Here is a 144179-nt window from a genome sequence, read left to right on the forward strand (position 1 = left end):
TTGTTCCATACGTAATTTTGACCCGGGAAGAAAGTTATTAAGCCAAAACAGCCTGATGTTCCCAAATAACATCTAACCTAAATATCGCCACAAAATGTCCTGAACTTCTGTAAGGAAACAAACATGCTGCTCACAGTGTAACTAGGCGGTATTGTAAATACACAATGATTCGGCCTATGTTTCGTAAACACAGGTATTTGGCAATTTCACACCTTATATAAGTGAGAATTGAAATGAAAACACGGTGGTTGCTTAACACTTGGCCACCATTTGGAATACACAGTTTGTTACTTGTATTTATGTAACTTCTAATGATGTAACAATGGTCATCGTACGCAAAACATACAACTTCGGGAAATATTATTAGTAACTTAATTTTCGTGAATCGCTCTCCTGATATAGGTCCTAAATTGATCGCAGGTCTAAACATTCAATGCAAAGGCAAACAAAACGTAAAACATTGTTCGGCTTCACCTCCTGTGTGCTAATATCAGCCTTGTCTAATATGAACCTAAAGAAATCCACAGTCTCAAAGGTTCACGCTCGGTAAAGAACGTATCAAACAGGCATCAATAACGGATCGGTGCAAACGAGTCATTTCCCAGCGTTCTTGTGTGGAATAAAAGTATTTAAACACAACAGTTTATTTTCTGCGCCTTTTTTTGGAGATACTGAGTAACGTTATGCCACCAACGTCAAGTGATACCCTAAGGGAGTATTCCACCTTGAAATAATGCTTTCCTGCAGGATGCTGAAGTAACGAACTCTCATGAGACTTGTGACCATAAAAAGAGCATTACAATGCCTTTTTCCACAAGGCAGGGCTAGTATATTCGCATATTCAATTTGCGTATTTGTACGTTTCTTATTTTGTTGTTTATCTATCGTTTCACTGCAGTTTATAGGTCATTTGGTGGGTATGTCGTGAAAGTTGTAATCCTGTAGGCCGTAAAGTGGATCGCTTACATTGTGACGCTATGGTTAAAAGTGCAGAAACATTTCTAACAACATGCGAAAAGAATGCGAGAGATGCTGTGTGAGTAAATTCGAACCGCGCTGCTAGGCGTGCTCCTTCGGCAGCGCCTGAAGTTCGATTGAGAGAGCGATAACATAAGCATCACTCTACATATTCCACTGAATGAAGCATTTTTGTTCGTATTCGGAGCTCTAAAAAGTAATAGCGAAAAGGAAGTATCGGAATACGATCCCGGTTAGTGGCTCAGGTCGCAGTGACTCTGGAGTAGTCACCAATACGTGTAGCACTTTTGTAGAAAGCGCAGACAAATTTTTTCGGATGGAAACCACTCATTCGGAGGTGGAATGAACCTCGATTTCAAAAAGATGATTACGAAATATTCCTGACATTCCTAAATTATTTTTATAGTCAGACACAGAAAATGGCCGAAAACTTTGATGAATTCATTAAAGCAACAGACGGAGCCATTTAGTGCATAGCTGAAATGATATTGCGAATTGTTCATGATCTGGGCCTTAAGACATGACTACCCTCAAATACGTATAGCAGAGAAGTGAAGGTTAGTGAAACATTATTTTCTGGGAAAATGGTTTTGCATAAACAGCTGAACGATATTCAAGTGGACACTTGTAAACTTGAGAGATACGACTGGCAAAACGTTTACATGAATTTGTTGATTGATTGATTGTAGGGTTTAATGCGCCGACGCAACGCAGGCGATGAGGCTCGCCGTAGTGAAGGGCTCCGGATGAATTTTGACCACCTGGGGACGTTTAACATACGCCGAAATCTCGCGCACACGGGCGTTTTTGCTTTTCGCCTCCATCAGAAAAGCGGCCGCCGCGGCCGGGAATCGAACCCGGGGCCTCGTGCTCACCAGCACAACGCCTTAGCCACTCAGCCACCGCGGCGGGTATTTTGAATTTGTCAACAAGCTACTGTTGCAAGAGCAATATATGGGGCCTGTGGAAACATCTTTTTCCACAGATTAACTTACAGAGGAGCTACCGAATTTCAGAACAATCAAGACTTTGTGGAGCTTGGTTACGCTATTTACACTGTTTGTGGAATTGGATGTGCTTGGGCTACGTTGACACCATGAGTTAAACAGACATCAAATTAAAGATCTCCCGGCTCACCCCTTCTGTCCAATCAGCCAGTGCGGGCTGCATGACGTTCCGTTTCTCACTTCCCGCGTTTTAAAATGCAGTATTGGAGTATGCATGACAAAGTATGAGGATAACCTAATGATAAATTCGGAATTTCGGCGATGCAATGATGCCACTGCTGGGCAAACATACAGGCGCCGGGAAGCCAGCGCCACTCCTAAAGCAAACAAACATGCGATGAAACGAGCTACCCGTTTGTAGAGGTTTCCAAAGAAGGCTTCCGTTCAATTTCTTACCCCTACGAATATGATCTGTACGAGGAAACACGTATTACCTTACACAAGCTTTCGATTTATGGATAGCATCTGTAGCACTAAATTATTAACCAAATACGCAAGAAGTGCTATGAGTGTTACGCTCTATAAAAGGTGCTTTTGATGTGCACTTTCATACTCCCGGTAAAAATATTTTATTTTATAGTATTGTTGCAAAATAAACTCCGCTGTCGATACCTTAACCATTTTTGTACTTTTTCTTCGAACCATCTACCAAATTACCTCCAAGCAGCGCAACGCCCAAAACGTGAGTACTTAATTTTCTTCGCTGTTCCCGTTTCTCTTAACGCAGCAATATGAAAGAAACTAAGTGTGGTACAGCAAAATTCTAAGCACAAAAAAATTAACATGTCTTGCCAATCCTCGCTCAACTACCAGGACACGCACTAGGGCTGAATACTCAACCATCTAAATTTCGCCCGACGTTCATTGCCCAGCGTTCCTGTTTGGAATAAAAACATTGAAAAAAAAAACAGTTTACTTTCTGCACGTTTTCTTAGATACTTTGTAAAGTTATCCCACCAACATCAGGAGGTACTCTAAGGGAGTATTGCACCTTGAAATAACGTTTTTCTGCAGGCTACTGATGAAGTGAACTCTTATAAAACCGGTCAACAAAATAAGCGCTTTACAATGCCTTCATCAACAAGGGAGGCCTAGCATATACGCATAATGAATGTGCGTAGTTGTACGTTTTTTTTATCTTGTTATTGATCTATCACAGTTTATTCTCGTTTCATTCCAATTAATAGGTCATTAGCTGGGCATTTCTTGATAATTGTAATCATAAAGTGGATCGCTTACATTGTGACGCTATTGGTAAAAGTGCAGAAACGTTGGCAACAGCTGTCGAGAAGAATTCCAGATCTGATGTGTACATAAATTTGAACAACGGTGCAAGGTGTGCTCCTTCGGCAGTGCCTGAAGTTCGATTTAAAGAGCGATACCATGCGCATTCTTCTACATACACCACTGAATGCAGCATTTTTGTTCCTTATCGGTGCTCTAAAACGTAATGATGAAAACGAAGCGTAGGAATGCCATCCCGGTAAGTGGCTGAGGTCGCCGTGACTCTGGAGTTGCCACCAATACGTGTAGAATTTTTGTAGAAGGCGCAGACAAATTTTATTCTGTTGCAAACCACTCATTCGATGGTGGCATGAACCTGGATTTCAAAAAGATGATTACGAAATATTCCTTATCTTCTAAGCTATTGGCCAAAGAAACGGCCGAAAATTTTGCTGAATTCGTTAAAGGCACAGACAGAGCCATACAGTGCCCATAAAAAAATCTCCTTGTGAATTGTCTGACCACTGCTGGAGACATGACTTCCCTCGAACTTGTATTGCAAATAAGTGAAGGTTAGTGAAACACTGTTTTTGCGGTAAATGGTTTTGCATAAATAGTTGAACGATATTCAAGTGCATGCTTGTGAACTAGAGATATCATTGGCATAATGGTTACATGAATTTGTAAACTAGTTACTATTGTGTGAGCAATATAAGGGGCATCTCGGAGCATTTTTCGCAATGAATCAAATAACAGAGGCGCTACCGAATCACAGAACGGTCCAGACTATGCGGAGCTGGCTTATGCTATCTACGGTGTTCGCGACATTGGATGGGCTTGGGCTACGTTCACACTGTGACTTAATTAGACATGAAATGAAAGCTCTTCCGGCTGACCCCTTCGCACCCCTCCACCGTCCTTCCGCGTTGTACAATGAAGTATTAGAGTATGCATGACGCAGTAGGTGTGTAACCTACTGATAAACACAGAATGGCCACCGCTGGGCTAAGATCCAGCAGCCGGGAAGCCAGCGCCACTTCTAAAGCAAATAAACGTGCGATGACGCGGGATACTCACGCGTTTGTAGAGGATTCCAAATGAGGCTTTCGGAAAATTTCTTACATGCACGCGCATGATCTATATGAGAAAACACGTATTAACTTACACATTGTTTCGATTCATGGGTAGCATCGGTAGCACTGTATAGGGCATTGCTGGAATGGCATTGCTCGACATTAAAAATGAAATCATTAAAAACAATGAATGTAGACTGTACACCAATGGTCTGTTACTTGATCTACGAAAAGCGTTTGATTCGGTAAACCACCAAATCCTTCTAAGAAAACTTGAGAGTATCCGTATTCGTGGTGTTCCCCTTGAATTGTTTCGCGACTTCTCAGTAAATCGGTATCGGTATGTGCTAGTAAATGGTATACCCTCAGCTAAACTTCGAATAATAAATGGTGTTCCGCAGGGATCGATACTCGGACCAATGCTATTTAATTTACCTATAAACGATCTACCGGCGATACCTGATTCACCCAAAAGAATAATGTATGCTGGCAACACCAATATATTCATTACGGATATGGCCTTGCCGCAATTGAAAATTAGGGTTAACCAATACTTGCACCTTCTATCGCACTGGCTACATATCAATAAGTTACAATTACAGTCGAACACGGATATATCGAACTCCAAGGGGATCGCGAAATAGTTCGATATATGAAAAATTCGATATACATATATAGTCTCTGCGACCTCACCTATGACGGACGATCACTTACCGATCGTCGCATTCAAGAATGACAACTAATTCCGCACTCACGATGCAACAGGACGCTTTATTCCTGTGAAACAAAAATCGCTGATCTTGGCCTGCTTCTTCCTCCTGGAAATGAAATTAAAGACGCAGGTCTCGATCTTCTCGAGGCTGCACAACTACAAAATTCCAGCAGTACGCTGCGCCTTCGCACACCATGCACAACACGCACGCAAAAGAAGAACAGCACGCACGTACCACAAGAACTTTGAAGGTAACAATTCCAAGGCTCTCTGAACGGACTCCAACAAAGCGCTCGCGATAGTCATCTCCGAGAGAAACAGTGATCTCCGAAAGATGCGGGACAACTCGCCAAACAGCAGCAACAGCAGCAAAATGCAAAAGAAGGATGATGCCGTAAGCGCCTTCGTTCCGTCTTCTTTTTCCCTAGACGACATCGGGGAAAGACAGACCCAGAGAGAGAGAACAAAACACTCTTTTTCGGCAAGCCGGGGAACGTACGCAGCCGAATAAAAAAAGGACGCGCGCAGTCGGAGCATCCCTACCTCGCACTGTCACATTTTCCGAGCGTTCGGGCTTGTGTGCCTAGATAGATTTAGCATACCGGGCTCCGTCCGCTAACGCTACGGCGGCCGGTAGCGGGGCCCGACTGGGCAAGCGCAAATTCGTTCCAGTAGGGGGGATTCCTTCCGCAAGCCAGTCTTCGCCATGCCCGCGCATTCCTCCACATCCTCCTCAACCTCAATCAGGAATGCAGCGACCGCCGAAGAGCACCTTCCAGCTCGCGCGGCGTTCGATATACCCAATGTCGGGAAAAATACGGTTCGATGTAAACGTACGAATTCCTATACTTTTACACAGAATTTTCAAGGGGATAATTTATGAGTTCGATATAGACAATAATTCGATATACCCGTGTTCAATATATCCATGTTCCAGTGTAAACATAAGTAAAACCAATTATGTGGTGTTCACACCGATTAATAAACCACTGAAATATACTATACATTTGACCTATCAAAACAACAGACTCAAGCAATCAAAAGCGCCAAAATTTTTAGGTGTCTGGTTTGAAAATAATCTGTCACTGAATACACAAGTGTGTAAATTAACCGCTGAACTGAGCAAAACGGTGGGCTGTTTGTATAAAATTCGAGATATCATAGCATTATGGTTAAAAAAGACGCTCTATTATTCGTTATTTTTCTCTACGCTTTCCTACTGCACTTTAGTATGGGGCAACACTACTACGCAGAACTATAAGAAATTGCTATTGTTGCAGAAGAAGGTATTAAAAATATTCGAAAATTACTACGGCAGGCCTGAATACCTACTTACTCATGAGCTCTTTCTAAAGCATTCACTTCTTAAGGCAAATCAAATATACTGCTACAAATTACTTCAGCACATTAGGGACAAGTTATACAATACTTCCAGCCCTGTAACCGCCACAGAACATAACTTGCGTAGCCTACATCGACCAATGCCATCTACAAGAATAAACTATAGCCGGCAACACACATGTTATCAAATCCCCTCCTTATTGAACAAAGTTTATAAACAGATTAATTTTCGCCAACGTTTGTCAAAAACACAGGTTAAAAATGTCCTGTTAAAGCTGTTAATTGCATAAAGCCAAAATTTACCCAAGCATAAAATAAAATGTTGCAGCGAAATTGTAGATATCTATGCTGAAGTCTCTGTTTCGGGTGTATTTTGTTGCTCGTTCTTTTGTTGTTTTGTTGCATTGGAGATATCTATGCTGAAGTAAGTCTCGGTTTCGGGTGTATTTTGTTGTTCGTTCACTTCCTGCACTGCAGGAAAAAAACACGCTAGTGTTTTGATACCATATCCTGTGTGAAAATTTGGTTCTGTATTCTTTTTTGTGCAAAGTAGTCGCCCATTGAGCGTTCAAGGAGCACGACTGCAAATGTACTCTGTGTAGTCTGTAGCCCTCTTTTCTTGTTTTTTTTTTTGTTTTGTACACTCGGCTGCAGGTGTGCAATATAATATACTGTGCCCGCACGCTGCATGCCACCGGAGCAGGGGCCCTAGTCAGGCTCCAAGCCTTTTGCCTCTGCTCCCCTTTCCGTACGGAAAGAAACAATAAAGAATGAAAGAAAGAAAGATTAAAGAAAGAAAGAAACCATCACACGCAAGAGGGGATATGGGTGGGATGCTCTATAAAAGATGCTTTTGATGTGCACTCTCATACTCCCGATAAAAAGGATTGATTTTAGTGTATTGTTGCAAAATAAACACAGCTGTCGATACCTTACCCATTTTTGTACTTTTTCTTCGAACCATCTACCAACATACCTCCAAGCAGCAGACGGCCCAAAACGTGAGTACTTCATTTTCTTCGATGTTTCCGCTTCCCTTAACATAGCTATATGAAAGAAAGTAAGTGTGATACAGCAAATTTCTAAACGGAAAAAAATTAACATGTCTAGCAATTCCTCGCTCAACTACCACGACACACACTAGGGTTCTATACACGAGCATCTAAATTACGCATTTAGTTTGTTTAGGTTGGGAAGTATTCTTTCGTACGTAAGTGTGATGCGGGAAGAAGTTATTACACAGAACAAACTTACGGTCCCGAATAACGTCGAACCTAAACATGACAAGGAATGTCCTGAACTTCTGGAAGCGAATAAACAAGCAGCTCAATGCGTAGTTGTGTGGTATTTTAAATACAATATGATTGTGCCCTATGTTTCAGAGATACAGGTATCTGGCATCTCCACATTTAATAAGTGAGAATTTGGAGGCATTGACGGTCGTTGTTTAACTGTTGGCAACAATTTGAATGCACAGTTTGTTATTTGTTGTGACGTAATTTTTATTGATGTAAAAATGGTCATTGTATACAACACACAGTTTCAACATTGGAGGGAAATATAATTAACAACCTGATCTAGGCCAAGGCTTATTCGTGAATCTCCCTCCTAGTATATTTAAAACATCAATCGCAGGTATAAAACTTCAATGCAAATTCAAACAAGTTTTAAAACATGCTTCGGTGTCCCGTCATGTATGCAATTATCAGCCTTGCTTCGTATGAAGCTATGGTAACCCACAGTCCCAAAGGTGCACGCAAGGCAAAGTATGCGCCAAACGGGCATCATTAACCTATCGGTACACACAAGTCATTGCCAAGCGTTCTTGTGTAGAATAAAGAGATACTTAAGAGAGAGTTAATAAAGTTATGCCACCAATTTCAAGCGGTACTCCAGGGAAGTATTGTACCTTGCAATTATGCTTTTCTGCAGGCTACTGAAGAAACGAACTCTGGTAATGCTGGCGACTACAATAAGGGGATTACAGTGCCTTCTTCAAGGATGCAGGGCTAGCTTACGCGCATATGGAATTCGCGTGGTTGTGCGTGATGGTATTTTTTGTTCGTGATTTATCGCAGTTTATTCTCGTTTTATTGTAGTTTATAAGGTCATTTGGTGGAGATATCATAAAAATTGTAATTATATAGGCCGCGAAGAGACGCTATGGTTAAAAGCGCAAAGCATTTGAAACAGCATGCGACAAGAATACGAGAGGTGCCGTGTTCGTAAATTCAAACCACAGTGCAAGGCGAGCATCTCCGGGCTAGCCTGAAGTTTGATTGAGAAAGCAATAAGATATGCATTCCACTACATGCACCAATTATGCAGTATATTGTTTATTCATATGCGGAGCTCCAAAAAGTAATGATCAGAGGAACGTATCGGCACACCATAGCGGTGGGTGGGTTAGATCGAAGTTACTTCGGATTAAACTCCAATACGTGGAAATCGTTGGTGATGCTGCAGAGAGTTCGTTGAATTACCAACCATTCACTCTTAGGGGATATAAACATGGATTCCAGAAACGATAATGAGAAATTAGCCTAACCTTCACAAATTGAATTCAATAGTCGTACGAAGTGAATGACCGAGAAATTTCCTGAATTCGTGAATTTGTATTTACAGATTAGTGAATGGTAGTGAAATACTATTTCTCTGGAAAACAATTTTGCATACATAATTGAGTGATATTCAAGTGCACAATTTCGAACAGAAAAAATATCACTTCTGCAATCGTTACCAGTATTTCTCAGTACGTTATGCTTGTGGAGCAATATATGGAGGCTCTTCAAGCATTTCTCAGTATCGATCCACTGACACAGGCACTATAGAAAAACAGAACGATCCAGATTTGAGAAGCTGGCTTACGCTGTGAGCGGTGATGGTGGCATTGTATGGGCTGGGGCTGCGTTCACACCAAGACTTTACCAGATCTCAAATTAAAGCCCCCCCGTTTCCCCCTACTGTACACTCTGCCAACGTACGCCAGATGACGTCCCGTCGAGCCCTTCTGCGTTGTAAAATGCAGTGTTACACAATGTGCAACAAAGTAGGCGGGCAAAATAATAATAAGGTCAGAATTTGGGCGACGAAATGACGAACGTTGTGGCCAACCACACAGGAGACGAGAAGATTGCGCCACTCTTAAAGCAAACAAACGTTCGATGAAGAGATGCTCACGGGTTTGTAGAGATTTCCCCGTAATATTCCGTAGAAGTTATTACCTCCACTTCCAGGATCTTTTCGATGAAACATGTATTAGCTTACCCAGGGTTTCATTTCATGGGTAGCATCTGTAGCACTGGTTAAGTGGCATTGTAGGCCAGGGGGGATATAACTGTGACGCTCTATAAAAGATACTTTTGATGTGCACTTTCGAACTCGCGGTAAAAATGATTGATTTTATATTGTTTTGTTACCAAATTAAGCCCAGCTGTAAATGCCTTACCCATTTTAATACGTTTTCTTTGAACCGTCAACCAAAATACCTCCAAGCAGGAAAAAACCCGGAAGAGGGTGAGTATTTCCATTTCTTTTTTTTTCCCGCTTTTGTTAAGACTACCAATCTGAAAAAAAAAACTAAGTGTGATGCAGGAATGTTCAAAACGGGTAAATATTCTGATAGCTTGTAATTTGTCGCCCAAATAACACTAGGGTTGCAAAAAGAAGCATCTAAATTACGCTTAGGTTTGTTGGGTTGCGAAATACTGATGATGTGGTGAACATTCTATGCCGTGAAAATTCTAGTAACAGAAAACAAACGTATGCTAACGAGTTTTTTCTAAACCTAACCATGAACACAAAGTTTTTTGAATTTCTGGAAGCAAACGAGCACCCCGTGTAATGCGTAACTAAGGTGATCTTGGGAATACACAATGATTGCGCCCTATCTTTCAGAAAAACAATTACCGTAAAAACCCGCGTATAATACGGACCCGCGTATAATACGAGGTGTAATTCGGGGACAGCAAAATCAGAAAAAAAGTTTTCATCCGCATATAATGCGAGGTAAAGAGCACAGAAGATATTTATTTGCACTGCAGTTACCGTTCAGTCATTGTCAGTTTTCGCTGGCACTGTCTCCCGACGTCCGTTAAGTCATCGTCAGGTTTGCTGCCGATGTCTCCTGAAGTCGCCTTGTCGGAAATTTCTTCCCACAGAAAGTGGTAATCAGTGCCATCAAGGAGGGCGTTCGAGGTGCCGCATTTCTTAAAAGAGCTACTGACGAGCTCCTCTGGGATGTTGTCCCACGCATCCGCGATCCAGCCACAATGCACTGCTGGAGAAACCCGCGTCAGCCATTCGGTAGCTGTCACTGACAGGTCTTCTGACCTCATCCACTCTTGGTAGCAGGACCTGATGCAGTCTTTGAAAGGCTTGTTAATACAAACGTCTGGCAGTTGCAGCTGGGATGTCATTCCTCCTGGCATGACAATGCATGAGTTCGGTGCGGGTTTCGCGCAACAACGTCTTCATGGAATCGGCCAGGTGGCAACGAAAGGCGTCCAACACGAGCACTGACGGGGATCCCCAAGAGTGCTCCAGGCCGCCGACACCACACAAACTTTATCCAGTTAAGCACCAGTTGCTTTCTCCACCAACAAATTCTGCCTTCGGTGAGGCCGAACTGCCGTCCCGGGGCGCAATTCCCGATGGTCTCGGCACATCAAATAACTTTTCTTTTAATTGCAGCCGAATACTGTTTTCGTGCACCCGACCTCGGGATAGACTTGCGGCGAACGTGCCGAGATCCTTCGCGTGGTCAAAACAATCAAAACGCCACCGCAAGATGGCGCACCCTCCGCTGAAACCGAAAGTGCAAATTTTCGGCTGAAAACTTTGGGATCCACATATAATACGAGGCACAAATTTTACATAGTAAAATTTGGAAAAAAACCTCGTATTACACGCGGGTTTTTACGGTATTTGGCATTTTGTCACCCACTAAGGGAGAATTCTCTGGAAAAGACAGTGGTCGTTTACATCTTCCAATCCATTTGGAATCCACTTTTCGTTACAAGTTTTTTTTTGGCAGAAGTGATGGAATTTTACTGAAGTAAACATTGTTGTCGTACGCAAAACAGAGCTTAAGCTTTGGGGGGAAAATTCTTAGCAATTTAATATAGGCGAAGGCTCGTTCATGAATCTCTCTCCTGCTAAGATCCTACACCGATCGCAGATTAAAAATTTAACGCAAAGGCATATAGCTTACAACAGGGTTCAGTTTCTCGTCGTTGGTGCTATGATCAGCCTTGCCTAATAAGAAGCTATGGTAACCTGCAGTGCCAAAAGTCTACGCTCGGTAAAAAGTACATCAAACGGGCATCATTTACTACTCGGTACAAAGAATTCACTGCCTATCATTCCTGTGTGGCATAAAAACAGTGAGAAATAACAATATTTTTTGCGCGTTTTCATAGGGAAACTTGAATAACTTAGCCACCAACTTCAGGAGGCATCCTAAGGGAGCTTTTCACGTTGCATTTCTGCTACTTTGCAGGATACTGAAAAAACGAACTCTGATAAAACTGGCGGAGACAATAAGAGCATTACTATGCCTTCATTAATAAGGCTAAGCTGCCCTAGATGCATGTTTTATGGCGCATTTGTATGTTATTTTATTTTCTTGTTTATTTAAGCTAGTTTATTCTACTTTCATTTTAGTTTACTATTTCATTTCGCGCCCATGCCATCAAAATTTCTTCATACAGGCCGCAAAGCGGATCACTTACAACGAGGCGCTATAGGTGAAAGCGTAATGCCTTGGTAACAGCTTTCGAGAAAAATGCGAGAGAATCCGTGTTCCATAATTCAAAAACACAGGGCAAGCCCTGCTCCTCCGGCCTACCCTGCCATTCTATTGATAGAGCGATACAATACGCTGTTTCATTTTATGGGTATTACCTACAGTGCTGGTTAAGTAACCGTCGTAGGCAAAAGGTATAGAAGCGTGGCCCTCTATAAAGGATGCATTTAATACGCATTTTTATACACCTGGTAAAAAGGATTGATTTCACAGTGTTTTGTTGCGAAAAAAGATAGCTGTAGATGCCTTACGCCTTCTACGTACTTTTTGTTCAAACCATCACCAAAACCCCATCATCCAGGAAAGGCAGGAAAGGGATTCAGCCGTGAGTATTTCCCTTTATGTTTTGTTACGTTTCTCTTATAGCTACCAATGTGCCGTTTCTCTTATAGCTACCAAACAGCCTTACGTTTACGAATATTGTCTAACCTAAACACGTCAACAAAATTTTTTGAACTTCTGGAAAAAAACATGAAGTACAATGCGTAACTAACACCATATTGTGAATACGCAACAATTCTGCTTTACGTTCCAAAAACACAGGTACTCGGCGTTTTCACGACCAATAAGTGAGAATTCGGATTCAAAGACAGCGGCTGTTTAACTGTTGGCATCCATCTAGAATGCAAACTGCTTTACTTTTAGTGATGTAATTTTTAATGATTTAACAATTGTTATATTACATAAAACACAGTTCACACTTTAGGGGAATTATTCTTTGCAATTTAATATAGGCCGAGGCTCATTCATGAATCTCTCTCCTGGTAAATTTCCTACATGGATCGCAGGTTGAAAATTCAATTTAAAGGCATATAGCTTAGAACCGGGTTCTGCTTCACTTCAATGGTGCTAATATCAGCCTTGCTTAGTAGAAGCTATGGTAAGCTGCAGTGCCAAAAAACCCATAAAAAATCCCATAAAAAAACTCGGCAAAAAACACATCAAGCGGGCATCATTTATGTCTCGGTACAAAGAATGTATTGCCTATCATTCCAGTGTGGAATGATAACAGTGAAATGCGAGCTTATTTTTGGCGCGTTTTCGTAGACAAGACTGAATACCTCTTGCCACCAGCTTCAGGAGGCACCCTTAGAGAGTTTTTCACCCTGCATTCATGTTTCTTTGTCGGCTACCGATGAAAATAACTCTGACATAACTGGCGACCAATAAAAGAGCATTACGATTCTTTCTTTTAGAAGGCTCGGCTAGCATATACGCGTTTTGAATTGGCGTATTTTTAGCTTGCCTGATTTTACTGTAGAATAATCCTAGTTTTTGCTAGTTTTATTTCAGTTTATTAGGCCATTTGGTGGCCATGTCATAAAAATTGTAATCATACAGGGCGCCAAGCGGATGGTTTACAATCAGGCGCTCTGGATATGAGCACAAGGCCTTTGCAATAGCGTCCGTTAAGAATGTGCTAGAATCAGTGTTCCTCACTTCAAACCACGAACAAGGCGTGGTCCTCCGGCCGGCCCTGCAATTCTACTGAGAGAGCGATACCATACGCATCCCTTAACATGGAACAATGAGTGCAGCATATTTTTTGTTCATGGCTAGTACTCTAAAAAGTAATGATCAGGAAAAAGTATTGGAATACCATACCGGTGGTTGGCTCTCTTGTAACTGACTCTAGATTAGACACGGGAAACAATTACATGTAAGATGGTAGTAGCAGCTGCGGAAAAAGTTTGTTCATTTGCTAACCATTCATTCATAGGTGGTATAAACTTGGATTTCAAAAAAGGTAAGTAGGAAATAATGCTAACCTTCATACATTACATTTATAGTGAGATGCAGGAAATAAGAGAGAAATTTGGTAAATAGCGTGAAAGCAAAAAACTTAGCCGTACAGTGCATAGCTACAATCGTCTTTTGTACTGTCTATGACCACTGCCCTTAAACACGAGCTCCCGTGAATTCGTATTGGAAGGTAAATGAAGCCTAGTGAAACCCTATTTCGGGGGAAATTATTTTCATACATATTAGGACGATATTCAATTGTGCAGTTGCGAACAAAAAAGATATCTTGAGTGGCGAAACGGTTACATGAATTCCTCAACTAGTTACGGTTGGGTTAGCAATATATGGGGAGTCTGCGAGCATTTTTCGGCATCGACCCACTCATGCAGCCGCTACTGAATAACAGAATTATCCTGACTTTGCGGAGATGACTTGCACTATCTACGTTGATCACGGCATTAGATGGACTTGGGCTGCGTTCACACCGTGACTTAACCAGATGTCAAATGAAAGCCCGGTAGTCTGACCCCTACTGTCCAGTCTGCCAGTGTGCGCGGCATGACGTCCCCTTTGCGGTATTCCGCGTGGTAACATGGAGTATTAGAAAATTTACGACAATGTAGGCGGGCAAAATAATAATAAACTCGAAATCGCGATGACGAAATGACGCCAGTAGTGGGCAACCACAAAGGCGAGGTTAATGCAGCACCACTCCCACTACACGCAAACGTTCGATGAAAGAGATACCCATTATTTTGTGGAAGTCTCTCTATCAGTCTTCCTTTCAATTTTTTTACATCGACGGTGATGATCTATTTGAGGAAACACGTATTAGCTTATCAACTGTTTCATTTCATGGGTATCATCTTCAGAATTGGTTGAGTACCATCGTAGCAAGAAGGTCTATAAGCGTGACGCTCTATACAGAATGCTTTTGATGCGGATTTTTACACTCATGGTAAAAAGGACAAAATTCGTTGTGCTTTGTTGCGAAAGAAAAACACCAGCAGATGTCTCCCCTGTGGCGTGCTTTTTGCACAAACCATCTACCTAACCCTATCAACCAGCAAAACGACCAAAGTTTGAGTATTTCTGTATCCCTTTTGTCCTCGTTTCTCTTAAAGACACCAATCTGAAAGAAAAGAGACGTGATAGAGCAAATTTCCAAAAGACGACATTTTATGACGTCTTGTAATTTCTCGCTCAAATACCGTGAGAGCCACTAGGGTTCCATACAGAAGCATCTAAATTAAACATGTAGTATGGTTGACTTGATAATTATTCTTTAAAACGGGGTAATGATACAGCGAAATAGCTATTTTTACGAATAATGTATAACCTAAACCTGACAACAAATTTCTTGAACTTCTGGTAGCAAACATAGAGTATAATTCGTAACTAACGTCCTGTGGTGAATACACAATGATTCTGTCCTATGTTCCCGACACACAGATATTCGGCGCTTTCCAAACATATAAGTGAGCATTCAGATTAAAAGATAGCGGCGGTTTCACTGTTGGCATCCATCTGGAATGCAATGTGTGTTAGTTGTAATGATGTAATTTTTAGATATTTAATAATTTTTATCGTACATAAAACAGAGTTAAAGCGATGGGGAAAATATTTTTAGCAATTTAATATAGGCCGAGTCTCATTCATGAATCTCTCTCCTAATATATGTCCTACATAGATCGCAGGTGACAACTTCAATGTAACGGCATAAAGCTTACAACAGGGTTCGGCTTCACCTCATTGGGGGTTTATTAGCCCTGTTTAATAAGTAGCTATGGCAACCTGCAGTGCCACAAGTTTAACCTTTGTAAAAAAAGCATCAAACGGGCATCATTTACGACTCGGTGGAAAAATTCGTTCTCCATCATACATGTGTGGAATCAAAACAGTGAAAAACAGTTTATTTTTTGTGCGTTTTTGTAGAGAAAGTTGAGCACCTTATGCCAGCAACTTTCCACCTTGTATTTCTGCTTCTCTGCAGGCTATTCATGAAAATAGCTCTGATAAAACTGGCCACCACAATATTACCAATACAATTCCTTTTGTGTAAGGTTCGGCTAGCATATACGCACAATCAATTGGCGTATTTTTCTGTTATTTCATTTATTGTTGATTTATCCTTGTTCATGCTAGTTTTATTCCAGTTCATTAGTTCATTTGGGGGGATGTCAGGAATATTTTAATAATCCTGGTCGCTAAGCGGATCCCTTACAACGTTACGTTATAATAATAGGTAAAGACAATTGCACGAGCATTGTAGAAGCATGAGAGAGAGGCCGTGTTTTAAAATTCAAACCTCGGTGCAAGGCATGCTCCTTCGGCCGATCCTGATGTTTGACTGAAAGAGTGATAAGAGACGCACCAGTGGAGTCAGCATATCTTTGATTCATATCCGCAGCTCTGAAAAGTAATGACCAGAAGGGAAGTGCCGGAATACCATTCCGGTGGTTTCTCAGGTCTCACTGACTCCGGATTAGCAACCAATATGTATAACATTGTTACAGAAGTCATCGAAAAAATTCCTTCAGTTGCCAAACAACCATTCTTATGTAGTATCATCATTGATTAAAAACAATAAGGAAATAATCCTAACCTTCAGAAATAACCTTTAATAGTCAGAAGTAGGAAACGAGATATTTGTTGAATTCATGAAAAAACGGAGCCGTACAGTCCATAGGTGCAGTACAGTCCATAGGTGCAGGGACAGTCCATAGGGAATATTCCACCTTGAAATAATGCTTTCCTGCAGGATGCTGAAGTAACGAACTCTCATGAGACTTGTGACCATAAAAAGAGCATTACAATGCCTTTTTCAACAAGGCAGGGCTAGTATATTCGCATATTCAATTTGCGTATTTGTACGTTTCTTATTTTGTTGTTTATCTATCGTTTCACTGCAGTTTATAGGTCATTTGGTGGGTGTGTCGTGAAAGTTGTAATCCTATAGGCCGTAAAGTGGATCGCTTACATTGTGACGCTATGGTTAAAAGTGTAGAAACATTTCCAACAACATGCGAAAAGAATGCGAGAGATGCTGTGTGCGTAAATTCGAACCGCGGTGCTAGGCGTGCTCCTTCGGCAGCGCCTGAAGTTCGATTGAGAGAGCGATAACATAAGCATCACTCTACATAATGCACTGAATGAAGCATTTTTGTTCGTATTCGGAGCTCTAAAAAGTAATAGCGAAAAGGAAGTATCGGAATACGATCCCGGTTAGTGGCTCAGGTCGCAGTTACTCTGGAGTAGTCACCAATACGTGTAGCCCTTTTGTAGAAAGCGCAGACAATTTTTTTCGGATGGAAACCACTCATTCGGAGGTGGTATGAACCTTGATTTCAAAAAGATGATTACGAAATATTCCTGACATTCCTAAATTATTTTTATAGTCAGACACAGAAAATGGCCGAAAACTTTGATGAATTCATTAAAGCAACAGACGGAGCCATTTAGTGCATAGCTGAAATGATATTGTGAATTGTTCATGATCTGGGCCTTAAGACATGACTACCCTCGAATACGTATAGCAGAGAAGGGAAGGTTAGTGAAACACTATTTTGTGGGAAAATGGTTTTGCAAAAATAGCTGAACGATATTCAAGTGGACACTTGTAAACTTGAGAGAAACGACTGGCAAAGCGTTTACATGAATTTGTTGATTGATTGATTGTAAGGTTAGAACGCGCCGACGCTACGCAGGCGATGAGGCTCGCCGTAGTGGAGGGCTCCGGATAAATTTTGACCACCTGGGGACGTTTAACATACGCCGAAATCTCGCGCACACGGGCGTTTTTGCTTTTCGCCTCCATCAGAAAAGCAGCCGCCGCGGCCGGGAATTGAACCCGGGGCCTCGTGCTCAGCAGCACAACGCCTTAGCCACTCAGCCACCGCGGCGGGTATTTTGAATTTGTCAACAAGCTACTGTTGCAAGAGCAATATATGGGGCCTGTGGAAACATCTTTTTCCACAGATTAACTTACAGAGGAGCTACCGAATTTCAGAACAATCAAGACTTTGTGGAGCTTGGTTACGCTATTTACACTGTTTGTGGAATTGGATGAGCTTGGGCTACGTTGGCACCATGAGTTAAACAGACAATCAAGTTAAAGATCTCCCGGCTCACCCCTTCTGTCCACTCAGCCAGTGCGGGCTGCATGACGTTCCGTCTCTCACTTCCCGCGTTTTAAAATGCAGTATTGGAGTATGCATGACAAAGTATGAGGATAACCTAATGATAAATTCGGAATTTCGGCGATGCAATGATGCCACTGCTGGGCAAACATACAGGCGCCGGGAAGCCAGCGCCACTCCTAAAGTAAACAAACGTGCGATAAAACGAGCTACCCGTTTGTAGAGGTTTCCAAAGAAGGCTTCCGTTCAATTTCTTACCCCTACGAATATGATCTGTACGAGGAAACACGTATTACCTTACACAAGCTTTCGATTTATGGATAGCATCTGTAGCACTAAATTATTAACCAAATACGCAAGAAGTGCTATGAGTGTTATGCTTTATAAAAGGTGCTTTTGATGTGCACTTTCATACTCCCGGTAAAAATATTTGATTTTATAGTATTGTTGCAAAATAAACACCGCTGTCGATACCTTAACCATTTTTGTACTTTTTCTTCGAACCATCTACCAAATTACCTCCAAGCAGCGAATCGCCCAAATCGTGAGTACTTCATTTTCTTCGCTGTTCCCGTTTCTCTTAACGCAGCAATATGAAAGAAACTAAGTGTGGTACAGCAAAATTCTAAGCACAAAAAAATTAACATGTCTTGCCAATCCTCGCTCAACTACTAGGACACGCACTAGGGCTGAATACTCAACCATCTAAATTTCGCCCAGCGTTCATTGCCCAGCGTTCCTGTTTGGAATAAAAACATTGAAAAAAAAAATACAGTTTACTTTCTGCACGTTTTCTTAGATACTTTGTAAAGTTATCCCACCAACATCAGGAGGTACTGTAAGGGAGTATTGCACCTTGAAATAACGTTTTTCTGCAGGCTACTGATGAAGTGAACTCTTATAAAACCGGTCAACAAAATAAGCGCTTTACAATGCCTTCATCAACAAGGAATGCCTAGCATATACGCATAATGAATGTGCGTAGTTGTACGTTTTTTTTTATCTTGTTATTGATCTATCACAGTTTATTCTCGTTTCATTCCAGTTAATAGGTCATTAGCTGGGCATTTCTTGATAATTGTAATCATAAAGTGGATCGCTTACATTTTGACGCTATTGGTAAAAGTGCAGAAACGTTGGCAACAGCTGTCGAGAAGAATTCCAGAGGTGCTGTGTGCCTAAATTTGAACAACGGTGCAAGGTGCGCTCCTTCGGCAGTGCCTGAAGTTCGATTTAAAGAGCGATACCATGCGCATTCTTCTACATACACCACTGAATGCAGCATTTTTGTTCCTTATCGGTGCTCTAAAACGTAATGATGAAAAGGAAGCGTAGGAATACCATCCCGGTAAGTGGCTGAGGTCGCCGTGACTCTGGAGTTGCCACCAATACGTGTAGAATTTTTGTAGAAGGCGCAGACAAATTTTATTCTGTTGCAAACCACTCATTCGATGGTGGTATGAACCTGGATTTCAAAAAGATGATTACGAAATATTCCTTATCTTCTAAGCTATTGGCCAAAGAAACGGCCGAAAATATTGCTGAATTCGTTAAAGGCATAGACAGAGCCATACAGTGCCCATTAAAAAAAATCTTCTTGTGAATTGTCTGACCACTGCTGGAGACATGACTTCCCTCGAACTTGTATTGCAAATAAGTGAAGGTTAGTGAAACACTGTTTTTGCGGTAAATGGTTTTGCATAAATAGTTGAACGATATTCAAGTGCATGCTTGTGAACTAGAGATATCATTGGCATAATGGTTACATGAATTTGTAAACTAGTTACTATTGTGTGAGCAATATAAGGGGCATCTCGGAGCATTTTTCGCAATGAATCAAATAACAGAGGCGCTACCGAATCACAGAACGGTCCAGACTATGCGGAGCTGGCTTATGCTATCTACGGTGTTCGCGACATTGGATGGGCTTGGGCTACGTTCACACTGTGACTTAATTAGACATGAAATGGAAGCTCTTCCGGCTGACCCCTTCGCACCCCTCCACCGTCCTTCCGCGTTGTAGAATGAAGTATTAAAGTATGCATGACGCAGTAGGTGTGTAACCTACTGATAAACACAGAATGGCCACCGCTGGGCTAAGATCCAGCAGCCGGGAAGCCAGCGCCACTTCTAAAGCAAATAAACGTGCGATGACGCGGGATACTCACGCGTTTGTAGAGGATTCCAAATGAGGCTTTCGGAAAATTTCTTACATGCACGCGCATGATCTATATGAGAAAACACGTATTAACTTACACATTGTTTCGATTCATGGGTAGCATCGGTAGCACTGGATATGGCATTGCTGGAATGGCATTGCTGGACAATAAAAATGAAATCATTAAAAACAATGAATGTAGACTGTACACCAATGGTCTGTTTCTTGATCTACGAAAAGCGTTTGATTCGGTAAACTACCAAATCCTTCTAAGAAAACTTGAGAGTATCCGTATTCGTGGTGTTCCCCTTGAATTGTTTCGCGACTTCTCAGTAAATCGGTATCGGTATGTGCTAGTAAATGGTATACCCTCAGCTAAACTTCGAATAATAAATGGTGTTCCGCAGGGATCGATACTCGGACCAATGCTATTTAATTTACATATAAATGATCTACCGGCGATACCTGATTCACCCAAAAGAATAATGTATGCTGGCAACACCAATATATTCATTACGGATATGGCCTTGCCGCAATTGAAAATTAGGGTTAACCAATACTTGCACCTTCTATCGCACTGGCTACATATCAATAAGTTACAATTATAAACATAAGTAAAACCAATTATGTGGTGTTCACACCTATTAATAAACCACTGAAATATACTATACATTTGACCTATCAAAACAACAGACTCAAGCAATCAAAAGCGCCGAAATTTTTAGGTGTCTGGTTTGAAAATAATCTGTCACTGAATACACATGTGTGTAAATTAACCGCTGAACTGAGCAAAACGGTGGGCTGTTTGTATAAAATTCGAGATATCATAGCGTTATGGTTAAAAAAGACGCTCTATTATTCGTTATTTTTCTCTACGCTTTCCTACTGCACTTTAGTATGGGGCACAACTACTACGCAGAACTATAAGAAATTGCTATTGTTGCAGAAGAAGGTATTAAAAATATTCGAAAATTACTACGGCAGGCCTGAATACCTACTTACTCATGAGCTCTTTCTAAAGCATTCACTTCTTAAGGCAAATCAAATATACTGCTACAAATTACTTCAGCCCATTAGGGACAAGTGATACAATACTTCCAGCCCTGTAACCGCCACAGAACATAACTTGCGTAGCCTACATCGACCAATGCCATCTACAAGAATAAACTATAGCCGGCAACACACATGTTATCAAATCCCCTCCTTATTGAACAAAGTTTATAAACAGATTAATTTTCGCCAACGGTTGTCAAAAACACAGGTTAAAAATGTCCTGTTAAAGCTGTTAATTGCATAAAGCCAAAATTTACCCAAGCATAAAATAAAATGTTGCAGCGAAATTGTAGATATCTATGCTGAAGTCTCTGTTTCGGGTGTATTTTGTTGCTCGTTCTTTTGTTGTTTTGTTGCATTGGAGATATCTATGCTGAAGTAAGTCTCGGTTTCGGGTGTATTTTGTTGTTCGTTCACTTCCTGCACTGCACGAAAAAAACACGCTAGTGTTTTGATACCATATCCTGTGTGAAAATTTGGTTCTGTATTCTTTTTTGTGCAAAGTAGTCGCCCATTGAGCGTTCAAGGAGCACGACTGCAAATGTACTCTGTGTAGTCTGTAGCCCTCTTTTCTTGTTTTTTTTTTGTTTTGTACACTCGGCTGCAGGTGTGCAATATAATATACTGTGCCCGCACGCTGCATGCCACCGGAGCAGGGGCCCTAGTCAGGCTCCAAGCCTTTTGCCTCTGCTCCCCTTTCCGTACGGAAAGAAACAATAAAGAATGAAAGAAAGAAAGATTAAAGAAAGAAAGAAACCATCACACGCAAGAGGGGATATGGGTGGGATGCTCTATAAAAGATGCTTTTGATGTGCACTCTCATACTCCCGATAAAAAGGATTGATTTTAGTGTATTGTTGCAAAATAAACACAGCCGTCGATACCTTACCCATTTTTGTACTTTTTCTTCGAACCATCTACCAAAATACCTCCAAGCAGCAGACGGCCCAAAACGTGAGTACTTCATTTTCTTCGATGTTTCCGCTTCCCTTAACATAGCAATATGAAAGAAAGTAAGTGTGATACAGCAAATTTCTAAACGGAAAAAAATTAACATGTCTAGCAATTCCTCGCTCAACTACCACGACACGCACTAGGGTTCCATACACGAGCATCTAAATTACGCATTTAGTTTGTTTAGGTTGGGAAGTGTTCTTTCGTAAGTAAGTGTGATGCGGGAAGAAGTTATTAACACAGAACAAACTTACGGTCCCGAATAACGTCGAACCTAAACATGACAAGGAATGTCCTGAACTTCTGGAAGCGAATAAACACGCAGCTGAATGCGTAATTGTGTGGTATTTTAAATACACAATGATTGTGCCCTATGTTTCAGAAATACAGCTATTTGGCATCTCCACATTTAATAAGTGAGAATTTGGAGGCATTGACGGTCGTTGTTTAACTGTTGGCAACAATTTGAATGCACAGTTTGTTATTTGTTGTGACGTAATTTTTATTGATGTAAAAATGGTCATTGTATACAAAACACAGTTTCAACTTTGGAGGGAAATATTATTAACAACCTGATCTAGGCCAAGGCTTATTCGTGAATCTCCCTCCTAGTATATTTAAAACATCGATCGCAGGTCTAAAACTTCAATGCAAATTCAAACAAGTTATAAAACATGCTTCGGTGTCCCGTCATGTATGCAATTATCAGCCTTGCGTCGTATGAAGCTATGGTAACCCACAGTCCCAAAGGTGCACGCAAGGCAAAGTATGCGCCAAACGGGCATCATTAACCTATCGGTACACACAAGTCATTGCCAAGCGTTTCTGTGTAGAATAAAGAGATACTTAAGAGATAGTTAATAAAGTTATGCCACCAACTTCAAGCGGTACTCCAGGGAAGTATTGTACCTTGCAATTATGCTTTTCTGCAGGCTACTGAAGAAACGAGCTCTGGTAATGCTGGCGGCTACAATAAGGGGATTACAGTGCCTTCTTCAAGGATGCAGGGCTAGCTTACGCGCATATTGAATTCGCGTGGTTGTACGTGATGGTATTTTTTGTTCGTGATTTATCGCAGTTTATTCTCGTTTTATTGTAGTTTATAAGGTCATTTGGTGGAGATATCCTAAAAATTGTAATTATATAGGCCGCAAAGAGACGCTATGGTTAAAAGCGCAAAGGATTTGAAACAGCATGCGACAAGAATACGAGAGGTGCCGTGTTCGTAAATTCAAACCACAGTGCAAGGCGAGCATCTCCGGGCTAGCCTGAAGTTTGATTGAGAAAGCAATAAGATATGCATTCCACTACATGCATCAATTATGCAGCATATTGTTTATTCATATGCGGAGCTCCAAAAAGTAATGATCAGAGGAACGTATCGGCACACCATAGCGGTGGGTGGGTTAGATCGAAGTTACTTCGGATTAAACTCCAATACGTGGAAATCGTTGGTGATGCTGCAGAGAGTTCGTTGAATTACCAACCATTCACTCTTAGGGGATATAAGAATGGATTCCAAAAACGATAATGAGAAATTAGCCTAACCTTCACAAATTGAATTCAATAGTCGTACGAAGTGAATGACCGAGAAATTTCCTGAATTCGTGAATTTGTATTTACAGATTAGTGAATGGTAGTGAAATACTATTTCTCTGGAAAACAATTTTGCATACATAATTGAGTGATATTCAAGTGCACACTTTCGAACAGAAAAGATATCACTTCTGCAATCGTTACCTGTATTTCTCAGTACGTTACGCTTGTGTGAGCAATATATGGAGGCTCTTAAAGCATTTCTCAGTATCGATCCACTGACACAGGCACTATAGAAATGCAGAACGATCCAGATTTGAGAAGCTGGCTTACGCTGTGAGCGGTGATGGTGGCATTGTATAGGCTGGGGCTGCGTTCACACCATGACTTTACCAGATCTCAAATTAAAGCCCCCCCGTTTCCCCCTACTGTACACTCTGCCAACGTACGCCAGATGACGTCCCGTCGAGCCCTTCTGCGTTGTAAAATGCAGTGTTACACAATGTGCAACAAAGTAGGCGGGCAAAATAATAATAAGCTCAGAATTTGGGCGACGAAATGACGAACGTTGTGGCCAACCACACAGGAGACGAGAAGATTGCGCCACTCTTAAAGCAAACAAACGTTCGATGAAGAGATGCTCACGGGTTTGTAGAGGTTTCCCCGTAATATTCCGTAGAATTTATTACCTCCACTGCCAGGATCTTTTCGATGAAACATGTATTAGCTTACCCAGGGTTTCATTTCATGGGTAGCATCTGTAGCACTGGTTAAGTGGCATTGTAGGCCAGGGGGGATATAACTGTGACGCTCTATAAAATATACTTTTGATGTGCACTTTCGAACTCGCGGTAAAAATGATTGATTTTATATTGTTTTGTTACCAAATAAGCCCAGCTGTAAATGCCTTACCCATTTTAATACGTTTTCTTTGAACCGTCAACCAAAACACCTCCAAGCAGAAAAAGACCCGGAAAAAAGTGAGTATTTCCATTTCTTTTTTGTTCCCGCTTTTGTTAAGACTACCAATCTGAAAAAAAAAACTAAGTGTGATGCAGGAATGTTCAAAACGGGTAAATATTCTGATGGCTTGTAATTTGTCGCCCAAATAACACTAGGGTTGCAAAAAGAAGCATCTAAATTACGCTTAGGTTTGTTGGGTTGCGAAATACTGATGATGTGGTGAAAATTCTATGCCGTGAAAATTCTAGTAACAGAAAACAAACGTATGCTAACGAGTTATTTCTAAACCTTACAATGAACGCAAAGTTTTTTGAATTTCTGGAAACAAACGAACACCCCGTGTAATGCGCAACTAAGGTGATCTTGGGAATACACAATGGTTGCGCCCTATCTTTCAGAAAAACAAATATTTGGCATTTTGTCACCCACTAAGGGAGAATTCTCTGGAAAAGACGGTGGTCGTTTACACCTTCCAATCCATTTGGAATCCACTTTTCCTTACAATTTTGTTTTGGCAGAAGTGATGGAATTTTATTGAAGTAAACATTGTTGTCGTACGCAAAACAGAGCTTAAGCTTTGGGGGGAAAATTCTTAGCAATTTATAATAGGCGAAGGCTCGTTCATGAATCTCTCTCCTGATAAGATCCTACACGGATCGCAGATTAAAAATTTAATGCAAAGGCATATAGCTTACAACAGGGTTCAGTTTCTCGTCATTGGTGCTATTATCAGCCTTGCCTAATAAGAAGCTATGGTAACCTGCAGTGCCAAAAGTCTACGCTCGGTAAAAAGTACATCAAATGGGCATCATTTACTACTCGGTACAAAGAATTCACTGCCTGTCATTCCTGTGTGGCATAAAAACAGTGAGAAACAACATTATTTTTGCGCGTTTTCATAGGGAAACGTGAATAACTTACCTACCAACTTCAGGAGGCATTCTAAGGGAGCTTTTCACGTTGCATTTCTGCTACTTTGCAGGATACTGAAAAAACGAACTCTGATAAAACTGGCGGAGACAATAAGAGCATTACTATGCCTTCATTAATAAGGCTTAGCTGCCCTAGTTGCATATTTTATGGCGCATTTGTACGTTATTTTATTTTCTGGTTTATTTAAGCTAGTTTATTCTATTTTCATTTTAGTTTACTAGGTCATTTCGCGCCCATGCCATCAAAATGTATTCATACAGGCCGCAAAGCGGATCGCTTACAACGAGGCGCTATAGGTGAAAGCGTAATGCCTTGGTAACAGCTTTCGAGAAAAATGCGAGAGAATCCGTGTTCCATAATTCAAAAACACAGGGCAAGCCCTGCTCCTCCGGCCTACCCTGCCGTTCGATTGAAAGCGATACAATACGCTGTTTCATTTTATGGGTATTACCTACAGTGCTGGTTAAGTAACCGTCGTAGGCAAAAGGTATAGAAGCGTGGCCCTCTATAAAGGATACATTTAATAGGCATTTTTATACACCTGGTAAAAAGGATTGATTTCACAGTGTTTTGTCGCGAAAAAAGATAGCTGTAGATGCCTTTCGCCTTCTACGTACTTTTTGTTCAAACCATCTACAAAACCCCATCATCCAGGAAAGGCAGGAAAGGGATTCAGCCGTGAGTATTTCCCTTTATGTTTTGTTACCGTTTCTCTTATAGCTACCAATGTGACGTTTCTCTTATAGCTACCAAACAGTCTTACGTTTACGAATATTGTCTAACCTAAACATGACAACAAAATTTTTTGAACTTCTGGAAAAAAACATGAAGTACAATGCGTAACTAACACCATATTGTGAATACGCAATAATTCTGCTTTACGTTCCAAAAACACAGGTACTCGGCGTTTTCACGACCAATAAGTGAGAATTCGGATGCAAAGACAGCGGCTGTTTAACTGTTGGCATCCATCCAGAATGCAAAGTGCTTTACTTTTAGTGATGTAATTTTTAATGATTTACCAATTGTTATATTACATAAAACACAGTTCACACTTTAGGGGAATTATTCTTTGCAATTTAATATAGGCCGAGGCTCATTCATGAATCTCTCTCCTGGTAAATTTCCTACATGGATCGCAGTTGAAAATTCAATTTAAAGGCATATAGCTTAGAACCGGGTTCGGCTTCACTTCAATGGTGCTAATATCAGCCTTGCTTAGTAGAAGCTATGGTAAGCTGCAGTGCCAAAAAACCCATAAAAAATCCCATAAAAAAACTCGGCAAAAAACACATCAAGCGGGCATCATTTACGTCTCGGTACAAAGAATGTATTGCCTATCATTCCTGTGCGGAATGATAACAGTGAAGAGCAAGCTTATTTTTGGCGCGTTTCCGTAGACAAGACTGAATACCTCTTGCCACCAGCTTCAGGAGGCACCCTTAGAGAGCTTTCCACCCTGCATTCATGCTTCTTTGTCGGCTACCGATGAAAATAACTCTGACATAACTGGCGACCAATATAAGAGCATTACGATTCTTTCTTTTAGAAGGCTCGGCTAGCATATACGCGTTTTGAATTGGCGTATTTTTAGCTTATCTGATTTTATTGTAGAATAATGCTAGTTTTTTCTAGTTTTATTTCAGTTTATTAGGTCATTTGGTGGCCATGTCATAAAAATTGTAATCATACTGGGCGCCAAGCGGATGGTTTACAATGAGGCGCTCTGGATATGAGCACAAGGCCTTTGCAATAGCGTCCGTTAAGAATGTGCTAGAATCAGTGTTCCTCACTTCAAACTACGAACAAGGCGTGGTCCTCCGGCCGGCCCTGCAATTCTACTGAGAGAGCCATACCATACGCATCCCTTAACATGGAACAATGAGTGCAGCATATTTTTTGTTCATGACTAGTACTCTAAAAAGTAATGATCAGGAAAAAGTATTGGAATACCATACCGGTGGTTGGCTCTCTTGTAACTGACTCTAGATTAGACACGGGAAACAATTACATGTAAGATGGTAGTAGCAGCTGCGGAAAAAGTTTGTTCATTTGCTAACCATTCATTCATAGGTGGTATAAACTTGGATTTCAAAAAAGGTAAGTAGGAAATAATGCTAACCTTCATACATTACATTTATAGTGAGATGCAGGAAATAAGAGAGAAATTTGGTAAATAGCGTGAAAGCAAAAAACTAAGCCGTACAGTGCATAGCTACAATCGTCTTTTGTACTGTCTATGACCACTGCCCTTAAAAACGAGCTCCCGTGAATTCGTATTGGAAGGTAAATGAAGCCTAGTGAAACCCTATTTCGGGGGGAAATTATTTTCATACATATTAGGACGATATTCAATTGTGCAGTTGCGAACAAAAAAGATATCTTGAGTGGCGAAACGGTTACATGAATTCCTAAACTAGTTACAGTTGGGTTAGCAATACATGGGGAGTCTGCGAGCATTTTTCGGCATCGACCCACTGATGCAGCCGCTACAGAATAACAGAATTATCCTGACTTTGCTGAGATGACTTGCACTATCTACGTTGATCACGGCATTAGATGGACTTGGGCTGCGTTGACACCGTGACTTAACCAGATGTCAAAAGAAAGCCAGGTAGTCTGACCCCTACTGTCCAGTCTGCCAGTGTGCGCGGCATGACGTCCCGTTTTCGGCATTCCGCGTGGTAACATGGAGTATTAGAAAATTTACGACAATGTAGGCGGGCAAAATAATAATAAACTCGAAATTGCGATGACGAAATGACGCCAGTAGTGGGCAACCACAAAGGCGAGGTTAATGCAGCGCCACTCCCAGTACACGCAAACGTTCGATGAAAGAGATACCCATGCTTTTGTGGAAGTCTCTCTATCAGTCTTCGTTTCAATTTTTTTACATCGACGGTGATGATCTATTTGAGGAAACACGTATTAGCTTATCAACTGTTTCATTTCATGGGTATCATCTTCAGAATTGGTTGAGTACCATCGTAACAAGAAGGTCTATAGGCGTGACGCTCTATAGAGAATGCTTTTGATGCAGATTTTTACACTCATGGTAAAAAGGACAAAATTCGTTGTGCTTTGTTGCGAAAGAAAAACACCAGCAGATGTCTTCCCTGGGGCGTGCGTTTTGCACAAACCATCTACCAAACCCTATCAACCAGCAAAACGACCAAAGTTTGAGTATTTCTGTATCCCTTTTGTCCTCGTTTCTCTTAAAGACACCAATCTGAAAGAAAAGAGACGTGATAGAGCAAAGTTCCAAAAGACGACATTTTATGATGTCTTGTAATTTCTCGCTCAAATACCGTGAGAGCCACTAGGGTTCCATACAGAAGCATCTAAATTAAACGTGTAGTATGGTTGACTTGATAATTATTCTTTAAAACGGGGTAATGATACAGCGAAATAGCTATTTTTACGAATAATGTGTAACCTAAACATGACAACAAATTTCTTGAACTTCTGGTAGCAAACATAGAGTATAATTCGTAACTAACGTCCTGTGGTGAATACACAATAATTCTGTCCTATGTTCCCGACACACAGGTATTCGGCGCTTTCCTAACATATAAGTGAGCATTCAGATTAAAAGATAGCGGCGGTTTCACTGTTGGCATCCATCTGGAATGCAATGTGTGTTAGTTGTAATGATGTAATTTTTAGATATTTAATAATTTTTATCGTACATAAAACAGAGTTAAAGCGATGGGGAAAATATTTTTAGCAATTTAATATAGGCCGAGGCTCATTTATGAATCTCTCTCCTAATATATGTCCTACATAGATCGCAGGTGACAACTTCAATGTAACGGCATAAAGCTTACAACAGGGTTCGGCTTCACCTCATTGGGGTTTTATCAGCCCTGTTTAATAAGTAGCTATGGCAACCTGCAGTGCCACAAGTTTACACTTTGTAAAAAAAGCATCAAACGGGCATCATTTACGACTCGGTGGAAAAATTTGTTCTCCATCATACATGTGTGGAATCAAAACAGTGAAAAACAGTTTATTTTTTGCGCGTTTTTGTAGAGAAAGTTGAGCACCTTATGCCAGCAACTTTCCACCTTGTATTTCTGCTTCTCTGCAGGCTATTCATTAAAATAGCTCTGATAAAACTAGCCACCACAATAATACCAATACAATTCCTTTTGTGTAACGTTCGGCTAGCATATACGCACAATCAATTGGCGTATTTTTCCGTTATTTGATTTATTGTTGATTTATCCTTGTTCATGCTAGTTTTATTCCAGTTCAATAGTTCATTTGGGGGGATGTCAGGAATATTTTATTAATCCTGGTCGCTAAGCGGATCCCTTACAACGTTACGTTATAATAATAGGTAAAGACAATTGCACGAGCATTGTAGAAGCATGCGAGAGAGGCCGTGTTTTAAAATTCAAACCACGGTGCAAGGCATGCTCCTTCGGCCGATCCTGATGTTTGACTGAAAGAGTGATAAGAGACGCACCAGTGGATTCAGCATATCTTTGATTCATATCCGCAGCTCTAAAAAGTAATGACCAGAAGGGAAGTGCCGGAATACCATTCCGGTGGTGGCTCAGGTCTCATTGACTCCGGATTAGCAACCAATATGTATAACATTGTTACAGAAGTAATCGAAAAAATTCCTTCAGTTGCCAAACAACCATTCTTATGTAGTATGATCATTGATTAAAAACAATAATAAGGAAATAATCCTAACCTTCAGAAATAACCTTTAATAGTCAGAAGTAGGAAACGAGATATTTGTTGAATTCATGAAAAAACGGAGCCGTACAGTCCATAGGTGCAGTCATGTTGTGAATTGTCTGTGACCACTGCACTTAGAGTATAATTCCCTCTAATTTGTATTTAAAGATACGTGAAGGTTAGTGAAACATTATTTCTTGGAAAAACGATTTTTCATACATAATTTGTTTTGTTTTGTTTTTGCCGGCCGGCTGCGCCTGGCTATGTTATCTGTGTTATCCGTGGGCAATGTGAAGCCAATGTTCCATTCTTTATGCCACACGTATAATCTCCTTTCATCGGGAGAGTGCTTCGAACCAGCGTCAGCTGCCTAGAATAATGTTGTTTGATGTACAGTGTTCTGGATACAATTTCTGGATACTATTCCAGAAACCCTCGCGCCGAGTTATAAATGCCCGCAGACCAGATGCCGCGGTATTCCATTCGCCCAGGCTCGTTTGCGAACGTCACTTGGTGACTGCTGCTTCGCCGCCTGTGTATCCTTTGAGTGGTTAGGGGAGCACAAGTTCACTCCAATAAACTGTTTTCCTTTAGGACAACTGCGCCGTCTTGGCTTCATGACATCTGGTGGTGGTGCTGAGTACATGACCCTAAACCCTCTTCAAATTTTCAACCAAGCTGAACTAACACCAGGCGCCGACAGCAAGGCCTAATACCAGAGTTTGGACTACTGCCGGATAAATTCAAGGCGGAAGACATGAAAACAGGTTGTGAACAAAGCATCCACGATAACGAACGCAGCGAGCTCTACTGTAGTGCTGCAGCAACCACGGGAAACACCATCTTTTCACGGGTCACCTACAGAATATCCTGAGAAATGGCTGGAGCATCTAGAGAGGATCCGAACATTTAACCGATGGGATGACAACAAAACACGAGGGCAAGTGTTTTTCTACCTTCAAGGCTCCGCACGGATTTCTTTCGAGAAACAAATCCGTGCCAAAATTTTGAAAACGTTCACCACTCTGGTACGGAACAATCGGGCTGACCAGCTGCTGCAGATACGCATGCAGCATCTTCATGAAACCATGCTCGTGTTCATTGATGTTTCGCCATGCGGACCCATAATTGAGCAAAGAAAAGAAACTAAGGTTTCTGATGCGAGGGTTTAAGCAAGAGACCTTCGAATGCCTTGTTCGTAACCCTCCTAAGACTGCGGCCGAATTCCCGTCTGAACCGCCTGCGCTGGAGAAGACGCTTTAAATATGAACAAGGCCGTACGAGTGCTCAATCAATGCTCTGGTTCCGGATACAGTTGGTGCCAGGGCTCTTAGCTCCGACACACTAAGCGAGACCATCCGTGCAGTGGTGAGAGAGGAGCTTCGAAAACGTTTTCCCGTGATGCCACAAACTGACTTTCCCGCCCTGAGTGACCGTGATCCGCGGAGAAGTTCAACATGTGTTAGGGACTACTGCGCATTCCAAAGCACTCTGTGAGCCACAAGCGATGACCTACACCACAGCTCGTCGTCGACCTTGCCCTGCTCCAACACGTCATCAAGAGACCTCGCCATACCGCCATTCGCCCTCTCCCGCCCGACCCCCTGTAGTCCAATACCAGACCCCGAGGAAGACCGATGTGTGGAGAACGCCGGACAAGCGTCCGATGTGGTACCACTGTGGAGAGACCGAGCACATCTACCGTCGCTGCCGTTACAAGAGGTTCGGTTTGTGAGGATTCCCCCTCGATGCCCTACGCCCCGACGCGGCCAGAGCCCTGCTGAGATCGAAGAGTACCTGTCCAAAACCGACCGAGGACCAGCCCGCTTCAACAGTTCTCCATCTCTCTACCCGTACCATTCGCGGAAACGCAGTAGCACTGCTGACGTCTCACGTGGAAGGTCCTCCAGCCCACCCGGGGGAAATACAAAGCAGCAACCTCTGGAGGTGAAGTTGCACAATGGCCCAAAACCGAAAACCCTCCAACGACGCAAGTTTGCACCGAACACAGTCCCCGCAGCACAACGACACAATTTAACCCTGACGTGACTCCCAAACAGGACGGCAGCCCAAGAGTGCTACGCATACCGGATATAGCCGGGCCTCCTGGTGAGAAGCCGACGACAACAAGGATGCACTGTTGCCAGCTGAAAACACTTACAAGCGGTGATACGACGCCCCGACATACCCGGAACTCCAGGAAGGCGGCGTCCGACGTCCAGTTGTCCATCGGCGGCTGTGATGTAGTCGCCCTGATAGACACCGGAGCCGACTACTCAGTAATGAGCGGATCATTTGCGTCTAAGCTAAAGAATATTACGACCAGATGGGACGGCCCGCACATACGCACAGCAGGAGGCCATCTCGTAACGACAAGTGGAACGTGCACATCACGCGTCAACATAGAACGAACCACCTACCCTAGCGCGTTCATCATTTTAAGTGCGAATGCACTTTATAAGCGACCCCAAACCATCCACCGCCGGCGTCGGCGGCGGCGGCGGCGGCGTCGGCGGCGTCCGCAGTGCTCTTTAAAGAAGAAACAACATCCGGCGCCAGGTTTCGATCCGAGGACTTTGCGGGCCGCAGCCCGACGCTCTACCGAATAAGCCATGGACGCGACGCTGATATTGTCAGTAACGCGCCTTATATCTTTAACGCATTCAAACTACGTCGTCAGCGGCGTGCGTTGGCGACTCAGCGGCGTTATAGCGGCTTGATAACTGCGTGGTGTACACGTGATACTACAAACCCGATGGAAGAGATGGAAGAGAAGGCGGCGAGGCGGTGGGCTGCGGGGGCCGAGCGCAAGCGCCGCAAGCGGGCCGACAACCGTGCATTCGCACTTTCACATTCTCCCCCTCGGGGAAATGCGGGGGAATTTTTTTCTAAGTGCTCCCGCGTCGTAATTGTCGGAATGGGCATTTTACGGACAAGGTTACAATACCTGATCTACAGAGCAAGTCGCTAACTTTTTACTCTGATCACTCCATTCCGCCGAAACCGAACACCGAACATAGTGCTGCTACAGGGATTGCCGATGATCACGTCAACCTGCCGCCCCGCGCAAGTGTGATGATCACCATCTACTGTGAAGATGCTGCTTTTGACGAAGACGTTACCGCAGGGAATGACCAAATGTTTCTTCTCGATTGCGCTGTGTCTGTCGCAAGAACCATTGGGCGCGTTAAGCAACGCCAATCCCATTTATGGTCACAATTTCACAGTGGAGTACCAGGATTTCAACAAGGGCATTGCAATTGCATTAATCTAAGAAAGGCAAGGAGCAAGTGACGTGATCACGGTCCCTGACTTGGAACGCACTCCCAAAATACCTTCAATCTTCCGCATCTTTTCGACGTGAACCCGGCGCTCTCACAAGAAGCACGAAACAAACTATTGGCTTTGCTGCGTCGCTACAGTGAATGTTTTTCGTCGAATTCAAAATTGCGTCAGACACCTCTAGCGACTCTCTGATTTTTAATCGGAGATGGAGCACGGCCTACCCGACATACACCGTACCGCGGGTCTTGACACAAACGGGAAGCCATCCGGTCACAAGTGGAAGGCATGCTCAGCGACATTATTCAGCCATCGAAAAGCTTCTGGGCTGCGCCGGTAGTACTCGTGAAGAAAAAAGACGGCACCTTAAGGTGGTGCGCTGACTACCGGCGACTGAACAAAATCACCAAAAAGGACGTGTACCCACTGCCACGAATCGACGACGCCCTCGCCCACCTCTGCCACGCGACGTACTTCTCATTGAAGGATCTAAAGACAGGCTACTGGCAAATAGACGTGGACGAAAGAGAACGAGAGAAGACTTCATAACCCCGGACGGCCTTTACGAGATCAAGGTGATGCCGTTTTGGCTGAGAACGGCACCAGCAATATTTTAAAGAGTCATGGACACCGTGATAGCTGGCCTGAAGTCGTACACCTGTCTCGTATCCCTCAACGACCTTGTGGTATTCACCCGAACTGGACGAAGCCCTTACAAGGTTGGAGTCTATAGTCGACGCTATTCACTCGTCGGGGCTAAACCTGAAGCCTGAGAAGTACCGCTTCGCGTACGAGGAACTGAAGTTTTTTTGGTCCATGTCGTCAACACCGCGGGAGTGCTCCCTGACCCGGCGAAAGCACCAGACATAAAGAACTGGCCAAGACTGAAAGATAAGGAGGGTGTGCGAAGATTTTTTGGAGTGTGCGCATACTGCCCACCCTTTATCGAAAACTTCACACGCATTGCCGGGCCACTCACGTGCTTGACGAAAGATAGCACTCCTTTCAACTGGGAAAAGGCCCAACAAAAAGCATTCCGCGAGCTGAAACAATGCCTCCAAAGCCCACCCGTGCTCGCGCATTTCGATGAAAAGGCCGAAGCGGAAATGCACACGAACGCCGGTAATATAGGCTTATGGGCCGCCGTCGTGCAAAAACAAAGCGGTTGCGAAAAAGTAATTCCCTATTCCAGCCGTGGTATTTCCAAACCGCAGAAAAACCACTCAGCCTCTGAGAAAGAGTGCCTCGCAATTATATGGGCCATTTCAAAATTTCGTCCATACGTGTGTAGAATAGCATTCAAGGTTGTGACAGACCACCATGCTCCGTGTTGGCTCGCCATTTTGAAGAACCCCTCTGGCCGTCTTGGGTGGTTGAGCTTGCGTCTGCAAGAGTTCGACGTTACAATCGTTTATAAATATGGCACGAAACACCCCGACGCCGACTGTCTGTCCCGCGCCCCCGTCGACCCACCACCGCAAGACTCTCAAGAAGACAGCGCGTTCTTCGAAGTCCTTACGGAAAACGATCTAGCTCACCCCGACTGTCCTATCGGCCAGTGAGCGCCTCATGACGTCCAGTCTTCGTCGTTCTGCATTGTAAAATGGAGTATTAGAGAGTGCTCCACAACGTAGGCAGGCAAAATGATAATACATTCTCATTTGCGGCGACAAAACGACGCCATTCGGGTAACCACAATGTGATGTGAAGCCAGCGCCACGTCTAACACCTGCAAACATTTGACGAAAGAGGTACGCTAAGATTTGTAGAGGTCTGCCCATACGTCTTCCGTTCAATTTCTAACATCGACAGCCATGATTTATTCAAGGAAACACGTTTTATATAATTAGTGGCATCTGAAGTGTTGGTTAAGCACCGATCGTTAGCAAGGAGTTCTAGGTGAGACGGTCTGTAAAGGATGCTTTTGATACGCACGTTGACACTACCGGTGAAAAACTACTGATTTTGTAGTGTTGTCTTGCAAAATGAACAGCTGTAGCTAACTTACTACTTTTTTGTGTTGTTTCTTCAAGCCATCTAACAAAACTACCATCGACCAACAGGACGACCAAAGCGTGAGTGTTTCAATTCCGTTTTTGTTTTCGTTTCTCGTGCAGCTACCGATCTGAAAAAAAAACAGGTGTGATAGAGCAAAGTTATCAAAAGAGAGATATTATGGTTATTTGTATTTTCTCGCTTAACTACATCGATAGACAGTAGGGTTGCATACTGAAGCAGGTAATTTAGGTATTTGGTTTGGTTGACTTGCCAACTTTTCTTTCTTTCGTAATTAGGACGAGGGAAAAAGCATTTAAGAGAACACAGCCTTATGTTCACCAGTAATGTCTGACCTAAACATGACAACAACATTTTCGACCTTCTGGAAGCAAACACGCAGTTCAATGCGTAAATAACGTTGTGTTGATAATACATGATTCTGCTCTGTTTCAGAAACACAGGTATTTGGACTTTTCAAACCTAATAAGTAAGAATTGGGACGAATACACGGATCTCGTTTAACTCTTGGCATCCTTTTTGTATCCGCAGTCTGCTATTTGTGTGATGCAATTTTCAATGCTATGAAATTGTGATTGTACGTAACAAACATTTAGATCTTTAGGGTAAACATACTTAAAAATTTGATAGAGGCCAAAGCTCCTTCATGAATCTGTCTCCTGATATATGTCTTAAATCGATCGCAAGTCGAAACATTCAGTGCAAAGGCAAACAACTTACAACACGATAAGGGTTTAAATCATGTGCGCTATTATCAGCCTTGCTTAATAAGAAGCTAAGGTACGCTGCAGTCCAAAAGGTTTACGCTCGATAAAGAGCGCATCAAACAGGCATTATTTACGTATCGGTACAAACGAATCATTCCCCAGCGTTCCTGTGTGGAATAAAAACAGTGATAAAAGCAGTTTATTTTTTGCCTGTTTTCGTCAGACACTTGAATGCCCTATGTCACCAACTTGAGGAGGCACGCTAGGAGAGTTTTCCACCTTGTATTTCTGCTTCTACGCTGGCTACTGAAGAAACGAACTCCGATACAACTGGCGGCTACAATAAGAGCATTACAATGCCTTCTAAAAGGCTCGGCTATCATATATGCATATTGATTTGGCGTATTTGTACGTAATTTTATTTTATTGCTGAATAATGCTTTTTATTGTAGTTTTATTCCAGTTTATTAGATCACATTGCGGCCATGTCCTAAAAATTTTGATCATGCAGGCAGCAAAGAGGATTACTTAAAACGAGGCCCTAAGAATAACAGCACAAAACATTTTCAACAGCATTCGACAAGAATGTGAGAGATGCCGTGTTCCCATATTCAAACCACGGGGCAAGGCGTGCTCCTTATGGAGACCAGACATTTTGATTGAGAGAGCAATATCATACCCATTGCTCCACATGCAACAATGAATGCATATATGTTTCATTCATATCTGGAGCCCTAAAAGTAATGCCCAGGAAGAAGTTCTCGAATACCTTTCTGGTGGGTGAATCATGTCGCACTGACTCAAGATTAGACGCCAGTACGTGTCACATAAATGTAGAAGCCACTAAAAAATTTTGGTTTTTTTTGTTAATCTCTTCATTCGTTTATGGTATGAACGCGGATTTCAAAAAAACGATAATTAGAAAATAACGCTTACCCGCAAAAATCTTCAGTTGATAGACGCAGAAAATGACCAAGAAAAAGCTGAACTTCTGAAAACAAAAACAATGCCATACAGTGCATAGCTAGAACCATCAATTGTCAAAGTCCAGTTCCTTAAGGCATGACTTCCCTCGAATGTCTATTGCAGATAAGTGAGAGTTAGTGGACGAGTATTTCTGGGGAAATGGTTTTGCGTAAATCAGGTAAAACGGTTACAAGAATTCCTCAACGAGTTACTCTTGCGTGAGCAATATATGGGGCATCTTGGAGCATGTTTCACCATCGATCCACTGACAGCGGCGCTACCGACTGACAGAACGATCCAGACTTTGCGAGGCTGGCTTACGCCTTCACGGTGATCTCAACATTAGATGAACTAGGGGAGGGTTCATACCGTCCATTATCGCGACGTGAAATAAAAGCCCGTCAAGCTGACCCTTATTGTCCACTCGGCCGGTGTGCGTCGCATGACGTCCCGTCCTAGCCTTTCTGTGTTGTAAAATGCAGTGTTAGAGAATGCACGCAAAGTAGGCAGGGAAAATAATAAACTCATAATTGTGGCGACAAAATGACGTCACTCATGGGCAACCACCCAAGCGACGTGAAGCCAGCACCAGTTTTACAACAGGGAAATGTTTGTCGAAAGATTACTCACGTGTTTGTAGAGGTTTCTCCATACGTCCTCGGTAAATTTCTTACATCTAAGTCCGTGATCTATTCGAAGAAACCGGTATTAGCCTATCCATTGTTTAATTTCTTTGGTAGTATCTATCGTATTGGATAAGTAACCATCGTTGGCAAGAAGTTCTTTAAGTGGGCATTCTATATATAATACTTTTGATGGTCACCTTCATACTCCCGGCAAAAACGATTGATTTCGTAGTTACAAAGAAAGGAATAGCGCACATTGTGACAAAGGACACACAGATTTACACTGTCTATCCTTTGTTATATTGTGCGCTGTTCCTTTCTTTGTATCTGACCACCAACTAGCTCAATGGTACCCTTTTGAATTGATTTGGTAGTGTTTTTTTGCAATATAAAAACATCTATAGATGACTTACCCATCTTTTTGTGCGTTTTGTTTGAACCATATATCGAAATTTCAACAACAAACTTTACGATCAGAGCGGGAGTATTCAGATTCCTTCTTTGTTCCCATTAGTCTTAATGATACCAATCTGAAAGAAACCAGGTGTGATAGAGGCTAGTTCCAAAAGGGGAAATATTGTGGTGCGTATTTTCTCTCTCAACTACCATGACACACTAGTGTTGCATACAGAAGCCTGTGAATTAGCATGCAGTATGGTTAAGTTCCCTACTATTTATCATACGTGATAATGATGCGGCAAAAAAGTTATGAGAGAAACCAGGCTTACTTATAACGTCTAACCTAAACACGACAACAAAATTTCTTGAACTTCTGGGAGCTAGCACGGGAGCTAACACAATGATTCTTCCCTATGTTCCAGGAAGGCAGGTAGACATTTTTCCACCCAGTAAGTGAGAATTCAGGGGAAAAGACACTGGCTGTTGAACTCTTCGCACCCAATTATAATCGACAGTTTGTTACTTGTACTGATAGCAGCAGCGATCGGTCGTTATGATTTAACATTCATAACTTGCTGCAACCGTCCTGAAGCCTTTATCTATTTAGGTAATTTGTAATTGTTAGGAATTTATACTCGCCGCATTATTGGAGTTTTCTTGAGACAGCGAAACAAGCCCCGATTTGGGAAAGGTTTCCCATATTTCTGTTATAAAAAAAAGAATTTAGTACGAAACAGTTTCATTTTAGAAAACAACTTCTCTGCTAACAAAACATTTGCAATACATAAGTGCAGGCTTCTGTCCTAAAGAAAATACTACTTCTGCAGCGGCGATTGCATGCAGTTACACATCGAAATTCTAATGGGTCAGCAATGAAAAGTGCGTGAGGGAAGATATTTTTGAAATCGTCAGACGCAGAGATGGCTACAGAAAATGCGAACGACATGGGCCATGCGGGTTGGGCTTACGTGATCTGCGCTGAACCCGGCCTTGGGTGCGCTGCAGTTGCCTGCGCACCATGTCTTTGGGGCACATCGAATGAAACCACTGCTGGCGTACCCTACCGTACGTTCTTCCGGAGTTCGTTGCACGGTGTCCTAATAACTGTTACCGCCTGTTCGCACTGTAAAATGAACTATGTAGAGACACGACCCAGTAAGCTGAAAAAAATAATAACATGAGAAGGACGGCGAGGTAACGTCGATAGGGGAGGAACATCCACAGAAGCTCCGGTAAGCCACTGCGGCTTGTAAAGCGAGTGAACATGACCACTCATGCATTCAAAACGCGAAACATGGTTGGCGCCGTGTGCAAGCGACTCACGTCAAAAGGAAAGTGGGTAGCTTCTGAAGGCGGAGAAAGGTGTCAGACTAGGGCTCAGTGAAGCTCACAATAGAAAGTAATATGACATGCTGATTTTTTCATAAAATTGTCCGATGAACCTTCCATTCATTTCTTTAGGAGCAGACTTTTTGTTGACAACTTAAACTCAAATATTCTGGTTTTTCTGTATATGCCTCTTTCTTTCTGTCCCTAAATTCAACCACGCAGCCAAGCTGAACAGAAGTTCATATTGGGGATAAGTATCAGATCCAGAAAACATGGAGACATATTTTGTTTTTGTCAACATTGTTGAGCAAAAAAAAAAAACTATTGGGGCTATTTGAAGCAGGAGATCAATGCTGAATTGGCCTTCACAGTGTTCTTTTGCATAAAAATGTGTGCCTGATCTATTGTAAATGAAGTGAAAAGTGCGCAAGAGAAACAATGTTTTGAGGCAGAAACACCAAAAATATCTCAACCGGGGGTTCACCTCGGTGCATTGTTCGAAATTGAACAATAACGCAAAAATCCACCCCCCCCCCCTCCTAATTAACGTCACCAATATTACAATCGCCAAACAACTACAGGCGTTTTCAAATGTTGGAAACTTGATCAACTATGATGACATTACACTATGGCCAAGCCAAGGCTGCCTACAAGAAAAAGTGAAAAATATTCAAAATGCAGTGAATTAGATATCTAACCTTGCCGTGGAGAACGGCCTAAAAAGCGTCCCAACAAATCGGAATTCCTACATATCCAGTGCACCATAGGAATGTCCACAAACACCTTAGTACAACTACACTCAGGAACAGCGCCGATACCTGAGAGAAGGCGCATGAACTGGCCGCGTATCTTCTGGCGCCCTTGACAAGTAAAAGCCTCCCTTCGCTTTTCGCGCACACCGTGCTCTTCTTCTCTGGTGTCGTTCCTCCCAAGGTAGCACGCTGGAGGTTTGCTAAAGTTAATTGAAATTTACCGCATCCCACTGCTCCAGGTCGGGTGCCTCGATATCAGCGGTGCCGTACGGTGGAGCTGGGCGTGAATCGAGGCACCCCAGTACAAGCTTTACATAAACAAGTTGCCCTACTCCTCCAACGTTCGAAACGGAACATGGAATCTAATTAGTGGAACTTCGCTTCGCGGTTGCCTTTTGATTTCGTAAACTTCGACAGGAGCTATATTAGCGCCGGCATCAGAAGGCGACGGTTTTCTGCATTTAATGTAATATTTTGTAGTATTTTACTTGCTATAGCCAAAACCAAGCATGCGTAATATTTTTAATAAAGTCTGCAAATATACTTTATGTATTATTTTTTGCCTTTTATTTGCGTAATATTTTTTTTGTTGACATGATGAATACTGACATGATGAATACTGACAATGGACTTAGACGTCTAGATTTGGCTATGGGCATATAAGACTATTGCGCAGCTTCTGTTTCACTTTGGCCGGGTGGCTAAAAGTAGTCACAGATGGACAGACCGACAGACCTACAGACAGATCAAACTTTCTGTGTTTAAGTAGCCCACAAAAGACTATCGTCTTTATTTCTCGGAATGCACCTGAGGAAATGGTCGAGCGGACACTACCACAACGTGCTAAATCTACGCAACGGGCACAGATTATCAAGCGGCTAACAAACAGGAGTGAAATGAGGGAAGATATTACCCGAAGAGTATAAGCACTGATTATACCTCATATCGGCTACAGTCTACCATTTCGCATTCCCGCAAATTCGGAAGAAGAAAACATCAACGCCATAATGCCCACAGCGTTGAAAGCTGCGCTTAACCTACCCTACTTAACCTCCAATGCAAAACTCGCTCAACTAGGGCTCACAAACACCATGCAAAAGATAAACCACGCCACCCTTCAAGCACATCTAATACGACTAGAAAAGTTCCGCTCGAGGAGGGTGACCTCATGGCAAGCAGGCCATCCACCGGATGGAAGCTTCCATGAGCAGGAAAGAGACCTAATCGTTGCACAGCGATTCCATATCAAGACCTTCCTCACCATCCGAAAATCATGCATTCGAATAATCACGCAGAAAGAAGAAAAGCCGGGGTTAATGTTCGTGCAGAGGAAATTTGAACATCACGATAACACCGCGTACGTCGATGCAGGGAAGTATGACGAAGAAATGGAGGCAATAATTGGGACCACCCGGGAAGGTGACAGCATCGACTGCATCACCATGCGAAACATTACCACGAAGCACGCGGAGGAAGGAGCCCTCCTTTTTGCGATTCTCTGGGAGAAGGAAATGGCTGCGGCCTCAACGCCATCACCGATTAGCAAGACGTCATGCGAGTGCTAGCGCAGGAAGAATACCCCTTCCTATTGGAAGGGTACTTCCGTAACCCCTCGAGAAAATTCAAATTACGTGGACCTCTGGACACAAGAGACTGCTGGGTAATAAGGCAGCGAACGGGAAAACCAGCGGCTTTGCTCACCACTCCCTCTGACCGACGCCTTACGATACCCCAGCACCACTATACAAACGGCGAACACCTGCAAAACGCAAGAAATGACTGGGCTACATACCCAGTCTCGCATTGCGAACCAGGAGCAAGTGAAGCACAGATGCTACGTAATAATTAAACGAATACCTTCATATAAAAATTTCGCTAGGCGATGATTTTGCAACAACGTTACCCTGACTACACAAGACTGCAGCCTCTGCGGAGAGACTACTACCTTGTTCCGTGCCACGAGGGCCTGCCACACATCTGGCAGGGGCAGTTAGATTCCGCCTCTCCATCTTCTTAGTGAATGATGAAGACGAAATAATGAGGTTCATTCGATGCTCGAGCCGAGAGCACGACGTCGACTCGCTCCGATGACCGACGTCCGATGCTTGAAGCAGGTGAAAGATGAGGACGGCCTTTCTTGCTGGATATTAGGTTTTTTACACTATTTTTATTACTATACGTATGTACATCAGGGCACAATGACGGTTACGCTGCCAGTCGGCCCGCAGCATCCTCTTCGACTAAGATTTTATACTTAACTAGATCCCCTTGACCGATCAACCCGGGATAAAAAACCCAACACTCCGGTTTTGATCCGAGAAACTACGACTCCAAAGGGAGCGTTCAAAGAGTAAGAAAACGCTCTTCAACGAAATTGACATGGAGCACAGATTGGCCACAAGCACCAACCAATCCTAAACATGTCTCCACGTGTGGTCACCTGACCAAACACTACTATCTCTCATGCAACTCCTAGTACGTTTCCCGCGTACGTTATTGCAACCGACATGCAAAGACAAGACATCCGCTACCTAAAGTCACTGGCCACGTGGAGTGGTCGAACGATTACTTTAAGTGGGCAGCACCTGCTCAAAGCCAAACCGGAACGCTTAAAGCTGTCTTCGCGCGGCTACCATCCTGCAGTATGCTCGCCTTGCCGCCTCGCTTTTGTCTCCACGCCCTATCGCACAATGAAGGAGTCGTAGGCTAATCCCTTCCCGAGACTAAGGGGCGCCGCTGCCCACCGCGTGACCTGTGGGAAGAGCTGCTCCAAAGCTAGGCAAGCATTCTCGAGGCAAATGGTCATAAGCGAACAGCACCTACGCCGGCTTCGTAAATCCTCAAAGGCTACGCCGCGCGCCTTTTCGACACTAAAGCCCCGTTTACATTGACTCGACGAGGGCGCGTTGAGTCGAAATAAACAGGTTTTTCGGACTCAACCCACCCATGTATAAGCGGACGGGTGGGGTCAGAGAGCCGTCGCGGTGAGTCCAGTCGACTCGGAGGCAGGGAGTGGGTTGGCTGGCTCGTCGGGCTGAGTCGGCGGGCCGTGGGGAGCAGAATACCGTATTTTAGCGGTTCTAATGCACTCCCAATTGTAACGCGCGGGTAAGTTCGCGGAGGAAAATTCGAAAAAAAATGACCCTGATGATACTGCGCAGATGGAAAAGACATGACACCACGTTCCCGGAAGGGGGAGATTTTATTTGGCGTACGCAGCTGTGGAAACCAAAAAGATTGTGCTTCATAAGGTTGATTATCCAGCTCCTGCTAGCAAAAAGTCATAGCGGGAAACACTGAAGCTGCTTGCGATTTCGAGTGCCTTGATTTCATAAGTCTAAGCGTTGCGGGCTGATTTCAGAAGCACAAAAAAATGTGCAAGAGCTGACCAAGGTATGCGGCATGCCATTGAGGAATCATTGCTCCGAACGTCACTCACGTGGTGTTGACGGATTGTTTTCATTGGATTGAGTGGGATTTTGTGAGGATTTCATGTCCGTTGCGCATGGCAATGCTGCTGGCCGCTTTAAAGCCTAATTTGGTTTTGAGCCCGATTGTAATACGCACAGAAATATTAAGGCACCTTTTAGCAAAAGAGGGTGCGCATTAGAATAAGGGAAAATACGGTAGCCCATTTTCCGGGAACCCCGCCGCTCCCCTCACCTTGATTCTTTTAACGGGGTGCATATAAACGCGGGAGGGGTCGAGGTAGCTGAATCCGGAAGTCGACTCGACCCTTTCTCGTCGAGTCCATGTATCCGGGTCTTAAGAGACGGCATCCTTTCGCGTTCCGTCAGCTCGTCAACCGTGACGAACGACCGAGGCACTTCCCAATCTCGGCAAGCCATAATAGCAACGTGCGCGCTGCCTGTGTGGAACCCCGCGCAGGAACGGTTTCTAAAGCTATGCACGCATCCGTTGTTCACTGAGACCGCCCGGTCGAGCTGACCGCATACCAACGACACAGAGTTGCTCGGGCTAATTACCCCGTCTTTTGCCACACAAAAGGAAGGACCACAAAACATGCTCTCAGCGGCCCCCAACTTCGCGTCCTTGCGGTAGCATGAAATGAACGCTGCATGAGAGGTACAAGCGGAGGGAACGCGAATATATGAGGCACCGGCGGGTTTCATTAATTTAATGAGGAGCCCGAGCTTAGCACCTCCGCACCAAGAACGTTGTTCGTACAGCAGCTGTACGTACAACATAAATTGTCACTGCAGGTTAGGTTTAAATACAGCGTAAGAACTATACAGAGCACACTCAAGCATTTACGTGAGTCGTACGCGCAATATTCCACCTAATAGGCACGGCAAGAACATTCCCTTCGCCTGAGACCTTACCACAATACCAGGGCGCACACGAACGCTACCAACACTAACAGCCGCCAAGTGCACCAACAACGAATACCACACGACCCACTTAGTGCCTTGGCCTGGCCGTGCCCCGCAAAACCGTGAAATACACACATACCGAACACTGGCCACTACATATGACATCTCCTATTTTACCAAGAAAACATGACCCTACACGCTCTCAACCCCGCAAAAAAACCCTCTCTTTTTTTAGGAAATTGCAAACATGGCCAACCATGCAGTGTATCAAACGCAACAATCTCAGGCAGGGCCCCATGTAGTGTGTTGCTTGGTTTGCCATGAGATGCTCCCACCCAGCAAGACACAGATACACTTTACATTGAAGGGGGCCGCGGGTGGTTTCCCCCACCCTGCGCTACACATTTTCAGTATCAAGTCTCGAAAGGGAATAAGCACAATTATTGAGTGACCCCTTTATGCGTGAGACTTTTAATTTGTATACTTTTACAGTGCCAGGGCCCAGCGATTACCCTCACAAAAGGTGTGGCAACATTAAACAATAATTGCAACATTAAATGGCCACATGGCAATAATGGCAACATGGCAATAATGGCAACATGGCAATGGCAACATGACAATAATGGCAATGATGACAACATGGCATCATGACCAATAATGGCAACATGGCAATAATACAATTCATGGCAACATTAAACAATAAACGAAAGCGCTCAACCACATAGGGCCCGTGAGAACAAATACGTGACACCCTCTAGCATTAAAGGTAACCGACCCATAATTGGTGTATATATTCAAACGTGACAACTGAATCAATAACTCCATCCACTGCTTAACCTTTAGGCGCATTCAGGAACATTCTTTCCCTATAAGGAAAGAACAAGACATGACGACCTACCCAAAGATACAAAAACAGGCCACTCGTACAGCAATAACAAAATGTTTGAGGAATCTCAGCGTGTTTTCCCGAACTCACTGACGCACGTTCTTTCAGAATGCGCAACAAAGATTCTCATCTCCGTTGCGGATCACTAGCTGTCCACTTGTGATGTACTGAAAGTTCCTTTTTTCAGTACTTCAAACCTTGTACTTCAGACCCTGGTTCGCACACAAGTGCACACTGGGGCCCCGCTTGTACATTCCATGGCCCACCATGACCACAGGCCAGTGAGCGCAAATAACGGATAAGCTCCTAGCGTAAAAAAATCTCCCACCTCCCCTCGCGGAAACCCCTGTGTATATGCGATGCATAGGTGGTTCACGTTGCAGCGTTGGACAGGGGAGGAACGGCGCTGGAACGTTGGAGCGGAGCGGCGCAGGCACTGCGTTTTATAGCGCGCATAACGGTGAGGGGACGCGCCGGCGCCAATTCGTCTGCCGCGGCTATGACGAAACGCAATCCAACACAATACACTTTAATCCAATCCAATCCAAATCCAATCAAATCCAAGCCAACCCAACCCAAGCCATTCCAATCCATTCGAATCCAATCCAATGCCCCTCGCGAGAGAGTGTTCGCTATCAGAGAGGAGAGGGGTGAGCGGCGGAGAGCGCAGCTCACGCGGCGAGGAGGATGGGGGAGGGGCGGACGCCGACAACAACGCCGACGCCGGATGCAGGGAAAAGGCGAGTGAATGAGATGCCGTCGCATCTAAAAAAAGGTAAGCTATCTAGCGTGCTGTACCAGCTGCTGTACCGCTCCACAAGACAATTAAACCCGCCAATCTACGCTACCAACATACATGCCTGAAGACAGCTGAACGAAACAAACACCTGCACAAAAAAATTGCAAGCGGGAGAAGACAGTACAGGTGAGACTAAGAAAATTAGATAATTCCGAACATGAGAGATCTTAACACACACAAAGCAAAACACGCTCGCAACTAAGTATACGCCAAACAATACTGACCATTCCTGTTTATCCCTGCTCAGTATTCAGCGCGAACACCCCTTCCACGGCGGCACGCACCGACAGACGCACGGAAGCTCATTCCGTTCCATGCACCACCGACTGGTTCTGAACAAACCCGGGTGTAGCTCGCGGTGACCTGAGCTCCCGGGAGAAAAGGAGCACCCTACCCTGCGGTAACGCGTACGACATTTCCGCACCTGCGACATTACACCTGCATTCTCTTTACAAAATATCGGACCCAGCACAATTGACCTACGCGGAAGACGCCGCGGGCCGTTTGCGCGTTCATATTTCACGCACGACCCGTCATTAGTTAGGTGTACCGCGCAACTGTCTCTGCGTGACCACTGCGTTACCTCTACCTCCTTTGAGACAATACAGCTGTCTACAGCTTCGTTCGAATGCTGCAGCAGCGCATCTCCGGGCCGCTCCCCGCGGTCATCCGGTGACTGTATGTCGGCGCATGGGGCAGGGCTGTGCTCAACCCTTGCTTGTGCTGCCTCGGCAACAGACAGCTGTAGATTGTCGACCTCCACAGAAAGGATTTCAGCAGCTAAGACATCTGTCTCGCGAGATCGCGTGATCTGATCTGTAGCAGTGGGAACGTTGAGGGGTTGCTCAACAACTATAGTGGCTTCAGCCACCTCAACTGTATTCCCACTCTCCTTATTGGGCAGCATTTGAAGGGCCTATGAGGGAACGAACACTGTGAAAACTGTGTTAGCCTCTTCGAGTTTACCAATACTACGAAGCTTCGCTTTCTCGTAAGAGATCTCCGCTCTTCAAAGAGCTAATTCAGCTCTAAGCTCCTTGCTCGTCCTTTCCGACGGGATACAGCTGCTCCGGCTACCCGACACCCTCGCCTTATCTAAAGCGTGTTGAGAATTTTCGAAAGCTTACTCAGCTCTCATCTCCTCAATTTCGAACACAATGGCACTAACCTTCCAGCCGGTGCCACGACATCCCGCTAGAGTAGTAGCCATGGTGAACACGGAGAAAACAAATCAGGGCCCACTTGTGTTCAGCCGGGTCCAGCCGGGTCCGGGTCCAGCCGGGTCCCGGGTTCAGCCGGGTCACAGTGTGGCTGATGCAGCAGCTCGTAGAGCCAATGCGCCGCTGTAACCGTTGCAATGGGCCGTTCTCCCGGAGCTTCGCACTTCCCGCCGCCTTGAGCCGCAGCTCACGAGGCCTCCGGCTGAGGTGTCGCCTCACCGAATCACGGCTGCCGCCGCCTTGAGCCGGAGCTCACCAGGCCTCCCACTGCGGTGTCAGAAGCAACATCGGCCACGGCCGGGGTAGGACGGTGGACGCCTCCGCTGTATCCCGGCCGTGATTCGGGAGAAAGAAAACGGAGAAGAGCGTGTTTCGAAGGGTGAGATGGCGAAACCTATCAATCCTGATCTGTAACCTTGGGGCTAGGCCACCGCGGAGACACAAGCGCAGACACCGAAACGATTCGGCATGTGAGCTTAGTGATTCCCATTTATGCCACTTTAAACTACTTAGTTCAGTAAATTTGAGAATTTCGAGAAAGCCGAGAGAACTTTTATAATCGCAATTTATAAGAACCACTTTCTCCTTCCGCCTTTTCTAATCCCTCTTAAGACACAACCGATATGGTATTGCCAATTCAGAAAACGGAGTCCCATTTATTTCAAGCAGTGCGCAAAAGGTAGCGTTTCTCTAGTAGCCAGATGTTTGTATGTGGTGTTTAAATTTTGTTTTCTCGCCATGCAAACCATTCCTTAACGTATCTTGGCCGTACAACCACCTCATTCCGTCGGGTGCGGTTTACCCTGGAGGTGCTCTCGAACAAGTTATGCCCTCGAAAAATACGCGCAACGGACGTGAAGCTGCGCAAAACCGGCCCAAAAAATTACACCATCTTCCCAGTTTACATGCAGCATGCAGCTCAATCTCTGATTCTGTAGCCGGCCTCAGCGTGCTGCCCTTCCCCTGTCACTTTCGCCAAGCTTCCGTACTCCGCTTTTCTGCGGGCTCATATTCGGTGGCTTCTTAGTTGGCTCACTTACCTCGCAGTGCGCCGCCGTCGTGGAGAGCTTCGCTCAGCGTCAGCACACGGCTTCTCCCTATACATACGTCGCACTTTCCTCATCCCTTTTAGTGCTGTCGTCGGTGTATCGTTCGTTCGCTTAGTTACGGGGCCGGCATCACTGTCCAATCATAGTAGTCGACGTTTATGCACTGCACACTAAAAGGGCAGTAGATTATGTAACAATGCTCTTTGATATTTTTAAACACGAAACAAATCCTATCCAAGTTCCGTACACGCCAGTAGTCAACAGTGGCCATTAGATATAATAAAACTATGGGCTGTTCACAACTATCCTATGCACTTGCTAATAGAGACTTGCGGTGTGGCATTTGCATTTATTACTTCTGTACGGCGTCTAGAAAAACACAAATAACTGTCTGTTGAAATCAGTTCTTAAGTCAGGAATATTCAATGGGTTGCTTAAGTTGCATGTACACGTTTTTCAGTTTTACAGAATGCCTGATTTCTTTGTGTTGTTTAAAGAAACTGTGGTGTTGAAATATATTTTGTCCCATGAACACTGTGTACTGTACACCCCGCGACGTGACCTCTCCTTACGAGATCCCTTTGCTGTGCCGAGGGTTCGCACAAAGAATGGTGAGCTGCGGTGTACTTTCTATGTCCCTTGTATCCTCAACTCCCACCCCTGGCAACACAGGACTATTCTGCCTAACTCAAGCCGATGTACTTTGGCCAATGATTTTTTATCCCGCCTTTGTCTGGCAGACGTGTTGGGCCCGTGCCAAAATGTGGGCCTTTTGGCCGTATACGGGCGAACTCCCATGGCTATCCAACGGCCAGTCTCTGTCGACTTGTCGACCGGCTTATGTTTATAGGGCCAGATTTCCGCTGTACTGCTCCGGCCTTTGGAAAGCCACGAGCTTGAGGCCGAAGTACGTCCTCCAGAGGTCAGCCGAGATGCGGTCGTAGGACTCCAGCCGACTGAAGCTGCCTGAGAGAGAGAGAAAATAACTTTAATCACAGTTGAAGTGAGCATATTTTTGGTCGAGGTCTTCAGTCCAAGACTCCGTTGGTACGGCCGGCTGTCTTCGCCCTTTCCGCTAGTAAAAGCTGCGTATCAGGACTAGAGCTGGCCAGCGTACTCTCCCACTGCTCGCGTGAGGGGTTGGCGAGGGGGGAAGATCTGGATTCAGGGGACATTCCCAAACAATATGGTACAGCGTGCCTGGTGCTTGGCACTGAGTACATAGGGGATCGTAAAGAGTAGGGTGGATTGCGTGTAGTCGTGTAGGTTGGGGGTAGCTATTAGTCTGTAGTTGTCTCAGGATGACTTGCTGTTCTTTCGTGACCTGATCGGTGACTGGTGGATAGAGTTGTATCGCTCGTCGATAATGTTATGTGATGTCGGCCTATGTGAGGAGTGGCTGCCAGGTTTTCTCCGACTCGTCTTGGGGTGCCCGGTGGGCGAGTTCTCGGGCCAGGACGTGTGCCGTCTGGTTGCCGCCAAGAGCAGAGTGGGCCGGGGTCCAAATGATTGTGACTTGCTTCTGTGGTGGTAGTACAAGGAGAAGCCGAAGCGCTTGTCTTGAAACCCTACCTTCTTGGTATGCTCGGCAGGCGGATTGGCTGTCCGCAATAATTACTTTGGATTTTGTCTGGGAGAGGTCAAGGGCGATAGCTATCTCTTCAGCCAGCTGGGTGTTAGATGACCGAAGCGTCAGACTGGAAAGGAGGTCGGTTGTGGAGGTAACGGCCGCCGATCTTACCCCGTACCTCGCGTATTCCGCCGCGTCTGTATAGACGACGTGGTCTTGTCCTCCGTAGGTTCAGCCTGGCTACGGGCATTGGATTTGAGCCAGAGTTTGTTAACTGTGCTGAGGCCGCTGGACGACCTCTGCATGCCGCGCAAGCAGATGACTCAGTCGCAGTGTGCAGCAGCACAAACCAACCAATCTGGGTCCACTTTAGCCACAACAAAGTCAGCCCACGCGCCACCAGTAGCCGTCCAGCCTTCAGCGAAGCCTTGCTTATTGCTTAGCGTCAGTTCACAGCAAAATTCATTTATTAGATCTGCTCACAACATTGTCCTGCCTTTAATGGCTGTGCCTCTTTTACTTTCGTGAAATATTATTTCTTTGTTATATCTGATATCGTTGTATTGTCCAGGTCCTGATATCTTTGGCCGGTGGCCCAGCTGTAAAACCAAGGGGGGGGGGGCGGTGGAGGGCGCATATTTTAGTGGGTTGAATTTCACAAAGATGAATGGGCCGCTTTTAACCAATTTCTTTGAGGTCAACCTTCCTGAACACTTTCGACGCGTGTTCCACACGCTTAGTAGATTACAACTGTGACAACGGGTTGCACACCTCCGTAAGTCTTCTCCAGAAGTTCTTCGGGAGCGAGCCCGTCACAATTTCACAGCAAACACACATGCGCAACGCCCGTGGCAAGGCTGTAACCATACAGGAACCACCACGAGAAGCGCAGCGGAATAGCCCCCGAGCGTCCACACCAGAGCAGCCCGCTTAGCTTAGTTCAAACCTGACGCCACATCAGGCAAAAAAGCCGCTTTGTTTCTTTGAGTTTTAGTACGTCCATCCGAACCTGGGCTCGTGTACCGCTCCTGGACATCACGTTGATATATAGTGCAAGCATATATGGTATTTCTTGTGAAACCTACGTTGGCAAGAAGTCCTTCCGCAAACGTGTCCGTAATGCTTCATAGCGGGAACGTTTGTACGCACTATTCAACTACCGGTAGAAACTGTAGAATTCGCCGTGATTTGTTGTGTCAAGAAACAGCTGTAAATACCTCCCTCTTTTGCTCTACTTTCTTTCTCGAAATATCCAAGGTAGTAGGTAAAAAGAAGCGAAGTATTTGAACTGAAAGGGAAATTTCCCGATGAAATCATTCCTCATTAAGCCGCCTTATGCCGATAGTGAGTCAGCTGCAATGGCGCCCAAACTATGCATAGAATTTGGTTTAGTTTCTAACCAATAACTGTTACGTTACTAAAACATGGCTTTAAAAAAAAGTAATGTTGAATACAAACAGCCTAACTTTTCTAAATCAACTCGGAAAATCGGACCCAGAACAACCACTGTAAAGTGCGGTAAGGGGGGGGGGCGGAGCAAATAAAAAAAAACAGTTAGGGTATGTATCTACACTGCGGTTTTTAATATACTCTTCAGTTTTGGAGACAGTTTTTCTTTAATTGTGAGGCATACTCAGACAGAATTCGAACAAAAAACGGCTTTCGGTTACCCCATAGCATCCTTTTCAAGTGCGCACTTTCTTACTTGTAGGCTTACAAGCGATGATTGCTCTCTGTACGGTTTTAACATAAGCAACCTGCTCAGATGCTCCAGAAAGTTTTTATTTACAATTTTTTCGCCATCACCCTGTCCAGTTAGAGCTCCGCAGTTGAAGAAATTTGCATATATGTGAACATTTTGTAATTCATTTCAAATTTTTATATAAAAACTTACACGCCCTTAGGTAGAGACAGCACAGCCCGTGACGATATGAGGAATGTTTCCCCTCAAATTAGCAATGCCAAAATAGAAAAAATTACAAAAGCACAACACTAAACGTACGAAAAAATATATTTCTGATAACATCCGTGAGCACTAGAGAAATGCAGTCTTGTGAACCAAGATTTCGTCGTTTCCACGACCATTACTTGCAGCTCCTCAACTGGTAGCTTCCGTGAGCAGTAGATGGCACATGCAGGGCAAAAACATCTTGCAATGAACCCACGCACAGAGAGTGGTTGAATAGCAGCACGAGCGAACCTATGCGGAAATGGCTGGCGTCAGCCGGGGTGACCGGGTCATTACTACCGACGACGTGTTGCAGTAGTTTTTCGACTTCGTCCGAGTTACAAGAACGCTTAACATGGGCACTGGGGTAAGTGCTCCTTGAAGACAAAAACGCTACACGAAGAACACTTCCTTGATTGCACACATTTATTCGCTGACAGAACACAACAACTTTCTCAGCTATTCACAACACCGGCCAATCGCATTAGTACAAGGAAGTGGAATAATTCCAGGCAAAAGGAAACTCGTCATCCTGTCCTGATGATGTGCATCACTAGCAAAGCTCTTGGGAATAGCATCACTCATTAGCGGTGCACTCTAAACTGATTAATAACATTAGACAGCACGCGTAATTCTTTGCAAAAAGCCTTTAGAGCCAGGTTATTCGCCCATGAAGGTTACCCGGCACGCCCGATCACTGCCATCACCACCAGACTACTTTAATAGTAGTGAGATACAAGTTCTACTGCCTCCGTCTCTCGTCCCTTTTTGCGTCACACGCGCTGCACGTTCCTCATCGGCTAGGTACTCTTGATCTACGGCTCAGTGTGCGCGTGTTGGGTCGTCCCCTTGAAAATTTTTGTGTCAAGTCTTACCGTGGTTTACTCCCACAAGGTATCTTTGACCATTTGTACTACGTGCACGGATATCGAGTAACTTTTAACACCACAGTGTTTGATGCCCGGGTACATAAGATCTTACTGGCGACATATCCGTCACGGAAATGATGTCGCCAGTTGATGCACTCTCCGCCACCTACTGCTTTTGGTTTCGGTTTAGGTGCGGTTTCGTTCGCACGATTTTCGAGGGGCTGGGGTTTCAGTCGGATTTACCCAATGTTCAGGTCCGTGCAATCCAGTGTCTAACGTTGATACGCCTCACGGCGCCCAAGCCACGTAATAAATATAGCGATGTTCAAGTTCACATGGATGCACAATAACCATTCAAATGCTCCTGTGACGGCACTTTTCATTTTCGTAGTTTACCGATTCCTATAATAGAGGCATAAACCACATTTTTTTCTCATTAGACTGTTTCTATAACGTTGGCAATAAATAGGCAAACGTTTTCTCGTTGATGAAATAAGATGGGATGAGTAAAATTGAACTCAGCGCATCAGAAGAATACAGAACTAAAAAGCTCGTGCTTGCCGGGGTGAAGACTAGCTCATCCGAGCTCGAGATTGGCTGTAGAGTCGCTGCGTCCGGGCCCCTAGCGGCCAAGACACATTGTACGGTTTAACGCGCTGGCGCAATGCAGGCAATGAGGCGTGCCGTAGTGGGGACACCGGATTAATTTTGACGACTTTGAGATCTTTAATGTAAGCCGCAATCTGGTACCCACAAACATTTCGCCTTTTTGCCTCCATCAGAAAAGCGGCTGCCGGGGCCGGGAATCGAACCCGCGTCCTTCTGCTCACCAGTACAATGCCTTAGCCATTGAGCCACGACGGAAGGCGACCACTGGCGGCCTAGTTGCTCGGAATAGCGTCAGGTGGATGCGGCCGTGGTTCGCCCACGATTTTAGTGGCCACGCACTTAGCATGCCGCACGGATTCTGCTCGCAAGCGTTCGATGAGCACTCAGTGATGAGATTCTGAAGTAAGGACAGTCTTAGAAGAAGATGGAGCCAGAAAACTCATAAAGGCATAATGAACCAAAAAATAAGCATTTTACCCGCTAATAATTCCTTCTAGGTACGAACCCTTACATCGCCAGTTATTTATACAATAAATGTTTGAAAATGTTTTCATTATATCAGCTAGTGTTTATATCTTGAACAGGCTTGACATAGACTAGTTCTTATTGACGTTATAATTACATTTTAACGGAAACATGAACACAAATTATAGGTTTACCTTAACACTGCTTTGATACGTAAGAGTACCAATGTTATAGCAAACTCCGAAAAAATTGGTTATAAAGAAAACATGTGAAGCAGTGGCGTATACCTAGTCAATACCCGAAATAGTTTCTGTCATGACAAAACCTTGTTTTTGCTGTTATCACATACACATGAGAAACGTTGAGACAGAAGGCTTGGCCATTGCAACGAGGCCTCTAGTCCAATTCGATCGCATCACTTGAATGATAACATGGAGTTAACAGACTGAAAATTGATTTTTGATGTAGGCCCAAATGACGTCGCTCCTGCCCATAAAACAACACGGTAGTGCGAACTTGGAATGCTTCTCAGTATTTGTTGCATTTTTTTTCTGTTACAAAACGCCTTTCATGGTTTATATAGAGTTTAGTGAGGTGCTGAAGCTTAGTTATTTCAAAGTAAACAACGTTTATTTTCGTGTTCTTGTCCCCTTTGTATAGGATTTCTCCGGATTGAAGGGAAACAAAACTTGACCATTCTTTCCTAAAGAAAGTCGAAACAAGCGCAGAAGCTTTCGCACGTACAAACTGCGTCAAACGTGTGTCAAAACCTTCGCTGAAAGTGCCTCAAACGCTCGCTGCAAGCGCATCCTCTCTATCGTCCAGCTTTCAGAGACCCAAATTGCAAACAAAAAACAAACCCATACGGCGATTGTTCTCACACTAAGTAAACGCATCTACGAATTATCTAAATGTATACAGACACCTTGTTCATGATGTAAAGATACACTGCGGAACTGCTTCGTCATTCGATGCGTGCCGTGTCTTATCCAAAACCGGTCTTGTTGGAAATTTTCAATTATTCGTTGTTACGCAATGAAAGGGCGGTTTTACGCACGGGCTGTGCGTCTAGAGGTTTTATCAGAGATGTTAGGTCGGCCAACCGGTCTATCGAGACTTTCGTTAGTTTTTTTACAGGACACCATCGGTCCGACTAAGACAGCTTTCGCTTTAAAAACAAATTGGTTGGAGATTACGATGCTCCCTAATGCGACATTTGGTCGCAGCAGCAGTGCGCTGAGGCCGCATTCCTCGTGGTTTCTGTCAATGGCAACGACCATGAGCCTCTCCGTCGGCGGCACGAAGTGCGTCTCAGTAAGAGACCGCTACCCGCGTCTTGGGCAGGGAACGCGCGAAATCGTCACGCGCACTATCCCCTCACCTTTTTGCCCGCGTCACGGAGACGAGGGGCTTGTACGGCCACAGTATAGTGCACCCCTCTCTCCCACGGCACACTTTCATAGAGCACTCGCGCCGCCACGGCGAACCGCTCTCCACTCACGATTTCGCGACACTCTCTTCATTTGTTTTCTTTCACTATTCGGTCTTCTCGTTGTTCACTCTGTTACAACGGCGAGCGGCTCAGCTCAGAGACGGGCACCAAAGGGCAGCGCCCTAAAACGCATTTTCACTAAAATTCCAGTCTCTACTCAAAGTGGTATCTATATCATTGCTTAAAGAACCCTCCTTGGCAAGAAGGTTTTCGACGCAACGCATATTAACGGATGTTTATTATGTGCATCTTTCAACTGCCACTACGTACGACTGATTATCGTAGTGTTTTGTTGTGGTATCTAACCACCTGAAATGCCTTATTCCTTTTCTCTGTGTTTTCTTCGGAAAATGCACTTACACCACATCAACAGCCGTATCAGGCCCATGTAAGTATTTCGCATTTTGTTACCGTATCCCTCAAGCCTATTAAGTAGAAAAAAAAAATTATATGACACACCAAAGTTTAAAATCGGATAAATTGTGTTCAGCCAGCAGTTCTCTCTTAGCATACGTATACGCATTTTCAAGGTGTATAACAGACAAGTTCTCCTGGTGTTGGTGTGGGAACGCAATAGGGTTAGTGTAGGAAATTGTTAAGAACTGTACATCACCATCACCAGTATAATCATTGTCGCGCTATCAGCCAAGGTTATGCATCAGAGGAGGTGCATAAAGTTAATATGCATAGATTCACTCTTTGCCTAGTGATGCTTCATGCGGAGAATTTTCCACTTTTCGGGAAAATTCTGGCTTTAGTTCGCGCTCTTAGAGAAAAAGTGAACCTTTATAGATGCAGGGAAATTCAGGGCTTGGTGAGTAAAAAGAAAAATTAGTCAGTAAAACGGACCTCGCAACTTTACTACTATTAAACAGTTTCCTTAACACTTCGTCGAATTCATGTTCAGTATAGGAAGTCGTCTTTCTAAAAGCCACAAGCATTCGTAACATTTCCCAAAACAGTTTAAAAAACACGAGGCAACATATAAGAAAGAGTACTCTATGAGAAAAAGCTACTAAGAAGCGTGAACGGGCGGTGGCTAACAGGCTGAAGCCTGTTCGCATGTACTCCTACAACCTATACCAAAAAGTATTTCGGGTTCGCCTTAGTTCGCGCGCTGTCAGCAATGTAAGGCTCTACTAGTGCCGACGCCGAGGTAAAATTATAATTCTCCAATATACTTGTTCTTTTTGATAAAGCCTGTTTTTAATTTGAAGCTTTATTAGGCAAAGTAAGCATGCTGAAATAAATAAAAGGCAAAATGCATAGTGAAACGCTTTTGAGCGGCAAATGTAGATTGTAGTGAAGTTTACTGCACGCTGTAACTCTGATTCTCTGAACGGCGTCGGTGTCCGTAAGTCGATTAAATTTGTACATAGGTGGTGCTCGTTAACGCCTAGCACTGAACAGGGAATTTCGTTAGGATATATCAGCTGCAAAAAGGAAATGCAGGGAAATTTGCAGGGAATTCTTGAGAAACCTGGGGGGCGGGGACGGGCAAAAATCCGGAATTCCTCAACCAAGAAATGGGATTTTTTCTCCCAGAACGGAAGATCACTGTCTTTGCCACAAAACCCTCCTATAATGCCGAATACTGGAACGAATTGTCTGAAGAGAGTCGTTCCCTTAAGGTCGAAAAATTGGTACTTGCTGTTTCTGATTTGTCTTGATTGGCCTTTTGTTGTATATGGTGCGTTTCTCTGTTGCCATGCTTGAATAAAAGTCTAAATTGTACTGTTAAATGCTCACTCCTGCCATAACCCTATGGGAGAGGCTGCAGCATGTGCAAATAATTAATAAACAAATCTGATCTCTCAACCAATCCATCTGCCTTTCTCTACACCCTATCGCATGTTTAGAAAGCTAGTATTTGCTGATAGCCGACCATTCTTTCCCGCTCAACTCGTGTTTCCTCTCTTAACAGTGGCTAGGAGGACTTCCGCCTGAACGCCCTCCCCAATTCAATTCAAATCTTTCCATTGCTATTTTGCAAGGCATAAGTTGTGTTCAAAGCCTTTTTGACTTTTTTGAGAGTGTTCCGTTTTCGCTCATTGGTTATACGCAAGAGTTCAGAATGGTTGGATATTCCTCGTGCCATTTCCTTGCTGCAAGTACTTGACAACACTTCCCGAATGAACGGCAGCCCTTTTTGACCACGCTACTTACTTCCGTCCCATTTGGGTCATCACGAGCTTGACACTCTTGCAGCTTTGCGAGTGTTTATTTACTGGCCATTGATGGAGGCTTCCTCTCTGTGCTTATCGATCGTTTATGCTTTATGGCTCCACCACATAGCTTTCATATTTGCTTTTAAATCATCACACCGCCTTCTTTTCTTACACCGAACGGTGATGTGGCTCACCAATACGCAGCTTAGAAATTGTGCCTTAACGGTAAAAATATTCTAAGAGTATCCACATGGTTTACCATTATATGTTGTAAATCACGACGATAATTTCTCCTTCTTATCTATGCGCAAATTCGTGAAGACCAAAATAAAACTCTTTTTATCTGGATTTCTGAACATTGAAATGAACTGACGACCACAGCGTTGTAGGATTTCCTATAGTATTGCGGTTCTATGACATATACCGTGCGAGTTACTTTACCGAAGCAAAATATTAGCAATATTAGACATAACTCATGATTTGTTAGTGCAAGACACTTGCGTTTCTTTTTTTGCGAGAAACTACGTCCTCTCTTGCGGGAACTTCGTACAGCCTTCTTGATAAAAAGGTAGCCTCGAAGTACGCGGATTGTGCCCAGAAGGCGACAGGTCTCGCTCTGTCGGTTGGTGAAGTCTTCATCTCGTCCGCCTATATTTCTCATTTGTATTGGGAATGACGTTATTGAGGGGACAGGTGTTGCATACAACCGAAAGCTATCCCACGAAAAACCACACCTCTCACTTCCTTTTGATGCCAAATAAGAAATTTAATTGATAATTGCATAAATATTTGTTTGGTTTTCCATTATCACGAAACCCGCCGGTGCCACTGCGATGTAGGCACATGTTCTCACGCATAGAAAATGGCTATCTCGATATACACGCGGGTGTCCAGAACCCTATTTCATGGAGTGGCTGAGTCTTAAATAGAAATATTTCTCAGGATTATTCCGTTCTATCCTGCAGCAGATGAGTGCAAAAAAACGGTCTTGTGAACAAAATATATATTTTAGGGCTAGCACTTATAAATGCCGTGATGACCAATGTTAACGGTTTACACTGAAAGAAAAATATTTAAACTTAATATTTATTATTGTCCCAGTCCAATAAACTGATCTCTCACGCCAGTGCGCAAGAGCAACTCCACCAGCTTTCTCGCAGCCTGATGTGGTTTTTCTATCCAAAGCTAATAGAAATTTTGTCGCAAATCGCTTGGTTAAATTGCCTCGAAAACAATTTCAAGGCCGAAAGCGAAAAGCTACAATACAGAAGCCATCCTTGGCTTTAAAAGCTTGCGATTGTCTTTCCCTCTTGTATTGTGCTGTTAATAAACAAGGGAGGCCGAGGAATGCTTCCTGAGCTCTGTATGGGTTCATATGCACGAAAGCAATCTTTTTCTTGAAGAACAACGCCCATTCAGAATTCGCACCCGCCTTTGTACTGGTCACTGCGTAGTCAGCCAATCATGCGGCCAGGATCTCCCACACTGAGGTCAAAATGCATTCTCCCTTGCAGTTTTCTATGTACGTATTCAGCAAGGGTAACTTTGCGGGATCACACACCCTCGGAAGCAACTGGACAGACAGCAGTAAATCATAATCCTCTCTTTCACTTTGCGCATTGATTTTTCAACGTCAGGACGCCAAACCAGAGCAGGAGTGTTCAGCCGGATGGTGTCTACTCGCCACGTTCCCATGGTCGCGCCATTTTACCTTATCTTCGATAGAGTTGTTGTGGATCATCCAGAGCTTGGTGGCGGCATTTTGTGGATACATTGCCTACAGTTGCCACACCGACACTCCTTTGCTTACTCGATTTTTCTTAAGTGAATGATCGCGTCACGATGGCGTGTTATCCCCTGTCGTAACGAGTGGTCTTTTCTGAATGCGTAAGTGCGCGTATGTGTATGTAATTTGCTTCGGCGCCTCTCCGTTAGCGAGTGCTGAGGAGGACTTGTTGCTTCTGCGTATTTGGGCGTGTTTTCAGTGCGACGTTTCTTGTTCATTGCTACTGTTAGGATAAGAAGGGCGCCGGTAGAATCCGCAGCATTTCCCTGGGGTTGGCGAGAACGGCAGCTCGATGACGAGTATACCAAATTTATTAGCGGGCGCTTTGCCTCCCAGCACCCTTAACCGAATTTGCTTTAAAGGGTAAACTCCCCAGAGAGGATTAGGTGGAGGAGTCTTTATTTTAATCACATAATCTGAGGAATGGTGATGGGAAATCTCATTCGGGAGATCCCGGGGCGGCCGCTGCCTTTTGACCCGTCGTCTAGAACGGGGTCGTCTAGAACATCTTGGGGCAGGAAATGGGGTAAGGGGAAGCACGGTTCCAATATGATTAGAAATGCTGTGTAACAACGGGCGGAGAAATTGGTTGAGGAGAAGAAGGTACTGGGATGGTGCCATGTGAGAATTAGTAAGTTTGAAAACGTCTGTAAGGCGATGGTGGAGTGTAAATACACTCAGCCGCCGCCTTACATTTTTCCAGTACTCCGAAGAAATGTCGAAAGGGAGCATGTATTGAACAAAGAGCCGGCAATTCCCTTCATTGTGCAAGTGGTGGAATTTATTTCTGCGTACTTGCTCTCAACCGCGGGAGTAAGTTACTAAAGACTAATACTTTGAAAATGAAACAAGTTATATTTTATCTACAAAACTTCTTGAGGCGTTGTTCACCGAGGCAGGCCCCAGTGGCCTTAGAGAGGTTACTCTTGACTCAACCTTTTTATCGCAGACAAAGAACTCATCTGCACAGTGGGAGCCGATGCTGCGCTTAAAATGATGTACCCGGACGATGGGGTCTGCAACTACCTGTACTTCACACACATCATCGTGCGGGGCAGGCTCATACCACCATTGCACAACAAGGGCTGGTTGATGTTCCAGCAACAGATGAAGCTGCGCTCCAAAACTGGCGGCGGAATAGCGTTCGATGTTCGGTAAGCAAACATCTTTTGTATCAGTAGGCATGGGAGGATATTTTATTAAATAAGGCATAATTTTTAGAAACCATAAGGCTCATTGCAGGCAACCTGTTTCTTTTCAATACCAAAAAACGTTGCTTTATATATTTATGCACCTAATTTTAGTCATTGAAGGTGGCACCACGATGCTAAATATGAAACCTTATCGAAAGATTCCCTCACATGGCACTGTGTTCCCCCTGCACCGCACTTCACACTTCAACACTACAGCTCAGCGAAAATCAACGAAAAACACGGGCCACTGGAAAAACAGGTTTCGACATGTGTAGCTTTTCCTTCGCCATTGTTCTTTGCTGAGCTGAATTTTTTGAATAGATCACCTGCTCGCCCAATTCTGCGCTCAGCCCACTTCGAACTTCATCTACGTTTCTCTCAATGCTAAAGATCTAGCGTGACCTTGCTTAAAATACCTTGGTTCAGCTGGCGATTAAGAGGGGCCCATAAAAGTTACCTATTGAAGAGAAAAATCCCAAGTTGTTTCACCGAGACCAATACTATAGTAGTGCTGGAGCAAGAGCAGCACCGACCGGGTGTTTATCGAATGCGGTAAAGGAAGAATAGAGCATATAATTGGCTCACTCGAAACGCGCCAGTACCATCTCGGGAAGGCGGGACGTAAACTCCCGTTGACTATAATGCATAATGTGTCTCAGTAAAGCCCGCTCTATAAATAATAACTTGTCACGTGTCTGCTTGCTTCGTCGCAAATGTCACCGACAGAAGATTGCTGTCTGGCGCCCCTGCCCAGTAAATGAATAACTTCACTTCCACAAACATCTCGAGCTGTTCCTCTCCCACCTCGCTCCTCCCTAGATAAGCGCCCTAGAGGTTCACTGGAGTCAATTTTATTTTACCGCGTTGAACTGCTCTACGCTAGGAGGTTCTATACCATCGCCGACGTACGATTGCTTCAGGGCACCGTACTTCCAGGGTACGGTGCCCTCCCCGCCAAGTCATTGTAACTCGGCAAGTACACCTACACTGCCTAGAATATACTGGCTAGTGTGCACAGGGTGGACGCTCAGGTGTTAGCTGCGGTGATGCCTACTGTCAGCCAGCGCACGGTGGCGCTGCAATCTCAAAGGTGCACCGATCGTATCTGTTGATACGATCCCCAGATATTGTGAACCGTAAGCGGCGCTAAGGAAGAAAATGAGGAAATGGGAAACTGTTGGAGAAGAGATACAAACGAGCTCAAAAATTCGGGTGAAATAATCTTAGTTGGAGATAAGAATGTCACATTTCCATCAATACACACATCACAGGGGTTCTCTTGTGCTAGATATACGCCAGGAAAACCGGCTGGTAATAGTAACAGAGAAAACAAGTGTGACGGACGAATAATGTGGAAAAGCGGTAACAGACACTCCATCATAGATTATGGTGTAGACTCCAAGACAGTATACAAAAGGTTGGGGGAAGTGAGGATAGATGAAAAAGGAGCAGACAGCTTAGGAAGCAACCACAAGCGACTTACCTTGACTTTGGAGGCGCAAAGCGACGGATGAAGAAATCGGCACAGCCGGAGGAACTTACTAGTACTCCGAACAGTTAAAGATCATATGCTGATATGATGGAAGACCAAATAAATACAAAACGAGAAAAAGTTGGGGTTACGATGAAATGATCGCGTTCATAAAGCTTAGGAAGGATAAAGTCAAGCAGCAAAATCGATGAAACTGGAGGAGAAAGCTGAAAAGCTGTTAGTATAGGGAAATAAAGGCGGCTGTTGACCAGCCAAATTAGGCATCGGGAAGACATAGAGAAGAAAAAAAGAACTTGTATGGAGCCGGAGGTTGTTAACGAAAAATGGGATATCTATGGGAAAGAGAACTAGAAGTGCAGAAAAACATGCAAGCAAAGATCAAGCAGAAAAGTCGACAATGTATGGAAGATATACCGAAGGACAAAAGAGTATCCAAGAAGTTTGGATATCTAGTAAAATAACTAAGTTCAAAAACGATATCTGTCAAAAAATTTTGATAGATAAGAGGGGGAGCTCATTTTAAGGAGAGAAGGCGTTTAGGCATATTCAATGAGTGATTAGTAAAGAAGTTTAGGAATTAGAGATAGGGAACCCTGCACCAATAACATCAACACCACGGAAGCCTGCGGAAAGAGAAATAAGATTGTGCATCATTTATAGACAAAAAAAACAGCAAAATGTTTTCCCGAGCAGCAGTGTGCCCGAACGGAATACCAATGCACAGGATAAACCTGCTTGGTCCAATAAGTAAGGATTCGTTTATAAGGTCATTATATGATGTGATACAAACCAAAGAAATACCGAAGGACTGGCTAGAAAGAATGATGTAGAAGGACGACACTATATATCAAGGCATAGACAACAAAGCCAGTATTCATTCATACAGGCCACTTACATTGACATCAGCAGTGTGTATACTCTTATTGCCGGGATAAAATTGAAATTTAGGCGTGGATGAAGCGAAATGAAGCCTTTGGCGAACTGCAGAATGGATTTAGGCCAGGCAGGAGCTTGGATGGTAATTTGTTCGTAATAACTGAAGGAACAAGCCTTCGTGTAAAGTGGGTACGCGAGCCTCGTTTCCCGTGATGAGGAAACGCCAAGACATGGCAGCGATAAATAAACAATTTTATTTTATGACCGGAGAATAAAAACACAAAACTAGCTGGCCCTCACCCGGGCCGGTGAAAATAACACAGCGCAACCCTAAGAGAACAAGCCGACGGACAACATCTCGTGACAACAGTTGGCTGGGCGGAGCAGTGCAACAGCGATGACAGGCAATGCAGGCGCTGCCCTTAACCCGGCTCTCGGGGAGCTACGACAATTCAGCCAGTCGTGGCCAAGCAAAGGGGTCACTCACTCGCTTTCCTTGGCGACGTTGCGTCATCCTGCCGTCCGGTTTTTTACGTGCTTGTCGTAGCTCACTTCCACGCGTCAAACCACCACCGCTCCGTTTACGCGCGACTGACCGCCCCTTCGGCTTGTCTGGCCCACTCTTATAGGGGCCACCATCTACCAATGCTGCACGCGCATTTTGCGTCGTAAGTTGATATCTCCTGCCGGCTGTAAACTATCATGGCTTCGTCGTGTGTGATGCTCGCTGTGCCCTGCGGTTGTCCTGCGCGCATGCGCACCCCACCCTGCGCTCAGGTGGTCCACATAACATAATGAACTAAAATTGAAAAAGCTCAGAATAGCTGATTATGGGTCACGTTCTTGAACATTAACGGGGCATATGACAACAGAAACAGAGAACAGCTGTGGGAAATTCTGCGATTCTAGAGATTAGATAACGAGTTTTCTATTACCGTAATTCTGCCATCGATTGTTCTTTATTGATGTATCTTTATCTCTCACTGATCTTGGGGCATAGCCATAGCATGTGCTCTTGATTTATCGGTACGTGACATTCAAACAGGGTCCCTCGCGTTATGAAGCCGGCGTCTGTCCGATTTCTCCATTTCAACGTGGTCGAAACGGTTTGGAAAACTCAGACGACCACCAAAAAAATCGTGACGAGAACTGTGCCGTTGCTCAGCGTGCCGTAAGGCTGGTAGCCACACCAAGTAATGCTTAAGTTCACATTTTGAAGTTCAGGCCATTAAACCTAACTTCATATGTTGCGGTTAACAGCTGAAAGCAGCATCCACTCAAACACTTGTTCGATGAACGTGAAGTAGGTACCGATTCCATCCTTACATCCCAAACCATAATTTACATCTACGGCGTGCCAACCCGAGCATTGCTCTGGGTATCGTAGAAACTGGCGCGCACCCCCGGAGTAGCCCATACTCACAGTGTGGGATTGGACAACCACAGAATCCAAAACGATCAAGCTTCGCGTTCACCCACCGTCGTCTGTAGAAGGAGGGGGGCATGATTTTTATTACCTTCACGGAAAAAATGCAGATTCCGAAAAACTGTGTTACAGTTTTTATTCGTTTTTTGTGTAGTGGGAAGCGACAGTGTTTCAGCACTGTCTATACAAAAGCTCAGTTGCGCAGGTTTGGGCAAAGCATTCAATGAACATCAAGGGCAGAGAATCGGCGTTCACTTCACATCATGTTTTACGGCTTTCGCGGGCTCCTTCCATTCCCGGGCATATTATACGCAGTGATAACATGGTATACTTCCCACTACTCTGCATGAAATCTCAAGTTCCCGTAAACTACTGAAGCATTACACTTTACACCAACGGCGTTGTTTGAAGGCTTTGTAGCTATTCATACATCAGGGGCCGGATATTGAAAAGATCGAGGCGAATTTCGAGCTGTTCCGGAAAGTAGCGCTGTGCTGTGTGACGTTTGAGTGACTCTTTTGTTCGGACCTATTCTAGACTTTTCTAGATCACCGTCATCTAGCCTAAACGTTTGCTTTGTTCAGTTTGTGCCGTTTGTCTCGGCGGCTGAAATGCACTGAAATGTCATTTCTGGAAAGTGGGGCATCAGAAGACTCCGGAAATATCAAAGTTACTAATGATGAAGGGAGCCAGAAAATAGCCAGACGATGAATTTCATTTTACCATGAGGATCCAAAGGTCGCGAATTCGGCGATAAACCGCCAGACCTGCCAAACCTGGTCCTCCACGAGTGGCTTTCTAGGATCAGTGGCCCGGTACACCGAGGCCAGCCTTATCAGGTGTGAGATGTCCAGCACCGCATTCGGCCATAAAGCAACAGCAACAGCAACAGCAGCCCTCCGTATAACCGTCAGAAGAGCAAAGAAAACTTGCCTTCATGACAGGTTGCTTGGGATTTCTACATTCCGGAGGTGGCCATCCCAGGCAGCTAGCAACATTTCTGTTGTACGAGGCGTTCTAATCGCATGTTTAGGGCCGCACCGACATTAACAGGCCAGACCAAAAGGAGAAGCGCTAGCGGACGTGGGCTGAGCGAGTGCGTCCAAAATTTACCGCGTTCGACATATCACGGTTCTTATTTAGTATAAACCTTTTGAAGCTGGCCCTGCATGTTATCCTGAGGGTAAATTTACGTACTGTGCAGGATGGTCTTTCCTCGTAAGTATGAGTGGTGCTTACGCCTGCCGGCTGACAGGCGGCGACCAAAGACCGAACCCACATCAACATGGTAGCTAAGAAAGAACTGGGTGTTTCGCCGTAACGGGGATGCTACATCTATTGCGTCATGTATTTAGTGAGTGATTGTTTGCTCTTAGCGCTGCAGCTAACGACTATGATCTACTATCACTGTATAATCTTCAGAAAATATTATTTAGTCGAAACATTAAGCAGCAGTACGTGCAGAAGTGCGCTCTCTTCGCATTATTTCACTTTAGATATTTGGTAACATCCTCTCTTTCGGGATTAAAGTCTGCGTCCTCAATTCAAAGTCAAGCAAAATAAGGAATAGCAGATAACTGGCAATATCGGTTTATTAGGAGAGAATATTTGTCAGTAACAATGTTTTGCTTACGTTCTTTCAGCTTCTTGACCGTGGAGGCTCTGCGAAATACCATAGCTCGCACCGAGCTAAGGAAGCTCGCAAACGAGAATGTGGAGCATTATGGGCTTTTAAACGTCATGGCACAACTCAAGCATCTGGCGGAGCTGCTGGAAAGGGCAAAAGTATACCTACATGTGAGTGCGTCAGCGGTACACAACCGCCGTGCTGCTTTTGTTATAGGGGGGGGGGGAGGAGTATTGACCAATTGACGTCTTCGGTTCGCTTTATGGTTTTTTTCTGTGCAGGAATGAGGAACCGATTTCGACCGCTAACAATGTTTCAGCATACTTCAAGCGTAATATCACAAAAATTGGCTCCAATCCACCCTCTGGATGTGGTTGGAAAGCAAAGCTGTAAAGGAAACCTACGAGAATTTCCCATGCGACGTCATTTGTGTTCACACGCTGCTGTTCTATAAAATTCGCAGGGGTGGCATGCGAAACGCAGAACCCTCGGCCATAGCCAGGCTAGAGCGTCGGATGCTGCCGCTGTAGCCCGGACGTGCGTCGGCAGAATGAAAAGGGCGAGGAGCATTATTCGAATGGCAAGACAGCGGAATCTAGCCATCCTGATGTGAGGGCTCGCGGCTACACCAGTGCGCGAAAAAGCAGGGACACCGAAACTATTCGGCATGTGAGCTTAGTGATTCCCATTCATACCGATTGAAAGTTCAGTAAGTTTGAGAATCGCGAAAAACCCGAGGAAACTCTTATAATCGTTATTTATCAGAACCAGTTGCTACTTCAGCTTTTGTAACACCTGTTAAAATACAACCGAATCGGTCTTCACCAGTTTATAAAAAGGAGTCCCATTCGTGGCAAGCAGTGGGCAAAAGTAAGTGTTTGCCTAACGGCCAGATATCTGTATGTGGTCTCTATATTTAATTTTCCCGCCCTGCAAACCAATCTTTTACGTATATTTGCCATACGACCCCTTAATTCCGTCGTGTCAGGGTAGCCCAGGAGGTGCGGTCGAAAAATTTAATCAAGCCGTGCGAAGGGAGCGCGCAAGGACGCAAAGCGGTGCATAGCAGGCCCCAAAAAACAGTCATAAAGCAGACTAAAAAGCCGGGTCGTGCAGATGCGCGCTCCGAAATGAACGCGCGAGGAAGGCTTGGTAAATTCGCCGCACCATCTACACTGTGCTCCGTGAGTGAAAACCACCTTCCACGTCGGCAGCCGCGTTGGGAGTTTCTTGCCCCACACGCCACAAAAGAACCGTTGGCTAGTAGAGGTAAAAAGATTTCCTTTAAAAACTGTGATTTGCGTGTTGAAAATGCACGAGCATATAGGCTGGCTTGCAATCTCCATATAGGTTGGCTTGCACATCACTACAATTCATTTTATAGTGTGAACGAGGTGCTTCTTTTAACACAATTTAAAAAAAAAAATATTCCACACAACATCGAGCCCATTTAACCTATCGAGCACCCCGTCTAGCATAAACAAATAAACGGTGTTTATTGGTTGATGCCTTATGAAGTGCTCATTTGTTATCTCATTTATGACCCGCAGTACTTGAACGCTTTAACTTCGGTAGACATGCAGGGCATACCTGGCATATCTTCCTTGTAGTAGCACTTTACTTTGTGCACCCGTTAATTTTGCGTAGGTGTTTCCTCGAATGGTCATGGACGTACGATAATTTTACGGTGGAATTCCTTGCGGTGTTTCAAGTCGGCGCTGCAACTTGTGCGATATAGTTGGTTTCTTATTGCCAGGAAGTGTGAAATGTTTCAAATGGGCTCCGGAGTGCGGGAGTCAGCGCGTGAAAAAATAGCGAGAACCTCGGCGTGACGGCATGCGGGGTTGACAGGCTAAGAAAAAAAAGAAGGAAGATTCTCGATCCCCTTGTTGAAGCTTCGGATGCCGTGTAATTACTGTAAATACAGTTTTCTTTTCTTGCTTTTGTTTCGAATTTGAGATTCCTCAACCAGCATATTTACCAATTTGTGCTTTCGCTTTTCACTTTTCTTTTCCCCTTTCAAAATGTACACGCATTCTACATGTGTATTTCATTTCACGTTCGACGTATGCCCTCTTCAAATCCTTATCACTCCGCATTGTTTGTACACTGGCTGACACCTTCACTGGTCTTATTCCGGTCAATAAGGAAGTCCACGTTATTTTATATCATATGGAATAATTATTCCTTATGTACTTGTAAATTTCATTTTATTTCCTTGAAACACCCTCAAGGGGGTGCTACATCAGAGACGGGGTTTACAAATGGAGTAGTTTTTATTGTAAAAGTAGACAGTCGATACCGAAATGTTGATGGGCAGGAAAAGGCGACAACGACGTCATAGCTATGGTATTACCTGCCATTTGCAGTCAGTGCATACAACGATATACAAAGGCGCCGTTCGAATACTTTTTCGGCCCACTTGAAGTAGAAGACTACTGGGGTAAGATATGCATGTTTGTTGAATTCTGTAGGAGAGGCCGAGGAGGTGGGTACAAAATTTGTGACAAAGGTAGAGCCTCGAATAGCGGATGCCAACGTCAATGTTTGAAGGAGCACTTACTTATTTGAGGGACGATAGCATGCCGAAAGCGCCCTTTTCAGCATATGTAACTCAAAGATACTTCAGCATATGTACCTCACAGCAAGTACAAGAATATAAGTACCTCGTCCAAATTCTGTCTCCTGACCCGTACCACGGGAGAGAAATACGGCACAGAATAGGTATATGTTCGGGAGTGGTCATCAAGCCCTCTAAATATTGAAATGTAAGCAATATCTCTCACTAAAAAGAATATAAAACCAATGCGTACTGCCGGTCATGTTATATGCATCGGAAACTTTGCCCCATACCAAACAATTAAAATTATTCTAGGTAAGCTGAGCGAGCTAAGGAATGAATGATATTAAGAGCAACAGTTAGGGACAGGAAACATTCTTTCTGGTTCAGTGAAACACCTCGAGCAATTGATATGCAAACAAAGATTTGTGCGTGGCCTGGCGCTCTTGCGATGCGAAATTATAGCCGGATTATCACAGGGATAACAGAGTGGATACCGAGAGACGACTCAGTCTAGAGGAAGGGGAATGCTAATAACTAGAGGAAAGGACTTAATAAGTAAGTTCGGAGGCATATATTGTACTCAAACAGCTCAGCCCAGGAGCGGTTGGTGAGAAAGAGAGAGAGAGAGAGAACGAGAGAAAGAGAGAAAGTTTATGTACAGTGTAAGTGGGCATTTTTTGTTGTTGGGGTCATCAGTCCATGGCTCCGTTGGCACGGCCGGTTGTCTTCGCCCCTTCCGCTAGCAAAAGCTTCGTCTTAGGAGAGGAGCTGGCCAGTGTACTTTTCCACTGCTCGCGTGAGGGGTTGGGGATGGGGGGAAGGTCTGGGTTCCATTCAAATTCCCAGACAATATAGAACAGCGTGCCTGGTGCTTAGCAATGAGTACATAGGGGTACGTAATGAGTAGGATGGATGGCGTGTAGTTGTGTTGGGTGGGGGTAGGTATTAGTCTCTAGTTGTCTCAGGATGACTTCCAGTACTTCCGTGGCCTCATCAGTGACTCGTGGTTATAGCGGCCTTGCTAGTCGGTAATGTTGAGTAATATCGGCGTATGTGAGGAGTGGTTGCCTGATCCGCTCCGACTATTCTGGCGGTGCCCGGTGGGCGAGCTCTCGGGCCAAGACGTGTGCCGTCTGGTTGCCCCGAGGAACAGATTAGGCCGGTGTTGATATTTATTTATTTATTTAAGAAATACTGCACGCCATAAGCTCAGATCGTAATATGATCTTGACTTGCTCTGTGGGGGTCTTTGCAGGGGAACCCCAAGCGCTTGTCTCGAAATCCTACCTACTTGGTATGCTCGGCAGGTGGTTTGACTGCCCGTAATAATTACTTTGGTCTTTGTCTGAGAGAGGGCCCGGGCGATAGCCGTCTCTTCAGCCTGCTTTGGGTTTTATGACCAAAGCGTCAGAGAAGAAACAAGGTCGCTTACAGAGGCAACGACCGCCGATATTACCCTGTATCTCGCGTATTTTTCCGCGTCTGTGGTCTTGGCCTGAATATTGTTGGTATAACGAAGTCGCTCTCTCTAAGTGTTTTACCTGATGATGTTGAGAGGACATATTCCGGGGCATAGGTCGGTCAAGAATTCTGGTTCTTGTACCAGGCGGGAAGCCCACGGCGTTTTCTGTGATCGGAGGCGCCGCGTACCCAACCATAGGTAACGTTTCCGTCCCAGTTGGGCATGTTCCGAGTCTTACTTTCTGCGCCATTATGTGGGCCTCTATGAGTTCTTCAATGGTGTTGTGCAGTCCTAAAGCCGTGAGGCGAACTATAGGGGTGCTCCTAGGAAGTATCAGGGCTTGTTTGTATGCCTTTCTATGAAGTGCGTCTAGATTGTCACGCTCCGATGCCCACAGAACCGCATAAGGGGCCACGTAAACGATTGTGGAGATGACAAAGGCCTCCAAAAGACAAACTATGTTGTTTTTTTATCCCGTGGCTCCTGTTTGCTATCCTACGCAGCATCCGACCAATTTGAGCCGTGGCTTCGTGAAGCCTGTTTTGAAGCAGGGTGTTTTTGCCGTTTTCCTGATAAGTCATTCCTAATATCTTGATTGAGGATGTCGGTTTTATGGGTATACCGTAGAGCATATTTTGATGTTATCTGGAATGTCCTGGGGGCTTTTTTGTACTATGATAACTTCTGTCTTTTACGGTGCACAAGCTAAACCCCATAGGCTGGCATAGGTGTAGACGACGTCCGCTGCCGTTTATAGCCTGTTCTGCGTGACGCCGTGCGAACCCTTGGCAGTCTAGATCGTAATATATTCCGCATACAGAGCGTGTTTATCGATGGATATTTTTTTTAATTGTATGGGAAGGCCTGTCATGGCTATCTTGAAATGTAGAGGAAATAGCCCTGCCTTTTGTGGTGTACCACGACTGCTGCATTGTATGGGAGGAGGCTGGATGCCGGCCATTTCATAACGGCAGTTCTACCTGACAAAAAATTTTGACGTAGGAGTAAGTCTTTTCCTCGCAATCCAGGAGGGAAAGGTTTGTAAGGATTGTTCGTGAGGCGTTACATTACGAACAAGCCCTTCAAGTCTAAATCCAGGATCACTTGGGTCTGTTGTGGATCGCCGCCTCAAATATATCTCTCTTCAGCTGCAGTAGTAAGTCCTGAGCTGACAGGTGCGGTCGGATTCCGGGCATCGCGTGAGGAATGTGGTCTGTCGTTTTGACAAACCTTTGTAGACGGCTAAGGGTGGCGTGTTTTATAAGATTTCCAATGCAGGAAGGGAGGGGTATGGGGCGAAGGATCTCCATGCAAGGTGTTAGGCTTGGTTTTGGAAGGAGACGAATCACAGCTTCCATTCAGGCGGGTGGCACTGCTCCCGTTTCACAACAATCGTTCAAGTAGGCGGTCAAGGCCTCCACGGGACCATCGTCCAGGTTTCTTAAGGCCTTGTTCGACACTCCGTCAATCCCAGGGAACTTGATCCGGCGGACGCTGAGCAAAGCCACCCGCACTTGGGCTGATGTTATTGGGCTATCGAGATCTGCATTTGACCATCTGCGAAGAAGGCTGCACATAGCCTCCAATAAATGAAGGAGATGTGGGTCGACCGCTGGAATGTGATCCAAGAGTGTGCTTTGCTTCGTGTGGGGTGCCGTTTCTTCCACGAGTGTCTCCGCCCAGTGACCGATGTCGAATATCTTTTCTTGTGCTATACCTCTTCTATGGGAGCGTAGTGCTTCCCAGTCAGTGATGTTTGCTACCCCGACGACCCTCCAGAACTGAGGTCTTGGGATTTTGGTCTAGTAGTATCATGTGATCAATTCCGATGTTGTCCCCCGTATTGCGCCACGTGACATTTGCGGTGCGTGCAACCAACGTAGCGAACGGGCTAGTATCCAGGGCTGTACGCGTGCCTATACGAGTTGGCGCACTTTTCTTCGATAGGAGAGGAGGCTTTCCTGGTCTTTATGCCTGACACATCTTTGCCCCGTTTAGTGACGTACGTGTATCCCCATTCAGAGTTAGCAGCGTTAAAGTCACCCGCTACGAGGAATGGGGGGAACCTGCTAAGCACTTTGCTTGACGGATCATGTCGGATAATCGCGGAGCTTTGTTTGTTGAACGACAGTAAATGTTCAGTAGGAACATTCTGCTACTGCATTTGAGTTTTGGCGAGATGAGTTCCTTAAGGACGCAATCATAGGGGTTAATAGGTAGGTGGTGGTAGACAGCAGTAATGTTTTTCCTAATTTAAGTACACGTCTCTCCCTTCTCGCGTCGTCTGTGCAAAGGAGCCCGGGCGTTTGGCAACCAACGTTGATTCTTTAATTGCTATTACGTCTGCGGGTTCTAGTTGATGAGCAATATGCTATTCAAGGTCACCTTTATTATTTTTGAATCTCCTGCAATTCTATTTCGGAACGGCAATTGGACAGCGCGCATTATTTTTTGGACTAGTGGCCATTATTGTTGATGGGAAGGTCGGTAGTCGTGCCATTTATTACCGGACGATGATATGGCTTCTGTCGACGGGCAAGGCAGCCTGGGAATGGTGTAGCCTGGGTTTCAAGACTTTCCACTCCATGTTGAGTATTATGTACCTGCGCCAAAAGCTGAATAAGTTGGGAGACTATGGCTTGGCGCTGGGTTAATATCGGGGCTGTAACGCCACTGAGGCTGGCATTTAGTGTTTCTATGGTGCCATACTGAAGGTTGGTCTCTATCGTATGTTCATTTTGGTTGTGTATTTTTCGTTTCTTCTCGATTAATGGCTGTTGCTCTGGTTCGGCAATGCTTGGTGGTGGGGGTATATCTTTTTTTGAAAGTTACCTCTCTAATTGCAGGGTTGGATTTTGTACAGTTTGATCAGTTTTAGCTTGTTATACCATGAACTTCTTGAGCACTTGTGTTTCTGTGGTTTGCGTTTGAGATCAGAGCGAAAAACCTTCGTCCTGCAAGGGACTTACGAAGGCTGGTGTTGATGATGATGATAGGGAAAATGGTGACGATGAGGCTGATACTGGCGTAGTACAAATATAAAGAATGGATGTACTTAATACCACATGTACTTAATACTGCCTCGAGTGTGTCAGATAGATATGCTTGATGTGGACTTCAGATGCCGGACGCGTATTTCATTTAAAGCACGCATATAAGGGTTTTTTGGGGCCTGCCGTAGTTGACGTTTCGGGAAAACTAGAGAGAAATTTGCAGATTATATATTATTAGTATTTTGTATGCTCCAGTTAAGATCATTACAAAGGGTGACATCAGGCTACTTTGTGACTGCGCATATTCGACGGCAACGTCAGCAATTACGTAAGGGAATCATTCTTCAGTAGCCATGGCCCACGATGTTAGCGCGGGCAGGCGTTTTGAAAGAGTGTGCCTAATGCGTGGCATATCGCTTACGTTTACGTGGTTTATTGGTCGTTAGTTCAATAATTTATAAGAAGAAAGGCTGAAATGTCACTGAAATGGCTCTCGTCATGGTAAAATACCGACAATAAGGGGAACATGGCACCGAGCGGAGACAACAGGCGGCTGTGGTCAGGAGGCGCAGAGGAAACACCAGTGGTCGTCCTCCGGTTGTACCACAGGATAAATGATGTCTCCCCGGACCAATATAAATTACAGCTCAACAGGAACAGACATAGAAAATAAATGCAGGGGACATTACGATTTATCAAGAAATATTTGCGCTCTTACATCGAGAGAGTTAGGTGAAACGTTAGCAGTTTGGGAATATACAAAGTTGTCCAAATTGAATGTTCAAGATGTCCCAACACTGCCCTATACACATACACACACTTGAACAGCGTTTTCAAAAGGGTGTTTCTGATGGAAAGGGGGTTTTAAGAGCCAATCGACAGTGTGAATTTGAAGACGCAAGGGTATGCAGCTTGGCGGTTGTGATGATGATGATGATGATGGTTGGATGTAATGGCGCAAGGCCAACTGGGGCAAAGAGCGCCAAAACAGTGTTTATATATTAGAGGTGAAACAGTAAACACTGAGATAAGTGAGCAAAAAGAAAAGTAAAATCAGAAAACGACAAGGAGCATGGCTTGTGTATAGGGCCAGCGAGTGATCTTCCGTGGTATGAAATTAGGTCTAAAAATTCCACTTATTCGAAATATTTAAAAACGCACTTGATATAAAACATGCGATTGTCAGACACAAAAAACGCTTGGTGTAGTGGGACGTGTAGTCTATATAGTTGTGGCAAGTGTTCGCGTCGTTTTTTGTCAAGTGCCTTGCATTGAATGAGTATGTGGACTATGGATAGGGTCTCTCCACACCTTCCCCACAGAGGTCTTGATGACCCCGTGAGGAGATACGAGTGTGTCACATGTATGTGCCCTATCCGTAAACCAGCACGGGCAACTTTTGTGTATCTGTTGCGTGTGTTAGTGGTGCATGGTACCAAGCGTAACGTGTAACTTGTTATCTGTCTGTTCACTCCTGTGTGTCTGCCATCTGTTGCGAAGTTGGTGTCTGATATGTGGCTTCATGTTTTTGTACGGCATTGTTTCTATGTCCACTGCCTTCAGGACTGTAGCGGCAGTGGCCATTTGATCTGCGGTTTTGTTCCCGGGAATTCCAGAGTGCCCTGGAACCCGACAGAAAGCGTTTTGAAGGTTTGATACATATGCAGACATGATAGCCTTAAAAATCTCACTGATGACAAAGTTTTTAGAACGCAATCCGGATGCAAGTGCTCGTACAACGCAAAAAGAGTCCGTGTACATGATGGATTTTAAAATTGAAGTTGGACTATGTGATTTCATACCATTAAAATACCGTATGGTTCCGCTGTGAATATACTGCTACAAAGGTTCATTGTTTTACTGACATGAACGTTTGGCCCATGCGCAGCACAAGCGACAGTTTTTGCAGTCTTGGACGCGTCACTGTAAAACTCTGCACAACGGTACTTTTCCTGCACAAACACGAAATGCTACAGAATCGCAATTCTTGGTGACCTGTTCTTGGTAAATTACATAAAAGAAAGGTCACATGACACAGGGCGGAGATGCCAAGGTGGAATGGAGTCAATGATGCGTGTCTTGTGGATGCCTGAAAACGAGACTGCTAGCTCAGAAGCTTCGTATCGCACTCTGAGAGAAAACAGCATGGATACTGATGGATAATTTAAAACGACTTTCTGTGAGGATGCATCATTAGTGATCGGATTAAACGAATGAGTTGTCATACACATGATTTCTGAGGCATACAAAACGTCCATGTACACCCTCTGGAGATGTAGGGACCATTTATTGCATTCTACATACTGAGTTTGGACAGGGCTAGTGAGACAAGCGCCACATGCAAGGCGTAGCCCCAAATGCAGCACCGAGCCCAGCATTTTTAGTGCCGTTTGCGTTGCACACCCATATACGACACTGCAGTAGTCCAAGCGAGATCCCACTAAAGTGCTATAAACACGCAGAAGGAGTTGCTTGTCTGCACCATATGACCGGTGGGAGAGAACTTTAAGAATATTCATAGTTTTTAGGCATTTGTTATTCAGATGTTTCAAATGTGGAGCAAATGTTAGTTTGTTATCGAATATTACGCCTAAAACCTTTGCTTCTTTTTAGCGGGACTTCCAACGCCATTCAGAGTAATATCTGTGTCCGGATGGATCGCGCGCTTCCTGGAGAACACAACGCAAGAACTGTTTCCTGGGTTGGGTTTTAAAACATTCTTATCTGCCCAGCTGGCAAGTATTCAATATCAAGCTCGACCTAACGTTCAGAGGATGACATATTACAAGATTTAAAACATATCGGCGCGTTGTCTACATATATAGAGTAAGAAATTGCAAGTGGCAATTCCTCACCAAGAGAGTTCATTTTAATTATAAACCGAGTACAGCATAGAAATCCACCTTGCGTCACTCTGTTTTCTTGCACATGAATCCATGAGAGCGCATTACCAACTCTTACGAGAAATGTTTTTTCAGACATGTAACTACCAAGGGTGTTTAGCATATGGGCCGAAACTCCGCAGGATCTTGTAACGCCAAGCGGTGTCATAGGGTTTCTCCCGGTTAAAAAACATAGTTGCGCAAACCTTTTAATGAATGAAAGCGTCCCTGATTTATGATTCAAAGGCGGCAAGTCGGTCATTCATGGATCGCCTTGCCCTGAAGCCTGCCTGGCAGCCCTCGAGAAGATTGTTGTGCTCAAGAAAGTACACAAGTGTCCTGTTTATCTTCTTCTCGAGGAGCTTGCACAGGTAGCTTGGGAGGGCAATGGGCCGACAGTTAGTGGGAGAGGAAAGGTCCTTCCTCTCCTTCAGAAAGGCCACTATGATGGCCTCCCTCGAAGACCCGGGAAGGCGCCCCGAAAGAAATATTTTGTTGTGGAGGGGAAGGAGTGTTTAAAGTGTATCGGCGTTTAGGTGCTGTATCATACTGTGTGTAATGTTGTCTGCGCCTGCAGCTGAAGGTCTACAAGTACTCAGCACGATCTACAGCTCATGAAGTGAGAAACGGGTGTTATAAGATGAAGTCGACCTATTACTATCTCGCAAGGACTTCTCTCAGGATGTTTTGTGTTTAATGAAAGTGTTGGTGTAGTGTGCTGAACTGGACACATGTTGGAAGTGTTGTGCGAGTGTGTTAGCCTTGTCTTCCAATGCGTACCCTGTTGCACTAACCAGGGGCAAGCTGTGTGTTTGTTGTCCTTTGAGTTTTGGTATGCGTGTCCAGACTTTGTTATTTTCGGTGTATGAGGTAATGGATGTGAGGAAGGTGCGCCAACTGTTCCTTTTTCCTCACGGCGCACGCATTTCCCAAGCGTTTCTGCCTGTTTGAAAGATAAAAGCTCGTTGGGCGTGGGGTGCCGGTGAAGGACACCTTGTTCTGGGCCACTCGTGCTCGCCTGCAGTCCTCGTTCCAACAGGGCCACCTTGGGTGGCGCGGGGAACCGGAGTCCCGTGGAATGGACTTTCTGGATGAATCGAGGATGTGGGCCGTGAGGAGTTGGGTGGCTTCGTCTACATGTAAGTGTGCTATGGCTGTGTGCTGTTGTTTACATGTATCTGTGAATTTACTCCAGTTTGCTTTTGATTCATTAAACCTGTTATGGGATTATGGACTGCATGGCCTTTACCTATATAGGTTAGTGAAGTGGTAAAGTGTCACAACCATATGGGCTCGCGCCCACGCCCCAGTCGAGACCAGTAAAGATAACCGCGTAACGAATAGCCAAGTCAAATGTGAGTATGTATTATGATCTAATTTATGGTATGTAGGCTGTTTTTGTTCAAAGGCATGCTCCAGAGGACGTAAGAAACGTACCTCGGGCATCCGTTGTGGAGGAGCTCTAAAGAGAGTTGTGCGCATTGAGGTCGCCTGTGAGGATGAGCCTCAAGGACAGTGTTTAAAGAGAGGGGGTGCCATGCTAATAATTTCTGGGCGACCATGGCCACTCAGCCCGAAGAGTGTGTGCAGCCAACCCTGTCCTTTCTGAATACCATGTACCTATTTAAGAAATTTGTTTGTTTAGAATTGAGGTGGGTTTCTTGGAGACACAAGACACTTGGCTGATCCGCATGCAGCTTCTTATACACATGACCAAGATTTTTAAGGAGGCGTCTGCAGTTCCATTGGATGATAGTTTCTATTTACATTTGGGATGACTGGAGAGTGTGGGTGTGCTCGTGTGTTGTCTTTCGAGGCTGTTACTCAGGGGTTGGGCTTTTTTGGTCCTTTCTGTAGGCTTGGAAGGGAGGCCGCTCCTTGCGCTGCGTTGCAGGAAGGAACAGCCTGCCATCCATCTCCTCGTCAGGTTTCAGAGGGGTGCCCGATGGACCGGGTCCCCTGGACTTGTTCCCCCTTCGGGAGCTCTTCGTTTGACCCGCCCCGCCGAGGGTGTCGCGGGCCCCAGAGGTGGAATGGGCGGTGCGGTGGTGATGGGTGGCGATGCGGGGCCCCTGGTGCCTATCCCCTCGGCACCCTTCAAAACGCTTGAGGACGGGGAGGTAGAGGGGGGAGCGGCATCGGTCCCTATGAAAGCGGTTGGCACCATAACCGCTGCTGACTTAACAGGCGATGTGGTGACGGGTTGGGCTGCCTGAGGCACCCGAAACGGGGGGCGGGGCCGGGCCAAGGTCAGACTCACTGAACTAGGTCCCTGTGGAAACTAGATGCCACTCCGCCTCCCGGCGCGCTGGATCGGCGTACTTCCTCAGAGGGAAAGAGGCGAACCTCTTTCGCGCCTCTGGGAAGACGTTGTCAGTTACTTTGATGTTTATTAGTTATTTTTTATTTGAAATGTTTCACGTTTGTGGGAGTATGCCGCATGCGGCTCACGGCAGTTCACACAAGTAAGGGTGTCGGATGGACAGTTGTCGCCCGGATGATCTTGTGCCGAGCTGTTTGCATAGGTTGTTGAGCCACGGCAAGAGTTTGTACCGTGCCCGAATTGCTGGCACTTAAAACAGTGCTGCGGGTACGGGATCTAGGGATGGACGGAGGACCGGATAAAGCCTGAATTTATATGTTGTGGAAGAACTGCGTGGTCAAAAGTCAAGATTATGTGCTTGGTGGGAATCACCTTGTCGTCTCTGTGGATGGTGATGCGTCTGACATTAGTGACGCCGGATCCCTGAAGCCCGCAAGGAGATCACTTGATGGATTCCCGGAATAGGAGCCACTCCCACTTTAGAAATCTCGAATAAATGTTTCTCTCTCTCTCTCTCTCTCTCTCTGTCTCTCTCTCTCTCTCCGCATCCGTTTCGTTCAGCAGATCTGGCTCGGATATCACAACCTGCGAGGTGTTGAGGCTCCGTTGGGGTGTCACCCTGATGTCCAGTTAAGCCAGTCTAGTTTGAGCTAGAGTCTTTGCAGACTGCTGCTTGTCGTTTACCTTTATGAGGACTTCACCAGTCCTTGGTGTTTGTGCCCTATACGATTTGCCTATTATACCTTCAAGATATTTTGCGATCAAGAAGGCTGACTGCCATGCAAGAGGGTAGGCTGGACAGAGGGATTTCATGAAAAGAAACTGAGAGTAGTTATCCGTTTCAGGAAACGTAAAGATGGCAAAGGGGAAAACAACTTTGGTGTGGCCCAATCACGTTTGGGGGAGTTTATAATATGCCATACAGCATAGTATAGAAGCAGGAAACTGGGGTACTATCTTCGCTCGGGTTACCCTGATACCGGGAGAGGTCCCGTAGCTTCCTGCCTGGTAAACAGACAGGGAGCCCATCCGCCGGAGGTTGACCTGGGCTCTGACGGCCACCGTTCGAGGTTCCTACTCTTCACCTTATTGCTCATTACCATGGTCTGTTACAGCGCGAGTAGGATGGCTAGGGGTCCCCAGTGTCGCCAATACCGTCACCAAGATTACCCAAGGTGCCCCGTGCAGGGGGCGGTTATAATTCCTCGTTGGGTGTTGGATACGGGTGTTACGAGTCGGGAAAGCCGATCTTCAGGGTTTATTGGCGCCGTGGAGAGAGCGACGCAAAGCCGTGCACGGTCGTTCAAGCGCAGCGTTCGGAACTCTCGCGCGTGCCTGCTGCATTCCCCGTGCGTGCAAACGCGCCACTTTCTTCTCGTCGCTTCTATCATCATCCCCATGTTGGCGGTAAATTACAAATCCGCAACATCCTCCGCGCCCACCAAATGCTCATTCGCATGGGCACAAAGCAGACATTTGAACTAGTCAAGTACATTCTCTACCGCGCACTAGCTGAACTTGTCAGGTCCTAGTGTGACCGTTCTTTATACACTTTGCCGATTGCCCAAACATATTGCTGACTCCGTCACTGGGTAGCGCTGTGGTCGCAGCAGTTTGCAGCATGAAAGGTGAACACAATTCACAACGTCCGAGAAAACTTCACGCTTTGTCGGGCTGTAGCCTCCCCGTCACTCTCGCCTATTTCAGCGGAAGCCTTGCCGACTCCACAGTGAAGAAGTCGCTTATGAGCGTTGTCAATGGAGTGGTTACAACGGTCATCTCTGGGTTCCAGTAGCCGGCGTTTCTTTTCTTGTAAGGAGCAGTTAAGATTCCTTCCTTTTCCAAGGTGGCCCTTCGCTACTTTTCGTGCATGGTCATCGCTTTTGCATTGCCTCACAGACTTATCGTGGGGTCTTGTGCCTTCGTTTGAAGAAAGTTTTCGAGGTAACCTATGAGGTCTGGACAGGGCATTCTTGCGGTTTTCGACCGTAGACTCTTCAAACCTGCGCAATGCATCTTCATCTTGATGGGGAATCGAAGTGTTCTTGAGACCAACAGTATCTGCCTTCCGAAACCGCCGAAAAGAGCAAGGTCGGTCCTCATTGTCGTGCGTGTCTGTGCGGAGAACACAGACGAGGGTGCTGCCTTTGCATCTATTGCTCTCTTGCAGAGATAATGGTCCTTGTAAGGTCCATCCCAGGCTTGTGCTGATGGCGACCAAAGCAGGATTCGTTTCTCCCCACTGTACTTGGCTCGTTTTTGGTGCGAACTTCCAGATCTGGTCGGATCCAATTAGAAGGCTTACTCCTTGCTTGCACTCCATACCTGGGAAAGCAATGGTGTCGGCCAGAAGCTTCCCCTCGGAGACCAGGCGTTGCAAAAGCGTGTTGCCCTTTGGTGCTTCAGCCACGTCTTCACAAATGAAAGGCACGACGATGGCGTCGACCTCAGCAGACGTGCTGTCATGTTGACTCCGAAGGGTCGCTCTGACGACTTTAAACTTCTTCTTGGGACCTCCAGATCGGCCGAAAGCACTGATGGCTAGATCGACTTCGCCAGTCGCCTTTAACTTCAGCTTAGCGAAGACGTCTTCTCTGATGAATGTCCGCTGGCTACCATTGTCAAAAATTCCACGGACGTAGCAACAATGCGACGATGCCATAATCCACGCCCGGAACGTCTGTAGTAGGACGTCGCTGGAGAGTCGCGAGATGGCTGGTTTGCTCGTGTTGACGTGCATCGCTGCATGTCGCGTTTCTGCAGCCGATTCGGATGGTTTTCGAGCGCGGTGAGCAGTGCACATCGTGGTAGCATGTCGTCGCCTACATGCCCCACACCGGACCTTTCTTCGGCACCTCCGTACGAGATGTCCCTTGGCAGTACATCTGAAGCATCGGCCGTCACTTGCTAGGCGAGTTCGCTTGCCGGCCAAAGGGATGTCGCTCGGACATTCTTCCGTGCTGTGATCTTTGGCGGAGCAGAAGAAGCAAGACGAAGTCTGTGCCTTGTTGTGCAGGATGGCAGCGGTAGGAATAGACTGCTGCTTCTTGGGCCCTCGGTCAGCCTCCTCACTTCGTTGAGGCTTGCTGATCTGGAAGCTTCTTTCCCTGCACTCTACATCCACTCTCAGGAAAGACAGCAGATGTTCTACGTCCTGGGCAGAAGAACTCTGACTGCTCGTGGAAGCGGCGCTGGCTGCAAGGCTCTGCTGTTTGAAGTAATTGACAATAATGTCGCCAGGTATCACCTTTAAAAGCACTTCATTCAGCATTGCCGCGTAAGAAGAAATGCCAACGCCCAAGCTTTCCAGTCCTCGCCGGTTCGTTTGCACGTGGTCGTACAGCTTCCTCAATGCGGGCACGTTGCTGGCTGAATCGACAGGCCTGAGCTTCCGCAGATTTTCAAAATGCTTCAGCTCGATCAATTTGGAATTGCCAAACCGATTCTTCAAGATATTAAGAGCATCTTGATAACAGGACTCTGTCACTTGCAGGCCCGCAACGGCTTCAGCAGCAGCTCCGTCAAGAAGCGAAAGCAAGTAATGAAAGCGGTCAATATTGGACAGCCTGGGATTCTCGTGAACGGAATGGCGAAACAAGTCCCAAAAAGGTTGCCACCGCGTTATAGCTCCGTCAAAGCGCATCAGCTCTAGCTTCGGGAGACGTGCTCCAAACTCACGAGTCGATGGTATGGGCTGTCCGGTAGACGTCGCAGCCCGGCGGTCTCCGCTGGCGTCATCAAATGAAGAAGCAGTCTGGAGCGTCGAAGATGACCTCAACATCTCCATGTGATGCTCGAGTAAAGCCAGTGCGCTGGTCGCTGCGTCGTCATACTCCATGACCGAAGCGTAGTCTTCGGCTGCCTGGTCGTCGGTCAGGTGGGCTTCGAGTTCGGCGTTGAGCGCAGACAATGCTGAATTGCTTGCTCGGAGACGTCCGTGAATGACACGAAGGGCGGAAAGGTCCAACTGCTGAGACTGTAGCAGCTGCTCCACCTCGCTGATAATCTTCGTGTTCATAGCCCGCCGTGACGCGCGCTTGCTTTTGACTCGATCCATGCCGGACGCAACTGAAGAAAAGGCTCACCCAGCTCGTAAAAAGAAGGCTCGCCGCGATGCTGGCTTGCTTCCCGGGTTTCGGCACCAGTGTTACGATTCGGGAAAGCCGATCTTCAGGGTTTATTGGCGCCGTGGAGAGAGCGACGCAAAGCCGTGCACGGTCGTTCAAGCGCAGCGTTCGGAACTCTCGCGCGTGCCTGCTGCATTCCCCGTGCGTGCAAACGCGCCACTTTCTTCTCGTCGCCTCTATCATCATCCCCATGTTGGCGGTAAATTACAAATCCGCAACAACGGGAGTGATCTGTACACAATGCCCTTTTCGTTGCTCAAAACCACTGCGTTGAAAATGGAGTTCTAGTTGAGTTTTCTTCTAGAAACGAGGACGCGAGTGCTGTTGTTTGAACAAGTCTGCTTGGAGAGCAGGTGGAATGTAGTCCAAGAATCAGTTTAGTGAAAACAATACAAAACCCGCACCACCTCAACATTTTTTGTTGAAAACTGGGCGTGTTGCATTTAGAATCACTGTCATACATATTCTGGTCACTGGTGCTAGCGGTTGTTTTCGGGAGTTGGTGTAAGTATAGAACGAGGTTGATCCCGGTAAAGGTCTGAACATACAGTGCTGGCAAGGAATGTAAATAACGATGCCAAACTGCACCCGAAAGTGAAACCTGAGGCTAAACACTGTTCATATAGGCACGTTCAGTACCCGCAGCTATGGCTCAGTCGCTACGGTGTTGCGCTGCTGAGCCCGAGGTCGCGGGCTCGATTCCCAGCCGCGGCGGCCGCATTTCTGATGGAGGCGAAAAGCGAAAACGCCCATGTGTACGAGATTTCGCCGCACGTTAAAGATACCAAGGTGGTCAAAATTAATCCGGAGCCCTCCACTACGCCGCGCCTTCTTGCCTGCGTTGCGTCGGCGCGTAAACCCTACAATCAATCTAGGCAGGCTTAGTGAAAATATCCTTCGAAAATAGCCATTTAGAGGCCTGTATGGGTATTTATGCACAAACGCCACAATGTACCCTTATAGGAACTATAAAAATACGGTAAAGAACCCCCCATACCCTATAATTTATCCTGATACATCGAAATGGCGCGATTGAAGCTTAAGGAACAGTAAATGCACTTTCCTAAAATCCGGTCTGTTCAGATTAAACACATTTGAAACCCATGTGTACTGTGACTGACGGGAGGAGGTCATCACTTAGTGCAGCGAGGAGGAAACCGGGAGGGGAAGAAATTGGGAGAACGAAAAGACGGGAAACGTTCGGAGATGTATCAGACTTCTACCAACCATTTCAACTCTTCACAACTTTTAAATAAAGGCAGCGAAATAATTTTGTTGCGCATCACCCGTAGCTGACAACAGTCTTATAATTTTCAGCTGTCGTGGCATTTATTGCACTTGCAGGAATTGAAAGCCCTTCAAGGCGATGACCCTAAACGAAAGACCGTCCTAGCAATAGGTTTGTTCGACTACAGCCAGCCAAACGCCTGGGACACTTACAAGCGTCTGTTCAAGAAAGCGGTCGAGTGAGTACAACTGCCTGATAATGATGAAAATAACAAAACTGCAACGGGTTTTTTGTTTAAAGGGGCCCTGAAAGGCGTTTTGAGCAAACTAAATGAACTAGCGCAGTCGTTAGATTGGGTCGTCAACGTCATCTGTGCCAAGTATTACTATTTTACGCGCAGCGGAAAGCTCACACTTTTATTGCAAAGTTTGTCGCTTTTTTCTCACCCTTCCCTTCGTGCTTTTGGACGCCGCCATCTTCACATGTCTACGTCAACGATTCCCAGATGTTCGTCATGAGCTAGACATCCTGCTATTGGGCGACTTTTTCACGCACTTCCGGCAAAGAGATGAGTCGTCTGCTCAGCGTAGGCTCGCCGGCAGATCTGCCAGCGTAGTGCCGGAGTGCTTGGACATTTTACGACAAACGAAACAAGTGTAAACAGACGCTTAACCGTTTGTATTGAATGCAACACGGCCATAACACGACATGGATATTCTCTTACCTGAGTACGTTCCATAAAGAAAGCGCTGAAGCCCCGTGGCACTTCTTTCGTGCAATCGCAGAGAACGCCCTGAGCCGAATGCCCGGGTTTGACGCACACATTTTATTCAACTTCAAAACAATCCAGAGATGCGTTTCGAACGAACACAACGTCACGACATGCGTTGCAAGTCTCAACCGCGATTGACAGACTCCTCCTGTCGTAAATGCGGCACTCACCTCGCGCGCGGTTTGCGGGGACGAACAGCAAGTCACTTAACTCTGGCGCACAAGCCGAGATGACTTTTAGCCACGCACACTGAACATACCCCATGCGAGGTTGAGTCGTACGTCGCTCGAGAAAGATAATCCAGACCATGGGAAGCACTATCCACCCGCAGAAGAAGAACGTCGCATTTCATCGCGAAACAAAGGCGTCCACAACACACACACCATCGCCTCCTGTAATGCCAAACGCATCTCGCACTTCCCAATGGGAGTGAGTGGTACGCCTGCAGTGCCCACATGTCGCGAGGTGGGGCCCCGAGCTTAACCGGGATCACGAAACCGTAACTGACTTCTAGAGTGGTTTGTGCCTTGTTGCCAAGGCAACCGATGTTTGAGATTGTCAATGAAATGGCGCCAGCTCCAGCGCTAGAAAGCTCAGAGCCGCGGTGAAGCGTGTTTTGCCAACGTTGCCGCTCTCCACCACGCGTCGCTCCAAGCTGAACTGATTGAAGCGTTTTGTGCACGGGTTCTGTATCGGTTTAAAATGTCTTTTTCAGATGCGGCCGGCAGGAAGTACCACCGCCGCAGAATAAGACCCGGCACCAGCGGGGCCAAATCTGAACGGCATTTTTTGGATAAACAGTGCGCGGTGCATCAGAGAACGAGCGCACGATTCTCCCAGTGCGGCTGCGAGTTCGCCGCCGATAAAAAGTCACGTGCCGCCGATAGAAACTGCACCAACGTACACCGCGAAAGGGCAAGGCCAGGCCACCGCACACATGCGGCCAGATTTTTCGTTCGCTTTTCAAGCCTGGAGCGTAGTGCGGGATTGATGGTGTCAACAAAGCTTGCCCGTAGCAGACGGCGGTTGGAGGAGCGTAATAACGGAAGTACGTCACCGCTGAGAAGCGCAGCATTATGGGAGGGACTGCTCGCGCGCCGTCAACAGCGGAGAGTATGTTGAAAGGAGGAGGAAACGTGGCGCGACGATAATGCGCGGTTTTTGATTTACGATTTCTCAGCTAATACTCATCGCTTTAACAAAATTCTTCCGGGAGGAGATTGATAATACATTGCTTTATTTGGTTACATGTACATCCATGCATCGGCGGAAGGTATTTCAGGACCCCTTTAAGAGTATAGCTTGAAGTTTTGAGAAGAAACTGCAAAAAAATATTCACACTGTCGTCCGCGCCACTACAGCTTCTGGCGGCATTTTAAGAAATCAAACGGGGAACAGTTGCAAAAGGTTTCACTAGAAAGGTTCGACATTCTGCTTGCAACGCACGTGGACTAGGCCAATTCGGTTCTATAAACGTTGAAGATGGGCAGCTAGATCCATGCGCGTCTACACCATACGGCAGCGCTGGCATTGAGGCACCCGGCCTGAAGCAGTGGAACACGGTAAATTAATATGACTTGAGCAAACCTTTATCGTGTTTACCTTGGGAGGAGCGCGACGCAAGAGTAACAACATGGCAAGTCAGCGGGAAACCTAAAGGAGGCAATTACCTTGCAAATGTCGACAAAGATTACTCTCTTTTGCTGACATTTGCAACGAAAGACGCCAATCCGAGCCAATTGTGATGCGTTGGGTTTTCTTCGGTTAAATCATCTATAGTTCCATTGTCGTAACAATAAAACATTCATCTTTATGCACGTTCAGGGCGTTGAATGGTTGGTGAATTTCGCATATGTTTTTTACGGTTTCCGTAACTTTTTCCGGAGCCATTATTACAGGGAAAACTCATTACTTGAACTCCGGAGTGGGGGAGGGAGGCGCTCACTAAGTTCAAATAAATTCAATTCGAACTAGCATAATAACAGCAATAATTGAGATATTGTGGCTTGAAATCACTCGAAATATACATCGACGAATATAGTCTGGGGCGCTATTCAAGAAGGCCCGAGTTCACCCTGCTCCTGAACATCCAGCTGCTTCGGTTATGAAATGTCGTGGTAGTGAAGCCTTCGATACACCTCGAGCGAAACCGCCGATATCGCGCGCAGCATTCCTGGCATATTTAGGGCGCTGTATTGGGTCCGCTCAGGTTCATAAAGCACGGCTTGGGCTACCTTCCGAATGCAGCACCATGTCAAATCATTAGGCATTGCTCATTGCCCAGCATAAATTACATTACCGCACTGGTTCTTTTAAATCCCCAGCGTGGCTGTTCGTCACGCCCGGCGCGGGGCGGTCCTTTCTCTCGGTGTTCTGTTCTTCAACTTAATTACGTTTGCTACTTGGCTTGAGGAGAGTCGAAGTAAATCTCTCCGCAAGCACAAACCAAAAAATCCAAAGTGGTCCACTGTAGCGAACGGAACGCGCCCTATTCCCGAGTCCCGACCATCAACTATGGCTTTTGGTTACGGCTTGCTTGAATGTGCATTGCGGGCGCCTATCAGTAATCGTCATGTGTATAGAGCGTGTCTGAGCATTAGGGGGGCGTTTTACAGGTTTAATTTTTTTCATTTGTCATCGACTATGTTTTAACGGCGCATGAAGAAAGCTTCCGTGGGAAAATCATGTCGTCCTGGCTTCTTCCTTTCCGCTCTTACAGTGGTGAACTCTAGTTCCTACTGAAAAACTTCGCGACTGTGCCACGAGTGGCTGACGATGACCTGGGGACTTCATTTTGTAGCGCAAGCTACACTGGCCGAGGTTGAGCAGTTTTGCGTAAAACCTGAATGGCTGCGCTGCGCAAGCGCGAGGACTATTTTAATGGATTAGGATTGGATTGGATTAAATATATTTGTATTAGACTGGATTAGAAATCCAATACAATTGGGGCACGGCTGCTTAGAGAATTGCGTCTGCACATTCGCCGGGCTGCGCATTCCAGAGGAGTGACGTCATTGCCATGGCAGACGCACACTGGCGCCGGCCCGTGCCTAGCTGTGCGCCTCCGTTGCGCCGTAGCCAAGTCTGACGCTGCACCGGAGCCGCTTGAGAGCCGTTTCGCGTGGCTCCTGGAGAGCCGTGCTGCGCAGTCGCGAGGAGCAGTGACTGGACTGTTCTGGACGGGACGGGACGGGATTGGACTAGACCGGACTGGACTAGACTGGATTGGACTAAATTGGACTGCATTGGATTAGACTGGAATGGAGTGGATTGGATTGAATTGGATTACTGAACATGAGCTCACCCTACGTATATCCTAGGATAGCCGAGCTAAGCCACTGCTAATTTTTTGTTATGTGCTAAGTTCTTGCCGCTGCTAGCCGGAATTAGGTGACGACTTCGTGGCTACGGCGCTACGCCCACACAAAGTGGACGCCATCCGTGGCTGAGGCTTCGGTTGTTACGCCGCGCCCACTAATGTGCTGGGTGTGGTTGACTGACAATTAAAACTACTAGGAAACTCTGGCATGGTTTTGCACGGCCGAGTTGAACTCAGGAGTCCCGTGGTGGCCGCTGCTGTGGCGTGGTTTATTTTTATGGTCGCCATAGCAGCCTTATTTCTAGCCCGACAGGTTTTTTTAAAGGATTCAATAATTTCGAGCCCATTTTTATCTCTCGAATAGTGCTGTGCATTGCCCTGCAGTCGTCTAGGGACAGACCCCCGTTTGCGATGACTTTGAGGCGACTTCCCCTCAATGGCCATCGAGAAACAACAGTGGTGTGCGCGGCGTTTTTTGCGACTGTCAGCTTCTACAGAAGCGTTGGTTGCGACAACACCATCAAGCACCACCTGTCGACCATCAGCGGGTGTGTGCGCAGTATAATCGGTGGAGACGAGTATCGCAAACCACGCCTTTCTTTAAGGTGGTTTGGCGGACATCGCTTACACAGGTTCCTACCGCGCGTCTATCCATCTGCAGCTGGAGCGTGCAGTTTAGTTATCGTCTGCTCGCAGAACTGTCTCGAACGGGGCGTTCCATGACCCCGAGGTTTGTTTATCATAAGCGCGGCAGACAGCCTCCCTCGAGGGGTTGCGTGACGCGCATTTCTTGTGGAAATGTTACTGGCAAGACAAGTTATGCGTATTACAAATACTGTCAAGGAGGCAGGCGACGTCCCGATAGCCGGTTGAGGTGGTTTATTCGCAGGGGTGAAGCCGGTAGAAACGCAGGTTGAGCGTTGAGATAACCCTGCTCGTTTTTCGTGCATGCACCTTTTGGGGTTCACCTTCTTCCCCTGACATATCGTTGGCGCATATCGCCGAGTACAATTGGACGTAATCCTACCTTCCTCTTCCGGGTGGTTGATTCTGGTACGGCGGAAACCTCGATAGCTTGATGGCCTGTCGCATCTGTTTACTATACTTGCTATACTACAATAAACGGAGCGTGCCTATTTCAGAGGCGATCTCTACAAATTTCAAAGGGTTTAGTTCAGCGTCACCGTCGTATGACAGGAGGCAGAGCATGACAAGCGAGTAAAGGGGAGAGCTGAGAATTAAAGTAACCACAAGAGGCCAAAGTGAGGGTAAGCGGGAGGCGGAAAGGCGCGAAGGAAGAGAGGGTTGCGAGGGGATTGAACTTTGAAAAAACACCGGCTGTGAGATCTTCGAACAAGAGCGGTTAAGAGCAACATGAAATAAACCAAACAAATCTGAAAAAGTGATGCCCTTGCTGCTATTTCTTCCTTCGTAAATTATGGCTACCGGGGGGATTGGCCCACAATTGGGAGCTTTGGGGAGCTGATGTGCCCGGTCCGAAAAATGTATTACATTGTGAATTTGAAAATAATAATTGTGGAATAGTGCCTGCCGCGTGACGCCTGAATGTGATGTCACTCTGTTCGCACACTAAGGCTAACAAATGAAAGAGAAGAAAGTTACACAAACACGTGATACCAGAAAAAAGCCGTTTATTGCAATTGTGCCAAAAGACAAAGAAACGAAAGGGCGAAAAGGCGCAAATACAGTTTAATAAAATAGAAGTTGCTATTGTGTACCAGCAGGATTTCACCTTAAAAGCACGTAAGCAGGCTGGACCACGCCAAGAAAATTTTGTTTCGAAAAGCGGAGGATTTCGATAACCTAATAGGAGCAGTAACTGTCTTGAACGTGCACGCTTCATCACCCACTTTCTTTTTTGCCAGTCGCCACAGCCACGTGATTGCACTGTCTGCCACCGACACCAGCAGCTACTTCTTAGGACAAGAAATTTCAATCAAGAAAGTCATATGAAGGCCTGGAATATAAAAAACGAAAGTCGTATGGAAATACAGATAAATAAATTAAAACTACAATAAAATGAAGTACAGTGGAACCCCGTTAATTTGTTTTTTCACCGGTCCGGGAAAAGAAAACGTCACAGCCAGGAAAAAGTAAGAGTGAGGAGAGTGACGAAAAGGGACCGGCGTCTGACTAGCTTCGTTAAATCGCCCCCTATCTAGAGCTCCATTGTTGCCAACTTAGTTTCTCCCCGTTCTGTCAAATGTAGCGATTTTTTTTGCATTTTTTGTGAACATTTAGCGTAGCCAAGAGCAATTAGGATGGGCGTCATGTTAGTCGTCGTAAAATCACTGCACTACTGGCTCGCCGTCACACTACTCGTAAAGATGGACAACAAAGTTGAGTGTCGGAATATTCCCGTACCACTCGCTCGCTGTTCCGACCGTCTGTATGGGTGGTGTAGAAAGTGCAGTGTGTAGAAGGGCGTTGTAGAAAGACTGGCGCAAGTGATGGTAGGGGGGTGTAGAAAGCGCAGAGAGTAGCAAGAAAAGAGCAGCACACGACTCGCCGAGACCGATCTCAACGCTGCCGCAGCAGCACCGCCTGGTCGGTGGCCGCAGCGGCCCGTGCCGCGGTACTTGGAGGCCACGCTCTTTTCCAACTGACCTAATATAAAATCGCTGCACGGCCTCATTACAACAGTGCGGCGGAGTTAACATCACGCACTTCCGGCGTTTCCCAAGTGAAACTTCGGTTGTAAGCTCAGTGATCATCATGATAGCACTTCCTACGGATGGCCATCTAGGGACGGCCTCTACAACTCGCTTGCGCTTCTTGTAGGCAGTTCAATGATAAAGCCTGGCCAAGACTCATGAAAACACAAAATGGCGGTGCCGAAGCCGCTTCGGAGTGACTGGTTGCGACGCATTATCCGGGAACGGGCCCACAGTTTCGACGTTACAGCGGTGTTTGCAATGCATTATATCCTATGGGAGCTATGCCGGGACTGATACCACACAACGTAACTGCCAAAACAACGCAACAGTGTGAGGAACGTAAGAGCGGGGTTGTATTGTAGTTGGATTTGCTTGCCCCCATTCACCACTAGTGCAGCAGTGGAACGAGATAAAGCACTGAAAGATGCGCCACGCCCTAGGGGCGCATCATTGGTGCGTGCTGACCTGGATCGATTACGTCCACTCAATAATCAGAAAATAGTATGACTCGCATTTTCAAGCGTTTTAATGTGCCCGGAAAAGTTATCATTAGATTATTGTTATTACCACCGCTCCGGCTTGGCCGAGTTTCTCTCAAACTCGAGCGTTCTGGAATAGCCCCCATGTTTTCACTTTCTGTTTCTGTTCCTCGAAACCGATCGTCATGGCTTTGCTCTCCAACGCATAAACGCTACTCTAAGCATCTTTACCAACCTCCTCTAAGCTGAAAAATAGGTTCGCCACATTTATAGCCTCAACTAGTTAATGCTGGTGGCACCAGTGAAGTGGCTCATACGCACTCATGGAGATTGGCCAAGAAATGGGCGCTTAACAAAAGAAATTATGTAATTTTTGTAGGAAAAGACAAAATATCTAAATGTTACAACAAATTGAAGTGGACGACTAGAAAATGAAAGTAAAAAGATTATAGAAAGAAATAAAAATGTAAAAACGAACACCATTGAATGAAGAGAAAACGCGAAGAAAGAATGTGGTGCAGACCAAGCAGTGGGCAAGGCGCGCATAGGCTTGGCAGGGGAATCCAGCCCGGCCAAATGATATTTAACACGGCAGACGGCCGCCTGGTACGATGAATGAGTGTAACGCATGGAAAAGATCTCCGTTGCAGAATGCCAGTTCTTTCGCTCCGAATGACAAACTCAGCGTAGCACACAGCAGGAGGTTTAGCCGGGTGCATGTGCTTTCTAAGTATCTTCGTCTTATAGAGGAAAAGCGTTGGCAGGACAAGAAGAAATGGTCGATCGTATCTTGTCCATTTGTGAATACGCCTAGCGGCGACGGGCCCGATTAGAGCGGTGCAAGTAATTTAAATTTGGCACGCGACAGTGAAAGCTAGTGAGGGGGTTCGCATGCTCGCGAGTCGCTTATGCTGTACTTCCATGAGAACCGGAGGTGCTTGAGTTCCAAATCTTCTTGAGCAGAATCAGGCATACACAAAGTAAGCACAGCCTACGAAAGCGAGCCGAAGCTATGAGGGTAATGGGTCAAAGAAACTCCACTACTGGACCGCCTAATGCCATTCCTGTCACAGCATCTGCCGATTCATCAAGCCAGATACCTGCATGTGCAGGTACCCCCACCAAACGAACTTTACGAAGGGAGGAAGGCACCAAAAAAGCCAGGGCTTGACGTAGGGGGGAAGAAGTTGAGGAAGCAGGTCCAGAATAAAGAAAAAAATGAATCCGTGAGAATAAATGCCTGTCGTTCCGAGGAACCACGCTTACGACGGGCGAAGACTATTGCGGGAAATTCTGTGTGGTAAGATTTAGTAAAATAAAAAAGCCGGTCGAAAAAAGCCCAATCTAGACTGGCAGAAAACATACCGACACCTGTCTTCTCGTTCCGGACAAAAGCATCGGTTGCAATAATGGCGTGGAAAGGGAAACTGTTAAGGTGATCCTGTAGGAGGCCTGCTAAAAGGTTTACATGGAGTAATTTAACATATCTAAGGGAAAGACTGGGTTAAGTACGGAAAGCGAAAACATGTATTGGGTAAAGGAGAGATTGTGCGATGACCACCTGTGGTTGTTTTAACCGCGGCCATGGACTACCGAAGAACAACAAAGGCCACGTAAAGAAGGCTGTTTGCGGGTGAATAAGGGCGATTCGATAACTCGAAATATGCCTCTACGGTGAGGGCAAGTATGCGGGAGACTAAGAAATCCAGCCTTCCATGTATATAAATTTTCATTCGTACACAAGGGGAAAGATGAAACATAACCGTAAAGATTGTTTTCCCAGCATTACCAACGGGTGATGTTTGTTGTGGGGACTTCCGGAGAACAGCACACATCCAAATTTTACAATTTACCGGACGTAGATTTTGTAAATCATTAGGAGTGTGTCACGACTCACGCCCAATCTCTTGTCACTTAGCCGTCTCATGAATGGCACTGCCCGAGCCCCTTTAGTAGTAATGTAGTCTTTGTGTGGACGACAATTATGCCTGTATTCATATAAAATTCCCAGATATTTTAAGGAATTGAACTGAGGAATGTCCTGTTGCCGGCAAATAAGAGAGATGAAGACCGGACCGCTCACTGCAATGCAAGCAGAGCCCATTTACTCACATTTTGGTTCAAGGAGAGGCCATCCAGACAAACTTCTAAGGCGCTTAAATTCGAATGCATACACCGGTACAGCATGTGAATATCTCTTTCTGAAGTGAAAAAGGCAGTGTCATACGCGTAAGTGTACACCTGAATATCTGGATTTACCTTAACCGAACTCATTGCAATATTAAACAACACGGGAGACAGAACAGAGCCCTAGGGAACACCTCGAGTTTGACTGTATATGGGCCAGGACAGGCCTTGCTCGGAACAAAAGAATTTTCTATCCGACAAAAACAGTGCCAATCCATGAAACAAGGCAGCTTGGACAAGAATAATGCTGTATTGTGCCGAAAAGAATTTAGTAGTCAACGCTATCGTAAGGTTTAGCATTATCCAGGGTAGCCAACATACCAACTTATTTACGTTGGCGGGTCAGCTGAATGCGGCTCTCCAAATAAATATGGGCCGACCATATTGAGCAGCAGGACTGAATCATTCTCTTTAGGGCTGAAGACGTTCTCGCACTCTAATACGTTTTCAATTCGAAGTAGCAAAATTCTTTCTACTAGTTCAGGCAATTAGATGTGAGGGCTACGGGTCTGATATTATCTAACGCGTATGACAGACCTTGTTTTTCAAGGAGGGGCACTATCTTTGCCAGCCCTCACTCAGATGGGTCCCATGAATGCTGTTGAGAGTGGTTAATTACTTGCAGCGGTAAGTCAGGGGACCCGTTGAACAAGAGTTTTAGCATGTGGTCTGTGATACTGGCAGGTCTAGGAGCTGCATTAGGAACGCCGCGCAATCCCTCCTCAACCTCATGCAGGGTCACGTACTGAAGGTTGTCTTGACAGAGTCCCGTAAGGACTGGTGATAATGCCGAAGTGCACGTGCATGTAACCACCGCGCAGTCTGGTTAATAAAATCTCTGGTTGCGGCCAGGGGAGCTGATAATTGAGCCACTGTTTTGCTCGGCAGGAGCCCCTTAGCAACTGCGGAAAAATCGAAACAGGGTTCAATTTTTAATGGGTCTGATAGTAAAGCAAAGCGGCGTGACTTATACTCCAGTTTTGCCTTATTTATAGTCCACTAGAGCGCGGATGAATTTGAAGCTACTTCAGTTCGAGGGCACTGATTGCGGAGAAGTCTCTTTCACGCAGCATTTCTACGCCTCTGTGCACATGCACACTTCTCGTTCCACCACGGGCTAAACGTATCCGTGATTTTTTATTTATTTATTTATTTCACATATCCTCAAGTGCTTGAATATCGTAGAGGGGAACGGGGCACACAGACAAAGACAGAAAATGCAGGGGAACAGTACTGCGTCCCAAAAAAACACTTACACGTATAACACGTGGCTGACATGTTGCACTGGTAATACAAAAATGGACGAAACAGCAGCACTGCAAAAGTAACCCAGCAATAATACCATAAGCAATGCGAAACCGCACACGTAATATAAAGGTATAAAAATTAGTCATGCTACATTGTCGCCGAGACTATGAATTTGGCCTAGACTGTTCTTTTGAATCTCACTAGCGCCTCATTAAACGAACGTATACTTCCGAGGCCATATGCTCTTCATCTCTTGCGCCATCGTAGACAGAGCCGCTCGAAATTCTTTTGCAAGGCGGTTTATATTAACGAATGAGTGTATTTTGTGGCTGGGAGATCACGCGGGGCACAGAAGTTCAAAAATCCCAGGAACATGATCACTATTGGTTACATCCGTGTTGTTTCCCATTTCACTAAAAATTCTGGCTTTGAAAGAGTCGAGTACACGGCCGAGCGGGATTGATACCTCACGCAAGTTGCCACACAAGGATTGTAGCACGCCGTGTTCTTGTCACCAGTCTATTACTACAACCGCCGCCCACGCGCACCTGTGCGCTAATCCCATGAAGCATTTAGGGAGTTGAAATCACCTTCTAGCCGGCAGTGGGGTTTGCAGGAAGCAAGGGCTTTGTACAATGGTCTTGTAGATATTATTTTAGATGGGAAGTTTGCGTTGATCACAGATAAGGGAGCAGTATTCGGGACATAGAAGTCAACCCCGAGAATTTTCAGTCCCTTTTCGACAACGTGAACCAAAAATACACCCTGTGGCAAAAGGCGGCTGAAAATAAAATTAGCAACCCTCCCCTCCAACCTTGGCGATCCAAGCAAAACTGTCTGAAGTTACGAACAGCGAAAGATTTTGAAGGAGGAAGCCATATTTCCTGAAGAAGATTGCGAAGCTGAGGGCCGCATCGGTGCCTCTTCATTCTCATCTACATCGACGACAGGCTATTCTCTGCCAGTAACCTGCGTGATTGTCATCCTCCGATGCGAAGGAAGAGCACGGTGACGCCACAATCGAGTGTGCTGGCACCATCCCAAAGATGAAAGACCAACACACGGAGACTACAGAGATATCCCGCACGAAGGAGCACACGATTCGAAGGAAGAGCGCGGTGATGCCTCACATTAGGTCGCCGTGCCAACTGAGTGCTCGTGCCATCCAATGTTATGTCATGAATGTGGCAACGGAAGTATGAAATACATGTACACGGCGGCGCGCAGTTAGAAGTATCACTCGAAGAGCCGGTTCGCGCGAGAATTAACGAGTTGGCTTGTCCATAGACGCCTATGTATCCTGACCGGACCATGACTGTCAGTTCTAATGAACCCAAAAGTTCGAAATAATTATGTTCGAATCAACCAGCTTTCACTGAATCGGTCTTTTCCCCGTCATGCGGGATATAACCGAGATATGTTTGGTTTTGCTAGTTTATTTATGAAATTTTACAATTACGTTTTCAACATAACTTCAACGAACTGTCTTCGTTAGAACTTTTATGAAAATTCTGCATTTTTACTAGTAACGACAGTGTTGCATTTTGTTTCAGATGCAAAGCATTACACAGTGGATGCTACATGGTAATGAACAAAAACGCCTTACGCATTAAAAGGATGTATGAACAAATTAGCTCTGACATGAACCATTACGCAGCTTCAGTGCATGCCGCAGACTGCCAAGAAATTTTGTTGTTCCCTCGTTATGTCACGTAAGCCCGCGCCGGGTGCTACTTCTAAATGAAGTGAAGATATGAAGCCGCAATTGACAAAATTGATATGCATTGCCCGCGAAGGACACGCAGCATGAGTACTCTTAATATATCGACAGCAGGCGTAGACCGGAACGTGTCCTGCCAATGGTTCTGCCACCTATATTTCATTTTAGGCAGCAGAGAGCAGCCCATGGTGGAGCCATAGTCATAATCTATCTCTACATCTTAGAGGGAGCGGCAAACGCGCGCACACAGAGATCTGTTGGCTTCAAAATTAATGTTTCGCACGCCTGCTGCGTGCCTGCCGGAGATGTAGACAACCTTCATAAGAATAATGTCGGTCCTGATAGTAATTCGCTATTTTTATTGATTAAGGGTAGCTAAGCGTGCGAGGACAAATAGAACATATGAGTACCCCTCTAGGTGCATTTTCTCTTTTACCAAACCTTCCTTGTCCAACCACCGAATCTTGCTCTACTGTTTGAGAGTTTCGATTCTTCATAAGGCCCCTTCGGAACTATTAGGATATTTTTGATGAAATCCACTGTGATGTGTCAAGGGCAGTTGTGGGGAAAGATGAAAACCCCACGAAAAAAGCAAAAAAAACAAATAAATGGCAATTTGAACTGCGCACCAGTAACACACTAAAGAACAAACACCATGCCTATGCACTGAGGCATCATGGCAAAATATTGTAGCGCACTGATCAACCAATCTGAGAAGGCCGCGCAGGAGACAAGTGATGTGTTGGCCAAATATGGACACGAAAGGGCAAGGAGCCAGTCAGAGTGTGCCGCGATCAAGGCCAAAGGGGTTAAACACCAGGCGCAAAAGGAGTAGGGAGGGGGCGGAAACCAGGAGCGGGAATGAGTACATGAGCTTCAAAGAACCATCCAAGGGGCGCGGCCAGGCCACCGATTATGCATACTAAGCCTAAATGGGAGGAGGCCGACTTCACACCGGCTGTGGCATCCTAGGCGCACCACGAATCTGTGTCTTCGTGGCCCCAGCGGCGGCGGTCGGGCACCTGCAATTAAGGTCCACGCCCCGTCGACCTTCGATTCGACGGCTCCGAAGGACTGCGTTCGTGCCGAGACCTACCTGGAACCACCAGCTGCAGCGGCTACCAGCGGATAGCCGTGCAGGAAACACGCCGGGAAGCGTGAGGCCACGCCGTTCAAACGACCATGCGTATCGAACGCCGGCATCGACGCGAGACGATGACGGCTTCCACCGAGTTTCGGCCACGCAAGCGTGGAACACGTCAGTGCCGACGACCGTGGTAGGCCAGACTATTTGGGACACATGTCGTAGGCGACAACTAGAGATGCGTTTTTGGCGATACTTGGCTTAGGACAGTGTGATTGGTTACTCATGACTGTATTTGAACGAATGGTGTACAAACTTGATTGTGGAGACATTTACGTTTAGCTTTAAATTGTATTTTGGGATATTTATTATGAGGCATGATTGTCTGTCGGGTGTGTGCATTTGATTTCTGGAGTGCTTTGCGTGAAGGTGTTTCGAGAGGGCAATAAATGTGTGTTTCGTTAAACTCTTCAACGGCTATCCTGCGTCCATCTCTCTGAGCTAGTCAATACCCCGTTACCATCTATCACGTGGCATCCACCATACTTACCCGTCCTGCGGGTTAGTACAGCCAGAACAAGGTCCACACATGGGCTAAGCTTTAAGTTCACGAGATATCGATGACATGCTCGCCATACTGGAAGATGTATCAATGTATCCTTTAGGAAACGCACTTCTGCGGTCCAAATTGGTATCAACACGACAAGAGAATAGGGTAACGTTGATCCACAAGCGAGCGAAAGGCGGGTGCTCAGCCAAAGAACATTGAATAGTGCCCTACCAATGCATCCTTCCGAAGTTTTACTTTCCAGGTTATGCTACATGAAACTTTTACTGGCATTACACGGAAGTGCTGCTGGCAGCCGCGAAGAAATTCTTATTACTGATCAGGCTTTTGAAATGGCATGGCGAGAGAAAATATTCGGCTCAACATGTAGTTCCTTCGCAACCATGTCAAGATTTTGTGCCAATAATCTTCCCCTATGTACACCAAGTAGTGACATGGAACAATGACTGCCCCATACAAAATTCGAACTGTACAAGTGTATTCAATTTGTTCTGTACCTATTACCACAACTACGCTTAGCACACCCAATAATATTAGTATGAACTTGAATATTGCGGGAACCATCTGTGGGTTTGTTTATTTATCGTTTGTTTTCCTGCCCTGCCGCGCCCCTCTCTGTTATCGGTGTCCCAAGCGAAGCGCCTGTTCCATTCTTCATTTTTACGCCACATGGGCTATCTTATTTAGATACGGAGATGGTTTCGCCCTAACGTCACTAGCCGAGAATATTCTTATTTCATCAACAATGTTATCGATGTTAATCGACGATTCGAGAACCACGCGCGCCGAAAGATAAGACGCCTGCAGAGTAGAAGCCGCGGGATTCGACTCTCCGATGCGCGCATGCGTACGTGATTCTGTTGATTGCTGCTTCGCCGGCTGTATATTCTTTGAGTTGTTAGGGGAGCGCAAGTTTGCTACAATAAACGTGTTTTCCTAGAAGACAACTACGTCGTCTTTGGTTTAGTGACATCTGGCCTCCAAGCCAGTCCAACCAGAGGCAGCCGCCTAATGCAAGGTTTACTGCCCGAGTTCGGTCTTCTGCCGGAAGGGCCCAAGAAAACAAACGCTGCAACGAACACCATGGTGCGAGAAGCAACGTCGCCAATCATCCTACAGCAGCTCCGGGAACCGCCATCGCTCCCAGGAGCGCCCACTGAAAACTTCGAAGAATGCTTGGAGAGGCTGGAGCGCGTCCGCATCTTCAACCGGTTGGACGATGAAGAAACTTTCCGTCATGCCTTCTTTTATTTAGAAGAATCAGATCGAACGTGGTTCGAGAACCACGGTAGCTCTTTGATGGACTGGATTCAATTCACACGCGAGGTCTTGAGAGAGAGAGAAAATGACATTTATTTGTGTCCGGCGGGCAGGGGCGGGTCAGGCCACGCAGGGCTTCACCGCCCCCTATCGGAAGGCTAGACCTCGGGGAACTCTAGGCCAGTGCTCCAGCTTTGGCTACTTGGCGAACCCGCTTCCTCCCGCTAGGGGATGGAGGGTCTCCCGTTCGCGCCTGCTGGGCAAGGGCGTCCTCGAGCCGCTGGACGGCGATGAGCTGTTCCTTCGGGTTGGAAGGAACTAACGTAGTCCACCATGTCCGGTGGCAGTGGGTCCGACACTGCACTGTAGTCACTCGCACCACACCCCCACATAATGTAGGCCAGAGTTGCAGGTTCGTCCGCGCACACACTGCACAGCACTTCCCCGTAGAGTTCGGGACACATGTGTCGAGCCAAGGCCGGTGTGAGGACTGTCCTCGTCTGCAATTGTCGTAGCAGCACCAACTCTCTTCTGTTAAATCTTGGGTGGGGCGGGGGTAGTTGCGCCTTTTCCACTCTATGCCTGGCCAGGGCCTCGCTGTAGTTGAGAATGGGTTCCATGTCAGGGGCGCTCTTCACCGCAATCCGAGAGGCGAGGCGGTGGGGCGCCGCACGGCGCGCTAGCTCTCGTGCGACGGCGTCCACCTTCTCGTTGCGGTTGGCAACACCCCCAGCGATGGGTCCTACATGAGCCGGGAACCACCTTATGTGCGTTGTGGTCTCTTTGTGCTTGGGGAGGATGCGGGCTGCCACCATTCCCACCTTGCCTCTGGAGTAGTTGGTGATTGCCATTTGCGAGTCGCTCAGTACCGTTCGGGCCTCGTCGCCGCCGCACAGAGCTAGGGCGATAGCGGCCTCTTCCGCCTGCTCGGCATTAGTGGCTTGGAGGCTGCACGCGTTGGCTGTGTTTCCGTCCGCAGCGCGAATTACTGCCATTAAGTGGTGTAGTCTTTCCGTCATCTGAGCGATGTCGACGTACAGCCGGTAAAACGCTTGTCTATAACAGCGATTTCAACTTCAACCAGCTACATCCGAAAACTGCCGAAACATACTCGTTCCAAACATGTCGGAGGCAAAAGCGAAGGGCTAAGACTCCAGAATTCCGCTGTAGTTTTATTCAAATCCCGCTCCGGCGGGGCAGGATAGGGCTGAGAGTACGAACGCTGTGTTATAGACAAGCCTTTTACCGGCTGTACATAGCCGTGCGGTCATTTTCGTAGGTCTCGGCCAGCGCTCTGGCCCTGGCCTGTATGCGCTATTTGTCCCTTTGCGGATGCATGTTGCGCGGGAGCGGCGAGATCACCAGCTGTCTACTAATGATAGCCGGCAGCTTCCTTCTTTGCATGTTAGCCTCTTCTTCTTCCCTAGTTGTTGTCGGGATGAGGCCCGCACGCTGTAGAATGTTCCGGCCAGTCCTGGTGTTCTGTAGTCATTGTATCTGCGCTGTACGCTGAGCCTCGCATATCTCTTCGAGAGTATTATGGACTCCCAAGGACGCCAAAGCCTGGTTGCTAGTACATGACAGGAGCCCAAGGGCCGTTCTGTATGCTTTCCTTATGGCTGCGTTAATCCTATCCCGCTCGTACTGCAGCCATCGGTGGAAAGAGCCCACGTACGATACGTGACTCATCACAAACGACTGCAGTAGTCGCAGGAGGTTGGCTTCCCGCATGCCGTCACACCGCGTCGAAATTATCTTGATGAGGCGGGTGGTGATGCCTATTTTCGTTAGCAGCTTTTCGAGCGCCGTGTGATTACCGTTGCCTGCGTCCATGTGTAGGCCTAATACTCTGATGGTATTGACGTGCGGGATGGTGGTTCCGTCTTTGGTGTAGAGGTTGATGTTTCTATGTGCTTCTTGTTCTCCCTTCTTTCTCCGATGGCCGGAGGGTGGTATGATCAACAGCTCCGATTTTTGAGGTGAGCAGTGTAGCCCCGTGCCGTGGAGGCTGCGTTCGACGGTATGTATTGCCTGCTGCAACGTCTCCTCGATGTGTCCGTCGGAGCCTCCTGTTACCCACAGCGTCAGGTCGTCTGCATATATGGTGTGTCGTAGGTCCGGCAGCTGGGCTAGCCTTTCGGCCACCGGTATCATTACTAAGTTGAATAGTAGTGGGGAGATGACCGACCCCTGGGGCGTGCCTATGCTGCCCAGCTTCCGGTCTTCGAACTGTAATTGCCCTATTTGGATGCTGGACGTCCTGTGACAGGAAGGCTCGTATGTAGTTATACGTCCGCTCTCCTAGACCAAGTCTGTTGACCTGTTCCAGAATGGCGGAGTGACGGACGTTATCGAAGGCGCTTTTGAAGTCTAAGCCTAGGATCGCCTTGCAGTCAACCTTGCTGGGAGTTTCGAGCATGTCATGTTTCAGGAGAAGCATTGCGTCCTGTGTGCAGAGCTTTGCTCTAAATCCCAGCATGGTGTCGGGGTATATGTCGTTCTCTTCCAGGTAGTCTTGCCACCGATTGTTCAGGACATGTTCCAGCACCTTCCCTGCACATGATGTGAGGGAGATGGGTCGTAAGTTCTGTATGCTGGCTGGCTTGTTCGGTTTTGGGATCAGTATTGTACGGGCTGTCTTCCATTGTTTTGGGAGCTCACCCGAGCGCCAGCATTTGTTGTAGTACATCGTTAGGGCTTTGATTGGCGTCTAGTTCATGTTTCTTAGAATCTTGTTGCTTATGGCGTCCGGACCAGCAGCCGATCTGCAGTTCAGTTCCTGCGCCGCTCTGTGGACCTCCCATTCTTCTATGTCTTTATCGAGTTCGGGGTTTGCCGTTCCTCTATAATGTGGGTGGTCAGTGTTAGGGGTGGCAGGCAGGTATTGTTCATTGAGTAGCTTGGCAAGCTTTTCAGTACCGTGCGTCTTGGTTGCCTTGTAGACGATCTGGGCAAGTCTGTGATGTTGATAGGCCTTGCTTTGCGTCTCGTCTTGCAGGTGCCGGAGCAGCTTCCACGTCTTGCTGGCGTGCGGCTGTCTGTCGGCCTCGTTGCATTGGGCGTGCCATTGTTGAGCGCATAGCTGGCGACTGTACTTCTCGATCTCTCGGCCGAGGTGCGCTATCCGCTTGCACAGGCTTCGTAGATGTCGGTGTCTCTTCTGTTGTCTTTTCAGGGATCCTCTGGCCTCGATCATATCGGCTAGTTTAGGGTCCATGACATGGATCTGTTCGTCAGTTTCAATCTCCTTTGTCAGTTTCAATCTCCTTTGCCCTCACCATCTTCGTGGTCCATTGCTCGACACCTTCGATGGTCGAGTCAGTGTCGATTCGGCGGAAGGCATTCCAATCGGTTAACTTGTGCTTGTGTGTATTCTTGTTGGTCCTTGCGTCCACCCCCCTGATGGGGACCTCCACTTCTATGATGTAATGGTCGCTCCCGAGACTATGCCCCGTGTTTCGCCACTTGGACGCTTTGCCGCTGGGGAGACGCACAAAGGCGAGGTCGGGGTGGGTGTCTCGGGCGGTGGAGGTACCGATGCGGGACGGTGGCTGTGGTTCTGTGATGAGCTCGAACCTGGTCTCTTCGGCTTCCTCGAGCAGATTTTTACCCTTAGCCGAGGTGAGCCCGTTTCCGAGCTCCTTGTGCTGTGCATTGAAGTCTCCGGCTATTATTGTTGGGTTGTTTCCAACCTGTCGCAACGTCTTGTGGAACATTGCTTTGAACCGTTGACTTCGGTGTTGTGGATTGCTATACACGTTAATGGCGTAGACTGTTGTCTGCTTCTTTTTGCCGACCACCACCTCGGTCGCACACATCTCTAGGGCGGTGTCTTGGCCGAGGAAGCGGTCGTGTGGGATGATTGTTAGATGCTTCCTGACGAACGTGCACACTCCCAGCGTGGCACCCTTGGAGCTGGTTCTCGTACTGGGAGGTGTTGCGTGCGTTCTGTATCCGGGGAGTGTTGGCTTTTTTTCCAGGTGTGTTTCTTGGACCATTATTATGTCTGGTGGGGGGTTCGCGGCTTGCACGTGTTGTTGCAGTAGTGCCAGTCGGCATTGGAGGCCATTGGCATTCCAGTGCCAGACTTTGAGTGTGGTACGGGTCTTCTTAGCCATGATGTTGTTGTTGGGTAGTGTTTCCGGCGGCGTTGTGGCCAGTCACGTTTGTACTTGGCGCCCCTAGCTTCTCGTATAGGTATTGCTCCAGTCTGGCGATTGGGTCTCGAAACTGGGCCTTGGTTTCGTCCAGGCTGACTTTGATTTCTCCGTACTGTGCCACAAGCTTGTCTATTTGCGCTCCTTGCTTGTCGAGTCGAGCTTCGATTCTCTCGATTCTTCGGGTGTTGTGGCTGAGTGTCAGCGAGAAGCCGATGTGGTTCAGCTTTTCCGGGTCTTCGGCTATAACTGGCCTTGGCGTCAGGGAGTATGTGTTCTGGTCGGTTTCAATGATTTCACCGTCTTCCCTTTCCTCCGTCTCAGTTTCCTCATTGTTACCGCCTGCAGTGTTGTGCTTGATGTCTACTTCTGCTGGTGGGGGTGCTGTAGGTGCCGTGACTGCTACGTTTGCCGTCGTTGTTAGCCACATCTTGTGAGGAGTCTTTGGCGGTGCTGCCATGTTGCACCTTCCCGTGACGAAGATTTCTTGGAGTTGCTTGGTTAGCTTGGCGATGGTTTCCTGTTGGTCTTTGACCATCTTCTCTAGAGCTGGTATTCTGTCGTTGTCTCCTCGGCTGGGTGAGCGCAGGCCGCTTTGGCTGGTCTGCTGCTTGGCTCCGCCTCCATTGGCGGCTGCTACTCGGGCCCATGTCACACCTGCGGCGGCAGTCGCTGCCGGCGATCCCGCTGTCTTGGCACCTCTTGTTTTACTGCTCGATCTCTCGCGGCTGGAGCCGCGCGATGATGGATGACGTATTCTCTTGCCAGCGTTTGGTAGTTCTGGGAATCCGTCTTTCCTCGATAGTCTCGTCTTTAATGCTGACGATGGGTGAGACTCCCCGATGGCGTTTGCAGCAATCTTTGCGTTCTTGGCCTCCCACTGGCGTTTCTTGACTTGAAACGGCGTTTTGTATCGGTTCTTGCAGTTCTTGTCACCGGTTGGGTGTTGGCCTCCGCATAGTTTGCAGTGTGGTTGACATGTCTTTTCGTGGTCTTGGTCCGGATCGGCTTTTGCGCAGCCGAAGCAGACCTTGAGGTTGGGCGTGGGGCAAACATCTCTGCGATGTCCTACTTGGCCGCAGTGCCTGCAAACCTCCCTGTGTTGCTTATAAATTGTACACCTGGTCATTACTCCGGCGTATCTGACGTGGGTTGGTACCCGGTCGCCTTGGAACAGGACTATGACTGCTTCGGATGTACCGATGCGATGTGCTCCGAGGACCGTCGAATTGTAGCTACATTTGAGATATGAATTGATGTCTTCTTCTGTGTCTTCTACGGGGATATTGTGTATACCTCCCCTTACCGTGTTGTCCGGTGCCTTGCCGTAGGCGTAGACTTCGAAAGTTTGTGCGTCCAGTTCGATTCTTCGGATATCCGCGTATCGATTGGCTCTCTCTTCGCTAGGAGTGCTGACCACGATGATATTTTGTGCGGCGTTGGGGTAAGCCGTGTCTTCTGCCGCTGCATCTTGTAGGTCCATGCCTGCCGCCCTTGCGATGGCCCCCATGAGGTTGGTAGGCTTAACTTTTCCCACTGTGAGTCCGCCTCGTGGTCTGATCACCACCTTGTTCTCGTCTCTAGCCATGTCGCGCGGCATGCGGGCTGCTTTCTCGGTTGCATTGTTGACTTTCCGAGCGAATTGTGCTCGGGTGAGCGTTTTGGTGGGTCTACCGAATGCGCCCGTCCGATGCCAAATATGTGGAGGCCGCACCTGTACAAAGACTGCACTTCGCGCACGCACCCTCGATGGGCGAATTGAGATGGACCACATCATGCAACCTTCGGTGCCTGCCCAAAGAAAAAAGCCGCGACTCTTGCACGTGCAGTTGAGCAACTCCTTGGAAGGGCTCCAAAACAACGCGAGCCACCCCCTAATCCCGAAGTCGTTTGCGCAACACCTAGCTCCGCTCAGGGTTTGCTTTCATCCCGCACCAGCGCTACAACGAAAAAGTCCTATGCACGTACTGTTCGGATAACCCCAAAGCCTCATCCTGAAGAGCAACAACAAACGACACAAGTATCCGTTACCACTGTGCTACCCGTTGCGACTTGGCGTCCAAACGAACCGCCAGTGGAGACCCACGCTCCTGCAACGCAAGTCGACTTCAGAGAAGTGAAAATTCCCTTGTTAATTGCGGCACTCATAGCCCTTATCTCCGCCATACCATCCTCAGGCGGTTTGCCTGAAGTTGCTGCTATCATGGCTTTGGAACCTCTGCTAACAGCATCTTGCTTCCTACCTGGTGTGCCCTTCACGATCTGGAGAAAATGACGGCATCGCCATCGGTAACCGTGTCCCTGGACTGTCACCAAAAACAATGCACCATTTTCAATGAAACGCTCGGGGTCTGAGGCCTAAGCTCGGTGATTTACGTCAGCTTCTTCAAACTTACCGATTCCCATTTATGGTCATTTCAGAGCCAGGAGTAGATCAGAAGTTCCGCTTGAGTGGTTACTATTTTATCCACTCACAAAGAGTAAACGATACAAGCCGGTTTTTATGGGTTCCGTGCTGACGTTCCGGCAGTTGAAGCTACAGTCTCACCCCACAAAACAAATGAGTGCGTTTGGGCGACTACAATTATTGGTTCTCAGACTTTCACATTCATCGCAGCGTACCTACAACCGAAGGCCAAGTTTGATGAGACCAGGCTGGACAACCTCATCACGTGTCGACTGCGCAGCCGCACATTATCTGTGGGGACTTTATTGCTCATAATAAACTTCGGGGCAGTTCCCAAACAAGCCTGCGTGATGCAAAACTCGCAGACCTCCTAATTAAACATGGCATTGAGCCACTAAAATAAGGCAGTATTACCTTCCTCAAATGCCTGAAAACAACCAGCTGTAATGATCTATCATTCATCGCTGCTGGTTTTTCCGCAAAATTCACGTGGTGCACAGAGTTAGAGACAAGAGCAAGTGACGCCTACACGATTTTGATATCAACTCGTGACTCACCCTCCCAGACTTACAAAGAACAGGTCACGTGAACAGACTGGAGAGCCTTCGTAGAAGTCATACGCACCTGCATTACGGCAGTGACTCGAGTGGACGAAATTATCCCAACGATATTTCACTGTTTTCGGAATTCCACATGCTTAAGGACAAAATGCTGGCATCAAACCAATGATGACGCTGAGTACCAAAGATTGTGTGCCATTCGTTACCGCACGGAGAGAAAAGCCCTCCGTACAAAATATGCAGAAGATTTACAATCTTCTCGAAGGGCTCAGAGACGCGTAATGCGTCACCTATACAAGCTCCAGCGACAACGATGGAGGAACGTTTGGGCAACGTAAAATACTCACACAGAATTGACTCGCATCTGGCGTGTTCTCGAAGAGTTACGCACGCAACCTAAGCAGCTGCGCCTTTTCGTTTCCGTCTCACTCCACGAGCACTCCTGTTTAAAAGTGGTCACAGATGAATTTTGCAAGGTCCTGTCCTCATCAACGCTGAGTACACTTCCACCTCTTAAGCATCCAGAATCAGCTGTTCGAGCACTGGACCTGCCTTTTACATTACAAGAACTGACAGCAGCAATCTCCGATGTAAAAACTAAGTCGCGTCCAGGTCCGGATGGCATTAGTTACGCAACCTTCACGCACTTGCCTCACAATGCCCTACTCCGTCTCATAGAGTGCTACAATTTCTCTTGGGGGAGCGGTAAGCTGCCCTCTAATTGTAAAATGGCGCAAATTATTCCTACTCTAAAGCCTAGCCGGCCACCCACGAGTTATTCGTCTTTTAGGCCTATAGCTCTGTTGAACTGTATTGAAAACTGACGTAGAAGATGCTACATAAAAGAATGTTTTGTGTGCTCCAAAGCAGACGCCTTTACCCGCAAGAGATTAATGGATTACGTAGGGACAGATCGTCGATTTACAATATAAGTACCCTTATATCGTCAGGGGAGGAGCAATTAGGTACTAGCTACATACCAATCGCAATTTTTTAGACATAAAAGCTGCCTACGACTCTCACACACACAGCCATTCTTATTGATCTTGCAGTACATGACTTTGAAGGAAGACTGTACGCCTGGATTGAGGATTACCTTGTTGGACGTTAGCTTTTCATACACACTTCGGACGGTGAAACGTCACGTTTTCCCGTCGAAAAAGGTGTTCCACAAGGAGCCGTTTAAAGTTCAATGCTCTTTAATTTGACTCTCATATAGCTGAGAGGGCACCTACCACGGGAGTTAACATGAAGATTTACGCCGACGACATTTGTATCTGGTGCGCAGCGCGCTCCCGACGCACTGCTCAGCAACGTCTACAGACGGCCCTCTTCTCCATTTCAACCTACCTTGCTGCTCGTAGTTTTCACCTATCACAGGAGAAAAGCGTAGCAATGGCGTTTAAAAGGAAGCGCATGGATCGGTATCCAATTCTGCTGCCTGGGCGAGCCCTCCCGTACGCCCGGACCCCCAGGTATTTTGGCGTAATCATCTACCGTAATCTCTCCTGGTCGCCTGAATTAAAAAGACTGTGTGCCCGCACCTCTGCGACGTCTCAGGTTCTGAGATACCTTGCCAGTTCGCGATGGGGACCCAATTGCGAGTCGATGCTACTGCTTCACATAGCTTACGTCGATGGCTTCATACGCTATAGCCTTCCCTTACTACACCATGCAGTGCCTACTAACAAACTGAAGCTAGAAGTGGCGCGACGGAACAGCCGGCACATTTGTCTTGGTCCACCCCGAGGTTCCTCTGGTGCCGGGACGGTCGCTGAAGCTGGTTTCTTGCCTTTCTACGCACTCGTGTTCTAGGAGTCGGTCCGTGTCCATTACCGGTATCTACTTCAACCTAAACCCCACCGTCTGTGTAGGATCACTGCGGCCAAGAGTTGTGGGTTTTACTTGCTATTAGTGCTTTGGCCCTTCCCAAAACAATGCAACTGCCGAGAGCAATGCCATCTCAGTTTCCGCCCTGGACATTACCGTCTACTCGTATAGGTTTATGCATCTTAAGGATGACAACTAAAGAAGATAACACCAAAGGCGGAACTGCTCCAAGTGGCGTCGGACTACTTGCACAGGTTCTATTACACAAGGGCTCATATTTCCACTGATGGGTATTCGTTGCCTCAAAGTTCCTACTATGGATTATATGCCCCGTCAACGGCTAAACTCTTCTCCTACCATTTAGAAAGATCGACGTCCTCGGCGTCAGCTGAAGTACGTTCCCTCAAAGAGGCAATGCGCTACATCCTCCGTCAAGTGCCCAATCTTAGGACCATATTCACCGACTCTAGACCGGCCCTTCAGTGCCTCCTTAAGAGCGGCAAGCACTTTACATTAGAACTTGCCGTTCAAATTATTCTATATCTACAACACCTTGCCGTAGGCGCTGGGCACAACATTGTGTTTCAGTGGGTGTCTGGTCACTGTGGGATAACAGAAAACCAGAAAGCTGATGACGCTGCCTCTGCAGGCCACATCTGCTGAAATATGCGGACTATGTTTTACCAAACACGACGCTTCCACCTTGGCCAGACGCTACGCCCTTTCAGAGAGAAACAGAATCTGGTCACACTCTGCCCACCACCACAAGTTCCTCTACTCCCTTCACCCTTAGGTGTCGTGAAGACTTCCTCACCAGCTTCCCCGGGATCTAGAAACATTATTTCATCGGCTCCAACTTCATTCAGCATGCATCAACAGCGACCGTTCCCGCATTGGACTATCTTCCGACTCCAGGTGCAACAACTGTACATCGGAAGACACAAATGAGCATCTACTCTACTGTCCTGTCTACAAGGACTCTAGATCAATCTTGCTACACAACGTTGCGCGCATAGGTTATACGCAAGAACCAGTGACTTTAAAAACCATTTTAGGGCCCTGGCCTTCTTCTCAATAAAGCCGAGCCCTAAAATGTCTGTTTTTGTACCTCAGCGACACTGGCTTAATTAAAAACTTTAGTCTCTTCACTCTGACACTTTTGCACTTTCGTTTTTTCACTTAAGTTTGTTGGCCCTCTGGAAGCTTCTATCTCTTATCTGCCCTCCTCTCTCTTGGGTCTTTCTTCCTTTTTCCCCTCCTCTAACAGAGTAGCATGAAGGCGATTTTGTACGCCGGCTAAACACTCTGTTTTCTCTCTCTGAAAAAGCCACTGCAGAGTTAGCTGTTACCGCTTATAGTACCATAGTTGAGCGCTATGCTTCAATGCAAGCTTTGTTGCGTTATCACCCCTCCGGCCGCTACCGCCGCCACGCTATCGTCTGCTGCCACGCTGCATGTTTATGGCGTAATCACAGAAAAACACAGTCGCTACCATCACTTGTATGACACACAAGGGCAGCGAAGCGCTACTCCTGATAACCGCGGAGTGTACCGATGTCGCCGATTCCCTTATTCGTCAAGCTGGACTTTAATCAGGACAGGAATAATGAAAAAAGTAACTTTCCTTGTCTTTTTAGTTCGATTATATGAAGCAGCTGCTTTCTAGACAGTGTGGAGAAATGTCATGCATTGTGTTCTCTTTGTCATAGAAAGACTTGTAGCCCCCCGTATGTTGCTCTTACGTCAAAAATATTTTTTATTTTATTGCCAATCATAAATTTTGACTACGGCACATTATTTGTATGCTCGGTGATCACTGACTTCAAAACAGTCAAAACTTGTATTTGTTTTGGTAGAAAACAGCTTTTAAGCGCGGGTCATGTTCAAAAGCAAAGACGTGCCTACGTTGTCTTTTCTACTGCATTTAGTCTAGTTTGATATTCCCGGCAAAGACTTATGCGGTTTCAGTATAAGAAATAAGTCAAAGTCTACAACTTGTTTCAGTAGAGGTGGAGAAACTTCAAAATGACAAAAGCATACAATTGCTTTGTCAAGCAGAAGACAGTGACAAAAACTGAAAGCCAGTCAGGGAAGACGTCCGGCTAATTCATTGTGCACGGGGAATTTGACCGTCCAGAACGGGAGAATAGGGCTCCTACAACGGCATGCGGCGGGGCACTGGCGCCGTCAGCACGGTGGCCGCTTAAGAAGGGAAATATGCTGCCGCAGCAGCGTAGGGTGCGCACTAGGCTCGTGTTCTTTTGGTTGGTTGTTTTGCATCTCTAGTAAATTCGGTTTGATTGGGATTTGCAACACATTGTGATCACTCTTGGACGACGTCGCCTCCGGGGAGGTATGGAAACCAGGGTATCCCTGTTCGAATTAACCGTTCTGCACTCCGAGCCGTTCAGTTTATCAGGAGTTTTTACCCATTGAAATATAAATGCCTAAGCCGGCACCGGGACGCCAGTATAAATTAATTGTAAGTTCGAGTTACTGAGTTCGAAATAACCATGTTTTACTCAAACATAAAGAAATGTAATTGTTTGGAGGATTTTAAATTTCCGCTTTATATATTATTCGTGTCCCATAATCGACAAAACTGGAAACGAGTATGATCATTGCAAACCAGCTTTTCCGGAGGCACTAAACTAGTTATTGTAATGCGCCTATGAAGCATATCGGAGAGCGGGGGGCCTTCGAATGCACTAAAGAGGGCATTTTGTTCACGTACCCTCATAGTGCAGGAAAGATTCGCTGTAGTTGGGGAACTGTTTCTGACGAACTTTTAAAGTGTGTTCTACAGGGATATCTAATTCGGCTTTCATTGGCGTCTTCTTTAAAGAAAACATTGAAATTTTCCCATTGCTCAACGCTATAGTTTCTTAGGTGGTTGTCACTCATGGTGGCCCGAGGACACCCTGGAAGCCACTGTGGTGCGAACCTCCCCCTCTGCTTTCACCACTGTGTTCTTGTTCTCCAGACGATTGTTTAATGAAGTCAAGATGAGACAATTTTGCTCCAAAGCGCTCATTAGCGAGCTAGTGCACTCAGACGTAAGCGCATTGTTGAGCAGGAAAAACTTCCTTGGATGGCACTTGTGGGCTGATGTACAGATTTGTCTTGCTTGGGGCCGGCCTCGCAGGTGGTCTGGACCTGCCTCAGGTCTGCGGCGATTTTGTGGTGTCTTAAGAATGGAACTGGGAAGGATGGGCTGACTGAAGCGTGTAAAAAAATTAAGTCGGGGTGCTCATCAATGGCTTGGTAGGTGGAACCTAATTTGGGAACGCGTGTTTGAGCACATGAAAAAAGGCTTGTTTGAAGCTGTTGGGCCTGGCAAAAATGGTTTTAGCAACGGTCCTCAAGACTTGCACAAAAATATTTCTCAGGACACACGATTGCAAATCAAGTGGGCCCGGATGAGAATAGTTACTTATAAAGATTGCAGCCCTGCATGTGTTTGGTATAATCCGAAAACATGATAGTTCGAGAACAAGGCACCAAGCAACATACCTTCCGCATATTGACTGTGTTCGTACCGTCTCTTCTCTTGCTTAAGTGAATACGAAGCGGACACGGTGATTGCGATCAGTTCAACCGGCTACCTGGAGAGCGAAGAGAACTGCGTCGCCGTTCCACCATTAGCGATAAAATCTCGCAATCCCGCCTACCCGTCGCTGGTAAGTTTGCCTAGTTTGGTTATTTGCATGCTGCAGAATATACAACACCATACAGAATTCTTTGAGAAACAGCAAAGAGCGCTAGAGACAAAACAAAACGACTTCAACACATGACGTCGGTAGTAAGGGCTAGGCGACGCTCATTCACTACCGACCAAGTGTGTTTCAGCGCAGTAATCTGGTCTGTGTACATACTTATATCTTTTTTAAGCACTCGGCCCAGCCGAGTAAAAATTTCAGATTGCTTTGTGGCCACGAAATTTTCTTGGGAAATGGTTTGGTAGGTTATTTAACAAAACAGGTGCAGTGGATGGGGCACGATACCGTTGAACGAAGCGATCAAGGAGCGGGGAATGCCGTTATTAAAGACGATAGTCTTTCTTGGGCTACTTAAACCCAGAAATTTTGGTCTGTCTGTATGTCTGTATGTCTGTCTGTCCGTCTGTCTGTCTGTGACTCGATTCAGCACCCCGGCCAAAGCAAAACAATGCCTGCGCAATAGTCTTATGTAGTCACATCTAAATCTACCCGTCCATACTTGTCAACATTGTTGAAGAAGAACAAGACATTACGCAAATATGAGACAACAAATCAAGACAGAAGTCATATTTGCAGTGTTCCTTTATAAAAAAATCAAACATGCTTTACTTTTGCGAAATAAATACTTCATCAACTGCAGAAAAAGAATTCACTCCGCCATCGCCTGCTGTCGCCCGCGCCACTATAGCTTCTGGCGCCATTTTAAGAAATCAACTGGCAACAGTTACGCAAGGTTCCACTAGATAGGTTCCTGCATTCTGCTTGCAACGCACGTGGAGTAGGGAAACGCGGTTCTACAAACGTTGAAGTAGGGTGCCTCGATTAACGTGCGTCTTCGCCGTACGGCAGCGTTGGCATCGATACACCCGGTTTGGAGCAGTTGAACGCGGGAAATTTAAAATGATTTAAGCAAACCTTTGGCGTCTTTACCTTAGGAGGAGCAAAAGCTGATAAAAACTATCGTCTTTTCACGGCATTTGCAACAAAAGGAGCAGATACGCGGCCAATTTTTTTTTCTAAGCGATTCTGATATGTTCCTTTTCGAAAGGTTTGAACGAATATGATAGCGTTATAGCTGATTCCGTCAAAAGGTAGTGGTTTTGTTCTTTCCCCCTCCACATCTGCTTTTACACACCACGATATTTATTGTAATTCGTGTTGTCAACATAATCAATACAACACATTCCGCGGATGCTGCTGATAATTGCGAAATGGCTCTACAAAGATCCAAATTTGCAGAATGCACCATTTGTTCGATTTCATTTCCTTTCAATTCCATTAAAGCGCGCATGATTGGACTGTCAACACTCCTGCACTGAGGACCTTTAAAAATCATTAGATGCATTTTGGCTACCCTTAATTTGTGGGTTATTTGCGATGATAGCACTCTTGCATTTGTAGTGAGATCACGGCGGGAACTCGCCAAAGCTAACTCCGTACTATCGGGAACGCCGTAGTAGAAGGCACGGAATAATTTTGCGAACATCACTTTTTACTTCGTAGAAATATAGACATGTGCGAGTTTTCGCTTGTTGCCTCCATACAAAAATCAGCCACCACTGCAGGGTTGAAACCCGCGTCTATGGGTTGAGTAGCTCAGTGCCTTTGCCACTAAGATACCAGGGCAAATACGAAAGTAATAGGTGATTTCAATGTGAATGTGTCCGTACCAAAAAGTGAGGTTTACGCGTTGTCTGTCGAACACACGTGACCTCCGATGTCACTTCGGTCTGGCCCAGCTGACCATTTCGCGGAGTACGTGTACCAAGTTACATTATCCAAGGTGGTGCTCAGACTTCCTAGTACACCGATCAGTGTATATCATCATGACAACACTGCCGTTGTGACAATCGTTACTAAGCCACACTAACGGTGCATTTGAAATTTACCATGAAATTTGCCAATCTTGACAGGTACACATCCACGCCATGCACAGTCATCGGACGAAATGGCCCCACCCTTTTTGTTCAACACTACACATAGGTTGACGCGATGGTTTTAAGTATAGTGTGTGCAAGGCGAAAGTCTCGCTCTTCCTCAGCTCCGACTCTGATTTCGCACATTTGCCATTCCGGACCCTCTCCAGTGAAGAAGCTTCTAGCAGCAGTTTCTAGCGGGAATATAGAACCTTTAGTTTCGTATACCTCTGCGACTGTGTCCTGCGACGGCAAGTCCCCCTTTCAGTTCCAACAACTCCTGCTCCAACTAATCTTTTTCCTCTTCTTCCTAAGCTGCACGTTCTCGAAATGCACGGTGTAATAAAATCCTATCGCCTTCTCTTTGTGCGAGCCTAGCGATTCGGTAAGGGCTAAAAGTATTTGTGGATCAGTTATCTGCCTGGTCAGACTTACTGTAATGACGATGTCGTCATGACAGCGTTATCATGAGGGCCGCGGACGAGGTACGCACATCAAAGTGCACAAATTAACCCTAAGCAAGGAGGGGCAATCAGGGAGAATCAATACTCCAATACTTGAAATAACAGTGCGAACTACTAAGAGAAGACAACGACAAGACCTTGCTCCTGGAGCAAGACATGGCTCTTGCGCACTGTTTGCGGCTCCTGGGCATGGCTGAGACGACGGAATAAATATAGACCATGTCATGAAACTAAAAAACGAGAACATGCACCGACAGTGGTATGCGTCGTTGCAGTTGGTATTCCCAGTTACGGAACGACATGTGGCTGAGTTAGGTGGCTGGGACGCCCGAGCCTCGCACCCACTGGTGTTCTTCGGCGCGTCTGGGAATAGCTACTCCTGGCTTGTAGCAGCTACAGCCTCTGTTTTTAGCCAAAACTACCAAGCCCCATTGGACATGGCTGGCACCAGCACCACTACGGCCACACCCGGGAATGCAGCTCCCAATAATAACGAGAGATTTGTAGGCCTTCTATCTATACACCACGCATTCAACGTGAGGATGGGTTTTTGAACCCTGTACAATCATCGCATTTTGACTGGCGAGCTCAAACTTTGCCAACTTATAATAATCGTCTTCTGTTAATCCTATCGGCTTGGTTCATAGACTTTCCAGTTATTGACAGATGCTGCTGCTGCGTGTGCTGTTTTCTATTCCTGACACTAATCTGCCGTCAACTTGCCCTTACATTTAGTGTGTCTTGAGTACTTCAGACAATACATGGGTAATATTTATCTTGCTTGTTTGATATAAACCGCGTGATATGACATTAGCCTCGAACGGTTCGCCGCCGCACCAAGGCAATAAACTTTGCAAGAACACCGGTCAGTCTAGTCAAATTAAACCATTCACAGTGTGCGTTGTATTTTCATTTCGCGTTCACCATGCACAAGGGAAGCAGAGAGTCTGTTCAGTAACTCTATTTTAACCGGATATTTGAAGGCATGACTGCAGTTTCTACCAGCCAACTCTGAAACCGTTCACGGATGCATTCGTTCACAGGAACGACACGGTGAGCTTGTGAAGGAGAGCTTCAAGTACAACAAAACCGGCGCCGTGGTTGGCATTTCCTTTGAGTTGGCGATTCTACTCTATGACCTGGAGGAAGGCACGAGGAATTACGACCAGATACCCTATCGAAAGTGCAGAAGTACCGACATCGCAGATATTGAAATCGTAAGTTCCCAGGACTATGTGACCTGCAATTTTCATTCGTAAAGTACAATACCTTATTATTTGATTCAATATTGTCCTAGCCATCTTTTCTTAGTATCTGGGGGTCAAATCCGAGTAGTCCAGTGCATAAACTGCCAATACAGAACAAGGTCGTATTGGTTCTTTTTGATGTAATTCTTCATATCTGCTTGCGTAAAAAGTATGCATGATGTCCTTATGAGGGTTACCATTGGGGCCTCCACTCCTCAGGCAACTACGCAAGTTCCTAATTAAGCCGTAGGGCTACCTTTTTCTGCCTTCAAAGGAGTGGACGATTTATTCTTAAAATATTCCGACGAGCGTATCATCGAATGTACTGTGTAACAAAGAAAATCCAAGGAAAACTTGCGTTCAGCTTGTTCCTCCTCTCCTCACCTTATCGCCTGTCCCACCTATCAGATATAGTCCAACCACAGCAACTTGGTGTTTCCACCATCTTTTGTGTCATCCCAAACAGAGTATGTGCGCTAACTTGCAATGACGTACGTGCTAAGAAATGAAAGGCGGTGGAAGGTTGGCTATAGAACTTGTAAATACACACGTGTAGCTCGCCGGCTCTACGGTAGCTCTGCCTCTCTGAAATTCCAGTTTAAAAGCGAAGTAAGCTATTCTGGATGTCGGAGTCACTAAATATTTTTGGACAATAAAAATTGACTTCGTTTTTCCTTGACAGTGCACCTGTCCGCTCTTTGTGTACTTTAAAACAACCTCCAGCTGATTCTAGGCTAATAAATGAGTACAGTGAGTACAGCTCAAGAAGTAATAACGTATATTTTTAAACAAATCCTGACGCCTTCAACCGCAACAGCAATCTGCAAAGTGATGGGGTACTGTGCTAACAATCATATTCAGGAAGACCGGTATAAACACCTTTGCCTTCCACGGGTCTCGTTTCAGTATTCGCACGTTTTCCGAAATCCCATTTACCTTATTGCTTAAAGACACAAGCCACACCTCTACCGCGAATCAGCGTGAGCTGAATGAGAGAGAGTAAAACTTATTTATTAAGCTGAGCCTAGGGGAGCAGAACCTTATTGCAAGCAGCGATGCCCTGCCGTAGATGCTCTCTTAAGCAGCAGAACTTATGAAACTAGAACGAAGGGTCTGGAATGGAAGTGAAACGAAGGGTATGGAACTGGCACATCAGGTCGCGGTAAATTCAAGGATACTGTGCCTGAGGGATCATGACTACGCATAGAATATGCATTCGGCATCGTGTGGATTTGAAAACATCATGGTCGTAAGTGTTGCGTAAGGATACGGGTTTGTCTGCAAAAGTGTGAGCGGGATTTCGTTGGTCGTGCGTGAGGCAACGAAAGCGTTCTGGGACGAGTCTGTAAGGGGCGTTGCCAGGGGACCTGTTTTGGTTATAGAACGCCCTAGAAATTTTGAGTGGGTTGCATACCGACCTCCCTTCTTTCGGCCATTTCTTCCCATGTAATGTACTCAACACATGAATGTCGCAAAATGTAAAAAGGAAGAGTAAAAGGACTAGTATAAGAACAACAATGACGAAGGCACTGTACACGCACAGGCTTTCTCCTGTGTATGTATTACCGGATGAATAAAACATGCTACAAAAAATATTTCTGGCAACACCACTGGAGTCTGTAATGATGTAATTATATCCTAGGCTGGGAGTACACGTTCAGGTGAGTCCTCCGTGGCGAGGTCCCCGAAACTTCGGTCTTTGAACGTGGCTTTATTCTTGCCCTCTTTGACGGGAGTACACGTTCAGGTGAGTCCTCCGTGGTGAGGTCCCCGAAACTTCGGTCTTTGAACGTGGCTTTATTCTTGCCCTCTTTGACGCAATGGGCCAGTTCTCGCATCAACTCGAATGCAACGTCTAATATATTGCTTTACAAGCGGCCGTATGTCTACTACTTTGATTAGTAAGAACAAAGGCTATGGCTAGTTCTGTTTCTTGCATCGAAGCTTGCGGCTGTGTTGCCCCGACGAAGTTCCTGTTCGCGGTCACCCTCGTTACTTTGATGGTCTTTTGTGGGATTGGCTGCATCTCTGTGGATCAGTGTAGGTAGATATCTGAATCCAAACCTTCGGTCCTAGCTTTTCGCCAACCCTGATGGTAAGAGGGATGCATAATTTTAAGCAGTGTACGGAGAGATCTGTGCGTCCTCCGTTTCTCCGGTATTTCCTTTCCTGGCGCAGCGTTCCCCATCGTCATTCATTTTAATACTGCCAGGACCTTTCAGGTTAAGTTTGCGCCACGCGAGCTTTTCGGTTGTACATCTGACCTCCAATCAGCTTGTCTACTCTGTTGTGCAGCCCAAAGCGTGTTAGCTTGTTTGTGGACACGCGCATAGGAGGGTCCTCTGCGTGCTTCGTTTTTTTCTGCTGATGATGATAAGTTTGTCGGCTTCTCTCGTTGAGTGCTGCGCATGGTCACTGAATCAATTAATCTTCATATAATGAAAGCGCGAACAAGTAGAAGCGTGCTGTTACAAATCAGCCCACCGGTCTGTTTCGGGCTTTCCACCGCACTCCTCGGCTGTGTGGCGAAGCCTCCACTACGTCCGCCTTTCGAGCAGGTCTCCCTCTCGGTGACTTCCGCTTGCAGCCGACGGATGCAAACACGACGCTACATGTCTCGAGAGCTGGCGCCTCGCTATCGGCGTGATTCAAACTTCAGTGGCAGCCGACGGAACACGCAGAGACTTGTCCGAAGGACGCGAAAGCCGTTGCGGAGATCGCCTCTCTCGGACTCAGCGTGCGCCGCTAATACCGACCGCTCACGAACCCCGGAAAAAGTGTTGTTTGTGTCCGCACCGTTCGTGCCGTGTGCACAATCTTGAGGGAACGCTTGTTTGACAGTTAAAGCTTTGGGCATAGAAAAGACCTCCCAAGAGCTGTGCTTCATTCCTGCGTGAGCAGTGAATGAAAGCTGTCACTCTGGTCCAGTCCTGTAATGTAACCTCGCCCTTTATGGCAATGCTCTTGTCTGGCTTAGGCCCATCTCTCGCCATGCAGTAAACAAGTTAAGTTTGCCTCCGCCTTCTGGTCTTCTTCAAGGCGGGAACATTGGCAGCCCGCTCGCTTCACCACGCTACCACACGCATGACGGAGGCGACGTAGCTCGGCTTGGGTACGCCTTCACGCATGCAACAGTGCCTTTCTCCTTTATTCCTCGGTGTCTGTTGGTGACGCTTTCGATCGATTGTAGCACTTCTGTTGTACTTTGCAAGCCTCTGTATGTTCGCTCTTCGTTCTTGACGACATATTGTATCGAAAGGCCTACAATTAGGGATGCCCTGCAGGTTTGGTGACGTGTTTCGCAAGGGTAATACAAAATTATCCTTTTGTTAGCTGCGGTGGCGGCGCAGTACAAGAATTTCTGGTTTTTGGGGTGAGCAGGTCCCCCGAAGTTCCAGTGGCATGTTGTTTGAGCGTATTTTCGGTTAGTTGAATGTCCCGCAGACCCCACAAAGAGTGGGTTCAAGTCTACCAGGTAGCGCTTTCTGCATAAAGCGCATGGTAGAAGTTCGGTATACTCCATCGCCGTCCTTGGATACTTAAGAGTGCGATGTTGAACTGATAAGCTCCGGTGTAACATCTCCGATATTTATTTTGAATTTTCAGTTGCACACGACCTCGCTGATGTAGTCTAATGTCGTCTTTCCACATCAGGTTCCAGAGTATTTCCTCATGTGGGGTGTTGTGAAAAGACGCCTTGAGTTGAAGTGCGAGGATGGCCCGTGGCGAGCTCAATGTGGCAACGTTCCCTCGGTTTGACTAGAATATGCTGTGTCTCAAGGTGTCTTTTTTAACCGACATTGTGCTGGCATCTTCTGGGTGTCAGCCAGGGTTTCTCAAGACACTCTAGTTTTATTTTTTTTCATAAATTTGCGTACGCAGGGTATGAAAGAATCAGCCGGAAAGTTCAAATGTGCGGTTACTTGGAAGGATCTTGGCGGAAGTGGTCTTCCGCTTAGATAATAACGGCTTCCACCGTTATCTATTGTGCTGGAACCTTCCCTTTTGTCCAAACGTAATTGAAGTGGGACGTGAGAATTTCAAGTGCTTGGACATCTGTTTGTCAGTGCTTCGTATGTGACGTTGTTTTCTTCTGTGGCGCTGTCTCTTCTTTCAGCAATCGTTGTCTGGAGTTCGTAATACTTTGTTTTATATGCATCTTGGCATTGAGTTTCCTAATGCATGAAGGGAGGGTGAAATTACACTATTGTCTGGAAGTAGTTGCGTTTCAGATATTACAGCAGGAGTTGTTCTTCAGTTTTCTAGTGTGCTTTGTTTGCGCAGGTCATGTGACAACATGAACCGACCTTGCTGTTTAGCGGATGGACTAAATACCGCAAAAGCTGCCAGTTTATCTCCATAGATAGAGTGCCTCTAGGTTCGTTACATAACTTAGACTAATTTTGTTTTCTTAACGTTCTGCGTGCTCTGAAATACCTTTTACGCAGCATCCGGTTATCTCTCCGTATTTTTCATGCTCTGGTGAAAATTTGGCGGTGCTCCAAAGATGGCAAGGTTTCGCGTTTATTCAAGGTTTTTACACGTGGTTACAATGACTGAGTATGCCTTTTCAGGTCTGAGAGAATTTTTCGCACACATTGGTCATGCGACCTATTTAATTAGCAATACTCTGCTCACTTCAGTTATCACGTACAAATACCTTGGCATTCACATCGGTAGCAACCTTTATTTGCAAACGCACGAAGAATATGTAACTAACAATGCTAATCGTATGCTTGGCACCTTACATCTTGACTTTCCCTTAGATCCTTATCCCTAGAAATTACTGCTTTATAAAACACTTGTTAAGACTAAACTCAAATACGCTTCCGCTATCTGGGTTCTACATTTATTATCGGTCTCCTCTCGCATGAATCAATCCAGAACCGTGCCTCGTTTCATCGTGACCAACTACTCTCAGGCAGCTAGCGTTTCATCAATGAAAGCAAACCTTAACCTTCCGACTGTAACAACTCGCAGGAAAATTACGCGTGTAAGCCTTTTTCACAAAATTCACTAAACTACCGTACATTAAAAATTACACTGTTTCACTTCCATCTTACATTTCCCCACGCTTTGACAACAGATTCAAAGTTGCAGCCTCCAATTGCCGGACGAATTTACGTTTCAATTCGTACTTGCGGAGGACAGCATCGGTCTGGAACAGCCTCCCCGACTCCAGTCTGATCCTGTTCCTGTTTCATTTAATATGGCCATAACTTGCACTGTATAGCCCTCCCACTCCGCTCTATAACGCCCTTCGGGGCAGTGAGAGTATTGAAATAACTAAATAATTATGTAAATAAATAAATAAATAACAAACAAATAAGTAGAGATATCCTGGTCTTGCTGAAATGGTCGCAGTTCGTAATTGGGGTCGCACCCATTTATGCCTTTACCTAAATAATTAGTAATGTTGCGGTCAGAGGAGGAGGTCGTTTCAGTAGTGCGACAGCCTGGCACCCTACGGTTCTCTGTGAAATAGACGGTGCTTATAGGTGTGACAAAGCCGCACAATCACACTTTGCATGTCGTCCGGCAGTGGTTCCCTTTATATTCAGCGACAGACATCGTTTGGAGCAGTGGTTAAGCTGCGTTGCCATTGACATCTGATTACATAGCGATTAACTGCAACTCCCTGAGGAATTAGGGATCGGAAGCAGTCCAGTGTTCTGGCCAACTTTGGGATAGTCCTGCGGAGAACCCTTATAGTTTACCAATGAAATTTTGAGGACCCACACAACCAATTCTTAGTTTGATCTAGTCAGTGTTATATTGCAACCGGGAAAACCAAGCAACTCTATTTCGCGTGCGAGTTTGACTAGGTTAATTACAAAGCATGTATAACATGATTCCCCGCGTAAGTCTTTTCCCGTGTCTGGCTTTCAGCCTGAGGTGAAATGTTGGATCGAAACCTCCCTCATTATCATCCCTTCGCAGTTTACTGACCCTCACGTGAACACTCAATTCTTCCCCTAGAAAAATACCCGTCATTGCTTAACTGCGCTCCCAGGTTGCTGTGAAGGCGAAGGACCTCTTTACAAACATACCTTTCAATGGTCCCAAAACTACGCACAGTAAAGGTCAGGGAAGGCTATGGACATTTACAGGACGCCGCTGAAATAGCACTTCCGGCTAAGCGAACCTATTTAATGCCTCAGTTGAGCCTCAACAAATGAATTCGAAATGATTTCGTTCTCAGCTTTAGAAGCCAGAAGCACTTAATCGGTGCTGGGCGTCCTCGTTCAGTGTTCGTGCACAAAGCGAGCATTCGTTTCATCCGCATTTTCGGATGCAGCTTGTGTGTGTTTAGTATAGCAGCGTAAGTCTGCAGAAACCGGCCTTGCATTAAGAAATTTGTTTCCGCACGGGTTCAGCATGTGCTGGGTGTATTAAGGAATCAATAAAAGCTGCTGTTGTCATACCTTAAACGGGCAATAAAGATGGTAACTTTGTTTTGCAGTTTTTTGCAGCTGAACGTACACTAAACTATCGTTCTGTAGGAAGCTTCTGTTTATTACTCGGAAATTCAACGATACAGCCAGAATATTGATTATCTGATGCTTAATACGTTTTCTGACGTCAGCAATGATTTAATAGGCGCACGGATCAAATACTCATAGTTTGTGAGTGGAATCATGTAGCATGAACCAGTGCAGTACAAGTGGAACCAGAACTTAGGCTAACAAGAAGCCATCCCAAGACGCCGTTAGCTGCGGTCAGACTCGTAGATAGTGCAGCGATGACACTCGGTGACCGCGCCATGTTCAGTTTACTTATGATTTGACCAGTACTTCCACCCTATTAGTACTGCTCCTATTAACCCTTTTATAAAGCATTTGGTATGACTAAACAAGCAGGGTTACGTATCTTGCTGGGTCATGTGGCAGACAAACACGAAAATCAAGCAATTTTCGTGTTGTTTTTAAATGCGCATCGTCGCCCTGCAGTAGTTTCGTATGCAACTGCGTATTTGTTTACGTGGTCGCTGGTGACGTTACCACACAATTTTTTCTCTAATGGAAATATTTATCCTTTATATTTCATGCGGCAATAGCAAGTTTGGGAAGGTTAAATTCACTGTTTGATTTAAAATGCCGGTGACAACCAATCACAAAAGCAGCGCAAAGTAGCTCGTGACGTGCATACCTGTTCTTTGTTCCTCATTTTGTAGCTCCTTTTTGAGCAAGTTTTGGAAGGTTAAATTCCCTGTTTGATTTAAAATGCCGGTGACAACCAATCACAAAAGCAGCGCAAGGTAGCTAGTGAAGTGCATAACTGTTTTTTGTTAATGATTTTGTAGCTCCTTTTATTGTGGTCCGGGCTATACGTGGTACACGTGCTTTAAAGACACTACTCTTTCATTGGATACTTCAGCACAAAAAGTTTCGTCTGTATCAGATGGCCGCTAGGTGGCCAGCGGTAGAGGCGTGCGACATGTTTCCTCCGTAAAATGACCAATTTCCTTAGCGGAACGAAGAAAAGTTCAGCCTGAAAGTGGTGTGAGCTCTTTTCGGAAGTGACAAGAATTGTATACATAAGAAATGAAGCCCTTCTTGAGACTTTATTCCATCATCTGTGGTCGACCACGTCGCATGCCTCGTAAGCCTAGATTAGGCCTCGCAGCCCAGCAGCCCAGGCGGCCATTGCCGGCCTCAATAGCAGCTCACGTTCGCCATGATCGTGGTGGAAATAACAGTAAACGCCGTACATCCGACGGAGCTGAAAAAGTGCCATTGTTTGACGAAAGTGACCGAGAAAGCCAAGGAGCTCAAACAAGAGAGCCAGCGAGGAAGTCAAGCTGCTGGTTCGGTCTCGGCCAAAACAGCCGCGATCGGAATGGAGCAAAATGTAAAAGTGCTTTCCAAAAACTCGGAGTAAAGACAAGAACACTAGACACCTGGCAAAAAAATCGATTGCGTCAAAACTTCCGAGGCTGCCTCACGTGGATTACAAAGTGATTATATGACCAAAGAAAGGGCCCGCACTCACCGAGCTCTCGCTACCCGTTATCGGAGGGCTGTTGAGAGTATCAGTTGCGATAGAATGAAAAAGAAGACACAAAAAAATTGAGTCTTGATGAAAGTCAGGCAGAGAACAATACCCTAAAGCACGTTTAAAGAATAAGATGTCAAAATGGTAGCGTTGAGACGACTGTAAATCAAAGGCAAAGGGTTTGAAGTTCTGACCTACATGGCTGCACCAGACAATTGCGACAGAAGATTGGTACATGAACTACACCCCAGGCTGGTCGAAGAAGAACTGGAGACTGCTGTCACCCACCGCGCAAACGCCCTCCATAAGTGGTGTGTAAAGGATGACCAATTGTGCCTTACGGATCCTCATCTTCGCCGGTAGCCAAGTCTCCAGGTGGATGCTCTGCATTGGAGAGCCCAAGAAATGCTACCTCTAGAGAAAAAGGTACTAGGTATGCCTAAAGGGCGGTGACATCGGCCTGTGGCCGGACGTCTGGAAGAAGGCTACAGAAACGTCCAAAGGATGCGGCGAACCATTTCCAACGAACGATAATCGATGCGAACCTAAACGCAAGTTGTGCGGCAAGGAACACATGACAGGGGAAAACAGACGCAAAGCCCTTTGCCGTGCTCCCCCCATCGTCATGAAAATATAGTGGGAGCGCAAGCTCGAAGCGGAAACGTTAAAACAAAAAGAGAAGAAAAATAGGAAATCGCTCCCATGGCACGACACACACGAGCAGAAGGAACCAAAGCCGGGACCGCTCGAGGAGCAAGTCCAGGCAATGCAATAGGTCGATAAACCACAACAAATCCCTCCCTTGACTGCCGTGGTTGAAAACTGAAAGATCATACAGCAAAAACTCATGTGACAGTCGCAGTGTTCTGGAGCCTCAGGATACGACGACAATTACACCAAAGGTAGGTTAAGTGGAGAGTGCCGCCCAAGATGGTAACGCAGAAATCTAAATGCCCTTAATTAGAAGAATAGGATCATGATACAACAAAATGAACAGTTAAAGAAGCAGTTAAACGAACTTAAGACAGCTTTGCCCAAAAAAGCAGAACAGGAAGCTACACCAGCTCAGGCAGTCAGCCGTCCACTCTTGGAGAAAATTTAATTCGAGGGTAACAAAGAGGGGGTCAAGTACGAGAACAGGATAACGAACCTAGAAACAGAATGCAAGTCGATAAAGGGCATGCTAGAGTCGATACTTGATCAAGTAAAACCGCTGGACAGCAGTATGCAGGAGATGAAGGGTTAAATCGAACTCAGGGACAAATTCAATGGCTATACAGGGAAGCTCAGTATAAGCAAACAAAATGACCCCAGAATGAAACCCAAATCACTAATAACACGATCTGGCAGTGGAACTCAAGGACCTTCATCAAGAAATGGGCGCTCTATAGGCGTTTCTGCATAAGAGCGACCGCTCTTAAGTCATTGCGGTCTAGGAATTCGGAAGAAATTCAAAATTAGCAGGACGTAAAGCCTACCGGGGACTGGAAACGGTACCCAGGTAGGCACATTTTGTCAAGAGAAACGTAATGGCCATGCAGCATAAAACTGGGCACACCGTAATTGACCTCTAACTCATGGAGGTCATACGGCGTAAACGCCAGGAAAGGAATCTATACATTCTAAATATCTCCAGATAGTTTGCGCAAGTAAAGGAAATGTGATCTCGGGGATCTGTTTTTCGAAGTCAGAAATCTAACCAAGGGCGACCGTCTGCTGGCAGTACGGGACTTGAATGCTCCATACCCAGCCTGGGATATCAAATACACTGCAGCTAAATGTAGGGCCCTATGGGTGAATGTTCAGCATCACAACCTCAAGCCAATCACAGACATCATGCGACCGACGAGGCAGGAAAGCAGCGGCTCGTAAGACATGATGCCAGATCTGACCCTCACGCAGGGGGGTATTGAAGCCACGTGGTGTAATACCGGGGAAGACCTAGGCACTGTTCACAAGATCATACAGAATATTGGCAAGTGAATGAGATGCAGTCGCATCTAAAACCTAACACCAATCTACATCACATTGTGTGTAGGAAAACTGATGGAATGCGTCATCCAAACCTGACTCCGCATTTATCTTCAGGACAAAAAGCTGTACCCAGCCAACATGATCGGTTTCTGGGGCGAACTGTCCGTATGGAACATGAGCTGCAGATTTATAGAAGGATGACACCAGAGACACCAAAGACACCAGAGTTATCATTCGCCTAGCCGTCCCTAAGGCATTTGACAAAGCTAAGCATACCGCCATCCTGCACAACCTGAGTTCACTAAACTTGAGTGCGAAAACATACAACTACGTGAGAAATTTTATTTCTAATCGCAAAGCTACCATAAAGGTAGGGGGAGCTTCCCTCGAAAATATAGAAGCTTCCTCAAAAACTAGGAATCGTTGCAAGCCGCTGGGCTTGGTCTTATCCCCTACCGTTTCCAACGTTGCCATGATAGGGCTCACCGAGAGGCTAAATAAGATAGAGGCCCTACGTTACACCATATACGCAGACGACCTCACGTACTGGATCAACCATGGCAGCGACGGACACCTTGAGCAAGTCCTCCATAAGGCCACATGCGAGGTAAAAAAAAATGTATACCCAATAGAGCCAAAATGGTTTGCTGAAAAACCGGAAGCACCGTTCATTGTACCAACAATCTCAAGGCATGTCGAAGCGATTACTAAGCTTAGAGCCGGCGCAAGACTGACACCCGTGGTAGAACGCATGAGGGTGTTCGGACGACACGTCCACGCAAACGCCAACACGGAGACAATTCAGCCGGCGGGATGTATCCCGACCACTCGCTGGTCCCGTCGCCGGCGTCGAACGTCCAACGCTCGCCGCGTTCTGAAACACTCTCCAGAGAACACCTGTTACGTGCAACGGAGTCTCTTTGACACTTAAAAGTCAGAACGACGGCAAGAACATCACAGTTGAGGCCCTGGAAGTCCCCATCATCTGCACCACCACAAGCCCGCCCGTCAGCGAAGAAATCGTTCGTGTGATGGCCGATCAGGATCAAGTTGCTGCGGATGCCGGTCTTGAGCCCACGTTTCGAGAGAACCAAGTCAGCGTGTTGATCGGTTGAGACGGGTATTGGAAGGTGGCAACAGGAAATGTTTCCGGAATTTCCCCCACTCTGATGGCAGTGGAAATGGTTCTGGGTTGGACTGTTCAACGTACTCAACTCGACAGCCTAAGCCTTTCGACCGCTCCCTCGCGCGCACTCTTTCTTTTCCTTGGAGAATCGTCCACGGGAGACGCCGCCGCAGAGAATAATGAATCGTCCATGTGCCACCTGGAAATCATTGAATCTAGGCGTACAACGGAGAACTCCTCCTTCAATGACTCCGCCATCCGCCAGTTCGAACATGGGGTTCAGAGACAAAACAACCGGAATCAAGTGATCATCCGTGATGAAGAACCAGAACGTGACGTCTTGAACATTTCGTCCTTGCGAAATCAGTTGAAGGAGGCGAAAGTTGCTGTCGAAATGAAAGTGCACCCATGCATCATTATAGTGCTCGGTACGCTAAGGAAACCCTCAGGCAGCGTAGTCCTGAGTGAGGACAATGTCTCCTATTTCGTATATGAAAAGCCTGTGACAAAGGGCGGAGCCGTGCCCGCTTTTCCCAGCCCATGACTGGCTGAACGAAAGAAACACGTCCCTTCAACAAAACCTCGGCCTTACAGAACTCTTGTTGACTGGCAGCGATCTCCGCATTCGGGCACAGCACCTTCAAGCCGTCGAGGAATGTCGTCTTTGGAACCGCCCAAAACAGGAATACCTACTGCTTCGATTCGCTCGCAAAGCGGCAGCGCAGCCGGCAGCCAAGCTCGTGCTAAGCCCGTCGTGTTTTTTAAGGACAATTAAATGCCTCCCGTCTAGCAGCTTGCCTGAACAAGCCTGGGGGAGCATCGTTGGGTCCGCGGGAGTGTGTTGAAAATGAAGTGAAGGAAGCGCGCCAGCAGCGCAGCCAACGGGAGCTCGCTTCACGAGCGTGGCTCACGCGGCAGTCGGTCGTAGCCATCTTTGACAGCCGGACGTCTGGTCTCCTCGTTCCCTTTTGCGACATCTTCTACCCCAAACATTCGGCGGCCAAGACACTCAGAGTACGGGTCTCGAACACCCTAGGCGAGTTCATCGAAGCGACCAATGCATCGCAGCAACAACTGCTGCTGGACAGTAGAATAGGTCTGCGAAAACTAGAAGGACTGGGCTACAAACCAAGAGAGAAGGGTAATGGCGTGAAGAAACACCCTACACATGTTACAGAGAAGCTAACGATACCGCCCTAAGCTAGGAACACTAGAAGAAAACACTAGTCATATCTGTGGACCGACATCAGTACAGACAGTGGTATTCGCAAAGTCCTTTTTATTTAGAGAATCACGGCTTCTGGGTTCTCGCAATAACAAATATTATAAGTTCAAAGCAATATTTTGACCAAAACATACAAAGATAATGCGCAATGAGCCTAGATCCCGTGGTGGTGTTTCAAGTATGACAAAAACAAAAGGTACGAATAGATGGCGCGTGAGCTGTAGAACACGCGAAAACCGAATTTTCTTTAGCAAATATGCTGCCTCCCTATAACGGCAGAAGCGAAACGGGACAGGAAGAGGGAGACAAAGGGACGGAGAGATAAGAGAGGTATTTGCGTGATTGGTGCGGCAGGTGACTAACGTCATTCGACAACATTTGTAGGAAAGAAGCTAATACGGGGCCAATTGTTTTCAGATGATGCAAGCTTTCCGGTAAACAAACTTGTACTTCCCTTCTTGGGCCCGTTGCGTTGAGCCGAAAACAAGGGCCGCAAGATGAGACGACGTCATTTGATGTTGCATGTATTTTTAAATATCTGTGTAGTTGTATGTGCGGGGTATGTGCGGGAACACACTGGGGAACAATTATTTGGTATTTTCCTCTCTTCATTTGTGGGAAGAATACTTCATCATTTTCGCTAGTGCTCAATCGGGCCCCATTGGGCATCGGGCAACTAGCCGCCAAAATTTCATGGAGGTATCAATATAAATTCCAACTATGTGCGACGGTCCAGCCCGGCTGAGGCCGTTTTAGGTCTGACAACCCATGTAATACCACCGCAACGACACCACATTGCATGGTAATGTCGCGGTTGAAGCTTTAATTTGAATATCAATGCATAGCGAGTGAAGGAAACTGGAAACCTTTGTGTGAGGTAATAAAATAGTGTGTTTTAGCTGGCCAGGTCAGTATATATTCCAATGACGGACAACACACAATAAACACGTTACTGAGAAGCTACTGAACAACGGTAAGTAAAGGCTGTCAGGGGGTGCAAGTTTTTCACAAAAGCAGCAACAGGATTGGAGATTTCAAGTCAAGGGATTCATGTTTATAAACACCAGATGCAGGAAATCTGAAGTTGTTCCTTCTCTAGAGGGGATACGGCCTCCAACGTCACCGTGATATTACTGGAGATGGTATTGATGAGAGAGGGAGTGGATCTGTTATGATTACGGTGTGGGTATAATTGTGATGCTCATTCGTATAATGGTGCCCTGGAACCCAAGACACGCAATAAAAATGAGCACCCGTTCTCGTTCCAGTTCTGTGGCCCACCTGATCCCCAGAAGAGCTTACCGTTCGGAAGAGTCGACCACTTCATTAAAGGAAACAACGAGCACGTCTACATTGGCGAAGAAGCGCAAAGTTTGAGCAAAAAGGTTTGTTAGCCTTTTACAGGTTTTAAGTGTGTTCTTTTTCTTGAAGAACGCGAATATGCTAAATTGGCATGAGCAAGGGTTTTATTCTGGAAAACGCCGGCTCTTAGGGGGGTTTAAAGCTAAACGCCCTTTACAGAATGCCTGCTAATCTAATATAGTTTGAGGACACTGTTTATTAGCTCGTTTTGTGATAAATCGCAACATTTATAGCTATTGTATTGAACTCCAAAATATTTTAACAGCTATGCAAATTTTCGAAGAACCAAAATTTCCTACTCTACACGTCTCAAGAACAGGTCGTTCGATAATGCAACGTAACAAGCATTTGTGAGTTGTTTTGCCGAGTGCCCAAGAATAAAACCGTGAAATATGATTCGTCCTGAGCTATAACCTCATGCAAAAACGCCCAAACAGGCTCAGAGTGTAAGGGGAAAACCTTATTGCTTGTCTTACAAGCTGTAGTATCCGACAATGCATTCCAGGGCTAATATAGCAATGAATATAACAAATATCGTTTATTCAGAACTTGTGGACTTCACGATGGAGTTTATACAATTACGACACTCCGCTAGCTATCAATATCTATAGCTTACTATGCGGCTGCGGTTATAGGAAACCGATGGAACTCGTACTTAGTAACTATCAGCACATCGCAAGTGACGGCACACCGCAAGTGAATGAGGTCGTTTTCGGTGGGCAGTTCAGCATATAGAGGACCATAATAATACCACACTTGTTTCGCTCCAAGGAAGGGGCACTCTTATTAAAGAACGTAAATGTTCCCGACAACCGCCGAACAATGACCTAAATTACCGTATACTAGTCATTTGCCTTTGGGTAAAGCTCTGCGGAATGAAAAGGTCTCGATTTGGTTGATCGATAGTATCGCGTTTTCATTTTGGTGATTGCGTTTTGATTCATGTTAACCGTTTTAGATTTCATTTGTAGGTCATTTCGGTTTGATTTCAGGGGTTGTCGTTTTCACTGAGGGCAAACTTCGCGGGAACCCTTGATTCCAGAAGAAAAATGATTGTCATTATTTAAATTTAGGTACATTGAGGGACACGCCAAGGACAGACGGCAGACGCCTCGGAGACTGTCGACACAGGGCGTTTATTCGGAGCGACAGCCCACAGCACAAACCAAGGGAATGCTGATGTGGAAGGTTACCAAAAGCAGATGAGGCATGTCATGATGGTGATGATGGTAATGTTGAAGCTGAAGTGCCAGATGATCTACACGCAGTGTAACAAGTAACAGATTGTCCCTAAGACTTCCTCCCTCCCCTGCGGAAAAACGGCCTCCTTGTCACAGTTTCTCTTGGTATGCGAGACGCGAGCAGCTTTTGTCTGGACGCATGCACATATCTGGAGGAGCGGCACAAGGAGCGACATGGTAGTTGACGGGTTATGTTTATTCAATAATGGTTTACAGGCCATTATTTTAATGAAGAAATTTTTCACAGTCTTGGTTGAGGAAATGGCGTCTAAATGAGCACCTGGCGCCCAGGACAGAGGTGAACATAACGATGGGTAGCGTCATAACAGAGCTTCCGGTCGTGTTCGCAGGCATCAATATGCAGGCGAGCAATATGATCACAGTGGCTGACGCGTGAGATAAACTGTTGGGGGAAGGGAATTGGTGGAGATACGGGAGCAGAAAAGAAAGTGGTGTCGCCCAGAAACGACAGATTCCGACCAAAGAAAAGAAGGAAAGGGGAATATCCAATAGTCTTTGGAACTGCATCATTAGAGGCAACGGAAACGAATGCGACAATGGTATCTGAATTGGATTGATCCGGCCGAATATACATTGCACTCATATCAGACAGTGTACGGTGAATACGCTCAGTGTGACCGTTTGTCTGCGGGTGATAAGTGAATGGGGTTTATGCACTGTGTTAGAAACACGTCGAACTTGTTCAACGACGTTAGACAGGAGTGTCCTGCCGTAGTCACTCAAGACAACTTGGGGGGCCCATGACAAAAGAGGATAGCTTGCAGGAAGAAGACGACTTCAGTGGCACAACCACAATGCACGGGAGCTGCCTCGGCGTACCTGGTTAAGTGGTCAACGGCTGTCACGAATAAGCGATATCCTACAGCCGTAGAAGTTAAGGGTCTGTAGAGGTCAATTCGAAATCGTTCGAACGGCGCAGAAGGGCAAGGAGGTGACTTCAGTAGTCTGGCAGGCGCGGACGTTGAGCACTTCAGCTACTGGCATGTCATGCATGACGCAATTTTTCGGGCAACCTACGAGGCAAGCCCTGGCCAAAACAAGCGGCTGCGGACGCGATCATACGTCTTATGGAAACCCAAGTGGCCGGTTGTGGCGACGGCGCGCAGGGGTTCTTATATATTCTGACGTAGAGGGCACGACACAACAGGAACCCGGTTGTAGCCTGAAGAATGGTGATTTGAACGCTGAAGAATTATATCTGAAAGTCGCACTTGCTGAAGCTGGCGTCGACACCGGGTTGTTTGCAGCCGGTCAGATGATCAATGTTTCGGCGGCAGTAGGTATGATATTGTTGAAGCGTTGCCAAAGCAGGGTTTTTCAAGGGAAATCTGGCTAACGGGGGTAATGGGGAAGGCCGGGTCCCGTGAAGTGGAAAAAGGACCTTGAGAGGATCCCAGTGAGCACTGTGAGAGGGCATCCGCACACAACGTGCTTTTTGCGGACCTGTAGGGGACCGTGAAGTCATATTCCTGCAGCCGAATAATCCAGCGTCCGAGGCGTCTTGAGAGATTGTTCAGAGATTGCAGCCAAACTAAGGCATGATGGTCGGTCACCGCTGTGAAGTGACGACCAAAGAGGTACAGTCGAAAGTACAGTCGAAAGAAACCCACACGACCATGAGGCACTCTTGCTCTGTAATGATGTAGATCTTCTAAGCGTCACTGACAGCGACTGGTGTACGAAACAACCCTTTCATGGTGTTGGTCATCGGACTGAACGAGAACAGCCCCAATGTCTTGGTCACTGGCGTCGGTGTGAAGAATAAGCGGTCGGGACACCTAAAAGTGGCACAAGATGGTACGGAAAGTCACAGCTTGTTTCAACTCTTGACATGTCTTCTCACATTTCTCTGGCCAAACAAGGGGTGTTCCGGAATGTAAATATTTGTTGAGAGGAGCTGAAACTGTAGCCCAGTTCACGATGAATCGGCGGAAGTTTGAGGTCAAACCCAGAAAACTCCGTAGATTCCTTTGTTGCAGCGGTTGGGGAAAGTTGATGACCGCAGTAATCTTGTCTAGATCTGGCCAAATTCCATCGTTGCTCACTACCTGCCCCAATACCGTAAAACGTCGAGTAGCGAAATGGCAGTTCTTGGTGTTTATCTGGAGGACTGCATTGTTAAGACACCTGAGAACTTCAAACTTCATCCAGGCGGCTCAGGTGCTCAGGAAACCACAAGGAAAATATAACAATGTCATCAAGGTAACATAACCAAGTGTTTCACTTGAGCCCTCTGGGAACAGTGCCAATCATTGTTTCGAACGTAGCCGGGTTGTTGCAAAGCCCAAAAGGCATCACGTTGAAGTCGTACAAATCACCGGAAGTGGCGAATGTGGTGTTTTCTTTATCAGCCTCATGCATGGGTATTTGCTTTTACCCTCAGCGCATATCAAGGCTTGAAAAATATTCACCGCCTTGTAAGCAACCCAGGGCTTCATCAATTATTGGCACGGGGTATAGATCTTCTCGTGTGAGCTTGTCACGTGCACTGTAGGAAATACAAAATTGCACTAGACCGTTATTCTTCCTCTCTGGAACTGGTTGAAGGACGAATATTTTTCTTCTCAAGCAATATCGGCGACATTTTTACTGATCAGCTTCTGTTCGGAACCGGACACGCAATACGGGCGCTGATTAATGTTTCGAGACCCATCAGTTTCAATGCGGTGCGTTTGTACAGATGTTTGACCGAAGGAGGTACAGTGGTCGTCGAATAAATACTTGTGCTTTTGCAGGAGCTCCAGTAACGAGTCGATCTCCGCCGGGAAGACGTCAGAACTGATTGTAGGGGCAAGTGCGGGGTCAGCATATTTAAAAGTCAAATAGATTGACGCAGATGATATGGCATACACAAGGGAAACACAGGTTGCTTCAGACTCGGAAGCGGCTTAGACTGTTGTGCGTTCATGTAGAACAACAAGGTTCACAAGTGGTGTTAACGGCGATCAAAAAAATCAGGTATATATGAAAAGCCCACAGGCCTTGTAGCGGTGATGAGACCTTTGGACAGAAACCGAGGAGAAGGGATAATGAAAACGCTCCCACCGGAAATCTGGTCGCAACTAACGAAGATTGTCTCACAGCCAGGGTACAAAACGCAATCAAAGCTTGTTAGGAAATGCGGCTGCGGGGTAGCACGCATAGTTGAATGATGCGTTTTTGCTAGTTTTATGTCGTGGAAGTGGCAGGTCATTATGGCGGATGCGTTTGAAAGGAACTGCCAGCCTAAAATGAGCTGATGGAGACAATGCGAGAAGGCCTCGAAGTGCACATTTTTCCGAAGTCTATCTATAAAAACCCTCACTGTGCAATATCCGGTTGGTTTGATGGTACCTTGGGTATCGCGGCCTAAAGAGCGTTCAACGTAAGGGGTTTTAACGTTTCGCCACCGTGAGCAGAAAGTCTCATCAATGAAATTTTCGCTCCTGTATCAACAATTGCATCCACGATAATACCTTGTACTTCAACTGCTTAGATATTCGATGGTCTCACTAGAGGTATTTTCGACTTCACAAACAGTGCAATTTTCCCAAAAAAACGGCAGGCGCTAGTTTTCCGGATTGTGGTTAGTAGCGTGAGAAGCAGAACGGAGAGGCAACAATGAACGACGGGATGGCGAGGGCGATCGGCGGCGTGCTTGGCAGTCACGGAGAGGAGGGTTAACCGTGCCAGAGGGTGGCAATGGGTGACGTGGCAGTGAAGCATATTCGGGACGCCGATAGCAGTAGGGAACGCAGGTGTAATCGGGTACAAACAGGGCTTCTCCCTTTCGCTCGTCTCGCTGACACAGATGGAAGAAACGAGAAGTGTGGCCGCGAACCCCGCAATAGAAGCAGACTGGGTGATCGCTTATGAACTGTTGACGACAGGGCAGCAAGGAAGATTAAGAGGCGGCCATAGGAGCTGTAGCAGCGGTTGTTGCGACATGGTCCTTGGTTAATGGTGTTTCGGCCTTCAAAGGTGGTCTTGCCGCAAACGCCGATTACGAAGGCGTGAGATGGTGGCAAATGCTGAGGACGTTGGTACATACCTTGTCACTGACGTGAGCTGATCCCTGACAATCACGCGGCCTAGGCGGGCTAGTGTGGCAGTGATCATGTAGTGAAGCAGGCGAGTCACGGTGAGGCAGCATTTCCCGGATGATAGTGCGTATCAGAGTACGTGGGTCCGAGTCCCCAGGTACCTGAGTGATCCACGCCTCCTGGGGCAGCCGAACGGACTGGAGCTGATCCAGGCGCTCGCAAGTTGTGCGACCTCAATAAAAGTGGCCGGATTCTGAGAAGTGAGGGCGTTGAAGGCAAAACGCGCGATGCCTTTCGGAATAGTGCACACCTTCTCATGCTCTGCATGTTTTCATCTGCACCGCGGCACAGGGTGAGGACTTCCTCTATGTAGGAAGCATGAGTTTTCTCCAGATGTTGCGCGCGATAACCACACTTTTTCTTGGCACCATCGGAGTGAGCTGATGCGGGGGGAAAAATCTGTCGCAGCAGCTCAGTAAAGGCGGTTTAGTCCCTAATGGTTCCCACCTGGTTCAGAAACCGCGTCTTCGCGGCCTTGTGCAGGACACATGCCACATTTCGTAGCTTGAAAACATCGTCCCACATATTACATTGGCTCACGCGATTGTACTGGTCTAGCCAGCTTGTAAGAATACATGCAGAGGGTATGGAAGTGTTGGGTTCCGAAGTACTTTCTTGCTAGACCCGTTACTTTCGTCTTGGGATACGTCGACCAGAACGTAGCTTCAGGGGTGTAGAAGGTTGCGCCTGAGGACGGGGCCGTAACGCAACTCCACCTCTTGAAGGACACGCCAAGGACAGATGGTGGACGCCTCGGAGACGGTCGGTAGAGGGAGTTCATTCAGAGTGGCAGCCGCGTGCACAAACGCAGGGAATGACAACGTGGATGCTTATCAGAACAAGGTCACGTATGACATGATGAAGATAGTGATAATGAGAAGCTGAAGTGCCAGACGATCTACACAGAGCGTAACAAGTAACATGTTGTTGCTTCCACTATTCTCAAATAACAAGCCAGCCTTAAGACATGTCCAGCACACCCAGAATATCAGGTTTTTACTTCCCATACACTATTAACTAACTGGTCAAGACGCGTTCGCGAGAAATCAGTGACGTAACTCGTCGTTCCTTGAAAAATAGGCATACTAAAGGAGTTCACATATTGTGTTAAAACCGCTTGTTCACAAAGCAAGTTCTCCTCAATTTCCGCGCACATTTTTGTTGACACCGTCGTTTATCAAAATATGATTACTTAGTTTTATTCTCGAGAGGACGATGGTGAAATTTGTGCAGCCACTCTTGTAACACAACTTCCCCTTCAGAACCACTATATACGTGACATACTCAAGAGTGTTCTATTGTACATAAACAAGCTTCTTTTTCTGTCCTTCTGAACGTATTGAGCGGTGCAAGCGGTCAAAGATTAGATTAAATTATTCATATTCCAGCCCAATTTTAGGTGCAACATTTCTGGAGTTCTTCCAAAATAAAAAAATCATTGCTTTATACGTACGGAATTCGTGCCGCTTGACGCTGTTAAGCAAAGTACACGGCATTGAATTTGTTAGTCAATGTGATACCTGTCCGAGCAAACCCGCAGACATACAGAAAATTGTCCACTAGTGCAGTTATCGCACTCCACTAGTCAACACTTATGAGAAGCCAGATTTGGCTACGACCAGTTACACACGATCTGCTATTTTATAGTTCGTAAGTATTGTGTCATTAGTTGTCTATTTATGTTATATTACTCTATCATAAAAATAAGGGGAATTTTTTTCTCTCGTATGCATCTCGGCTTAATCAAAGCGTCGTGTTTGGTTATTTGTTTTCAGTATTTTCTTTATTTTGGTTTGCAGCATGCATATCCGGTCGTTTTAACAGCAGAACTGATTAACCAACATAACCCTGTCTGGCGAAGACAGAATACCGGATGCCTAACCAAATTGTGGTTACGGGGCTCCCGAGAATAGAACCCGGGACCTTTCCGCCGCGAAACCGGCCACCTAACCACTGGGCCACCCGAAAAGACTTAAGGGTAGGCATTACCAGCGGTGACGAACGATAACATGTGCTGCCAACTGAGGAAAAGAACTTCGCATGGCTGATATATAGCCTGGGTTCCTGGCGTTTTAAAATCCCCAAGAGCATTTTTTTCGTTCTCGCAGCACGGGCGTTGGCTTTTGGCTTGGCTGCGGGTTCTATCGCGTGAACGTGGTTTACACCGGAGGAGAAGTGAAATTGCTATTTTGTTGTTCTTACGTTTTGTGTCCTTTGTTGTCAATTGATGTATTTTCACTCGATCATAAAAATGAGATGAAATCATTTGGTCTTTCATGCACCTCTCCGCTTATTCAAAGAGCTGTGCATGGTATCTGTTTTCAGTATTGTCGTCATTTCTGTTTGCCGCGTGCATATCCGGGTGTTTTAACAGTAGGGCTAATTACCCCGACATAAATCGGTCTTGCGAAAACTGTATTCCCGATGCCCGAAGAAAAAAATGTGGTTACTGCGCTCCCGAGAATAGAACCCGAGAGCATTACGCCGCGAAACTGGCAACATAACCACTGGGTAACCCGAACAGCCCGAAGGGTTGGAACTAGCAGCGGTGGCGAACAATACCATGTGCAATGAATTAAAAAAAAGAAATTCGCATTGGTTCTTGGCGTTATAAAACCCCCACAGCATTTTTCGTTCTTGTAGCGCGGGCGTTAGGGTTAGACTTGGCAGTGGGTTATAAAGCGTGAACCTGGTTCACTTTGGGAGAAATGTGAAAGTCTGCGCACGAACGATCCGTGCCTGTAAGTCATGGAGATCTTTGAGAGGCAAGTATTTGATTTATACTCTTTTGACTTATCCTCTCTCTTCTACTACAGTTTGTTCTCCTCTCCAGAAAGCTCGCTTCTTGTGCATTAACATTAACCCTATCACTGTTTGGAGGGCCTGCTGGGCCGGCCAATTTTTGGTTTGGAATTGTTTATTAAGGCTGTAAGTGTGCCCTTCATATGTCATCATCGGAACAACGTCTTTTGTGCATTCTCCTTTTCATCTGACACAGATTTCCTTCTCGTGATTGGAATTCGCACACACGAAATCACTGAGGCTGTCATAATCATGTACTTGTTCTAGAGTTTTGTTAAGAATCGTAAACAAGGCGCTTTCGTAATGTTATTTAAGTGAAAAAAAGTTCGACATCCACCTGAATGCAGCCATACGGCTACAATAGAAAGCTATACACTTTCCTCAGAAACTTCGCAGTTGAAGAAGACTTCGTCCTGGTCCAGGATTCGAACCCGGGACCATCACTTAGCGGGAGCAGTCACTCTACCAAGTGAGCTAAGCTGGAGTATAGTCGTTTGTAGCGTGACAGCGAACAACTCGAAGTGATCGACAGGTGTTAATACACCATTTTACTTCTGGTCGTTCATTTTACTTAGAGTCGTTTATTTTACTTATGTTTACCAATTTTCCCAGTTAGGCTAATCTAATGTGACCTGCAGTACTCGACATTTTCATGTTTTTGCGCTTCGCATGTAAATTCTTTTCTTTTACCTTCTTTCCTGTTTTTTGTAGGCTGTTTGTCTCAGAGCTGAGCTGATTCTACAACTGCCGTTGTTAGGTTAACATTTGGCTTGGCTACACTATTTTTGTACTTACATATTAAAGCGGGCGCTTGTTCGGAAGGAATATTTTAAATCGTGTGCAGTGGCTTTGACTTACTTGATGTTGTTTTACATACTTTACCGATTTCTCGTTCTTTATTTTACGCAAATTTAGCCTTACCTTGCACCTCAACACCCTGTGATCGCTGCACCGAATCTTGCCTAGCACCTCCACATCCTGCACAATACCTGGGTTGTCCCTAAAAATGGATTCAATTTCGTTTTTTCCCCTTTGCATCTTTCCAAGTTCATTTTCCTTCTTTCGTTTCAAGAAGAAAGCGCTCAGTTAATTAGGCTGCTTCTCCCTCCGAATCCCAGTAATGTATGTACTCTACTGTTGCGGCTGCTGTTGCGGATCTAGTAGCGTGACCGGTGGTGGCGTACGTTGATCCGGAGTTAAGGCAAACATTGGGGCTTTTTGCTGAGTGAACAGGCTTTTGCGCTCCTGCGCGCACAAGATTAAATAGCCAGGTTGCGTCCGCCCCGTTTCCACCTTTCCTCGACTGACGTCAGTATGGTCCAATCAGGGACGCCTCGGCTGACGTCCACACACTCACAAAGAGATGGCACGTTGCACAGGTTAATGTTCAGTTGACTCCTGATGATGCAATGGTTGAACCGCCCGGACCCGGTCGATAATCCGGCGTGGAGTACTCGTTGAATAGCAGCGTCTCGGACCACAACAAAGCAGTCCCCCGCTGACGATTGCCGCCTGAAAAGCAATGCTGCACGTCTTTGTAAATCCCTCCCTGCCTCCCTGGCTCGCCCGCGGGAAGCCGCGGAAAGCGCCTTTTTCAGCAGAAGCGTCCCTCTCCGCCGCGTCATCGCACACAAAGCCGGGTCTCTCCCCATCGATGAGGGTAGGGGAGAGGAAAACTTGCGATAATGGGCCGACGGAAGCGTTGGGTGACTGAACCCGATAGCATTGCAGACAGGCGTCGTAATGTCAATACGCCGATCGTAACAGCATCTCCGGCCGGCGGGAAGCTCCCGACGACATCGGTTTGCAGCCCGTGTAGGAGGGAGTCTTGTCCCAGGTAGAGACTTCGGGACGGCACACAAACACCTCAATCAGTCCTCCCAGAGGGTAACCCATTGTTTTAACACGACGAAACGGTCAGAATCACGGCACAGACACTTGCGGGAACACTTCTGGCTTTTCCTGTCGCGAAGGGCTTCATGGCTCTCTCACGTGCACTCGCAGGTTCCGAAAAACACAAAGAACACAGCTACAAAGCAAGCGGGTGCAAGGACAATTCCCTGAAAGACCCCCAGGCTGCTTCTAAATTTAAACAAACATACTGACTAAAACCCATCTAATGTGGCAACACTCAACACGAGAATATGTACTGAATAAAAATAAATCTGGTATGCAAAACGCATCAACAAAGGAACTCACAATGACACCAACCGCAGAATTCAATATTGGTAATAAAAACATAGTTCTGGAAAAAAAATATAAAACCATATTTCTCGAGGCCATCTCTACACTAAGGGCAGCGGCTTAGGCCGTCAGCGTTGCCATTGAGCTTCCCCTTTTTGTAACGGACCTCAAAATTGCGCTGGGCTCCCCATTACGCAAGACAACCAAACTGGCACATACAAATGCCTCAATATACAAAAAATCACCATAAACAGATAGTACTAAACGCAACTACTTCCGGTGTTTATATACTACAAGTTCGTACACTCCGTCAGGGTGAGACGAAAATGAACACTGACACGCAAATTACGCCCAGCTTACACTGTGTTCGATCACGAACAATAACTATTCTCCTACGAACAACACAAACTTTACGCTTACCTCACGCTGTGTTCGATCTCGAACAATAACTACTTCCATAACGCCTAACAAAAGCACTAACTTCGTGGTGTTAGAGCATGACGATCGACACACTGCTAACTAAAAGAAACAGACGCTTAACTACCTCTATCTTACGAAAACTCGACAAACACTTGAATAATAAAACAGAATGAGCAAAGTACGCCATTATACAAGCGCACGCGGATTCGTCTGAATCCTTGAAAACATTCTAAGCCCTCATCAAAACAAACATTTGCGGGTGTAGCCTGCCGAAACGTTGTTGCCACTTAGGCCGACCGCCTGTGCTCATCTTTTGCAAAGTGCACCGCACAGTGTACGGGGGAGGTCTCTGACACTGAGGGGGAAAACAGGCGCAACGCGTGCGGAGAGTACGGAAGTAAAGGGAACCCAGAGAAGAATGGGACGCCCGACCATGACGAACGCGTCGGCGGGGAACGCACTCTCCCCGAAACGTCCTCCCCCCAGCTCTCCGAGAATTCCTGCGGAACCCAGTCACCCCCTTCTGCCCTTTCTGGCATAGTGCCCCTCGGCCTTTGTCACGGCTAGGGAGCGGCCTCTTTGTTTCCCTCGGACGTCTGAGTTTCCGTTTAGCTCTGCTGCATCTGGCCATCTTAGCCTTGAACGCTGCAAATTGAAAGGGTTCACGTTCTTTCTTTGCCTTCTCACGCTGACTGTTTTTCGGCCGCCTCCTTTTCCTTCTTTTGGGTATCGCGGCGCATTCGAGCGGCAATGCGCCGATCCCAGGCGACTTGCAGTCAAACTTGTATGGCATGTTATGGCTGCCCGGGCCTACCTGTGCGGCTACTGGTTCGGTTCGCGCTCTGCGATCCGCCGAAGCAGTTGACTCGTTACTTCTCTGCGCGCCTACGGACTTAGGTCGCGCTTCGCGATCTGCCGACGCGGCCGACTCGCTACTTTCTGGCGCGGCTACGAAGTTAGCTCGCGTTTCGCGATCCGCCGACACGGCCGACTCGCTTCTTTCCGGCGCGGCTACGTAGTCAAGCCACTCTTCACGATCTCCCAACGCGATCAGACCGCTTCTATCTCGAGCGGCGTCGCATACAGCTGGGGCATCGCGATCTTCCGACCCAATCGGCTCGCTACTATTTTGCGCGGCTACCGGTTCAGCTATCAGGGCAGATCTGTTTACTCCTAGCAGCTCTTGCAAACTCTCGGAAGTGGGTGGGACAAATACCTTACCTAAGAAGTCGGAAAATTCATCCTCGTCTCTAGGTTGTTCCTCGAGTTTAGAGCCTTGCGATGTCACCTCAACTACCGTGGCCGGCAGGGGCGCCTTTACGCTTAGAGTGCTCCTCTCACCCATGCACTGACTGCTGGGTGCCACCCCGTTTGAACTGGGCGATATCGCTGCCAACTCTCAAGCTTTTGAGCAGGTCAGCGCCTGGACAACTAACCCGAAGTTCAAACCCTTTTGCCGCAACAATTCCTCAGACCGGTTGGAAAACAGGTACGGATATTCGGGCGGCAAACTAGGCGACACCGCGGCCTCGGTGTCAAGTATCCCGAAGGGGCCCTCGATACAAATTCGCGCGATTGGAAGACACACGCTGTTTGCCTCAACCGCCTGCTTGATCCAGGTGCACTCGCCTGAGGACTGCTCTGGGGTCATGTAAGATGGATGTACTACATCCATCGTCGCCGCTGAATCTCGGAGTACCCGGCAGCATTTGCCGTTCACCGTCATCTCCCGAATGTACGGTTCCAGCAGCTTTATATTCACATCGCCTTCACCTGCCGACAGAAAAGCTACCCTGGGATTCCTACACCCGGCGGCCACGTGGCCCGGCTGGCGACAGTTGAAGCAAGTCAGTGGTTTTCGCTTTTCGAAAACCTTTTTCTGATGCTTCGCCTGGTCGTCTGTTGTCTCCGCTTTCTCATCGTCACGATGCCTCAAATCTTTCTCTCTAGCCCCCTCGGCATCTCGGGAAACGCTGTCTTTTTGCCATTTGGGTTTGAACTCCCGCTTCGGACCCTCCCTTATTTCTCCAGCATGACGCGACAAGAACTCGTCAGCGAGCTCGGCGGCTCGTGTCACCGTTGTGACATCTGATTTGTCCATTACCCAGCTACGCATGCTTGCGGGGATCCGGCGGTAGAACTGCTCCAAACCTAGGCGTTGTACAACTTTATCGTGGTCGCCAAACGCGCCCTCCTCCTTTAGCCACTCCTCGAAATTCGCCATCAATTTATACGCGAACTCCGAGTATGACTCATTTCTCCCTCTTTCACCTTCCCGAAACCGCTGCCTGTGGGCCTCCGCTGACAACCTGTACTTCTTTAGAAGACACGCTATTACTTTTCTGTAATCTTCTGCCTCTTGTCTAGTCTAGCGGTCTACCACATCAGCGGCTTCACACGGCAACAAAGTCAGTAGGCGTTGCGGCCAAGTGTCTCTGGGGAAATCCACTTTCTCGCATGTGCGTTCAAAATTTACCAAAAATAAACCCATGTCCTCTCCCACCTTAAACGGTTGCATGAGGTCCTTCATTTTGAACGACAGCTTTACTCCTCCCCCACTAGAGGCCTCGCCAACACCACTACCGCTTCTGGCTTTCAGTATTTCAAGTTGGAGCCGCTTCATCTCTAGCTTATCTGCACGACGCTGGGCTTCCGCTTCTGCTTTCTTTCTCTCATCTTGCTCCCGTTCTTTCATAAGCTCCAGGCCCACTGAGAGCTCATCGTCGTCTGCCCCCACTGCTTCGATAGCCTCGATGATTTCTGGCTTTCTTTTCTCATCGCCTAAGCTTAACCCCAACATTTTTGCACTTCTCTAGGAGTTGCGGCTTTCGTAGCGACTTCAGGTTCATGCCTGTATCGAGTGCTGCCAACTGTTACTGCAAAAAATCCTTTACCCCGACGCACCAAAGAAACCTCGCGTCAAAAGGGTAATACACACAAAAAAATCCTTTACCCCGACGCACCAAAGAAACCTCGCGTCAAAAGAGTAATACACTTTACCTCCCTCGCTACACTTTGTAAGCAGAGCCTGGTAATCCCTCAAACAGAATGGCCTCGCACTCACCAAACTTTGCAGTCATGCCTCCGTGAAGTCGGTTCCGATGCTTGGAGTCGACCCATGCCTCATGGAGACGATCCCGTCCGCAGTGGAGATGATCTCGCAGTGGTGGAGACGATCCCACTTGCTGCCAACCAGTGTTGCGGATCTGGTAGCGTGACCGGTGGTGGCGTACGTTGATCCGGAGTTGGGGCAAACATTGGGGCTTGTAGGGCGACGAAAGAAACTTTATGTACAGATATCTACATGGTGTTTTGCTGAGTAAACGGGCTTTTGCGCTCCTGCGCGCACAAGAATAAATAACCAGGTTGCATCCGCCCCGTTTCCACCTTTCCTCGACTGACGTCAGTATGGTCCAATCAGGGACGCCTCGGCTGACGTCCACACACTCACAAAGAGATGGCGCGTTGCACAGGTTAATGTTCAGTTGACTCCTGATGATGCAATGGTTGAACCGCCCGGACCCGGTCGATAATCCGGCGTGGAGTACTCGTTGAATAGCAGCGTCTCGGACCACAACAAAGCAGTCCCCCGCTGACGATGGCCACCGGAAAAGCAATGCTGCACGTCTTTGTAAATCCCTCCCTGCCTCCCTGCCTCGCCGGCGGGAAGCCGCGGAAAGCGCCTTTTTCAGCAGAAGCGTCCCTCTCCGCCGCGTCATCGCATACAAAGCCGGGTCGCTCCCCATCGATGAGGGTAGAGGAGAGGAAAACTTGCGATAATGGGCCGACGGAAGCGTTGGGTGACTGAACCCGATAGCATTGCAGAAGGGTGTCGTAATGTCAATATGCCAATCGTAACACTGCCTACTCTGAAGCTTCGCCCTGAGCTTTCACGTATTTCCTTCTCATTTACTTTTGCGCAGACGTCTCCCGTCGCAAGCGTAAACTACTTTGTTACCTTTTTAATTCGTAATTTCACGTCCTTGTTGAGACTGCCTACGGCCTCATTACCGCATCTCGCTGTTGACACGCAGAATTATAGTATATTTAGCCTTACCGCTTGCTTAGCTCAATTACGACGGCTGTGATTGTTTTCTTCGGGCTAATGAACTCGTCCGTATTCCCTGCTATTTCCCTGTGGATTAAAAATCCCAGCTCGTGCTCTCTTTTCTTGCAGAAAGTCGGCATGTGGGGCGAGTCGGCAGAGGTTCATGATGAACAAACAGCCGCTGCAAGAAAGACTTAAAACCTGCGCTGTGTTTGCAGTCTTCCTCGTCCCCGTCTTTCTTGCGCTGCTTGTTTCATCTTTAACTGTGTTTGCTTATTCTCCACAGAAGCACAGAGTATGTCCGCTAG

The sequence above is a fragment of the Haemaphysalis longicornis genome, unplaced genomic scaffold (genome assembly GCF_048455015.1).
Source record: "Haemaphysalis longicornis isolate Haplotype H1 unplaced genomic scaffold, Haemaphysalis longicornis Haplotype H1 scaffold_8, whole genome shotgun sequence".
Lineage (NCBI taxonomy): Eukaryota > Metazoa > Arthropoda > Arachnida > Ixodida > Ixodidae > Haemaphysalis > Haemaphysalis longicornis.